This window comes from Ambystoma mexicanum, chromosome 4q (assembly GCF_040938575.1).
Source record: "Ambystoma mexicanum isolate Mex_15411 chromosome 4q, UKY_AmexF1_1, whole genome shotgun sequence".
Lineage (NCBI taxonomy): Eukaryota > Metazoa > Chordata > Amphibia > Caudata > Ambystomatidae > Ambystoma > Ambystoma mexicanum.
In genome coordinates, this window is record NC_090928.1 from 921,817,368 (window position 1) to 921,961,546 (window position 144,179).

Here is a 144,179-nt window from a genome sequence, read left to right on the forward strand (position 1 = left end):
TGGATCCAGTTCCTAGGGGTGGACCAGTGCGGGAGGATCACCTGGGTGAGGGGTCTTCGGGGAGTGGAAGTGGGACACCGGAGGGCGAGGCGTGGCATCACCTTGCCTGCCATCCCACCAGGTAGGATACTTGGAAACTCAATACCCCACTCCCTTTTTCCAACACAAACACTTTCACAGAGACAGCTCACTATGAGGGAAAACGGAATAACACCTGGGCTTGATACTTGACATGCCCCAATCCAATGGTCAGGCAGGGTCAGTAAATTAATGATCATTACACACACCTGACTTCCATCACACTTCCCCACACTGATAAAAGGCAGATCACGGAAGCGCACTCTGAGCAAGGGAAAGCACACAAGGAAGCAGCAGTTCCAAGATGGCAGTTTAATACAAGGTGAAAGACAGCAAGACCAAAGAGGATTGCAATAGGGACGTGCACTAGACCTTTTCACAGAATGTCAGTAACTTCCATGAGTCTTCGAGAATGGGAAACGTAGTACCTGGAATCACAGCTGAAGAATCCTGCATTGTGTTGGAGGTACCCGAGGTTCTCCTGCATCAATAGTCAGGGTGGGGAGAGTCATTTGCCGTGGTGGTGCTGTCCCTGCCTCCTACAACAGAGCAGCGCCAGTGACGTCAGCACAGCCGGTGAGTTGGGGAGACTGATGCCAGACCAGTCTGTGTTGAAGTCAAGGTAGCAAGCGACAACATTGTATGGTGACAACTGAAGAGAACAGTGTATGACGCATATGTGGCAAGCGATGCGTATATAATTAAACAGCAGATGAGTGATTGAACTTTGAAGACAAAATACAATACCGTAGACTGAGCGGTCCAGTACCACGTGGGTTCACATTTGAAAGTCTCCGTTAGATATCCAACTGCAAGGTGGCAAATGTGTTAAGAAAAGGAATTGTGAAATCAAAGTGGTCCTGCAATGGGTCAAGCAAAACCCGGGGCACAATCAAAAGTCTTTGATAGTAAGAATATAAAGAAAGTAAATGAAGTTGGTCCGAGCCCGGCAGAGCGAGATCAGCTAAGAGCTTTTGTTAAAGCAAGTTTGTGTAGAAAGTTACACTTGAAATTGAAAGTGGGTCGAGCCCACAGGAGGACGATTGTGTTAAAAGGGATCTGAGCCCGGAGGAGGAGTATCCAGGGTGAACCGTGAGTCACCAGAGAAATAATATTGTAAGAACATCGTGTTAAAAGGATCTGAGCCCAGCTGAGGCGGATCTGGGTGAATAGTGATTCGAAGAAAATTGAGTACTTGTGAAAGTCTGAAAGAAGAGAAAAACATATTGCAATCTCCAAGAGGCCGAGCCTTGGACAAGCAGACTGGTCCTGGCTGTTTCGCTAATTAGTGGTGCCTAACAATCTTTAGCCACTCAGTAGTAAATCTTGAAGCGCAATGTAAGAACTTGATGCCAGTTCGGTCCAGTGCAACTCCTACTATTTTAAAGCTGGCTTCTTGGAACACCTGGTGGTTCTCCCACTGGACCAAACCTAGTGAGTTAAAGCTTGGCAATTACGATCTGATTTGCCTGCAAGAGACTTGGCTGAGGAAAACCCCAGTGTTGGACAGTTTTGAAATTTCTATAAGTCCAGCCGTTAAAGGGAGAGTTGTGCGCTCGTCAGCAGGTCTGCTGACCGCGGTCAAAACAGGCAGTTCCTTAAGTCTTCTTAAGTCAATATCAACAAACCTCCTTTCTCAAGAACTTGTTATTGACTGGGAGATTGGGGCTCCATCAAATTGTGCAGAACATTCAAACAATCTTACAATAATCAACGTTTATTGGAACCCAGCGTTGATTGCAAATGAAGTATGTACAGACCGGGTCGCCAACTAACTGGACGATGCCTTTATTAATCAACAGTCCAAATATGTAAGGATCTGCCGCGACATAAACATCTCGGACCTAGCCGAATGTAAACATGGCTGTTCTTGAAACCTTGAAGATCTGTGGCATTCCAGACGGATTCTTTGGAATGAACTAATGGATTCCAGGGACATGCACATGCTTAATGGCAACTTCAAGGACAAAATGCCACCTCATCCAACGTGTGAAAGCTCCGGTCATCCCTCGGTTTTGGATTACATTTATGTCTCCAATAAGTTTCTACGTTAGGTAGACAGTTTTAAAGTGATCAAAACAGTACAGAGTGATCACCATCATCTTTTGTTGAAATGGAGAGCATTTGGGCCCATCTTTCGGGAACATATGCCATTAGTGGTTGACACTCGCAATGGGGGACTTTGTCTGAAATGTTCATCTTCAAAGATCAGAAGCTTAACAACAGACTTTAGAACCATCGGTCAGCCGGTTGAATTTTCTCTACTGTTAGAACAATTTAGCACCCAACGCTCCAAGAAACCAACTATACTTACGATAGCAAATTGGTGGCAAGGAGAAAAAAGGTGAGAAGGCTTGAAAGGGCAGCAAAGAAATCTGGTCTACCCAAGGACATCCAAACAGCCTTGTCTGAAAAATCAAGTTACAAAAACTCGCTGTGCTCAACCAAACGACAGAGATACCAGAACGACTCGGAGGCCATTCTTAGAGCTTTGGCCGGTAAAGATCCGAGGAAATTCTGGTCACTGATTAGACCTGATGAAATAACATCACATGTAACCAATCAAACCTGATAAGTGAAGAGTCCTGGTCTAACCATTTCAGATGCCTCTATACCACAGTCCTAGACCCCAGTACAAGAGACAACGACCCGAGATGACACACCCCTTGGTTATCTGCACGCAACGTTGACGATATTGTAACAAGAATTAAAAAGCTAAAGGTATCAAGAAACCCAGCACCTGACTAGCTGCCAAATTGAATGCTTAAGGAACATCCGGACGAATGGGCCATTTTCATCTTCATACTGCTCAACCAAATAGCCAGTTCTCATCATATCCCAAGTTCACTGAAGGGGGCGATAGTGGTACTAATTCATAAAAAAGGGGATCAGGGTAACCCTAAGAATGATCGCCCTATCGCCCTCTTGTACGTCATTGGCAAGCTTAATAGCACCATCACCCTGGACCATTTCCACAGCTGGTGTCGACAAATCAATTGTATCGATCAGTTTCTAACAAGATTTGTTAAGGGCCTGGGAACTTCAGTAAACATCTTGATACTTCAATTATTGAAGAGGAAGCCTGGACGACCTAGACCGGGGATCTGTATGGCTTTTGTGGATCTGGTCCAGGCCTTTGACCAAATCAACAAATGTAAACTTTGGATGAAGCTCGAGAGAAAAAACTGCCGAAACCTATCATTGACCCGATAGTGGCCATCCACTCCAATACATCATTAAGAGTGAGATTGAACAAAGCAAGCCTTCTTCGTAAAGAAATTATGACCTGGAGGGGGTTAAACAGGGATGTCCAATGGCACCAGCCCTTTTTAACTTCTTCTTGGAGCATATGAACAAAGCTTTTTCGTTAACAAGATCTTTCCCGCCCAAGGTCGGAGGAGTTCAGTAACCTCGATTATTGTACGCAGATGACGCCGTACTAATCGACCAGACCCCAGTGGGCCTTCAAAGACAACGTGACTCCTTACAACATTACATTACAGCAAACAGCCTGGAAATCAACAAGGAAAAAACGAAAATATTGAGCTTTGGTAACTGCAATAAAGGGAAGAACTGCTTTTCTTGGTTTCTGGATGGTAAGAAAATTTAACAGGTTCATTCCTTCAAGTACCTGGGAGTTTGGCTGAGTGACTCAAGATCTGAAGCCCCTATGTCAACACATTTGCAAGTAAGGATGAAGGCTCTCACCAGCCAAGCATGTGCTCTGAATCGGAGGTTTGGCCGTTTTTCCATCATGCCAGTCCTTAGGTACTACAGATCTAATGTTGTACCAGTGGTAATTTATGGGGCTGAAGCTATGTCTTGGGTGTCCCTCCGTCAACCCCCATTGCCATCATCCGGAGAGAACTAGGCCTTAATTAGTTGAAAGGTACAGTTGTCTCGAATAGGCTTGCTCTGTTCAGAAAGTGCTACGCTCCTTCTCGTCCAGTGATTCTGGAAACAGGGAAATGACCTCCAACAGAAATTCCATCTTGAGCAGGTGGCGATTAAAAATCATGAATTATCTATCAGAAATGTGCAGCTCCTTGGAAAAACTGATGTCTAATACCAAACCAGTAAAAAAATAAAGTTAAAGAACACGACTGGATTCTAACCTTGGAAACGGCAGACAATTATCGATTTGTTGCCCATCTGCCTGCAGAAGGTAGGAAACTAAACACGGTTTGTGACTACCTGAAGCAGTACACTGACAAAAAAATTAGGGACCAATTTCTGCAAGCCTGCATGAATCTTTACCACACTAATGAGATCAGATCAATCTGGGGTTTATCGTAGGGAAAACAATGCTGTCACTGACACGAAGATTCCAAGGTGGAAACTCTGCTTCATCTAATTATAGTATGTCCAGTATTAAAAGACATCCGTACCAAGTAGTTCAGACCACTTTTGTCTGATTTTCTAAGTTCAGACTCTAAAGCCTGGTGGAGACCTCTTATGGATGGACGAAAAACTAAACACGTAATTGCTGTGGTTAAATTCTTGGTCGAAGTACTGCCAGAGGGTGGTGTTATTTGATTTGATGGATCAAGGCCCTCAATGGCCATGGATATAATTATACTTATGTTTTGCTTCTTTTGCTTCTGCTTTATTTTATTTCATTCTAAGTTAGTTTGTTTGTCAAGAAGCAAGCTGGAAAATAGAATTGTACTGTAGTTTTAAGTTTTGTTAAAAAATGGTTGTTTCAATTTTAATGCAAATAAAAGAAATTTAAAAAAGGAAGAACTTATTGTTTATTTGTTGCATCAGGCTCTCTGAATGAATGAAGAGACTTTGAAAGGTAAAGAAACTTGGGAACAGAAGGTCCTGATCCTAAGGACTGAACTAAGGATTGAACTGCACCCTTGTGCTAGAGAAGCCAGGGACTGTGCTAAGCCCGAGTGTGTCACCTTGTCCCGTGCTGAAAAAGTAGGGAAGGAAGGCCAACGGCCTGAATATCCTGACTTATCATTTCTTGGACACTTCTTTCTTTTACATAACACTGTTTCCCACAGTATTTGTATTTAGAGGTACGGGTTGGCAATAGGTTTATTATGGGCCCTTTTATTTTGACAAGGCACCAGTAGGACTGCGTTATTATTATTTGATGGTCGTAGCTTGATCCCATCTTTGGATTTAGGATTAGACAGCCATTTTTCAAACCCTTTTTTAAAAGTTCAATAAAAACCCTTGAACTGTGGTCACTTGTGTCTGTCTTACTGTTAATACCATGCCTTCCTTACACCTCGTTCCTCTTTTTCTAAAATGTATATATTGTTCTGTTTTTTGTTACATAGCGATTTCTTCAGCAACATCAATGCATTGATCAGTATTTTGATTATTGCTATATGTCTATTGTATCCACCAATCGTTGAAATTCAATAAAAATGTGATAAAAAATAAATACAATTAAAACAAATATATATATGTCTGATTACTTACCTGCTTTTTACGAGGTTGAACGTCTCAAAGGGTGTGCTCTTGCATGCCAGTTTTTCAGATTCCAATATTGGTTATCAAGCCCCTGGTGAGTGTGGACTTCCAAGCTTATAGGTAGTGGATCATAACAAAACACCAAGTGTTCCAGATGCACAGCCTCTGAAAAGGCCATTGTATATAGGCGGAAACCTATGAACATGAAAAAGGTGTGCCTTTGCAATCTTTCTGAGACAGTTTGAGAATATGTAGCAACTCAAACTCTGGTGGCATGATGTTCTGCGAACAAGGTGTCTAAGATCACTAAACAGTGCAATGGAATGTACCCACCCTTCTATGGCTGAGTGTAAATTCCTTGGGGCCAGAAAGCCGGATTGATTCTGAAGCTCTTAGAGGCACTTTTAGTTTCTCTGGGAGATTAGGTGGATCAGAACACTGAAGATATTTAAAGGCTATAATCTCTAACCTTTGTTTACCTCTTAAAACCACCGAGAGCCAGAGCAGGTTGTGTAGAATGGGGTAATGTGAGAGAAGCAAGAGACTTGTTAAAGCATGTGAAAAAGCCCATGCACATAGTGATACTTTGGCAAAGTTGGCTTCCCCGGCTTTAAGCCAAACAAAAATAGGCAATTTATACAGCATTGGCAGAAACAGGCCAAGCTCCCATCACAGACATAACTGGCACAGCATGGACATGGACAGTTGCAGTGTGTGTTCCATTTGCAAGGAACAAGTACAGCATGGCTGCTGACTCCCTTCAGCCCGCTAGCTCCATGACTACAGAGAGCTCTGCAGAGACATGATCATCTCCATTAATCAGCAGAACATACCAGTGACCATGTGCTCAATGGGAAGGGGAATTGGCGCAGGTGGCAATCTGCTCAAACATGTCTGTTTCCTGAGCTCTTTCCCAGCAATATCCTGCTGCTGGTCTTACTTCTTGGGCAAGTGTGGAAGGGCCTTGGAGTAAGATTGGGTGGTAAATGCATCTATTGTTGGTTTGAACACAAGGCCACACATACATGCACAGTCTTGCTCATATGTTCACTCCCTAAAAGGTGTCTGTGGTCATTGCCCAAGAGACTGTCATAGGAAGGAGTCAGATGGGGGTATTCCTAAAATCACAGGGCAGCTTAGTTTAGCTGGAGCACAGGTGGCCCTATGGAGTGCAAGTGCACTGCAGGCAAATGCTCTTGGTGTCCCCTATATTCAATGTAAACCAAACTGTGACCTATTTGTTGATCTGACCCTACTTTTAAGTGACTTCAATTTCATCATCAAAGCACTACAATTCTGAAATGATACACCAAAAGCTTCAAATATTTTAATGCCTTTCACAGTAATTTGATGTTGGCCATGCAATTTAACATCAGATTATCCAAATAAACCTTTCACGGGTTTAGCTCTATGTATTTACCCTCAAAATGCTCATATTCTCATCCAACTTGTTTATCATGTTTTTATAACCTGCACTGGATAAACATACAGTGTCATACAGGGTAAAGCCCTGATCAGTGTGGTTTCTTCAGCATTGCTTGGCACAGAAAATGGCAAATCAATTGGCCATGTTTTTTCATTAACTATCCATGAAATGCTTCATAATGCTTGCAGCTTTGAACAGTGGCGGCTGGTGCATTTTCTATATATATTTCCAACAAATATGCCATAGCAATAGAGGGTAGCGAGGGACCCTGAAAGAAACATGGCGTGTTTGGGGGTGGGACTCACCCCTGAGAATTATTCTTTAATATTAGGTTAAAATAGTGCATTATGAAGCACTGTTTCTGTTTAAAAAATGTGAAAAACCATACAGTTTGCAATTGGTTTTGTAAGGTAACTCCAATCCAAAAATGTAATAGATGCAAGTCACCAGGAGCATTTCCCAATGCATTTTAATGAAGCCTTCGCCTACGAATATATGCCAGTATAGAAATTCTGTTGAGCAGATAATTAATGTATTAAGGTTCCTCAAGGATATAGAATTCAACTAGGGCAATAGCGCTCATTTAGGGGAATTGTTGATTTTGATAATTCTAAGGTATCTGTTATGTTATTGATGTGAATGTGCAATATTTAAAGCCATGGTGGCCAAATAGATGTATGGCTTGCCCAATGGCAGTTTCCCCGGGCGATGACTTAACTTTGGGTTAGGGTTGCCATGCAGGAGTTTATGGGAGGGCCATCCAACCTGATAGGCGTTGATAGGTATGGGGGTTGGCTAAGGGTAATGGGAGGCTCTGGGTATCATGCTCGGGAGACATGATTTGGAGGGGTAGGGGCTTCAAAGTTCCCCCCCCCCGCATGAAGCTAGGGCTTAGGCGGATGAAAGTTGGCAAGTGTATGTGTCTCATGGATATTTGTTCTCTGGGGCATTGCAGGGCTAGGCCCTTTGTGGGTGCGCCAGTGGTGGGTCAGAAATGTGGTCTTGGGGTATACCTCTCGCTAAAGTATGGATTGTCTATGTAGGTTTCATAGGGGCCAGGTTTGATGGATGCTTGCCCCCTGGCGGCAGTCCCGGAGCCTGGAGCCAGCCCGGTGTGATTAATCAGTGGAGCTCAGCAAGGGACTTCAGGCCGGTTGGGAGTGCAGGGGCTGGCAGATCCAGATATGGGGCCCCGCTCTCATGGGGTGTGGCGGGCCACCCCCTTATGCTTTGATTTGCACAGGAGTTTGTGGTATGTTGGGTTGTCTTTGTCCAGAGCGGAGGTGACTTGTGCATGCTGGTTTTCTGGGTGGGTCTTGGTAGGGACCGCAGTGCTAGGCCATTCTTGGGCACACCAAGGCCATAGAGGGTCTCGAAGAATGGGCATTTTTTACGGCTTTCATTATAGAAACCCTGTGAAAAGAACTTTCACAGCATAATAAACTAGCATGCCATAATAAACTAACCTTATACCATATACTCATAGGAACATGTTGAACTAAAAGTATGGCTTTCATACATGCCACCATTCCCAACCAATTGGGAGCTTGATTTTGCTCCAGAAAGCTGGAGAAAGGAATTTCCCCATAGGATTGCATTGAGGTTTTAATTATTTAGGTGGGAGTACGAAGAAAATTGCAATCGTTTGGATATAGACAATTGGGAGTCTCCCGCCTAAATCAGGAGGGTTAGTATGTATTACTAACTAGCTAACTAAATAATTTTTTGTATAGCGCAATCACTCACCCAAAAGGTCTCAGGGCGTTCACAGAACAGATCCAAACAAAACACAAATAGGCTCAGACGTAGGGAGTGAAAGAAGCGCCACTTGTCACGGCGACTGGCAAAGTCCTGGGGAATAACCAGGTTTTCCTATGCTGGCATGTAGAATTAGACATCAAAGAGAAATGTCTTAAGACGTTTTCAAAACTGCTGCAGTGTGGTGCATTGTTTGAGATAGAGTGGAATCATATTCCAGCTTTTCTGGACCCTGGCAGCGAAACTTGCTTCACCTAGTTTCCTCAAAATGGTACGTGGTTGTACCAATAACATAAGGCTGTTAGAGCATAGAGTGTGCTTAGGTGTAGTCATGTGGAGCCTATTTTCAAATATTCTGAGGCCTTACCTGAAAGGCATTTAAAGACTATTACTAGCCCTTTGAAATTCAGCTGCTGTAGTTTTTTCCGATGTTCTGTAGTGTGAGTTTGGCGGCTTAAATCACACACAGCCCGAACTGCTCCATTCTGTATGGTTTGGAGACTCCTGAGATTCCCCTTAGAGGTACCTATCAAAAGACTATTGCATTAGTCTAATTTGGTGTTGACTGTGGCTGCTGCAATGGATGCTCTATTGGCTTCTGACAGATACAGACGTAGTTGCCATAAGAGATGAGTGAAGAAACTACATGACGACTTTAGATAAGACACATGTTTCTGAAATGTCAGGTGGGCATCAAAGAATACTCCCAAGGTCTTCACATATTGAGATACAAGGATATTATTACCACCTATTTCGAAGGCTTTATAGTCTGAATCCATGTTTTCTAGCCTATGAGGTAAGCTAATAACTAGCAACTCCATTTTTTTGTCATTGAGGGCAAGAGAGTTAAGAGCCATCCACTTCTGGATTGCATCATAGATTTCATTTATAGTAGCCAGGTCATCTTTATAGACCCCAGATAGTTTAATCACTATCTGGGTGTCATCGCATAGTTGGCAAATTGTATGCCAATAGACTTTAGCAGGTCACATAGACATTTAATATAAATGTTAAAAAGTAGTGGGGATAGGCACGATCCCTGAGGGACACCACATGTGGCAGGAATTTTCAAAGACGTTGAGAGTCCCTTAGCAAGACAGGCATTCCTAGGGCCAGGAACCCTCTTCCTCTGTCATTCTGGTAAATGAGAAAGGTTTTATCCCTTGATCCAGTAGCTCTAAGGGTGAAGGTAGTAATGTTTCGTTTAGGCATTGAGACTCAATTTTTTCCCTAATGCAATCTTTGTGGAGCGTGGTCTTCTGGCAGAAGCTATCAAGTATGTTCTGACACCAGTCGTCGTTTATAGTAAACCTATGTTCAATGTTGGGGCTTTTAAGCTCATTGAGAACTGAAAAAAGTTCTTTTAGATTTTATGGAGGCCTTTTCAATTCTGTCATTGAGAGACAGTTGTTTAGCCTCCAGCGTAAGATGTTTATGTTCTTTTACCGCAATTTTATAGGTTAATAGAGTAGAAGGAGAGGGATGGTTTCGCCATTGACGTTCACATTTCCTTTTATTTTTTCCAGTGGAAATTATATCGGGGGAAAAACGAAGTCTAAAACCTTTCTGTTTCTTGCTTTTTTCCTGACGGAGAGGAGCATGAATGTCAAAAGCTTTGCTGGTAGCATTTCTGAAAGCAATGGTGAGTTCTTCCAAAGGTAATTTACCTCCCGGGGGGGGGTAAGAGAGGTTGTATAGTGGATTTAAATATGTCAGCTGTAATATACTTTACATTACGTGATTCAGTTACAATGTTTGTTTTCTTGGGGGTAGGATTTCATTTTAATGGTAGTGCAAAATGCACCAAGAAGTGGTCGGACCATGGGCATGGCTCTATGTTTGTTAAAAGAGGTACAATATTCTTAGTAAGAATCCAGTCAAGTATATTACCAACTTTATGTGTTGGTATATCCACTGATTGTACAAAGCCAAGGGAGGATAATGTTTGAAGAAAGGATTGGATTTCCATGTCCTGAAGGTTGTTCGCCCAAAGATTAACATCTCCTAGAATGGCAACGGCCGTATTAGTTTTACATATGCCTCCTATGAGTACTAACAATTGCTCTTCGAAAAGGGGAGTTTCTCGTGTATGGGCGTTAGCTTTATTTTACCCATCCTGCATGGAACGGTTAAGTAATGTGAGCAAAAACAATGAAGATTACACAGCCTAGAATAGCGCAGGGACTCTTGATTCTATTAAAGACACGGAGGCAAGCATTATACTTCAACTTCCTTTACTTGCTCTCGCAGCAGCAAACAAATGTAAAACTTTGAGAACTACAAGAAATAACAGTGAAACAACATTAAATGAGTTTTGTTGGCCAAATTCAAAAATGTCCTTGTGAGGCCACCTTAGCCCATCTCTTCCAAGCCTCATAACCCTCCCTCCCCCCTTACAGAGTCCTTCCTCTTTCTTTGCGATCGACCCCAACCTCTGCTCTTGACCATAGCGGCTAACCAAGCCCAACTGTGCACCTTCTAAGGACCATTCAGCTCCGACCCGTCAAGTAGTTGGCCTCTGCTCTGCGCCTGCAACGAACTGGCATTTCATTAACCAGGTGGGGGCACAATTTACAAAGACAGCATTTTCCACTTTGATCAAATTGCTGATATGGGAGGGATAATGCTCGCCTCTTTATATTTAATATAATTAAGACTCCCTGCGCTATTCTAGGATGGGTGATCTTCATTCTATGGCAAGGCCGGAGGTACAAATAATGCTAGTTTAAAGCTTATTTACTACTGTAGTCACTATTCCCTGGATTGGTTTAAAATAGAACTTCTTAAAAGTCGCACACTAGACCAATCAGCTGTTCTGTTAATTTCTTCCAGGCTTACCCCCACTCTAAAAGCTTTAGATGCTTTGACACCCGACTTTGGGCCTGATTCATGGAATGTTTTCCTATGGGATTGCACCATTATAAAACGCATCCATGAATCAGGCCCTAAATGCGCTCCAAACCTAGTAATATTAATGCCAGCCTGTTCCATAATCCACTTGAAGAGAGGGTCCCTGGAATGCCCCTCTTGACCCCTATAATCATGTCAGCCCGAAGAGTCAGAAATGCAAGATGCCATTAGCTGTTTGGACAGCCCCCAGGAAGACCAGTGACAAATACATGTGGGAACAGATATTCTCTCAGACAGCCATTCAAACCGTATCCTGCTAATGTCATCATGTATACAGGTACCCCAACACTGATTATGGATCCAGACGCCTCAATCGACATGATCGACTAATGACCAATATCCTACGGTGCTGACGTCATTAGAGAAACCACGACATATTAAGGTGGCAAATGATTATCTCTGCCTTGACTATCTACGCGGAAGAGCCCCGGGTACCTCCGACACACAATGCAGGATTCTTCAGCCTTACGTTTCCTATTCTTAAAGGTTCATTAAAGTAACAGTCTTTCGTTGGAAAGGTCAACAGCACTTTTCTCCTTGCAATCCTCTTTTCGGTTTTGCCATCTTTCGCCTTGTATTAAGCTGCCATCTTGGAACTGTTGCTTCCTCGTGTGCTTTGCTTTGCTCAGAGTGTGCTTTCGTGCTCCGACTTTTATCCGTGTGGGTGTGAGGAACCTATGGTGACAACAAGTAAGACAGACACAAGTGATCACAGTTTAAAGGTGTTTATTGAACAATGTATTCTGTATGTAGGTTGGAAAAACACCTTTCTAAACCTAACTCTAAGATGGGAACAAGTGTCGACCATCAAAATGAAAAATAAGGTAGTCCTGGTGGCGTTGTGTCAAAACAAAAGGGCCTATACTAAACCTATTGCCAAAACCTCACAACTAATACAAAAAAAAGGTGTGGGATGATTCTCAAGAAAAGAAAGAATTGTTCTCAAATAATATGTCAGGATGCAATAGCCTGGGTCTTCCTTCCCTACGTTTTGGACGCAGGGTAAGATGGGAGCTTGGAGCACAGTACAGTCTCGGGCTTCTCCAGCACGAGGCTACAGTTCCAATGGTAGCTTGCAGGAATGCTGATGGCTAAGTCTCGTTTTCCTTGCAAGTCTCTTGCCTTCTAGGGCCTGCCGTTTTCCGCTAACAAAAATAAAAGTTCCATTAAAAAATTAAGGTTTGTTTCCAATGTTATTAGGGTGATTGCTTCACCCCTGAGAGAAGGTGCTGACTAGGCAAATCATTTCCTTGGCAAAGGAGTCTCCAAATAAAAGTCCCTGGGAGTCCTCGCCCACCTCAAAGAAAGCCAGGTCTCCCAATTTTTGGTTGATCTTAATTAGATTAATTTTCTGCTGCTATTGTGCAGTTTGCATTGACTAGAACGCACATGGCTCATTGCGCCCAGTTCACCAGGACTGTGGGATCCACTGGCACCCCTGTGTCCATAATTTTGGCCAGTGGCCCTGCTACATCCAGCAACCTGTCCTGGCACAATCTCCAGGCCCGATCAATCCCTTTCTTGGGGTCTTTGTGGCTCTTGGCCACAAAAGCCAGTAGTTTTGGGTCTAGGTCTGGAGTTTCTGCCACTTTTCTTGACAACAGTGGTCTAGGGCACTCTGCTTGCCGCTGTTGCCTCACCTCCTTGACCAGTGGCTTTCTCATGTGAGCGCTCATATAGGTCGCCACTCTCGGAAATGGTGTCCATGCCGTTGACCTCAGATGAGTAATCATGTGCGGGTCGAACATATCGTCAGCCTCGGACATCTGCGTATGTGTCTTTCTCTCCTACGGTGCTTGGGACCTTTCTGTTCCTCTTCCGAGGAACTGGGGCACACTGACACTGAGGGGTCCAGATCCACTACTCTCTTAGGGGGAGGTGGCTGACCCTCTGAACCCATATTGTTCTCCCTTGGGTCGGGGGTCATGAGGCCAGGCACCTTGCGCTTCGCTAAAGCATCTTTTAGCTGTGTAAGTGCATCTTCAACCTCTGGAAGGCAAACCTTCCTGTGGTACTGATAATCCACGGGGGTCTGAGAGGCACGTCTCTCACGGATGTAAGGGCCCCTTCGCAAGCGGAGTGGCCCTTACTTGATGGTTCTGCTTTCAGGTCTTTTCGGTATCCCTCAGAGCTTTTCCTGCTCTTTAGGCCCCATACCACCGACTCCAGATAGTCTAGACTCATCTGGATAGGAACCTTCTTTCATTGTTTTCTTCGGGGTACCAGTCACTGCACTCTGTAACTCAAAGGAGTAGGGTAGGTCCTAGTACTCGCAGGCCTGGTCCTCCTCCTTCCACTCCTCCTCCTGCTCGGATCACTCAGAGCTCATCCTTGCTGTGTTATGGCTTATTATCACTTTTATCTCCGTATGTGGTGGTGCCCTTAGTAAACTCTCCACAGAGTGCCTGGGGTACAGTGAGGCTATGTGGCTTATCATTTGAGCCTTTGCTCTCTGTGTAAACTTACCATTTGCAGTACTTGCTGGTAGCATTCTTAACGCCTTCCTGCCACCGCGCTGGAACTGCTCTGATTATTTTGAAAATGGATGTCCCGTTGCACATGGCATGACATCACCTTTTTCCTTTTTTTTGCGTGTTTTATTTTTAATGGAAACAATCAGGCTTGCCCATCCGCAGATTCCTGAGTGGAGGCTCTGCCGAACGTGGGTACAGCACGCCTGACGTTTGCCTGCCCTCCACTGTCTCTCACTTCGCGGGTTGATGTGCCCCGGTCTCCCCTGCACTCGCCCACCCTCGCCGAACACTGGCTATGGCATGACTGCCAGAGGGGAGCTTGGTGCGCTTTGATATAAACAGTCGATTGCTCGACGTGCTCACCATGTCGGCGTGCGTGAAGTAGATATTATAAATACATCAGGCAAATATTATAAATACATGATCTGGCAAGTGACTGATAAGTGAACAGTCTGTGGGTCGAGGCAAGGTCGCCCAGGCGGCCACGACAAACTCTCATGGAGTGTGTTGCCTGTTCAGGGTGCAAGATTATGCTACTATCGAACACTTGTGAAAAAGTGCGACTGGTTAGGTGGGGTGTGCAGGCTGAGGTGAGGCGAAGACTCTGCCGCTGAAAGCGCTGGCAACAAGTACTAGCACTTTTAGCACACAATAATCAATGAGCAGTTTCCAACAGAGCGTTACCCTGTGGTGCCAATATTGCCTTATCCCCGCCTCATTAAACTTCAATCTTTTCTTTCCACGCCTTAATTAACTCTGACTCCCTCTTTTCAACCCAGGTACAAGAGGGACCTTGGAACGGGTCTTGCCAACAACCAAGCAAAGACAACATACATATATAGAATTGGTTTGGGGTGACTGCGGGCCGCTGGGCCTTTGAACCCCCTACCAAAAGTCTGGTACGGAAAGCAGCATACAAGGTGTCTTGGTCCGGCATTACTACTCCATTAATTTGGGATTGCTCCGAAATAAAAAAAAAAGAGGCAGAAACTACAAGCGCTTACAGTATGGTGGCAACCCATAGAAGCATGGGGTTGACAGCAGAGCCATCAGTGTGGGGAGATATACCCACAGTAATGCCCAAACAGGAGGGGGGGCAAGAAGGTACTGCCCTAACTTGTAAAACCATACTGACGATGGGCATCAAAGGTATGGGGAATGTAGCCCTAAGTGATAGCATTGGTCTGGTAGTATCTGGAGAAGGTCAGCAGTTTGGGGCATTATACCCTCTGGACAACTCCTTGAAGGTGGTAACAGGAAGTGTCAAAAGAGTATTAACAAGAATTGAAACAGATATAAATAATATGGCGGAAGAGGATTTTGGTGCAACAAAGGATCCGGTGTCTGATGTGTCAATTTTAGCACCAGCAATTTCACATGAACTGGGTAAACATGTGAGACTGTTCCTGGACCTCAAGACAAATCATTGGTCGATTCCGGAGTCACCAGCTAGGGGTCAGGTGTTGACTGAAATAATGTTGTACCAGTCGGAAGAACCGATTCCAGGCAGAGTGGACGCTTCTTGTTCACCCCTACCGCTATACTGCATGTGTGGGAGATTGGGGTCCATATGATAGCCAGGGGCTGAGGGGTTCGGACTCCCTGGCTAGAGTGGGGCCCGCAGCCGAGAACCAGCTACCCCGGGGGGGGTCAAATTGGGGCAGGGGGAGGGTGTTTCTTGTGTGGCTGATGAACTGTCCTTCCCAATACTGTCACGAATTCTGAATTCTATGGACAGGGGGTACGATACATTGAATTTTGAACTATGTGAGGTGCGGAAAACCCTAAAGGAGTTTGCGAGTAAGGTTAGCATCCTAGAAGGGTTTATAGTTGCCTCATCAAGGGGGTATGGGCCTGAATTCGGGACTAGGGGACAAGAGCAGGGGGCAGCCCCACCTTTGTTGCCCACCGCTGCTGGGAATGCATTAGAAGTGATTACAGTGGAAACAGAGGATTCAAAAAATTACCCCTGGGGAGAGGCTCTGTATATTGCAGTAGAAGAGCAGATGCCACCAGTATCAATTCTAGGCAGCGGTCACGATGAGAAAGACTTAATCCTGTGTAGTAGCTTCAAGGAGGTTTTGCCGCCTGTAAAAGAGCAGAAAAGAAAAGAAAAAAGAGTGGCTGAAAAAAAGAAATCAAAAAATTGCAAGCGGCCCTGAAAGCAAAACAACAGGGGAACACATACATTTGGGGGGAGGTTGAGCAGAGAAGGTATTCAGACTTGGAACGTAAGAGGGACTTCTTCAAAAGTAAGAAAGTAAAGGGAACTGTGGCATCTGTTATCAGGCCATTAGAAGGTGTGAGTTTGGGGACTGGTGAGAACGCCCCTAAGAGTGTAAACCAAGTTGAAGATAGTCCCTCTTTTTATCTAAGTACCAGCTCAACCTATTCTGTTGAGGAGAGCATCGTGGATAGGGTGCTTGGGGGTGGAGAACCTAAGGACTCAATTAAGGCTGAATGATTTGTGGGAGGAGAGGTAGTAAAGTTTGTGTATTGAGGGACTTATCCTATAGACCCCTACTAGGTCCTAAGCAATCCAAGCCAGTGGTGGAGACCAATAAAGTGGTAGAGGAAATGGCTCAATTGAAGGTGCAGAAATTATACTCTTTTTTTCTAGACCAATGATTGTGTATGTCAAATAAGCAGACAAGGGTACACGGTGTAAAATGCTGGTGCCACCGTCCCGATGGATTGAAGAAAGGGGATCTGTTGCACCCAAGATTAACATTTTAGCAGTAGGGTCTGCTTCTGCCCCCAATTTGCAGCTGATGGGTGGGCTAACTAAAGGTATCACTCAATTGTCGACGAGTGATAAAATGTTGGTGGGGGAAGATGCGACATGCATGTAGCTAAGCCACCTTTTTGAAAGGTCTAACAGAATTCCACTTAATAGACATTACATCTTATGCTGATGTTTGAAATTCTTAGCTTAAGGCTGGTAACAAATTGTGACATCAGTTTAGTGGAATTTGTCCATGAGGAGTGCCTTCATATCGTCAAACTACATCTTCGCTCACAGATAATTAAAAATGTGATACTGGTTGAAAATGAGTGTTTTCTGACCTTAGCATTTGAATATTCAGGCTCACTCCTCTGCAACTGGGGATGGTACAAAGGGGGAAAGGGCATGAATCTGCAACGCAGGTTAATGTAAGTGAACCATTGTGGCGTCAGTTACACTTTTGAACAAATAAGGCTAACTACGGGCAGTACCATGCGACCTCTGGGGATAATTACAAAGAACAGGAAGCCTGAAATTTGAGGGTATCCATGGTATCTTGGAACTCTAGGCATTTTGTAAACATTGTAAATAATCAACATCTGTTTGTGTCATATAACATTATATGTTTGCAAGTTGATGGACACTCCGATTATAGAAGGTTTCAACATTTTGTTTATTAAGGCAGAACGAGGTCTTAACGGCTGTCCATTTGGTAGAATATTAATGTCCATAAGGCGAAATAAGAGGTTAGTTGTACGAAAAATAAATCCAGAAACAAAAGCTATGCTAGCGGCCGTGCTTGAATGGCCGGATCAGATAAAGGGGGGGGTCCAACAAGAGTTTGTTGATGAATGTGTACCTGAGTTCTGATACTAGTGAGACGGAGGAAGCTTTGAATTCTCTTTCCTTTCTACTGCTGGGAGAAACCCCAGAAGAAGGTGCATCTGTTTTTTTTTTATTGTGGGGGACTTTAATGTGGAATGCTTGGATGATGTTTGGTATCAGTCTGTGATTAGGAAACAAAATCAGGTGAAGCTCGTAGGAGGGCACAAATGATGACAGGAGTTAGATGGATGGGGCTTGTCACTGTTAAACGGAAATTCCTCATGCAATTCAATCGTCTGCAAAAGTCCACCCTAGACTACATTTTCATGTGTGCTGATCTGTGTCGGAAAGGAGGAACCCTGAAGGTTAACTGTACAGACCTGAGCGATCATTCGATGGTCTATTGTGAATTGATGATCTCTGGGCTGAAACAAAGGGTGGCTAAACCACTGAATGTGGAAAAGAACCCTAGAAACCTTGCAGTTAGTCCCCGAAAATATCGGAGGCTTTTGACGGAAGGATCATGAATCTTTTCTGCTCAGGGGCGGAGGTCCTGTGCTCTCCTGAGGGCTTTGCCCACTGAGTCTCAATGGTTCTGGGGAGTCTAGTGCCACTGAGGCACTTGGAAAAGGGATCTAGGAGGGTGGGGTTGAAGCATGCTTTCAATCCGCTGGTGAGGGCACGTAAAAGGCATATGCGCCAAGAATTAAGGGATGCAGGGAGGAAGAGGCATCCAGGAGAGCGCACTGAAGCCCGCACCATAAAACAGAAATATAAAAACTGGCTAAAGGACTATACATTTCTGAAGGGGATTAATGTAATGACGCAGAGAAAATGTTGAGTTGTGTTCTTGGTAAATATACTACAAGATTTTGGCAGTTAATAAAGCCTAGAGGAACTGACCAATATCTGCAAACCCAAGCAATATAAGAGGGGGAATGGACCAAATACTTCAGGCAGGTGTACGTTGTGCCAGGTAACACTGGAAGCAGCCGATTCTTAGATCATAGTTGGCAAGGGGCATTCAGCTGGGACCTGGATGACATCGCCCTGTTGATAAAAATCAAGTAAAAAGTCTAATGCCTGGGGCCTGATGGCCTGTCAAATTTAACCCTTAAATCAAATGTCCTATTGTGGCACAATAACTGTAATTATTGTTTAAGAATATACTATTAAGGAGAATGCTCCCTGACTCATGGTGTGCAGCCTTGAGAGTCTTAATATTTAAGGGAGGTGACAGATCGTCCCCAATGCAGTATAGGCCAATTTCTTTACTAGATGTGTCCAATAAATTCTTTGCCAAAATAATTCTGAGAAAACTGCATTCATCTGCAGGAAGAGAAAACTGCTTTGACTCGTGCCAGGTGGGGTTCAAGAAAGGAGTAGGGACAACTTTGAATAGCTTTGTTCTGGCTCCTCTGTTGAGCCAAGCAAAGAAACTGGGGCGACATGTATACCTGGTGTTCTTGGACGTCAGCAAAGCCTTTGACCATGTAAACAGGGCAACTTTGTGGAAAAGCATGCACAACAGTGGTTGCCCTGAACCATTAATTGGAATCCTGGAGTCATTGCACTCCAGCACAAAAATAAAAGTGAGATTAGATGTGTAGCATCTCAGCTACATGCGAGGAAGCTTGTCTGACTGAAGAGAGACTTGCCTGGCCACATCATGGTTCCACGTGTCATACTTCCCTGCTGGCGGAGTAAACACGAGCTCTCTGCTTGTGTTCTGGAATGTGGAACTCGGCTTGAATTATAACATCTTCCAGTTTCTGCAGCGCTGAGCAGCCTCCCTCCTCTTTCCCTTTATCAGTATTACTTATATACTTATTACTATAATAAATATCAATATCCCTTTTTAAACCTACCCCTCGTAGTGTCCGTTATTTTGCCCCAACACTACAATTGGCGACGAGGATTCTTCAGCCGGCCATCTCACTCAGCGGACATCATTAAGGTAACGCGCCGTGCTGGTAATTCTCTTGCCTCACTGAATGACTATTTTTTTCGTGAAATTATCACGCTCTGTGCTCTCAGAACTGTACCACTGCGTCTACCCCATCGCCTGCCTTCTCCCGTCACGCGTGCATGCGCAATGGGTGGCAGTGCTTTCGTTTTGGATCAAGTCGTTGGTATTTCTTAAAGCTGTACACACGCAGGCACATGCGGAGAGTGAAAGTGTCTGTGAACCGTCGTTCACACATTTTGAGTTGATTGTTATCAAACAAATTCACAAGGAATTGCACTGACAGTCTATTACAGGCTGCATTGCTCGCAGTAGTCACATATAGGAAATTCATACATCGTTATTGAGGACAATTACACAGGAGTTCTGTGTAGCTCATACCTTTCACTGCGGAAGCAAAGGGGGAGTGCAACCATGGATAATAATAACAAATAATAATTGACAATTGTCATAACATATTACTAAGCAAATAGTACATTTTGTTTCTGGAAAGCTGTACTGATTTCATCCTTCAACAGCTCAACACATTTTATCATGGCCTTCAGCAGTGTTCCCCCGCCTGCATTTATTATGCCTGACACCAGTGAGCCGAGCATTCCATGGAAAAGATGGATTAAGTCGTTTGGGCACTATGCTGGAGGTCTGTGGCGCTAATTGCAGTGCAGAGAAGCGAAAATCACTTTTGTTACATTGTTTGGGCCCGGCTGGTCAGGAGAAGTATGAAACACTACCAGATCTGTCAATGGAGGAAAGTGCTGACATCAATGAATACGAGTGTGCCGTCAAGAAAATTGACAAGCATTTTGAAAAGAAAATAAGTATAATTTTGGAAAGGTACAAATTTGGGAAGAGAACACAAGAGGAGGGAGAAAGTGTTGAGAAATTCATTACTGCTTTGAGAAAGCTCCCCAAGTCATGCAATTTCAATGAACAGCTCGATAACAGTCTAAGGGACCAGTTTATACTGGAATGCCGGAGTGCTAAAGTGAGAGAAAAACTCTGGTCAGAAAATGACCCAACCCTGGATACAGTACTTTGTGTGGCAAAGGAAGTGGAACATACCGAAGAATGTGTGAAAGAATTAGAAAATAAAGTGAAACATATGCAAATTGAGACTAGTAACATTAAACCTACCAAAGTGTCCTGCAATAATGCTGAAGAAACCGAGTCCATATCTATGATTAATAATACCTCTGTCAGACGGAAGATGCCAAGTAGGCAGTATAGGTCATCACAACCTGACAAAGGGAGATTCAAATCTAATCAAAAAGGATTGGCTAATGACCGAACCAGGAAAGATAGCCCTGACAAGCAATCCACGAACTCTAGAAGGAAACGCCAAGGAAGGTGTTACAGGTGCGATAGCGTCAACCACTGGCTTTAAAAATTATCTGCAGCAAGTGCAAGGGTAAAGGTCATTATTCAAGGTGCTGCAGATTTCGAAATACTTCCTCTAATTGGATAGAAGGTAACTCGGACAGTGGTCATAGTTGTGGAGAGGAAGGTGAAGAATGTGTATTTGTCATAACTGGAGATGATGACGAAGAAGTCCTGGAGAGTCCGAAAGCCATGGTTTCGGTCAATGTTGTAGAATTGAACATGATGATTGATACCGGTGCGAAGTACACGTTGCTGCCACGACATTTATGGAACAAGGAAAAACACAAATACTTACACGAGATCGATATTAACCCCAGAGCTTATGGTGGAGTGAAAATTGACACCATAGGTTGGTTTTGGGGGAAATTGAAGTTTAAAGATAGGAGAGCCAAAGGCAAAGTTTACATCACTAATGTGGGCAGGACGCCACTTTTGAGTTGGACTCATCAGAGTAAATTACAAGTCAAGTTAGACTCTACTGTTGAAGAATCTGTTTTTGACATCAGCAATGATGGGAGTAAACCGGGGAATGGTCGTGTTACAGCTAAAGTGAACACCATGGAGATCATGCAAGCTGTTTTTCGTGATGGTGTGGGGTGTCTTCAGGGTTATGTACATGAAATACAGTTGAGGCCAAATCATAATCCAGTAGCCCAGAAATTGAGGAACGTTCCTTTATCCGTGCGTGATGTAGTCAGAAAGGAGATAAGAAGAATGGAGGAACTAGAAATCATTGAAAGCATTGATGCCAGCGAATGGGTTTCGCCACTTGTGGTCATAAGAAAAAAATCTGGAAAACTCAGAATTTGTGTAGATATGCATGAATTGAACAAGTGTGTTGTTCCTGATTGACACCCTCTCCCCAACATGCAAGAAATAATCTCCACAAGTGTGCCGTCAAAGTTCTTTTCCACTTTGGATTTGACCTCTGCATATCACCAGATTAAATTACATAAACGATCCAGGCATCTCACCACATTCATTACACCGGATGGCCTTTATCAATTCAAGAGGATGCCATTTGGTTTGGTGTCCGCTGCATCTGTGTTCCAGAAGGTAATGCACAACCTGTTCGAAGGTGCAGCCGGTGTGATTTGCTTCCAAGATGACATCCTAGTCCATGCTGACAATCAAAAATTGCACGATGAGAGACTGCAATATGTATGTGAGACGTTATACAAAGCAGGCATGACTTTAAGTAAGGATAAATGTAAAATCAACTGTTCTGAAATAGAGTATTTGGGACACAAGATCTCTGCCGAGGGAATCTCTCCCAAACCACAATTAGGCAATACCATCAATAAGAAGCCAAGACCTTACAACAAGGAAGAAATTCGCACATTTATTGGAATGGCGGAATACTACTCCAAGTTTGTTAAGGATTTTGCAATTCACACTGTTCCTTTACGGGAATTTCTCAAAAGGAAGAGCTTTGAGTGGAACAACGACTGTGAAGAAGAGTTCAGTTTCATTAAAGCTGCAATAGGGTCAGCTCCAGCCTTGAAGAATTTCTGCAGTGGCAGGAAAACAATCATCACGACTGATGCTAGTAATGTTGGCCTGGGAGCTGTTGTCACTCAAGAAGACAAAGGGCGTGAAGTTTTAATTGCATTCGCTTCAAGGTTACTGAAAGGAGCTGAGTTATCATATGCTGCAATTGAGAAAGAAGCATTGGCAATAAAATGGGCATCTGAAAGGTTCAGGAGTTTCATATGGGGTAACGAAGTGTAATTTCGTACAGACCATAAACCATTAACCCATGTATTTATGTCGAAAGGTCTGGACAAGGTTTCCAATAGAATCAGGAGGTGGGTGATGCTTCTTCAAGAGTTCAATTACATAGTGCTCTATGTGCCTAGAGCTAAGAATGTCATGGCTGACTGTCCCGTTTAACAAATGTTTCGGAAATCAGTGATGGGGAAGATGACATGGAAGTCGTTTTGAGCATTGAGGCAGCATCTATTTCAAAGACTGAATGGGAAAATGCTGAACGAGAAGATGAAACTTTCAAATGTTTGAAGGAATTACTTAATTGTCAAAGTCCTTGGAGCAAGTCAAAATTCGAAAATGCAAATTTGATGGCATTCTGGTCTGTTGCAGACGAGTTGTATGTGCATGATAAATTCATCATGAGAGGAGATAAGATAATTCCTCCTTCAAGTTTACGTCAGAGAGTCATCGAACTTGGACATGAAGGCCGCCAGTGTATTATAAAGACCAAACAAAGGATAAGAAAGGACTTCTGGTGGCCCGGATGTGATTTGCAGATAGAACGCTACATCAGGTACTGTATTCTTTGCTGTAACAGTGAGAAAAACTGTGTGGGTGTGAAACAATCTATGGTGATTACTGAGATTCCGAGCAAAGTATGGAAGGATGTGGGCATGGATATCCTAGGTCCAGTGAGCAGTAACGGAGTGCAGAAATACTGCTTGGTGGTTATTGATCTCCTCACTAGGTGGGTGGAAGTGTTGATTGCATCTAGCATTACTGGGAAAACTGTGACTGATTTTTTGTCTGCTATCTGCGAGAGGGAAGGATCCCCAGGGAGCATTCTTTCTGATAATGGTACACAGTTTAAATCCAAGGAGGTGGCAGATTTCTGTAATAAATATTCCATTGAGCATAAAACAAGTTCTATATATCACCCCCAGACGAAAGGGATGGTTGAACGTTTCAACAAGATATTGAAAGAGACCATCAGAATGGCTTGGTCCAATGGTATGAACTGGGAAGAAACGGTCAAGGAAAGGGCGATTGCTCATCGCTTCACACCACATTCCAGCACAGGTCTTTCACCTTTTGAACTCAGGTAACAGGGTGGAGAAGGATTTTGGTACAGTATGTGATAAGATCAGAGGAGTTCAAAGGAAGAACAAAACTACCTATGATAAGAGAGGACGTAATCACAAGTACGATATGGCTTCTGTGGTAGGGAAGTTGGTTAGAATTCATCTTCCCCCCGCTCTTAGGGTGGGCACGTGTAAGTGGTCTAGGCCAATCACAGTCATAGAGGCATTTCGACATGCTGTCAGAACGGAAGATGGAAGGGTTTGGAATATCGAGAGGATTTGGGTATGTGAGGACAGCAAATATAACAGTAGTGGTAGTGAGAATGTCAGTTTGCGCCTGAAAGATGGAGACAATGGTGGTGGTGATGATGTTGGAGAGAAGTACACCTAGGGCTAAAACTATACCGAAAGATGTTTCCTTGTCAATTCCTTCCAGAGATACTGGTTGCAAGTCCAGATGGGGAAGAACACATCGCTTACCAAAACGGATGGAGGACTATGTGTGACTTTAGTTTATTTTTTTTTATATTTGTTTTTTTGTTCTGCTGTTGTTTCCTGTACGTTGTAAAGGAAGGGAGATGTGTAGCATCTCAGCTACATGAGAGGAAGCTTGCCTGACTGAAGAGAGACTTGCCTGGCCACATCATGGTTCCACGTGTCATACTTCCCTGCTGGCGGAGTAAACACGAGTTCTCTGCTTGTGTTCTGGAATGTGGAATTCGGCTTGAATTATAACATCTTCCAGTTTCTGCAGCGCTGAGCAGCCTCCCTCCTCTTTCCCTTTATCAGTATTACTTATATACTTATTACTATAATAAATATCAATATCCCTTTTTAAACCTACCCCTAACCTGCCCAAATTAGGGGATCAAAAAGGTGCAACACATGGCTTACCCTGATGACATTGTCATCTGCGATATGACTCCCGTAGAGCAGCAAAGAGCACTGCAGGCGGTGGAAGAGCTCCTTAGCCAGCGGGATCTCAAAATTAACAATATAATATCAAAAATCTTGGTATTGAACAGGAGAAAGTGCAAGTGGAAATCATTTGGGTGGAACATCAAAAGGCAAGCATTGGAGGTGGTTGATAACTTTAAGTATCTAGGTTCTGTTATTTATGATGGAACAAAGAGGGATGCGCCGGAGGCTGATATGCATTCAAGATTTCTGGCAGCAACTTCCCAGTTAATTCAATTTGTTTTTTAAATTTTGAAAATTCTCCTTACTGCCAGTGATGAAATTATTCAGACAGCAAATTGTGGCAAAGCTAACTTTTGGGTGACAGACGAGTGAAGATTGCACACCCTGGGATAAGATGGCGGCAGAAATCTGGTGCAAAGTCTTGCGCCTTCTGTCCTCTGTACCAATGGCGGGAATTCTGTTTGAATTAGGTCAGCTCCCAATATAGACAGGAATTGACTGCGGAAAACTGCAAATTTTTGCCAGGATTGTCAGTCCTCCAAATGCTTCTTTTCTTATACATCTACATGAAATGTGGGTCATGGGTAATTGTGGGGCTTTAGTGAAATGGGTGGAGTGGGGCACGTTACTCTCAGAAATTGAATCTTCAACAGAGGAACTCTCGCTGAATCCAAACAAGTTAAAACAGAAACTATGTAGACATGTTTGGATTCAGCTCAGGGCCGTATTAATGGAATATGAAACTTTTGATGTTCATTTTAATTGGTCAGTAATAATCAACATTTTAGCCTTGTACCTGAGGAAATATCCTTCGAGAGATTTTAGGTTTAAAATGTTGAGAGTCAGGCTAAATCTATGCCCAACTTGGGAAGTGTTAGGGAGAAGGACCAAGGTGCCTGAAGGTAAAAGGTTATGTCGTTACAGTGCTCTAGAGGATGAGACCTTAATGACCAGATTTACGTAAGGTATGGGAGAAAATAAATGAGCTGCGTCCCAGACTGACTGAAGAGGATCTGCGGATTTGAATCTTAAATTATAACGAGCCCTCGCTGTCAATAAGGCTATTGAGTTTTTGGAAGTTCTCCCCAAAGACTGTTAAAAGGGAATGAATTTGGTTCTGTGATTTAAAAAAATATTATATGATGGATTTTAAGGATTTTTGTATTTGAACTTTAAGGATTTCTGTATTTATTATGTTTTTATCTTGTTTTAAAGGATGCATAAATTGCTAATGTGATTTTTGTCTGTCGATGTGTGAAAAGTTCAGTTTTGTTCTAAAACACACAATAAATACATCTATTATTCACATTATAATATACAAAATTCCATTTAAAAACTATTAATATGTACTGAAAACCTATTCTTCACATAATAGGATTGAACATCCGTATTCTGACAGAAATAACAGAATTTTGTACATATCTTCTGCGAGAGCAGCAAAGAAAGAGGAAGGACTCAGTAAGGAGTTGACTTAATAGGATTGGAGAAGCTGGGCTGCGGTGGATTCAGAATGGCATTTTTCAATTTGGACTACAGAACTCAGTCATTGTTATTTCACTGTTATTTCTTGTAGTTCTCAAAGTTTTTTATGTGTTTGCTGCTGTGAGAGGAAGTAAAGCAGGGCTCCTGCACCATTTGGTAAAATGGTCCCCGGCGGGGTCCACCCTTAGTGCCGACGACCCGCACTTGGCACGGGCCAGGAAACGGTGATTGGGGGAGGGGCCTCATAAGTCAATGCCCAGGGTGAGAGGGGTTTTGGGGGAAGTAGGGTGCCATCAGGGGGTCGAGACACTGCCTGCGAGCACCCCTATATAAAGAGCGCCGGCATGAAGGTGCGGCGTCTTTGTCTCCTGTTCCTTGTTCGTGATTTTCAGTGGAGGAGGAAGGGTTCCGGAGTTGAGGTGTTCCAGAGAAGGAGGTGTCTAGATCCAGTGAAGAGGGAGCGTCATGTTTCGCAGCGTTATCAAGAAAGTCAGTGAATATCTGTGGCAGGGGGGTTTTGGTTAGTAGTATTCAGGGTATTTTCACCCTGGGAGTGCAAGGTGGGGGCTTAGTATTGGATTGCATGGTAAAGGGGATGTTGGGAACAAGGAATTTTGTGATCTTCATACTGGGCACCATGGTTGACTGGGGATGGACGTCATGCTTCATTGTTTGGTCTTAGCGTGTAATAGGCTAAAATCCGCAGCATGAGAAAATCCATCACTGCATGCCCTTCGTTGCTCGCATGTTGTCTCATTGTGAGGAAGCATGCGGGAAGCGGTCTGTGAGCCGTGTCTTCAGGCGCTGTTTGCAAGGTTAACTGCTCACATGCAGGGTTACTTCGCTGTTGCATCCTGGGGAGGGTAGTTCCGTTGGAGGAAGTGGGTTCATTTCAATTGCAATAATTAAACACATTTTAGGGTGGTGCCGCAGCAAGGGCCAAGTGCTTAGTTAAGCGCTGGCTAAAATGGTGGGTTGCAGTAGACACGCGTTTCAAAAGGTCGGTAATCATGGTAGTGGTAATGACGGGGGTAAGGCCACTGTGTTTTCTTGAGGGAATGGAACATAAGAGCTGGGTTCAACCCGCCCACCCCAGCACCCCAGCCTTTGATGATATGGTTTTCGCGTGGAGCGCCTTTGGGCTTGTTGGGAATTATTGGCGCAGCCAGGAATTGTAAGGAGCCAAAGGGTACGAATTAATTATGCATTCGAGTGAACCACAGGACGGTCGCTATGCCGGCTGTGGGTTAAGCATATAACGGATTAGTCTGATTGGGGGAAGGTTAACGGAAAGGAATAATGTTGCTGCAAATAAAGAGAGGCCTCACGTACATGCTTTAGGGAGCTCACGTGCGGTAATATATTATGTTACCGCGAAGGATCCAAGTTAACACAATGTGGTTGAGTGATTGGAAATCCTAGACGGAACATATTTTTCTAATGGAATGCAGTTGCCCTATAGTATATTCATTATGCTTATGTAGCGGTCGTCAGAGCGCATAACTGGTAGTATGTGGTCCATGTGCGGCGTGGTTTCAAGCAGGTTTTATTTTCCTTTTTTGCAGGGATCACAAATTGTGCTGCTGCGGAGGAGATGAATATGTGCGTACACCTTGGTTGTGGGGATTCTTGGCCAGGCACATGCTGTTGCATCCTAGGAAGGGTAGTCCCGTTGGAGGAAGTGGGCACATTTCAATTGCAATACTTAAACGCATTTTTGGGGAGGTGTCGCGGCGAGGGTCAATGCTGGGACAAGTGCCAGATAGGCGCCACAGGGGTGGTAAGGTTGCGCATTAAGGGATGCAGGCACCTTAGACCATCGAGCTGGTCCTATGCCCCTCCCAGCTCAGTGGTAAGAGCTGCAGCATGTGGCATGATGATTATGTTGCAAGTCGTGTGCTTGACAATTTAAATCCATTGCCATGTTGAGCAAGGAGCCACAAGTGCGCCCAATTCAATGAGGACATGTGCTACCAACAGTTTCGCAACCACCCCCGTGTCTGGAGATCAGCCATCCAGTTCACGTTATATGCTTTGAAGGCAATGATGGGGGGTGTTTGTGCGACATGGTGGTTGGAGGAGTTGCGGTTTTCTTATTAGTGGGGGTATGCGACATAGTGGTGATCAAAGCTTGTTTAAGATTGCCCTGTTCAAGTGACATGGGCTATGCGTTTATCGTGCTGCTTTGGGGCGGGCAGCCTGACAATGACCAATGTGATATTTTATTGATTTGTAGGTTGAAATATCATTGGGTGGCAGCAGGGGGGGTGGGGGTATAATGTTTCGTTCGTGCAATTGCCAGTTTCTGTGTGTGGGTTTTGTATGGATTTGTAGTTGGAAGGTTCATTGGGGGTGCCGCTGCGCTGCTGGGGGTGCCGGAGGGGTTTGGGGCATAATTTCTTGGTGCATTTTCCTGTTTCTGTCCGTTTGGTTTTACCCTAATTGGCCATCAGTTGCAAAATTTAAATTCAGCCACTGCAACCAGGGACTACTACTCTCAGAATGCTAATTTGGCATAGTACAATCACGGGATGTTAATTACGGCACTTCTGCCAATTGGGATTGCGTTATAGTTTTTCTTTTATTACAGTGACGGTCACAAACTTGTCCCTCACTCTGCTCCTCTGGGTTCTCGTAGCTTCACACAGTTCTCCTGTCCCCTTTTAACGGGTACAGAGTTGGGAACAGCAAAGCGTGTTGGGTTTGGAGCATAAAGGGGCGCATCAATGCATTTGCATGAGATGGGATTATTAAGCGGTTTGGTACGATGTGCCTCTCCGGGAAGTAAAATGTGCGGAATTAGAACATTTTGTGCAGCCCAGTTCAACCTTTGCCCAGCCGCTGTAGTTCAATATAGAAGAAGTAGGGGCATGGAATCTATTAGTATGAGCGATCCTCAAACCGGGGATTGGGGATTAGGCGGCCTTAAGAGCTGCGCTAGGTCACTATGGGGCAATTCTTCAAAGGGGAGAGCCGATCTTGCTTTTACAAAGGTGCTGCACACATGTCCTGCACTCGCCTCCCTCATCCTCGCCACCACAATTTTTCGAGCCACCCCCTGCTCTAGTACTACGGTCAGTCCAAATGCAAACTCCCCACAATCCCTATATTGTGAATGCAGGGCGTTGGCGAGGGAAGACTAAACAGAGGGCGGTACAAAGTTGGTGGAGATTAACCTAAGAAAAGACATGCAGGGGCTTTTACATGGAGTGGGTAATGGTGGAACTGTTAAAACATTGCGCAGATTAGGATTCTTTTTCCCGCCTCTGGTCTCGGGAGGTTAGCGCAGGGGCAACGCACTCACCTTGGAAGCAAGATGACACAGAGCAACACATGTGCGATCCCCGGGTCTGCGCTTAGAATCAGATGGATAGTAAGTGCGACATAATTACCCAGACATATCAAGTATAATTGTATCAACACAAATCGTACGGGACGCAGCACATGGGAAGCATCCCAATTAAGCTTGAAGGTAGGGGGGCAAGGGTGAGTTGAGGTGATCCCTGCGGGGCTTGCGGGTGCGAGCCCCATGGGTAACTTGTGACCAGGTTCAGCTATTTACGGATACATCCGGGCAACACGGGTTTGGGGTCATTTTGGCAAAGGAATAGTGCATGGCTAATTGGCCCAACGCATGGGTCAAAAAGGGATGGAGCAAGAACATTAATGTACTGGAACTATTCCCCATTGTGGTGGCCCTACATCCCTGGGCCAGGGAGTTGGCCAACAAACGCCTCACAGTATGGGCTGACAACATGGCGGTGGTGCAAGGAATAAACACGCAGTCGGCCCGTTGCCCTGCAACCCCGAACTTGCTCCGGCACTTAGTAAAGATAGGACTGCAGATAAACATTGAAGTGGGGGCACAGCACATCCCAGGGATTCTCAACATTGCAGCGGATGCGCTTTCTCGTTCACAGATGGGGAGAATTCGGAAGGCTTAACCAGGGGTAAACAAGACGAAGACACCATTCAACGGGGTGTGGTGGAACATAGTGTGCTCGAAAAAGGATCGCAAATCGGTATGGGTCATCGGCCCCTCATTCATGGCAAGAGCAGCTGAGGGAGCGACAAAGGAGCATCAGGACGGTCACATGGGCTTCTCACGGACACATGGGCTTCTCACAGACACAGATTTCATGGCTCGCAAAATGATTGCTAAGGAAAGAATTATGGGGGGTGTTGAACAATTACAGGCAAAACAACGCCCTGCCTGGGGGGGGGAGACTTGGTTGCAACAGGGAGAAGGGAGTTACTGGCCAGAATGAGGGGGACGCTGACCCAGGTGGGAAACGGGTTCAGGGGCAAGGAGCTACTTTGGTTTGAAATCACACCCAGACAATCATAGTGGGGGCTTACTCTCATAAAGGGATGGAGGAGTCCATGAGAAAACTGAATGCAAGAATGGAGAAATGTTTGGGGGTACAGGGGAATGGGCTGGATTCAACACACGCTGATTAATTTAAAAATGCTGAGTTGCTCGGGACAGACAAAGTGCACTTGTCTGAGGTTGGTGTGATGTTAGCGGATATAAAGGATGCCTTAAAAGGCGTGAGTTGCAAATAAACAAGGCTCAAGGGGAGAAATTGGGCGAGGATGGCGACAAAGTGGGAAGGCAGTCACAAAATTGAATATCGCTATGCCATCGCCTACAAGCGAGGGCCCTCCTAGAAGGGAGCACAATGGCCGATAAGCGGCCTCCTACAAAAGGAACCTCGCGGTCCAGGGAAGACCTCAGTCCAGCACGCCGCTGTCTATAACAGTACGTCCTCCTGTATGGGAGCACAGACACGATTGAGCAGCAATTGCCAAAAAACCCTAACCCGCAAGGGTTCGGTTCGCGAATCCCCAGCACAACTCGACACGCTGCCGGCCATGTCTGGAGGGCCAGTTTGTTGCGTGAGAGGAATGAATGGGGATGCGTTTAGCATTAAATGGGGCCTAGTGGCGGCCGCTAATAGGAGGAACTCACTGGTGATGGTTACCCGCAGCGAGTCATGGCGGAGTCACAGGTCGTTCCCTTCAGAAAGTACTGGCGGATACCAGAAGGAGACTGCACAGCCATCCGCTTAGAATGAACGGCACCCAGGAGTATTAGACTCAGGGGAGAGCTCATGTTAAAGGGAATCGCAAGAGGGCTTGGAAGACCTTACAACCGCAAACGTGAGCGGGGGGAATTAGGGAGTGTAACGAAGGAGAAGGAGAGAAAACAACGAATCCTAATGAAAGGATGAAAGAAGGGAGTTAGGGGAAAGCAGGGCTTCTGGAAGTAATGAGGAAACAAAGATTGGGGGCAGGGAGCGAATGGGGAAGGGAACCTGAGAAGAGGGATGGTTTGGGCGGGATAGGAAGGAATTGGGGAGTGTCATCTTAGGGAGTTAATTGGGTATGTATAGGATGGGAACCATGGAATGCTGTGGGAAGTGGGCATAAGAGGAGGAGGGTTGGTAAGATTAGGGGAGGACCTTTAGGAACTGGGTATGGGTATGAAAATGTTGAAGGGAATGGCTAACGGGGACGCAGCAAGGTAGCTAACGGGGGCGGGCCTCGGTAGAGAACAGTATGGTGAAAAGGGAAGGAGCTGGGCAATGCGAGGCTTGAGTGGGGGCAGCTTAAAGGCCGATGAAGTTTGTACAGCACAGGGTTGGAAATAGGGGGGTGGGGGGGGAGTCATGATAGGATTAAGGGAGGAACGCAATGGGGATCAGGCAAATTTTAGGGAAAAATCGAGACTACCAAATGGGAAATAGATAAGGGGGTAAAGAAGAGGGTAAGTAGGGGAAAGTAAGGAATAATTTAAAGGGGCAAAGTGATAAGTTGAATGGAACAAAGTAAAGGAGAATGAAGCAAAAAATGACAAGTAAAAAAACAAATAGGAATGTGAAAATGAATGATTAAAGAGAAAAAGAAAATGTAAAATAAAAGTTGGCCTGGGGTAGAGAGGGAGGGATGGGGCACTCGATGGGTCCGCAAGGACCCTAAGGGGGTGGGGGAGGTTAGGATGCTACTCTAAGGCAGAATCCTGAGGATAGCGGTGAAAAGAAACACCTGTAAGATAACTCCTGACTTTATGTATTTTAATAAAGTTTGCTGTGGCAATTTCTCTCCACTCAGCCAACTGGTCCTGCCTCTCATTTGGGTATGGGAGGGGGTGTGTGAATGGAATGTGGACATAAGGGGGCATAAGAGTGTGCAGCATCTCCGGACGTGCCCCCGATGCGGGTGTTGGTGCTTAGGAAGTTGAACCATAATGCTGGCCTCCATTCCGGTCATAGAATCTTACTTGGGTTTTTAAAACTGTTTTTTTCCACACCACATGCTGCATTATGCACCCTTACCGTGTCTCAGCACTCCATACTTGCCAACCCTACCGATTTAGGCGGTAGGATACCGCTTTTTAAGCAGTCCTACCGCCTACCGATTTAGTGGTAACAAATACTGATTTAAAATATATATATATATATTTTTGGGCCTGGATTTAGCAGCCTGTTCAGCCACGGTTGCAGGGTGCGCAAGTACACAGAATCCGAGGAACGTTCTTCAGTAGGGATGCGTCCAAGCTGCTGCTTTTATAATGGTATGTTCTTACTGGCAGCAGTTAGCAGACTAGTGTGCCAGTGCAACCTCCCCAGACTGTCAGAGGCGCCTGTGAGATCCACTCCAGCACTTCTGGATATCAACAGCCACATGGTTCACCGTACCTCAGCTCCCTGGTGCCAGTCATCTACATGTTGGGGCGAGCTGCTGAAGCAATGGCAAGCCACTTCTCCTAATGAGTTCTGACAGGTGTGAGCTTGCGCCAGAAGCTGGGGGGGAAACCACACGTTTCAGCCCCGCCCTGCGCGAGTCTCGTCACTTCCATCAGGCTACACGTGCAATATGCTATTTCTTCAGCGTAGCTGCACAACGCAGCGACCCTCTCTCCGGCACCTGCTACATACTTGACAACCCTACCGATTTAGGTGGTAGTATACCACTTTTTATCAGTCCTACCGCCTACCGATTTAGTAGCAACAAATACCGATTTTTTCAATATTTTTTAAACTTTAAGATTCCTACAGATTTTTGGTCAGAGAATGTTGGCATGTATGGCACTCCCATTCCTTAAGGGACAAAAGTAGCTGCTAACAAGCCCCCTCCCATCAATGTCGAAGACGTACTCCCATTGCCACAGAGCAACGTGTTCAGGTGGTGAACAGACACCTAGGAGCGAGAGCCGTTCCGGCTAGCACATTGACGTGTAAACTCTGTGGAGATGAGGCTTTGATAGGCCAGCGAAGCAAAGTAGGACTTTGACGTCCTGCAGAGGTTGTGCAGCGCAGGACAAAATCAATCAATACAGGCAAGTTCCGCCAAATACAGGACGTTTGGCGTTGGTCGCTTTACGCTGGGCCTCAAGTTCCTACTATCTCTGAAATAAACATAAACTTGAGCGCCCGCACTCCCTGTGCTAAACCCAGCATCTCAATAGAAGAGAAACACAAACACCATCAACCAACGTAACAGCGAAACACTTTAGTGCCAGCTCGATAATAAGCAACCAGGCACAGCGCCCTCTGCTACGTCATCTCTGAGCGCCCTTGAACGGCGCTGCTTCCGCCTTCCTCCCTTCCTGCAGCCAGCGCCGCACGCAAGTCGAGCGGCTACATTGCACCCGCTGTACGGGAACAATGTATTACAAGTTCAGCGGCTTCACGCAGAGCCTCGTCGGGGCGTCAGCCCCCGGAGCATACAGCCCACAGGTGAGGGAGGTGGCAGCCTTGATCTTTCATTCCTTTTGCGCAGATCGGACCCAGCTCTTGTTTCGTTAGTATAAGAGCAAAAGGGAACCCTGACCTCTGTGTGCTCTCCCTCAACCTTCACATTGAGGGTTACGATCATGAGGTGGGTGTCCCGCGTAACTCCGTAAACCTTGCGTCTAGTGGTGAGGTGGGCGTAACACCATGACCTTCACAAGTAGGAGTGGGATTATGATAATAACCCCGTTGTTGTTGCATCCTCTTGACCTTCATGCTGTAGTTTCGGGTGATTACATCCTCTTCATCTTCCTTAATGTAGAGAGGTTTACCCCTTTGACATTTACGATGATGTGTGAGGGGATTGCACCACCACGTGCCTTCACGCCGAGTGTTGTGATTTGCAAATACCACTTAGCTAAACGTTGCAATTATGCCCACCTTTCCTCTACATAATGTGGGGGTGTCATACTTTGAGCGTTACAATACAGGATCACGCGATTGCATGCGTTTTGACCTCCATGCCGAGCTATGAGCTGATTGGATAGCCTCAACTGCTATGCATAGTGGTGATGTGAGCGGATAACCTCACATTCATACCGAGGGGTGAGATAACCGTATGCCCTTCTTTTTTTTCTCTCCAAAGGACGAGTACAGCGCATAGCTGCATACGTTTGACCTTCACACGGAAAAATCTTCATTGTTTGCCCCAAAAAAAGCACCACTTTTTTATTGCGGTTAATTCTTTACAGATATGAGTGGCTGCTCTTTTTACCTATCGTGGCATTTGTCCGTGTTCACGGTAGCCTATTCACCATGTGAATGAATGTTAGCTTGTGTTACTCGGTCTTTTGTATACTTATACCCATAGTATGACCTTTTATAGATCATTAAGGCTGGCATACCCTCACTGTAGCTTAACGGGTTCCAGTAGTTCATTTTATAGTTGTGATTTAAGGGGTGGCATAATGAGCCTTGTCCTAAAATGGGGATGTCATGGTAGCGTGTGTAACGGTCTGCAATTTGCCATGGACTGCCTTGCTCTGTGCTGTTTCACTGTGACAAATGCCTCCATGCGTAGTAGACGTGAATGTTCATCTCAGTCTTGGAATTCATGCAAACGCCTCCTGTAGTCTCGATTAGTATTTGTACTATGCATGTCACAGTGCTACAGCGGGATTGGGCTATTATACATTAGTTTTATCTATCCCAAGAGCAACTGTCTATACTTGAGACTTCTCCTATATTTTACATGCAAAACACAAAATCCGTGAATAACAAGCTGTTACATGCACATATGTTCGATCTGTCAAAGATAAATGCAGCAAAATAAGAGGCCATGGCTGGAAGGCTTAGAATTAATCTTAACCTCTGGCCTCGCTCTGGACAACCCTCAAGACAATCGTTCTTGGCTTGCCAAGCAAATACATAAAGGAGAAAGACCATATGCAAATCAGGTTTGGTCCCTGTTATGGAGAATTTTTATTTCTGTGCCAATTCCTAGACCCCCAGCTCTTTTGCTGGACTCCGGGCTTTTTAATTTTTACTCCTTAGTGAGTGGGACTCACCCCCTCCGCCCCCCCCGCCCACTCCCTCATGTGTTTTTCTGACTAGGACTTATGATTAAACTCCATAGGCATCTGCGTTTTTGCACAGTGACACACGGCACCATTGTGCACTGCAACTCTCTCTTAATGTGTTAATACATTCTCTTGGGTTTTCGGTGTACTACTGTTCCGAAGAGTAGTAAGATGATGTTGGTCTTACCTTTTCTTTTGTGGGTGCAGCACCCACCACCCTATGTGGAGTGTTGGTGCGGGCGTGGGGGGTTACATAGCAACTCTGTATCCCCCTTCTCATGTAACTATTTGTTACATTAACTAACTTGAATGGCTGGTGGCAGTGGTTTCTTTACTACGTTTGTGCCATGTATCTGCAGGCTGATTTCTCAGCTGCAGTACAGCACCCACGGGGGAACATTTTTCCAAAATGGCCCCAGTCGTCTTCTTTTTTTTTCCCCCACAACTTGTCAGTTAGTTCCTTCTGGGCTTTTACTCTGTTGTTTAAACCAGGTTTGAATCCTGTGTGCATTTTACCTTAGGCAGGCTTCAGCCCTGAAGCCCGACCAGGCCCCTTTGTCTCTAGGCGTGCCTGAGTGAAACCAGTTCTGGCTGGCTGGCTGGCTGGCTGGCTGGCTGTCACCCTCCTGGGAGATTGACAGCTCCAGGGCTGTGAATGAATGGGAACTTGCTTAAAAGGCTTTTTGGGACTTGGGGTAGAGTCGACCACTGGAGGACAATATCCGATGAAGACGTGAAGAGATGCCAGCAGCACCCTGCTGGACCGCAAAGTGCCCGGTGAAGCCCTGCAGCTGTGCTGACCCCGTTTTTGTTTCGACTGGGAATGACCCACAAGGGATGACTTCCTCCCTTGGGCTGGTGGGACCAACTAGCCTCGAGACAAGCTTCATTTTGGTGCAACCCCCGACCTGCTGTGACTTTCGAAAGCTGCAGAATCCCAATGCCCGGCGACGCCAGACCATATTCGAGTGCATTGTCTTCGGAAGTGTGAATCCGGCCAAAACTTTGTAAGCACCCAGAGGACCCTCGATTGCTGCCACAGTATCCCGTCAGACGTCCTCCCTTTTGTCACCAGGAACAAGGTTCTGCTACACTGCATCAGGAAGGCATCCAGTGAAACCAATTCTTCAATTCTTGGGTACTGTTGGGTTTAGGGTACATGTACCTTTTGCCATTTGTAGTGCTTCCTAGCTTTGCGAGTACCATTTTAAACCTTTTTGAGTTGACAACTCGCCTGTACTGGCCTCCCAGTTTGTGCTTCTTCAAGGTGGCTCCTCTTTGAGCTTCTGTGATTTTTCTAGAACGGCTGACTGTTTTAAAAACATCCTCTAAGAAGGGTGCATCAGAGCTTTGAACTACCCATTGACTTTGGCTATCCTAGTTTCCTAAAGGCTCCTCCTCTGAACCTCTTGGCTTTGGCAGCACTTGTTCCCTCACAGGTTTTAATTGTTGAACACTATTATTGCTCGGATAAAAGACTGCCTACATCCCACTGGGAGAATCTAACTGTTTTACTACTTATCGAGTATGTTCTTATCTGACTAACTTTTCCCTCCTTGAAACTGAATATTGTAATGGTGATCACAAATAAGTGTTAACACTGACCTCAAATGACATCACTCAGTGTGCTGGACCATGTTTAGCAAGAAAAGTTTACTCGCCTATTTTATTTCTCTTGTTGAACTGAATCCTAACATTTGATTTAATGTTACTATTAGATGCTGCCTTTTAAAGATTGTCCAATTATCCTTGTGTGTGTGTGTGTATATATAAATAACTTTAACCGTGTAAGAGTTTACTTGGATACCTGTATTTACTAATTTCAATGTACAGCTCACATTGCCTACCCCTCTTAAGATAAGGCTGGCTGCTCAGTCGCTCTACCAACTTAGTACAGGCCTATATTAAAAGGTGGGTTACCTAATACCAAGTCTTGTAAAGTCCCACACCAGTTGGACTCTACACATTATCGCCTATCACTCCCACCTCATAAGAGGCAAAGAACAATGGTAGGGAGGGTAGCATGTTACAGAAACTATTCCAAGTATGTACACAGAGAGAACCCAGTGTTTCTTGCCCGTGTAGAATATTTGAATGAGAGGCATCTGTGCTGTTATGCCCTTTTTTCACTATAGATCTAAGAATATTTGTAACGTTTTCCCATAGACAAAAGGCCATACCCACTTGTTCAAAGCAATTTAACTATGGAAAGCCATTTAGAAACTGGAACCTGGTGACCATGATTTTAATATCGTTTCCCAAACATTGCCAACTTGTGCGATACTGGTCAAAATCACCAGTGCCACCGTTCCCTTATCAGTTGACATTGATTAATCAAGCCAAAGGTGAGCAGTTTGAGTTGGTGATTTGAGTCGTTCAGATGTTATGAGCAGATAAAAATGCTTGTTTATTTGCTGGTTGGTGACTGAGGTTGTTGGCCAATAAGCATAGGTAGGTGTAATTCTAGGGGGTGGGGGGCAAGGGTGTTTGTGCACCACAAAGTTGGGGGGGGGGAATTTTGTCCCGGTCATTTGGCAGGGACCCCTTTCATGAGATATCATGGTGCCCCCCAACATTTTCAACAATGTGACTCCACTTCCAATAAGTAGATTGTTGCAGAATCTGACTGAGTATTATGATCGTCAAATCACTACTCAGTCTGATGGAATAAATCAAAGGGTTTTGAACATTATCATATTTTCTTTCTCCCCCCACCCCCTTCATTTTGTGAGGCGTTTTGTGAAGAAGGCTGATCAGCTTTAAATGTGGCTTTGGCGTCTACCAAAAGGGGCTCAGGGTTGCATAATTTACTGCTATATATTGGTTTGTTTCACTAAGAACGCCCACGTTACTGAATGCGCCCTTACATACAACCAACCCAACTCCACAATTCTGGGAACAAGAAACAGGCTAATTTGAGAGGCAATCATTTCTTTAGTAAAATCAGTAGTTATTCTAGTCCTAATTCTGCCGCTTGTCGGTCGTTGTGGCAAAACTTTCTTTTCACTTCAAAATATTTCTAACACATAAACTACATAACAAATTATTGTAAGAACTTTGCATTCAAGAAGTTCCTGGTAGTCTGTGGGAAGTTGTTGTCTGTATGCTTCAATTTTCTATTTCTGTGTGTTCATGACTACAACTGCACCACCTTTGACATCTGGTATTATGATTTCCTTTTTCTCTATAGTTTTCCTATTGCCCCTCTCTCCTGTGGAGTGGGGGGAGTTCTGTTTAGTCACCTGTTGAGTATGTCAGATCTTAAAGTTTTGTGAGACAGTCGATGTAAGTTTCAAGTTTTATGCTGCAGCCACATTGTGCTGTCTAGTTTGAGCACTTTTTCTTGCCATCATAAATCTGGGGAAGCCCTTTGTTCATTATTTTGCCCATGAAGGTATTCTATGAGGCACAAGTGTCGTAGGTAGTCTTCAATTTCCCTGCTGTGTTGACTTTTTGTCTAGTTCCTGGCTGGAGCAGAAGTTCAGTGTCTTGGAGATTAGACTGTCCAGCATGTGTACGTGCATGTCGCATGAGGTTGATGATTGATAGTTGACTGGTGGTGAGGTCTTCCTTTGGATCCACAGCGGCCAAGGTAAGAAAGCTGCGACGGAAGCACTGGCACCATTATTATTGGTGCCGGTGCTTCCGTGTTCCCCATTCCCACTGAGTCTTATGGGAATGAGGAATTACAATTTACTGTCGCCAACGGCAGGGTTGTAATCCCCTGGTGTTACCGGTATGCCAGGCGCTTTGAAATCTTACAAGTCCTCCGGCAACCCGCCGTTAACACCGGCAGGGTTTCTGCCGGTTGTACCGGCAGGGACTTGTAATGAGGGCCAGTGTCTTTTGGTAGTTCTTTTGGAGCTCACGTTTGAGTTGTGGTGCTGACATTGATTTGCTCTCTCAGCTGTGTGAGGTTATTTTATCTCCTTTCTCCGTCTCGTTTTCTTGGAGTTGAGATTGTGTATGAGGTGATTCCTTATTTTCTATGATCCTTTTGCGCAGAACTGATCAGTGTAAACCATGCTATGAGCAGTCCTCTGGGTTTCCCGATCGTGGGTTCTACTGGTATCATATTTTGTTTTTTGCAGGCAGCCAGAGGGTTGAGGATACCGCTGTCGAGCTAGGTATCCTATCTCCTCATTTGGCAGATCTACCACTGTCTAAGAAAAAAGTTCACTGCCATATTAGTCCAGTTTTAAAATCGCCCAAGATGCAGATTTTAATACCTTTTTCATTGAATTAACCGAAATGCTATGCAGAGATGGAACAAAGCATTAGCTTTCCAAGTCCCATAGACTTCTTTGTCAGATGCAGCAGTGTGAAATGATTCACAAAGATAGCCAGAACACAGGTTTTTTTTTCTCCAAATGAATAAAGACATTTCAAACTTTATTGGCTAAAGGAACAGTATGCTTGGAATGGGAATCTGGAAACAAGACCATACCTTGAACAAAAGTTGTTAGAACAGCAATCCCAGAAACCATTAACATACCTGAATTATGTTGATATATCTTGTTGATTTGGACAGGAAATGAAGACGCTCTTAATCAATCCCATTACTCACTAAATGGGCCCCCCCCCCCAATGCATCAAGTTCACGGTGGAATGCTCCCAAGAAGAGCTTACATTTCTTGGATACAACCCTCTTGGTTGGAAGTCTTGGGAAAGGGGGGCGATCGTCCCAGGACCCTAAATGGTTTTGAATGAGGCTAAGGCCTGGAAGTGCACAGTAGGGGCCCAGAAGGGTATGGGGAGTGGCAGAAGGGGCTGTCATGTAGGATAAGTAGGGCATGTTGTTGGTTTAGGAGACACTGGGAATTGGACGCAATCTTAGGTAATAGCAGCTATATTGAAATCGAGGCCTGACACTGCACCGCAGCCGGGTGAGTGTAAAATAGGCTGTATTGTGGGAAACAGTGAAAAAAGCCAGAGCTAGAGATATTCATAGACCCTTCATTGTCTCATGTTGCCTGCATTTCGTATCCAAGGAAGAATGCGCCCTGCAAGACCACAAGGGGCTTGAGAGCTCCTTGCACAATGTGATCCCATGAGAAGGAGGGCTCGAGCCCTCGTCCCAGCTCCAAGTAATGGCGCCCAGCAGCCCCCATCCCAAGACCCCAGCATTCCAAGTTACCAGTCGGTTCCAGTCCACTGACCATAGAACTGTTAACCCCTCCAGCCCCCAATCGATCAAAAAAGATCAGTAAGAATGGATAGTCTGCCTTCAGCATGGATCATGGGATTTTGTGCTGCAATGTGCCGGGAGGGGCGGAACAACAAACCTAAAATGAGGGTGAAATGTTTCGAAAGGGCGCTGATGCGTATGGAATCGAGTTAAGGTGGCTTCTAGGTATCCTCTTAACCCATGTCTTCATTACCAGGTGCACACTAGCTTACAGATAAAGTTTGTATTGTTTTTCTTTGCCTAATGAGCAAGTAACTTTAGCTGCCTGCCTGATGGCATAAAAGAAGGTTGTGTGGAAGAAGATGGACAGACGTGGCTGGGACCAATGGCCTGGTATCCCTTATGGAACAGGTAGCCTATGTATAGGGTCGCGCCAACCAGCCACTCGGATTTGTACCATATGTAACTATGTTATTGATGATGTTGTATGCCTTTTTTAAAGCATAGCTCATGCTGATTTTGGCAGAATGTTCTGAGGCAGCAGAGTGCTTTGCTGGTGCATCTCTATTCTTGTGGAAATAAAACTTGTTCTCCTTGCAGGAGGTCTGCTGGGCCTTTTTTCCCTAGTGGGCTACATTTTTTTTTCTGGTGTGAGCGTTGAGGGGTTTTCTACAGACGGAATGGCCATCTAGAAACAATATCCAAGAAACCCAACGAAAGGAGCAAATGCCTTCAAGCCACACAACTGCCTGTTCTTTAAAGCCAGGCCAACTAATACTAATTTGTTTGCTCCAACAGGAAGACCAGGGACAACCAACTTGCTGCACTCTGCACTTCCTTCTTGCAGAAGGGTCACTCAGCCACACATATCGGAATTAGACTGTGCAGAAAATGCCCCTAGACAACCTGCTACAATGCAGGGGCATAGAACAAATTCCTTTATCAACTACCATCCACCACCAACGCAACTGAATACGATTTAAGGAACAACTAATATTAAGCATGGATGATGAGCTGAGCAACCATTTCAAAGGAGGTCCCCTAATTGCATAAAAACAACAAAGAAAGATAGCACAGTCTCTCGCTAGGAGTACATGTATAGTTCATTAAGCACAAAGTAGATCTGCAATGTACCCAGCAACATCATGATGTAAAACATGCCAAGACATCTGCACAACTGCCCTAAAAACCCCTGCAGTCCTGAACAATACAGATAGAAGAAACTTATAACTACAGACTATCGAATGTCGTGTACCTCATCCAATATAAAAAAAATGTAGGCGAGACCTGCAAGGAGCTATGTGAAGTATAAACCTACATAAATGCTCCATCTCTAACCACAAAACAGAAAAACAGTGTGCCGACACTTCCCACAGGATGGGCATTCTTTGCAGGATCTATCAGTGATTGTCTTAAAGGTGGCCTCTCGAATAACACAGACGGACGGACGGACGTGGGAGCTCAAGTACCTGAAAATGCTAAACTTAAAAGACAGTATTTTGAACATAGATACTCTATGACACACTATGGCTAGCTTTGTTGATAGCATTGAAAGACCTGGGCTCAAAGTTTGAAGAACACCCTCCAGTACCATTTCTCACCACCTGGGCAGTAGTTGGACACTACTGCATGCCCAGGACCCCAAGTGAGGGGCACAGTACACAGGCAATGGAAATCTTGTGCGTTTAAGTTCAAATTGGTGGCACCTGTTAACGGGCATGGGACATGCCGAGATGACAACAGACGCAGCACTGTTCTTTATTCATTGTGCATTTGTTAGGCGTTTATTCAGTAAGTCAATTCTGATAAAAGGCATAAAAAAATCTGTAACATATTTCGGATTGTTGCCACACTGTGTGCAAGTGAGGAAACTATTGTGCGGCTTGAGGCACACTAAGTTACCATCAGAGACTGCACCGGTTAAACCTCTAGCAGTTTTGTAGTGTCACATTGTATGCCAGCCTGGGAACGTTCTTTTTATTAGTACGCTTCCTTAGAGTGCGCTTCCGGTATTCCCTTTCAAAATTTTTTAAATCAAACAGAGAAGCATCTTTGATCGATTAAACACATCTTTGTTTTTTTATTTCCTTTCAAACAGAATTATCTTCTTCAAATAATTATATCCATTCAGTCTCTCAACACGTGTTTCTCCACGTTTAACACACGTGGTTCATCAGGAGAGTTTTCAATTATTACAATTTTTTCTTTCCCTTTAGTTTAATAAACAATTGTCCTTTCTTAACTTCCAAACCAATTTTTTGGGATTCCTTATTTATCCCGGTACGATTGCCTTCAGTCCTTCTCAATCCATGTTACCTGGGAACGTTGGTGGATGTATTGAATCACTGCGATGTCCTGGCACTACAAAAGAGGCTTCTGTGAGGGAGATTTTCAGTTTTATGCTTAATCCCCTCTCCTAGTGAGACCCCTGCCCCGCCCCCCAGCACTTTTTTCTTTCTATCCTGAATGAGGGAAGCCCTTTTGCCCTCATTCATTCTTATTTACTTTTTTGGGCACTTTCTATGTGTTACACTTTTGCAGCACACAGCAACCTCTGCTGTGTTTTTGGGAACCCTTTGGGTTCTATATGTCTTTCATTAGAACTACTGTTCTTGTGGAAAGAGGAATACTTTGTATCCCTCCTAAAACGTTTACTTATGAGACATTGGCATGCACCACCTTATGTGGACTGCCAACATGTCTAGTATGCTTCTTCTCTTCTCACAAACTCGGTTATGCACCTGCACCAAAGGGTCACCTATGTCCTTACGTGGCATTGGTTGGCCCTTCTACCGTTCTGGGAGAGGAAGGTATCGATGTGTGTTTTGTCTTTGGCAGGAACACTGTGTGCCCCTGCCCAGGCTCCAGTGTGTCTGTGAAGGCATGCAGTGGGGGAGGAGATTTACACTCCCCTTTGTTTGCCAGAGTGCCCGAATGAAACCAGATCCCACTGGGGGATGGAGGGCTGGCTGTCCTGATTGGTTAGTCTACGATAGAAGTTAGGAAGGAGTTGCTAAATTAATGATTCCCTTCCGCTGTGATGTTTAACACGGCACATTGCAATTAATCAAAATTACAACTAGGAGTGGTCGAGTAATAAAACTGATGTTCCTATACTTTCCCACAGATATTCACTCGGTGGTCTTGCCCGGAGCAAGGATTAAAGGGAGGGTATCAGATGGTCTACCCCCAACGAATTCAACAAGACAAGAGTAGCATGTACATTGTAAATCAATGTGGTACATACCCCTGAACTTTCTAGCTAACAGCGTGAAATCATAAGGAAAGAAACATGTCGGGTGTGTTGTGAATGTTGTATAATTGATAGAATGAGTGACAGTGGCATAGATGGTTATAAGTGGTATGGACTTGCGTGTGCTTCCTGAATAGGAGATGGTAGCTAACAGATCTTGAATAAGAATTTACTCTATGTATTAAATTAAGTATTGATGAATTTAGGTACCATAAAACATTGTTGATGTGCAGCACGATTGTGCTTAAACTGAAAGTTTTTTAGAATTTTGAGGAAAATCTGTAATACTTATGTTTATATTTTTTTATTGAAATGTGTTGTATGAGAAGTAAATAAATTGATATTTTTCATACTAATTGGAATTGTATGTTATTTAATAAACACTAACATACGACTGGGCAGACATAAATGGTTTCGGGGAAGCAAGTGACCCTGTGAACAAATTATATTGTATCGTCCTGATTGGACAGCCACAGGCCCCTTTCTGTACACTTCTGGGAGAGTTTTCAGACGAGTGAATGGGAAATCTGAATAAAAGGTAAGGTTCCTGAGGCAGAAGGCAAGTCGCCCACTGGAACAGAAGATACGAAGCTGAAGCCTACCAGAGACGTATGTAGTCCCTTCCAGTAACCGTGAAGCAACCGCTACTACCCTATTTTCTTATCGACAGGGGAGCTCCGAAGAGGATTACTCATTCCCTTTGGCTGGTGGGACCAACTAGCCCCAAGGCGAACTGCACATGGAGCCATCCCCGAGATGCTGTGACCTTACAGGGCTACAAACCGCGAATACCAGGGGAACTCTGACCCATTTACAGTGCAACGTCTTTGCAAGGCCGAATTTGCCCAGAACTTTGAGCTCCAGAGGCACAATTCCATTCATCCAAGTCCCACTCACCAGAGTGCAGGACTGAAGAACCGAAGAAGATTGACCAGGCAATAACCGTCCTTTGTTGGAGCTGATAAAAAGGTGCCAAAACTGCAGATCGATGTGGGAGACTGCAATAATCACGCTGAGAGACCTTTCTCGCGACTGCTACTGTGACATACCATTCAGAGTCCTTCCTTTCATCACAAGAAAGAGGAGACAGGAGACCGGGTCCTTTGCTGCTTCACAGGAGAGAATCCAGCAATGTTTGCTTCTTCTAACATAAGGTACTGTGGGGCTGAAGGTAGAACTTGCCTCAAGCAGAAGAGTCGCTCCAATGGGACTGGCGTGCATTACAAGGTGTTTGGGTGACCACCAATAACTCTGGCCCAGGCTGAACAGCCTGTGTCCTAGTAGGGAGTCCTTTGCAGGGTCACTTAACTTATCTTGCTAGCCATTTTTACTTAAGTAACTATAAAGTATCAACTTTGCCTTTCCAGCTGCTACATAAGACTCCTTCACTGACTTTTAGATAGTTAGGAATTAGACTACCAAAACGCTAGATAGCCTTGAAAAGTGTTACTACAAAGTCATGTGTGAATAACCCTCCCTTTCCTTCCTACACACTTTGTCTGATGTAACTTTATTGCCCGGATGCAATTATTGTTTATCTGTAATTTATGCAAGTGCGCAGCACTACTAGTAATACAGTAGAACTGTCATTAGTGTAATTCTCTAACAGTTGTTACTGTGAGCAACTACAGTTGAAGCAGTCACCGTTGAAAGGTATTGCAAATAAGTCCTATGTGTGTTGGTTAGTCTAATAGAATATTTACTTACCTGCCTTGTGTATATAAAACCAAATATGTTTCGATATAACCTTCAGTGTGTAGAGTTTAGTGGATAATTGTATTGACTGGGTTCAGTGTACTTACAGCTCACGTACAGATAAGTCTGGCTGCTCTACAATTCTAATAGATCCTTTGGGTAGTACAGACTTCTACTAAGAGTTGGAGACCAATACGAAGGGATACTTGGCCTTGCATCAAGTGGACTTTAGGAAAACTCCTAACTGCTTCAGAACACATTTTTGTACTGTGTTGTGTGAGGAAAATGCAGTACTGACAGTGTTTCTTAATTATCTGTTTTTAAACCTCTAATTTCAACGCAGCTTTCCAAAAAACGACTGTTATTTTAAAACAACCAGGGCCCGTTTGAACACTGCCTATGGGTCTAACTTCTTGTGAAAAGGATTCTCACCCCCACCCACCACCCCTTTTTGTTAAATGCAACTTTCAGATAAAAATGTGTACGGTTTCCATATTGTTGTGTTCCCTGCTTCTATGGGTTTTACGGACTTTTAGATAAGACTGCAGTTTCCACACCCACATTCCAGGTAAATACTGTTCCTTCAGTCAATGAAATTAAAAATGCCTTTTATTTTATTTTTTAAAGAAACTGAGCTGTGGCCTTCTCTTTATGAATCATTTCACACCGCACCATCTGACAAAGAAGTTTGTGGGACTTTGAAAGCCAATGTGTCGTTCCGTTTCTGCATATGATTTTTAGTTAGAGCAGCGATCAAAACCTGCATCTTGCGTGATTTGTGAAACTGGACTAACACAGCATTTATTTTTTTCATTTACTTGCTTCTTCAGTAAAGTATTATTCAATCAAGAGGGAACAATACAGAAAGTGGATGGCTGGAATCTGCAGTCTCTGAGAACAAAGAAGATCCTACTTTCCTTCCTTACCATTGTTGATACTCGCCTAGTCAGTCGTCTTTAAGTCTGTCCAGTCAATTTACTGGCCATAGACTCAAAACCTTGCCACGGGCTATATCCTGTGTATTTCTGTAGTATTCGCCCTCTTTTAGCAAGCCACACATGGATGCCAGAACTCTGCCAATTGTATGTAGTGGTGGGTTCTTTCCACATAGAGGAAAATTAATAACTCATTGTCAGACATTTTTGATTCCCCTTAGCAGAAGCCATGAGTTGGTTTCAGCTACACAACTGTCTTCATAGGGATTCTCTAAGCCCCAACTGCAAAATCCTGTCATTTTGAGCCAACTAATTTGTTCCTAATCCTGTCACTCGCTCAGGCCTCACGTTTTAATCTATTCTCCCCCCTAGTAAAGCGCTACCCTCCATGGTTATGTCTATACACAACGTATTCCCCCCCCCCCCTCTAGTACTACGCTACCCTCTCTGGTCATGGCTATACACAGCAGTCAGACTTATAGGCGAAACCTCACTTATTTTTAATTACCACACTATATATGTTTTATAATAAAAATGGGTACTTACAACATATACAGGAAACTGACTGTAACCATATTCTGAAAAGTTATTTTACTAACACAAAGTTGTCTCACAGGACCATAGAATTTTCAGGTTTGTGAGGCACATAGGTTTCAGAAACATGCCCCTCCTAATGTCAAATCTCTGGGCCCAGTTGGATGAATGGGCCAGTCTTATAAGATGGAGTTAAATAGTTGGCCTGCATTCAATTATCTGTTAGCAGCTTGGACCAGTGGTGGTCCTGTTCAACCTCTTCGCTCTCTCCAGGCTGGATACTGCAGAGACAAGTAGTGACTCGGACCTTACAAGTTCTTTAAAATCCTGCCAGCCCTGCAAGTCGAGTAACTAAATTTACAAGAGAAATGCACTCCACCCCAGGCAACTGATGACACAATTGTTACCAGCCCTCTCTGTAAAGCGGTGCTTTTCACTCAGTCAGGGAACCGAGGCTCACTCCACAGGAAGAAAACATGTTTAGTTAGCGAGCATGTTCCGATAAGGTGGTGTAAGCATGATGTAAGCCACCATCCAAGGCATAGTTATGCCCACACAAATGTCTAGCATTATGCCATCAAGGTAGGTTTAGCTGCTTGAACTGGAACACCAGTCATGTGAATGCTAGCTCTGTAGTTGGAAAGCATAGTCTAAAGGAGGTGGTTTGTGTCGCCTGGGTAGGCCATGCAGAATTATAGCAGGCTTGGATGGTATCTGTAAAGCCGTGCCCCAAGGATGTACCAGTAGGAAGCACAAGTTGTTATCGAAATAGACTAAATAATAACTAGTTTTTATATAGCGCTTTTTAGGCAGAATTGCATGAAGTACCGTCCAGGACCACCACATACAATTAGGACTACAGGTGTAAGCAAAACCAACCCTTGGTATAAGTCTGTACTACAGTTTTGTGGTAGCGAGCTGAGAAGCCAGGCTTATCGCAAGAGGGAATGTGAGCAGTACAAGAGGTTACACAGAGGTCTTAGAATCACAGTGGTTGAAGTAGACACTTATACTCAAGATGTCCTGGTAAAGCACGTATTCATTTATTATACCATCATTTAGAAAACATTCACTAGAAGGAGGCAACTTAATATTATCCACAAATAAACTTCAACACCAAACCAATACGTTTCTGAGTAAATTAGGCTACCCTCAAATAGGAGCAAACTAGCATTTCAGTTACTTTTTAAATAGGAGGGCAAAGGCACAAGTAAATAGAACAGATCACAAATACTTTCTTGGGCAGTGCAAATAGTTTCAGTTTACTAGAGGACTCGATTCAGTTCAATAGGCCTAGGCTAAAGTCAATGGACTAGTGTCTTGGATAGGAAAGAGCAGTTCTTGTAGTAAACGGTAAAGTAATTACCAAAGTTCTCAGAAGTAGTTTGTACGAAAAAGAATCATATGTTGGGTCACAAGCGGAGTAGGCCTGCAAGTTGGGAAAGTTCCACGAACTTTCACCGCGAGAGATGCGTTCTCTCAATCGGTTTGGCACAGTACCTTAATATGAAGCAAAGGATGCAGCTGAAGACGTTGGTTACTGGCAGTTCCTGCAGATCTCGCTGTTCCTGAGCCTCAGTCTTGGAGACAAGAGGGAGGACATCAGGGGACTCCTGCACTGCACGGGATCTTTGAAAAATGCTGACAAAATGGAGTCACTTCAGTTCCAGTAGCTGTAATTCAAGCACACAAGTTGGTGTCCTTCTACCTGGTTAATCCTAACCAGCTCCGAGAATGGTATCCAGGTGGCTTGCAAGTTGATTGGTTCCACCAACTCAAAGGAAGAAGTCGTCCTTGAAGGGGCTTCTCTGTCGAGATGAACTTTGCAATTCGGACCTGCAGTACGGCTTCACCGGGCAAACCAACGGTCCAGGAGTTGCAGCAGCTGTCCTCTTCCAGCTCGTCTTCGGTTCTTTCGTTCCAGTGGTCGATTCTGCTTTCCAGTCCAAGAGACTCTCCCTTTAAACAGTTTTCTCCCTTTCATTCCAGCCTATCTGCCACTCACCCAGCAGGGTGGCTGTCCTTGCTGGACAGTCAGCCAGCCAATCACGCCAGAGCGCGTTTGGGTCTCCTGGGAGACTAATCAGAGAGTTTTGGGGACCTCCCTCACTTCCTGCCCACCCCAGACAGACGCCAGAGGCGGTCTTCAGTACTGAAGACCGCCAAAGGCATAGAAACAAAGAGACCAAACCAATGGGCCTCATTCTGACCCTGCCCGTTCGGAAACAAGGGTGCCGATAACCTTACCGGCACTGTTTCCAGACCTACATATTACAGGTCTGCCTGCTGGGGCTGCCGGCACCAACGGGTCTGAGCCTGCCGGGCACATCGGCCACGGTAGTCATACCCGTCACAGAAGCAGCCGCATCCTTAACGGTGCCGGTGCTTTTTCGTCCCCATTCCCATAGAGTCCTAGGGGACTATATGGTAATGAGTAACATTTACCCGGTGCCTGACTTTCCGGGCCACCTGGTTTGTGATCTCCCAGTGGCACCAGGAAGGCGGGCGCCGGTAAATACTTCCGGGTCTGGCGGCAACCCGTCTGTAGCACTGGCACGGTTACCACCTGACCCGTAATGAGCCCCAATGTCTGTATTTGCTGCCTGTCTCTTCATTGGATTATTTGGTGATGTGTTGTGAGTTTTGATACTTCGAGAAAGCTAGGAATAGAATGAGGAAAATGGAAACGATCTTGCAGGTATCCCAAAAATTAAACATTCACATGCTGGATCGCCCTGAGACTTGAGCACCACTGGACAACTGAGACTTTAAAAATGCAAATTGCAAGTAACTGACCAATGTTGGAGATGCAGAGCAGACACGGGTTCATATGCACATACTGTAAACTGCCCCAAATTTACACAACCTTTCTTCAGAAATTCTGAGAAGGATCAACTAGGTTTTGTCTGTATATATGAAACTTGTATCGGGCCTCGAAATCTTGCCACTCGTCATTGGATGGTGATAATTGATTCCTGGTGGGTAATTTTTAAGGTATATTTCTTTCTTTGTGTGATGCTTCCACTCTGAGAGTCCCCTAGCACTGTTTTGCTGGACAACTGGCTTTTTTTAAAATATTTCTTCTGGGTGAGTCAAACTTTTCCCCCCAGTCACCCTTCCTTTCTCTCAGGGGCTTGGAACCTTTTTGACCACTTTTGGTATTGCTATTTGGAGTCCTGCTTTCCTCCAATTTTCTGGCATCTACGTTTTACTAAAGCATCACACCACACCTTTTATGTTGTGTTGCTGGGAGCTCCTAGAGCCCCCCGCCCCCTTTGTTCCTTTATTTTCCTGACAAGCTCCTAAAGATAGCAGGGCAAGGAGATACCTTTTACTCCTTAGGTGTTTATTTTTCGAGATCAGCACACTTCACCTTAAGTGGAGTGCTGAAGGGGATAAGGTATCCCTTTTCTCACCTCTTCAGTAACTTTGTGTTACTGTAACAGGTCCATCTGTTCAGGCTGGTGGCAATCTACCTTTTGTACAAATCTTTGTGAACTTGTATTGCAGACTGTCTTCGCAGCTGTGGTAGAAGACACAAGTGACACTATTTACCCAAAATGGTGGTCATCATTTTCTAAACTCTGAACACGATTACTTTCCTTTCTGGGTCCTTTTTCTACCTATCTGGATGGGGAGGATTCTCTTGTCCATTTTGTCTATGCCAGGCTTCCCAAGGAAACCCGGCAAAGGGTGTGTGTGACTGGCGGGACCTGAAGTGGGGGAGTTGACCAATACGTCCCTGTCCTGCAGTGTACCTGACTGAAACCAGTTCAAACTAGGAGGCTGGCTGTCTCCATTGGACAGCCTTCCCAAGTTTGATTGGTGCATGGGACATGATTGGTGGACTCGGCAGGTGTTCCTGAATAAATTCAGAGGTCCTGAAGCTGAAACTCAGTCGATCATTGGAACAGAAGATTCTGAACAAGATTGACGACGCAAGACTTCACCTGCAAATTCCAACAACCGTCGGAGCCTGTTGTGTAACCGCTGCCCTGACCACCTCCTTCTGAGTGACAGGGAAGATGCAACAAAGCCTACTTCCTCGCATGGACTGGTGGGTCTAACCAGTCCCAGATGAACTATAATTTGGGCAATCCCAGGAAAAGCTGTCACCTCCACGGCCTGCAATACCCAGGGTCCTGTGCTGCTCCTTTGTGTACCATGTCCGAAAGCGCGGTTTTGCCTGTATCTTTGAGGGCATCCTCCTAGACCTGCATGAACTTGAATTGGCTGCTGAAAGTCCCCTCACCGTAGGCAAGGACTGAGAAGAGGTGACCCCTGCGACAACCGTCGCGCCACCAAGCCTGAAAAAGTTGCCAACAAGCAGGAACCGTGAAGATCCTTTGTTGGGCGTCCGTCTGCTCGAGAGTTGTTGCTAGATCCACCGAAATATCCTTCTCCTGATGCCAAGACTGAGAAACCTGTATCCGGGTCTGCTGTCCTCTCTGCTGAAACCGTCTTCCTTTAATTGCTTCTTCATTCTAAGGTTCTGTTTCCTTCCTGGTTCATTTTACCGTCGGCTTGCTTGATCCTGTGACTCTTGAGGGCTGCAAATAGCTTGTATTTGGCACCCACCAAGGTCCCCATAATTACATTTGGCTGGACAACTAATTGTCCTCTTGTGGTAAAACCACATGCCCTAGGACACTGGTCCTTGGGGCATTCCTTTAGGGGTTCGCCAAAACCTTCATGAGCTTCTTTTTAACCAACGTTGTTACATATCTGTAACAGTAGTGAGTCCTGCTGGATACCATCTCTTTGAACACTGTACTGTGTCTTCCTGCCTGTTCCCTGCCTAACCACTGAGCACTGGTGGCTCAGTGTCCCATCTCAATTTTGAGTGATTCATACCACATAGGGTTGGACTCTAAGTCGGGTTTAGGTCAAAGTTCTCAAACGTTCTAAAGAGTTTGAAAAGTTTGCACATTTTCAAGTTGGTTGATTTTGTTATCCTAAAAGCTATTTTAAACAGTACACCAGTGTGCCTTTTTAGTTTATACAATAAATATCTATTGTTTTATAAAACTCTACCGTTTTGTTTTCTTGAACCAAGGCTTGCTCTGTGTACTGAATACAGCCCTCTGCCCCTCACCCTCCCCCATCCCTCCACCCCCTTTAGACGAAGCCTGGCTGCTCGTTCATTACTACATTACCATTGGGTGGTTTAGGCCAAACATAAGAAGAGTAACCCTGGGTGTCCTTTTCTATTTCTGATTGAATAATCTTCATTGACATTCCAAGCACCCCAATCAGATCTATGAACACAACATTTGGACGAAAAAGGCACCCTCATTTGGAAAATAATTATCCAGAGGAATTTAAAATTAGTCTCCAAATAGAGGACAAGCTGGAGGAAACTGGTAAACCAGCTACTATGGAACATGTCCACTTATAATTGAGGTACAGGAAAGAACATTGCACTGGAATGTGTGTGATTTCCTTCATCTCCATGCAGCCTGAGAAACTGCTGTCTTGTCCAATTTGAATTGTCGCCACTGTATACTGTGCTGATGTGTTAATCACCCAAAGCTTTGATACTTATGAATGTTAGACCATAGGTAAAGGCAAGTCAAAGTCAAAACCTCTGACGAGTGGCTATTGCCTGCTAAGATTAATAAACCCATGTATAGATTTGCTAGTTGGGTGGGAGGAGGGGGTAAACATTTCAAGATGGAAGCCCGGCCTAAAGTCACTCCCCCATCCCCCCCCTTCCAATTCTTCACGTGCACACGCAACACACCAAGAATAATGTATCACTATTCAATGGCTAGTGGCGAGTACACATTTTGAGGCCTGCAAAGTGAATGTTCTGTATGAAGGGATTTAATTGTATTGCCTGGTAAGGTATGTTGTTCGTTTTAGTAAATAAATTTTATTTTGTAACTTTGTAACAAGATCTACCTTTTTCCTCCTTCTTGGAATATATAAACCAATGTCTATGTACCATCTTGCCTGCATTATGGTAACGGCTTACCAATGCATTGCCGCCATTAAACTGCAGCACCGACCGGTTTAAAAGAAAACCTCTTTCACTGGCTCTGCTTATTTGCAGTAATTGAATTTAAGACTCTGGACTTTATTGCGCAGGCTTTTTATATAACCTCTTTGTCCATTCTGTATAGAAATCATAACCACATATTTAGACGGCTAAGGACTTCTCTGTCCTCCCATCTAATTGGAGTTTATCCGGTACTGGATGTCCTCTGTCCTCTTTTTCCAGAACCCATGGAAGTCTGGGTTTGGTGTGCAAGGTTACCGCCAAAGTGGCATCGTGAGAATCTCTTACAATAACCCATTGCAATTTTTTTGTTATTACTTTTTGCTAAAAACTATCAAATGTAGCCAGTCTTGCATACAAAATAACATATGCACATTATACTTCTAATTTGTTTTTTTTATAACGCGCTTAATAACAGCAAGTGGTTTCCAAGCATAGGATAGAGATTCAAACCTGTGTTGCGCTGCATTGCCTTACTTCCAAGACAAACACGTTGCCCCTGAGCTATCCTTCCTTTTTAAAATTAAAGGTTTCTACAAACCTTTTGTGCATTATTTATATATGATTTTCGGATGTGGAAACCGTAATTGGGCCAATTATCATGTTGTATCACATGATGATCGGAGTCATGCATATTGACAGTTAGGTTCTTTGATTTAAAATGATTAAGAAAAATCCAGCCCATTGCCCCATTGTGTCCGTCGTACATTTTCTTGAACCTAATCCTATAAATTCCACATAAGTACTTATTTGCAAGGCCACTCGCTATCAGCAATACCAACACCCACATTGCAGGAGCGTTTGGTACTAATGCAACTGCTAATTATGGTCTGTGCTGATGCACACATGAGTTGACCTTTCTTAATTGAACCCCCTCCCACCATAAACTCCAGATGAATCAAATTACCGTTTTTTGTGAGCCTACCATCTCTGGCTATGGAGATTGTAAAAGCAGAGCTGTTTCTATTTGACAAATATACCTTTGCTGCTTGGATACTAAAATGCCAGGCTTTCTGAAGGTCAGTGCTCTGCTCATAAGTGGTTGTTTGATGGATTGCTGTAGGAGGAGGCACGCAGGCTAGCACGCCTCTTCCTACAGCAAGCAGTCGTGAGTTTTTAATAATGCAGCACGAAAATGAGACTACCAATTTGTTTCTGGAAATTCTGTGTCTCACATTTTGTACAGTTTGGCATCATAATGCTTTTTGAATCTAAATGCCAGGTATCAGCAATAGGTATGGGGGGGGATTCACTTTTGGTCTTATTGGGAGAGTGTGAAGTGTTAGGTAACATAAATGATCATTAACACCATGATGAATTCAACAAAGAAAATGTTGTTAGTGGTGCCAAGAGGACATTTTAAAACATATTTTCTGAATGATGGTCCCTTATGTTGTGAACAATTTTAAATACCTGAGAACTTCATTTTCAGGTACCTTCAGCTTGTTGCCTCGTTTTTTTTTAACCTTCTATGAAACAAACATTTGGAGCCATCGTTCAGCTTATGAATCTCCTAAGGAAACAATTCGGTAGTGACCATTCTTCATATCCATCAGGAAAAGCCTAGGTCTGTGGCACTTCATGGCTCTGCTGTGTGGGGATTTGAGTCACAGAACAGCTTACAATGAGTTGAAGACTTTTTTTGTTAAAGTATTCTTTTTAACTTTGTGAATCGTTATTAGGGGAGTTTTCCTAAAGCCCACTTGGAGGTAAGACTCTATAAAACTATCCCTTGGTGTACAGATCCCCAAATCTTAGTACACGTCTGTACTACCCAAAGGATCTGGTAGAATGGCAGAGCAGCCAGGCCTATCTCGGGACAAGGATGTGAGCTGTGGGCAAGTACACTGAGCCCAGTAAATGCAATAGTCCAAAGAAACTCGTACACACGGAAAGTTATAATAAAATGTATTTATTTATTTTATATACACAAGGTAAGTAAGAAAATACTTTAGATTAACCAAAATGCATAGGAAATAACAACAATGGTAACTGCTTCAATAGTAGTTGCTCACGCTTAAAATTGTTACCGAAACTGACAGTTCTACTGTATAACTTGTAGTGCCGCGCACCCACTTTGGAAGTCCAATCCCTAACTATCCATGAGTCAGTGTATGTGTGGAACAATAGTCTTATGCAGCAGCAAAAAAGGGAAAGATTCTCCGGGTACTAGTCACTTTGAATAAATTACTTTAGCAAGATATCGCTATGTCTAGGGACCCTGCAAAGGACACCCTGAAAGGACACGAGTTTGGAAGCCTGGACCAGAGGTTTGGGTGGACACCCAAACACCTTGTAACTCACTCCATTCACACTGTAGTGACTATTTGGCTTGAGGTAAGTTTTACCTTGACCCCCACTGTAATTTAGGTCAGAAGTGGTAAATGCAGCTGGATTCTTTCCTGTGCAGCATTGACAAACCTGTCTCCCAATTCCTCGATCTGGTGACGAAAGGAAGGACTCCTGAATGGAATGTCACAGCAGCAGTCGTGAGAAAGGACTCTCTGCACGGATTTTGGGTTTCTTCAATCTCCCACGTCAGTCTGTTTTGCCACCTTTTTATTAGCTCCAACAGAGGACGGTTATAGCCCAGTCGATCTTCCTAGGTTCTTCAGTCCTGCACTCTGTTGACGGGACTTGGATGAGTGGGATTGTGCGTCTGGAGGTCCAACTAGAGCTCACCAAAGTTCTGGACAGATTTGACGTTGCACGTTGCACTGTAAATGGGTCGGAAGTCCCCTGGTATTAGTGGTTTGCAGCTCTGGAAGCTCGAGCACCTCAGGGGGTGGGGAGGGTGGCTCGATCTGCAGTTTATCTCAGGGCTGGTTGGTCCCACTAGCCAAAGTGGGCAGGGTGCAGTCCTTCAGAGCTCCTCTGATATGAAAACTGGGTCAAGACAGCAGTGTTTGCTTCACGGTTACTGGAAGGGTCTTCAGGTGTCTCATCTTCAGCTTCAGACTTGCCTTCTCCCTCAGGAACCTCACCTTCAGATTTCCTGTTCATTCCTCTGCAACTCTCCCAGCAGATTAGAGAAACGGGCGAGTGGCTGTCCAGTGAGGACAGCCAGTCCCCCAGTGGGAACTAGTTCCATTCAGGCACTCTGGCAGACAAAGGACAGGGGAGTGTAAAACTCTTGCTCACTTCCTGCCTTCGCAGGTGCACTGTAGCAACGGGGACACCTGAGCGTTCTCGCCAAAGGCAAAACACATTCAGACCTCCCCTTCCTAGAATTGTATAAGGGCTAACCAAGGACAACCACGCAAGAAATGACGAAAAAAGAAAGGAGCCACCATGTTGGGACATAGGTTAGTGACCCTTTGGTGCATAACCGAGTCTGTGAATACAGTCTGTGGAAGAAAATAGCACCACCGTTGGTAGAACAAGTCCACTGCCATTCGCCATAACTTTGGGGTTGTCACTGAGACTAGAACGTCACAGGAGCAGAAAGAAGGGGGATACTAGGTATCCCCTTAGCACTCCACATATGGTGGTGTGTGCTAATCTCTCATAAGCAAAGGATACAAAGGGGAGTATAAAAAGGAGAACTCAAAAGGGTTCCCAGCAACACTGCTCAGAGCATGCTGTGTGCTGCAAAAGTTTAAAACGGATGCCTTTTAAGAGATCTGGAGGAAAGCAGACTCCATAGAATAAAGTGAAACAAAAAGATCTGAGTTTCCAAAAGTCAGAGCAGATACGAATGAATGAGGGGGGGAAAAGGCTCCCCTCATTCAGGATGGAAAGAAAAAGGTCCAGAAGTCCAGCAAAAAGTGCTAGGGGTCTCACTTGGAGAGGAGATTAAGCATAAAACTGATCTCCCTAACACTCATTCTGAAGTAAACCAAAGGTATTTAGCAAATGAGTTTCAGTGTAGACCAGTTTTATTTTGGTCATCTTTGTGTGGCAATCGCAGATTTAGCAGGGAAATCTTGGCTAATCTGTGCTTAAGTGATTTGTTCTGCAAACATTCCATTGCTCAAGTATGTGAAAGACCCTCTCTGGGTAAGCTGTTAAGATTGGTGCTGAAACTCGCTCCTACAATCAAGTTGCCGAGGGGGCACCTTGAATAGTTATTTTTGAACAAGTAAGGCAGATGGGGAATACCTGGCCGTGTAGAACAGTATCTTGATTGGGGTTAAGAGCCCCAGCAAGATATCGCACACTGTTTTAGATGTATTGATTTACCGATTGAACATGCTTTGGCCCTATGGTATTGAATGTTTGAAGACATTTGTATGTGTCCTTTCTGTCCCCCTGATGAAGAAACTGTATTTCACATTTTATTGTAATTTGCGTCGCATGATAATACCTGTACTTTAAGGTGTGGTAAACCAGGAATCTGACTAAGATGTTGCATTCTCAAGGGATTTTATTAATTGTCTACATCTCTACTCAATTGTCAGTTTTATTTTGATAAACTGCCCTCCACAAACTATGCTGGAGTTCAATGAGGAAATCGTAAAACTTTTGAGTAAATTTAGTGGACCGAACACCTCCACACTATTTTTAGGCAACCATAACTTCTGGCAGAGCAATACTTCAGACAAATTCCATTGATCTTGATGAATCTCCCTCAAGTATCGAATGCCAAATATTGAATAAACAATCCAACTAACGATAACAATAACCAACTGGATTGGGTGATTGTGAAAAATCTAGTAGTGCATACCATCCAGACAACTCCCTGTTTTTTGGTCAGACCATTACTGAAATGATTTTACTATTGACTTTTAAGATCCATGTTGAAAAACCCTCCCAACCCCTGTAAGAGGATTAGGAGTTGGAATTTCAAAAGGATTTCTTCCCCGGACATTGAGTCATGCTTGAACACCTTCATGTTGACCTCCACAGATGACGATCACGTAGATGCCCTTGTAGATAATTGCACTTAATCCCTTCAAACCATGATCAATCACATTGCTCCTCTTCGACCAGACTTGTCGGGGCCAACCCGAGACACCAGGAATGGTTCACACCAGAACTGTCTACTCTGAAGAAAACAAGTGATCACTTCAGGCTAAAAGGCTGACCTCCCTGTCCAAGGAAAGTAAGCAGTCATGAAAAGCCTTGGACACGATCTATAAATCTAAGCTAGTTGAAACAAAAAAGAACTTTCTCAATGCCCAAATAGAAGAGACCTCAAACAAATTGGATAAACATTTTCCAATCTTCAAATTGCTAGAAAATCCTGTTTCCCCTGCCACTTCTCGTGTCCCCTCAGTGGACGACTGTAAGATGGTTTAGGCAGCTTATGAAGCAAAAATTACAAAAGCAAAGGATCAAATTGTGTCTGCTCAAATTCTGTCTGCTCAAAACACTTCAAATCCCCCCAACAATACTATGAAAGATCCAAGGGACTTTTCGTGCCCCCAAAATTAACTGAACTCCATCAAGGTACCAGAGATGGAGCAATTACTCTTCGGCATGAAATAGACCTCCTGTGTAGAAAACCCTCTACCATCTAAAATCATCCTACAGTAAGGCGCCATCTTCGCCCCTTTCTTGGCGCATTTCGTCAAATCATCTTTGCGGGGCAATTGCATCCCTATTTCCATCAAAGAGGCTACTGTTACTCCCCCCAAAAAGATGGTTCATGACCCTGGAAATCTCAGGCGAATAACAAACTTATTTTCTCTTGAAGATCTTGGACAACGTTATAACATCACAGCTACAAACCCACGTTGAGACCAATAATATTTTGTATGGAGGACAATACGGTTTCAGGCCGGCCCACAGCACCGAAACGGCCGTGATATGATAGTTTATTTATATAGCACCTATACACAATGTGTTTCAAAGCGCTTCAAGGCAAGGGAGGGAACAAGGGAAAATGCAATGACATTCTTGCAGGCCATGAACAGTAAGGATGTGAAATTAACTATCATCCTCGGCCTGACAACATTTCAGATAGTGCAAGAGCGAAGACATAGATAAGGAAGGGTGGGGGAGAGTGGGAAGGAAATGGAAACAGGCAGGAGACTACGGTACTAGGCCTGACGACATTTCTGGTAGAGCTGGAGAAAAACTAAAGGTGAGGGAGAGGGGTGCAGAGAGGGAGGGGAGGACCAAAACAAGCGACTATCCTACTAGGTCTGACGACATTTCAGATAGTGCTGGAGGGGTTGTGGGGAGGAAAAAAAACAGTAATGGGAGGGTGGAGGAAACAGACGAGGTTGCTATCATATTAGATGCAGGGACAATTCTGATAGAGTGGGTGCATAAAAGAAAGTAAGGGGAGGAGATAGGAAAAACTGAGAAGGGAAAGGTGGAGAGAACAGAGGGTAAGCAGTCAAAAAGAGTGGAGAAGTAAGAGTGGAGAGCGAATACAATTGCAGATGTCAGTAGTAACACATAATGTTGCAAGCCAGGATACAAGATGAAGATGGGAACATCATGAGTACAAGATAAGGAAGTCCAGCATGAGAGTTGAGAAAGAGTGATGCACCATGAATGAATGAAGTCCATAACAGTAAAATCCAGCATTGGCCACAAGACGGTGATGGAGAGAACCAGAATGTATCAGGACAGACTCCTGCAGAAGTAGGCTGGAGGAGGTTGAGGGGGAGCAGGGTAGAAGAATCAAGCAAAACGGGCAACACCTGTGTGCGAGAAGAAGGGAGGCACAAGGAACATCACAGGGGGAACAGAGGGGGTGGGTATGGCCTCTGGGGACAGAGGTGGTAATGCATGTTGGTGCATGCTTAACTGCTGTCTGAGGAGGGGGTCGGGGCCTGGGTCCTCCTGGTCTGAACAGGGATTGCCCTTCTTCGTCTGCCCGGACGCCGGGGTGAGGGATGCCCTTGATCTAATAGTTAAGAGCAGGAAGGAAGAGGCAGGGCTAAGAAGGTGGGTGGTGCTTAGGCCAGGTGACTTAGATCCACTTGCACTTGCTCCCCATCTGCAAAGGAAAAGAGTCTGGAGGGCTCCTTAAGTAGGGAAACGGAGTGGCAAGCAGGAAGGCACCAGGTGGGCGGGGCTTGCTAAGTGGTGAAAAAGAGCGGCAGGCAGGAAGGCACCAGGTGGGCAGGGGTTAGGTCAGGTGACATAGATCCACTTGCACCTGCTCCCCTCCTGCAATCCTATATGCTGGAGATCATGGAGGAGGGCAAGTTGGGTCTGCTGGTCCTTCTGGACCTCTCGGCCGCCTTTGACCTGCTTGACCATCAACACTTTCTACACACTCTAGTGGAGCTATTGAATGGTTTCAGTCCTTCTTGACCCACTGTGTCTCCAGAATACACTCGGGAGACGTCCTTTCTCCCCCCTACAACAATTCCCTATGGGGTTCGACAGGGGGTCATCCTATCGCCAGTGCTGTTCAACATATACATCCAGCCTCTCTGTGCCCCCTTGGAGAGCCTGGGTGTCAAATTTAACAAACACGTGGGCGATACGCAACTGGTCATGGAACTCAGCAGGGACTACTCCGAGGACTCATCCAAACTTCTCTTGATCTTCAATCAGGTTGAACTATGGATGTCTGAGAATTGGATGTGTATTAATGGGGGGTGGGAGGGAACCAAGTTCCTCCTCATTGGCGCTCCTCAAGCCAGGAGTAAGCTTAGCACCAGCTATGATGCTTTTTCCATGAACAAAAACGGGATACCAGTTCAGATAAAGGTAAAAACTCTGGGAGTTGCCCTGAAAGCCTCGCTAAACTCAACGAGCATACAAAAATTATTCGTAGAAGCTGTAATTACTACCTTTTTTGACTTTCAGAACATTCAACCTTTCCTTACAGAAGAGAATGCTGCTACCATCGCCCGTGCTGCTATTCTACCAAGGCCAGACTATTGCAGCGTGCTACTCCTTGGGGCTAGCAATTCCAGCCTAAAAAGATGGCAGCAGATTCAAAATTATACAGTACGAATCGTTGAAAGTGTCCATTGGAAGGAGCAAATTTCGAAGCACTGGAAATACCTGCACTGGCTATCCATACTGGACCACATTCATTTCAAAACATGCACTATTGTCCTTCGCTCGCTTTATGGTAATGCTCCTTCCTACCTTTAAACTAGTGGTAACTCGCTACTCCCCAGGTAGATGTTTGCGCTCAGCGGACTTGGCCTTGGCCTCATGCCCCGCTTTCAAACGAACAAAGGGGCATAGGTAGATCCTTTCCAGTCCACGCTGCTAGGTTGTGGAATTCTCCTCCTGGGAACCTGAGACAGGAAGAAAACCTCCTAAGTTTCAGGAAAAATAATCGACTCACTAACTGGAGACCTTTTAAATCTGTGTCTATGTGCACCCAGATGCCTGCGAGCTATTGGTGTGTTAAAAATATACAAATCAAATAAATATAAAAAGGAAAACACCTAGTTAGCCCCAGTGCTATTAGGGTTCTCGACAAAGTCTTAAAGAAATAGTCATTTGTCCAAATCCTATTTCCTATGTAGTCCCTACCACTCAAGAAAAATATAACAGAAAAAGGAGGCCGGATCAATAGTTTCTGTCTATGGCTTCGGCCTGGTCCAATCCCTTGAATCTCTTTCTGCAGTTCACTCTTTAAAAAATATTTGCAATACAGTACTCACCCTCTCTAGGTTTTGTATGTCAAGTTTTAAGTCTAAACTCCATACAGTTTCCATTTTCTGATTAATTACAAGGTTTCCTTAAAACTATTCCACCATTTGCCACTTGGGGCTTGACTGTGTCATTATCGCATTTTAACACACTGGAACCCTCCAGGTTCTCGCGCCATACAAATGGGCTTGTTCTCTTTCGTGTTTCCTTGGTTCGCCAAAGTCCTCTGGCCCTCAGACAGGCTTACTTCAGCGGGGCAACAGTGCCACTTCTGTCCATTTGGGTTGTCTTGGCTCCCGTAACCCTTGTGTCTTTGCCAGACTTGAATATTACTGTGTCTCGTTTTCCCAGGGTTCTCCAAAAGCCTATGGCCCTCTGATATGTTTGCTTAATCGGGGGCCTCGGGAGAACATCTGCAAATTTCATGGTTTCCAGGTTCCCGTAACCATAGCAGCTTTTCCAGCTTCTATTATCAATGTTCGCCCCCTTCTACAGCGTTACCTATTCTGGAGCAGTCGCTTCCCTTTCTCTGCCCAGCTCAGCAGTTGTTGCACTTATGCAGAGATTGGGGATCCAACTTGTACAGTCGGGTCTCAGCGTCTGTTAACGGGCCCGAGGCCCACCATGGCTTCAGTGGGGTCACGCCACCAGGTGAGACAGTCGCTTCGCCGTCTGTCTCTCTCCGACCATGGCTTCTCAGTTGGTCAGAATACCAGTCTTCTGGCATCTTGTGAGCGGTTTGTTTGCTCTCCACACTACCGCTGATTGCACAGTCTGGCGTGGCTCTGCCCCTCCAGGGCGTCTTCCCATCAGAGACTCCTCTGCATATGATTCTCTTCTTCCTTGTCATTTTATGTACGTAGTCACAAATAAAAGGGGTGTGTTTCTCTTCGTTCAAGTGGGATACAGCATTCCCTGAAGCCAAAGATGAAAGATGTTTCTTTTTTGTGAATACAAAACGGGGTCGACAAGTCTTTTTTTGATTCTCATGTAAGCAGATATTGAGTTCTGGACAGGGGGAGTTTCTTGTATGAATGGGAGTCACTGTGCTCAAAAGTGGAGTCGCTCCCAGTTGGGTCCTACTTGCCCAGATCCCAAGGGAGTGTCTTGCTGAGCTGGCTCACTTCCCTAGCCTGAAAGGGGGTGGCTCCTCTTTGGGCAGAATAGACAAATCGCCCAGATTCCTCACAAATCCCATGGGTTTACTCCATGTCCTTCTGTATTTTTACTCTTACAATTGTTGTCTGACCACGTGGTAAACTGGGCTGTGGATTCTTTTTATTAGAAGCTCTAGGAATATAAAGGAAAGTTCATTAGTACTTCCCTATCCAGGAGTTTTTGTATGCTGTTAAGGATTCCAATCGGGCGTCACACACTGGACCAGGACACTTGGTCTTAGCCTGGGAGGTGGTGCATGGCTTTTCTTTAATTTCAATGAATTCAAATTGAGCCGGCACCCGGCCAGTCTCACACCCCCTTTTTACAAATACCCTGCGTCAAAATGAACCAGATCGGTGTTGAAAATATAATATTTATTTAAAAAATTCACAAAAATCGCACACATTTTAATATTGGGCAGCAATCGCCAATGGGGTGATAATTACAATAGAAATGGAAGCAATGCACTTGGTTAACCTTCTAGTAGAACATATCCAATGCACAAGTGAATAGAAGCAGTTTTTGAATTAGGATAGATGACACCCAAGATAAGGTTTCCCCCTGCAATGTTCCCTCAACCCACAAATAATCGAATTCTGGGTGGATAGAAGGAAGCAACAGGTAGTCAGGGATAAGAGGTAGCAAACAGAATCAAAACCCGACCTTCCCTCATAAAATAAGAGGCAAAAACTCAGTGGTTAATGCTGTATACCCAGGAGCTGCTTTTAGGCCCCAATTATCCAATCTTAATTTTGATCCCTGAAATTGGTATAGACTCACTGGGAGAAGCCCCACATATGTGGGATATTTTTCAATTGGAATATAGGTGGTGGGTTCTGGGGTCTTGCATGCAAATCGGACAGTCGTTTTTCCCCCCTCACTAATGTATCAATATCAGTGTTCACTATGCTTCCTGAAATGTGGGACATACTGTGTAAATAACATCCTAGGAGAGCATGGTGGAGCTCACGGTTTGTGGTTGTTTTCCAGCAGTGGAAATGTTCGCAGGAGAAACAAATGAAGATTTGTTTGAAATAATCTTCAGTCTTTTCTCCGCTTAACATTCCCGATGTGCCCAGACCCCTACCCACACCCCTGCTTGCCCCTGACCCCCTTACTTGTCTTCAATTCCGTCTCGCCTTGTCCCTGCAATGCATGTTGCCTTTCACTTCCGTGATCGGGAACCGGCGCTTCAGGGTCCTTTTTTGATTTTTGTTGGGTCAGCTACGGGGGTGTCCCCTGCATACTATACTGTATAGTATAGTGAGCGGGATGTTGCAGGGGACACCGCAGCATAGTATGCGGGGTTGGGGAGGACACCTCCGCAGCCCTAAACTAAATCCAAATGACTACCCAACCAAAAGTTGACCTTTTTAGAAGGTCGACCATTTGGTGGTACCTTCTTTCAGACTTGGTTAGTTAGGTCATTTCGATTCAGTCATTTTAGCTGAAACCGAGCTCACTGGTGCAGTTTGTAGAGGCTGGAGCTGACGTGGCTTCGATTGCTTTGTGTCTTGCCATTCATCACGAGTGTTTGTTTTTTGGTTGAATAGTCTTTCTTCTTTTTGAGACTAGTTCTTGGGCTTTTGACTGTCGTCGAGTTGGATTCCAAGAACTACAGTTGAAAGAAGAATTGACTGGTAGCTGGGGATTCTCACAGGCGAAGGTGAAGTGCTATCTTGAGGAGCTGGATGGTTGATGCACACACGCGACCACCACCTCTTCCGAGTCCTACATGGATGTAGATGGGTGTAGGTCTGTCTGCCATGCCACCTTTTCATCAATCCCAAAGAAACCGGGAAATGGAAAGGGTCCCTTTTGCTCCCAATATCAATGTAACCACACTTAAACGTGGAAAGTGCTCCTTTTCACATTTTTAATGTGGGCCAGGTGAGTAGGATGTGTGTTCAGCCCGTGCACCTTCTCTGCTATCCTTATCTCGCAACCCATCATAGTAAGCCTGTACTATGTGAATAGTGAGGACCAGAGAACAGAAACCCAAGTAATCTGCATGTGCAAAGGTTTGCTATCTCTCAGGACAGGACCTCTCCCAAGCACACTTGGACAACTTTCTAATCTTTACCAAACTAATTCACTCACAAAGCTAGAGGGGGATACTCTGCCCAAGACGTTTATTTCTGTGCAGTACAGACCTGCTACATCACTTACACCTCGCAAAAAAATGGAGAATCGGGTTTTTACAACCTTAGTAGTTGTGGCAGAATGGATAATTGAATCTGGTCCTACTCTAGGATAAAAATGATCCATGCCAGCTTTTGGATCAAACTGGCAAAAATAGTATACCGGACAGCCATTTAAATGTGACCCCCAAATTGATTCAAGACCTTGATCGGCGAGAAGCTGTAGAGCAGCTAGTAAGATCTTATTGTGTGAGTAAGATAAAGTGCATTATATAAACCAGCAGCTTACTGAAAGGTGACAGTTTAGGTTTCTGACCAGGAAATGACAGTAGCAAAGAAGGAGCTCAGAGGGATTAGGACACTTGCAAGCCTGCTGAAGGATACCGCTCAGTCACTGGCAAAGACCAGAACCAAAGGAAGGATTGCTTTAAGTCCACTGAAGACTTCGCTGAGGCCCTGGCAGGAGCAAGAGACCAAGAAAGTGTACCTAGAGCTTGATGAGGGTGAAAAACCTCACCCCGGAGGGTGACATTAATTAGCTGGTTAGTTATAATGTTGCAGCCTTAAAAATGGCAAGCGTAGGGAATAAAATACTTGCTACTGGGAGGCTGTCAAGTTAATGACCTAATGAACAGGCTGATTACTCGGCACTAGTCCCTCTGCTTGGAGAAGCGTCTGACTCTTGGAGAGTTGGATGTAGTACGGGCCCCGGCCCCAGAAAGCCTTGTAGAAGATGCAGAGAGTGCAGGCAGGCAGGCAGTCTGCGAGAGGGAGAGAGAGGGACTGCGAGAGGGAGGGAGAGGGAGGGACTGCGAGACAGAGGGAGGGACTGCGAGAGAGAGACTGTGGAAGGATGGGCCAGTTCCTTGCAGATTTCTGCTGTGTTGGAGGCTGCAGAGACGCAGGCTTGGATGTGAACTCTTCTTGGACAGGACAGAAAGTCTGTATTGCCTTTGAAGCAGTCGGCAGGCCAGTTTGTCAGCAGATGCCTTCCACTTCCTCTCAGCCACCCTGCACTTTCATTTCAGGGTGGTAAGGTCGGAGTCATACCAAGAGTTGAACTTGGGAGGTAGGCTTTAGAGATTCTCATGACGGTGGCAAGGACGTCCAGAGTGTTGGAAATGGAAAGATGAAGGTTAGAGAGGGATGTGTCTGTTTGTAAGTCAGCCGCAAGCGTAGGATGAGCAGAGAAATATTGGCAAAGGTATGCACTGACAACGCTTCATGGGCCAAATGGCCCTGAAGGTAGGTGGCAGTACTGGGATGGGTTTAGCCTGGGGGACAGAGTTTGAGGTGAGAGGAGAGCAGAAAGTGGTCGGTACAAGAGAGAGGATTGGTGAGGGGGTCAGCCCACTCGGAGAGGGTGACCTGACTAGGCTTGCCACGGTCACAGAGGCCAGGAGAGAGAGAGAGCGAGCCTGCAGATCAGGCATTCAAAGGTGGAGTAGGCCTGTGTAGGACAGAGCTGGCTGTGAACCATGTCACTGTGAGAGCGAGGACATTTCATGTCAAGTTCTTCGAGGAGGTGGCAGATGTCGGAGGAGTGTTTGACAGCAAAGCGGAAGTTGAGAGTAGCGACATGGAGCAGGTTGACACATCTGAAAGACTTCTGTGGTGCGGTACAGGCATGAGGTACGCCCAGCGGAACTGGTAAAGGGGCCCGAGAGTGGGCAGAGGTGGTAGAAGGTGGTGGCATATTAGCCAGAGAGCAGGTGGAGGGTGCCAGAGAGGCAGCTGTAAAAGGAGGTGACGGAGGAGCCAGAGAGGTGCAAGTGGGAATAGCAGCAGATGGAAGGAAGTTGATAAGCTGCGGCAGACGCCTATCAAAAAGGATGAGATTGGGCTGATCTCTTTGGACCAAGACTTCAGATAGATGTTAATGGTGATCTTGGAGGAGTGGAAGGAGGCCAAGAGGGCCTCCCACCGAGTGCCACCATTAATCGGAGTGCCACCATTAATCGGAGAGGAGGAGAAACTGAGACCATATGAGGGATCCAAAGGTCTGGTGAGGGAATGACAGAGTATGTCGGTGAGAGTCTGGAGGAAGCACTGATGTTGGTATTGGCGATAGGGAGGCCTGGGTTGGAGACCATGATGTCGCTCTTGAACGTATTCCTTCCTGACTTAGTGAGAGGATAGGATAGGAGACAAGAGTAGCAGTAACAGAAGATGGGAGGGATAGAGAGCACCATAGAGAGTGCGAAGAGGAAAGAATGGAGAGTGAGGGCAGAGGAGACACAGCCAACAGCTGAGCACCACAGGACGCACCAGGTGTGATATGTATTGACGGTCCCAGCCTCAGGAACTACGCAGAGCTGATATCCATTGGTACGCCCTGTCGCCCGGGTAGCACTTGCCTCCCTATCCAACTCCATTCATCCACGCAATTCTCCCAGTTCAGACCCCCCCCTTCCCTGCAAGCGTGAAGGAGAAAGAAAGGTAACTCCTAAATTACATGCTGAAGAGGAGGAGTAATTGTAGATGCATGAAAGAAAAGGACTTCAATTTTAGAGGGGTTCACATGTAGGTAGTGTGAAGACATCCACGATTGGATGGAAGGAAGTAAGCAAGCTGAGAGGGAGGAATTAATGGAGTCAGAAGGATAGAAAGATTTGTGAGTTGTCCACCTAAAGATGGGAGGAAAATCCAAAAGAAGAAATGTAACCGGTGGGGGTCAGGAGGTGGGTGTAAAGAGAAAACGAGAAGGCTAAGGACCGAACCCCATGAGAAAGTGGGAGAGCCTGGGAGGATTAAACAGCCCAGGAAACTGAGAAGGTGCGATCAGAAAGATGAGAGAATCCAATTAAGTATAGGACCCGTCTGGTTAAGAGTGGAATAGTGTGGTTCATTGTATCCAAAGCAGTGGAATGCTCGAAGAACAAGAGAGGACAGTTGAGAATAGCATGTAGAGAGACTCTTTAAAACCACTTGAAGACCACCAGAAGTGCGGTCTCTGTAGAGTGACTGGGACAGAACCCAGACTGGAAGGAGGGGACGTGGGCTGGGGAGAACCAAATGCTGATTGTCAAACAAGGACTTTATATGCAAGTATGAGTTTTCCCCCGTCCTGGTATGAGGCGATGATGGTCCCACATATTAAAGTGGGATGATGCATTAAATCCAGCAAATTATCACCTTTGATGCCAAGTCTTTGCTTGAAACATTAATCATTTTAAAATAACTCAATGCTTGGACGGGTGGCACTGTAGATTATTGATCCAACAGTCTGAGTTTAAGAAAAGTGGATTGCAATTTAATGTCTACCTTGCCGGTCAAAAAGATTGTCCAAACATCTATGCTGCCAGCATCAATCTCACGGCAGCATTCAATTTAGTCAGTAGAGCCAGACTGTGGTCTAAACCTGCTGCATGGAGCATAAACCCAGGGCTACTAAATGTTATAATCTACCTTGTTGGGGGAGAATTCTCAGAAATGTGCCAATTCCCTCTACCTTAGAGACCCCCGGCAACTTTGCTGGATTTTGAGGACTTGATTTTTTTTTTACCTGGAGAGAGGGAAACCCTTTTTCCCACTCTCGTGTATTTTATATGTGATTTTTGAACTGTTTCTTTTGGTTGTGGAGGCTGACAAACTCCATAGGCATCAACTTTTATATTGCCACACAGCATCTTTAGTGCAGTGACACAGGGAAGTCTCTTAGATTTCCCCAAGGTTTAACTACCTTCTCTGGGATGAACTATAGTTTCCCAGAGCAGTAAAGTGAAATTGACTTGACTTGACTTATATTTGTAACTTTCTAGACCCAGCACACTATCTTACAATAGGGTGCTGGAGGGGTTACCTAGTATCCCCTTTGTCTAGCTTCTCGGGTAACATTTTAGTTACCCTTTCCTCACTGAATGCTTAATGGCAGTGGTTTTGTTTTTACTACCGTGGTGTGCATTCACCGCAGGCTGCGTTCGCAGCTGCAGTAAAGCACACAAAGGTGCCATTTTTGTCAAACTGACCCGGTCTTCTTTTTTCGCCATTTCTTTGTGAAAAGGTCCTTCTTGAGATTTACTCTGTGCGCCATACCAGGTTTGGTCCCTTTGTATGTTTTGCCTTCAGCGGGATTCACAAGTGAAGCCTGCCTCTGGCTCCAGGGTGTCTTGGGTAGGCAGGAAGTGAGGGAGGTGCCCGAAATTCCCTGTTATTAGTCTACTAGGAGACCCAAATGCACTCTGTGATGATTGGCTGGCTGACTGTCCGGCAAGGAGAGACACCCTGCTGGGCGAGTGACAGCTAGGCTGGAATGAAAGGGAGAGAACTGGTTTAAAAGGAGAGTCTTTTGGCTTGGAAGGCAGAGTCGACCACTGGATGAAGTAACCAAAGAAGAACTTGAAGAGGACTCCTGCTGCAACTTCTGGACCATTGGTTTGCCCGGTGAAGCCCTGCTGCATTGCCGAAATGCCAAGTTCGCATCGACAGAGCAGCCCCTGCAAGGACGCCTTCTTCCCTGGAGTTGGTGGGACCAATCCACTCCAAAGTAAGCCACCTGGACATCCATCTCCAAGCTTGTTGAATTTCCACAGAGTTGCTGCTGGAAACTGTAGAGCCAGAGTGAGGAACACCAGTTTGTGGGTATTGCTTTTTAGTTGGCCAAGAGCTACAGGAAGATCCTCCGGACTCTCAGGAAGCAGGACTGACCGAGCCTGAGCCCTCTCAACAGAGTGCGGCACCCCAGAAGCAAGGAAAGTCTATCTCGACAGCCAGGAACCGCTGTGTTGCTATTTGCAGTAGACGCGAGGAGCTGAACAGCCACTGAAAGTGAAGTTTGCTGGTTGCGAGTTTTGACCATCCCAGTGCAGTGCAGGAGTCCCCTGACGTCCTCCCTCTTGTCCACACGACTGAGGCCCAGGAACAGTGAGATCTGCAGAGCTGCACAGGAACAGGAGTCATCTGCTGCATCTTTTCTTAATTTTAAAGGTACTGTACCAAGTCTAAGAGAAGTTAACTCTTGCTGTAGAGTTGCTTGCATCTTCTACCACTCAAGTCTGACAGCTTGTGGCCCTATATTGATTCATATTTTTCTTCAAAGACTTATGAAACATTGTGCAAAGACTTTTCTACCCATCTTCAAAGAAGTGTTTCAGCCCATATAGACTCTTGCCTATTGATTTTGGCCTAGCCTGTTCTAACTGAATGACTCTTATTGGGGGATCTGAAAGTATTTGCCTGCTTAAGAAATATTTGTGATAAGCTTGTTTGCTCTAATAATCTTTTTCCCTTTTTGCTTGCTCTTAACTAAATCTGAATGGCAACAGCACCCTAGTAATAGAAGTCACCTGGGGTGTAGGTCTCTGCTGTATGCCATCCCAAATGGGTATTTACTGATTCTGAATTTAAGAGAGTGTATCGTTTTCATGTATATTTGTGTGGAGTTTTACACTGCTCCCTTCTGAAGAAGGCTTATATTAACTGACTGGTAATAAATTAATAATTGTTTTATCAAGAAACCCTGTATGTAAGTGTCTACTTGAATACTTTGTGTACCTCTGTGTAACTCCCCTACAGCTCACATTGACTCCTCTTGAGATAAACCTGGCTACTCTCAGTGGCTTAACACAAGATCTGGGGGCCCCACTGTGAGCCATGCTGAGGTGCCCCCCCCTCAACTTGACAACAGATCGCGAATTGCGCTACACTCTGGGGTGGCCTAGATTACCACGCTTGCACAATAAGCACAAACGTGTTGCTGAAGGGGTATGCCACACCATGCACTAGGAGAAAGATATAAATATGTGTTTTGATGCAATATACAGCACACTTTCTGAGAATAATTGTCTAAAAAGTCAGTGTTTGCTATTGTTGTGTAGAGTGACACCAATCCAATACATGCAAATCGCCAACAGTGCACATGAACATGAATGCTTTGCTATTAAAAATGCCATGCCACAATGAAAACATGTCCAACTGGCTGCACAATGTAGACCACTGTAGACCCATAATAACATTACAGTAAAGCATGCCAGGCCACATTTAGACATACCTAGAGTAGTTGCACCAAAATGCCAGTCAAAGCAGTGAGACTCGTAAACTCTTTAAAATCTGCAAGGAACTGGCCAATCCTGTTGCGGTTTCTACCTCTCCTGTTCCCTCAACAGGCCCTGTGTATGGCTTTGGCCTCTCGCTTCTCTGCTAAAACAAAGGACATCCTCTCCACTATCTCCTCTCCCTCTCCCTCTTCCTCTCTCGGCCCTCTTTCACCATCTCTACCTCTCCTCCTCCTTTCTCCGCGTTCTCTCAAACACCTGATGAGGTTTCTAGACCAGTCCCATCTATGGAAGTGTCATCGAAACAGGTGCTCACCTGCTCCACCAGAACCATCAAGGACCACATTGACACCCTTGATCCAGCCTTGGCCGATTTCTGTAATCATTCTTTTGCTACTGGAACTTTCCCCTCTCACAAATTCCTGGAAATGCTGGCCAGCTTACTCTCCATACTGAATCGTTGGTTGTCTCCATGACCATCAGTCTGGCTTAAGAGCTGCCAGAGGCATGGAAACTGCTCTCCTGAACACCTGTGAAGATCTGAGCTCTAACCTTGATTCCAGCATTCCTTCTGTCCTTATCCTCCTGCAACATTCCTCTGCTTTCAACACGGTCAACCACACCATTCTAGTCAATTGACTCTGTGAGATCCTGGGCATCATGGATCAGGCCCTGGAGTGGCTGACCTCCTTCCTCTTGGACTGCCCCTTCCAGGTCCAATTTGGTCCCTTTCACTCCGCCACACCTCTCTCTATATGTGGCGTTCCCCAGGGCTCTACCCTCTCACCCTGGTTTTTTTAACCTCTACTTGGACCCTTTGGCCCACCTGATCTCTACCTTCTCCTCTAACTTAGTGTTATGCGGATGACACCCAGCTTTCCTAAAGGCTCCCCTCAGCCTACTCTCCTCTCTCGCTCATTCCTTGTGTCATCTTCAACTCCACTCTTTCTCTGCTCTCATCTCGGACGTCGCCAAGAAGTCCCACTACCAGCTGCACCTCCTCAACAGGACTCTTCCCTTTCTCACTTTCCCCCAGAAGCTCACTGTCTCCAGTGCTCTGGTTCTCTCTAGGCTGGACTACTGCAACAGCCACTTTCTAAATCTGCCTTCCTCTACTCTCTGCCCTCTGCAACAAATCCAGAACAGGACTGCAAGACTTATCCTTGGCCTCAAGCCCAGGGATCTCTCCAGCCATGAAATCTCTCCACTGGCTCTCCGTGGCTGCAAGGATCAAGGTCAAGACCCTTTGCATTGTCCACAAGGCTTTGTGGGGCTCGGATCTGCATTACATCCAGTGCTCTCTTCCAAAATACCTTCCTTCTCGGGCCCTAAGGGTTAGATGCTTCTCCAGGCAGAGAGTTCTGGGGAATAGATCCTTCTCCCCTGCAGGTGCCTCCCTCTGGAATGGCCTCCCCGCCCCTCCCAAACTTGAGCCGGACCACCTGAAATTCCGGAAGCAGTTCAAAACGTTCTCTTCTCCTCTGCTTTCTGTCTCTCCCTCCCGACCTACCTGTCCGCTGTACCAACTGGTTTCTTGGCTACCCTCAGTCTCACTGAGTCCAGGCTCTTTCTTGATCAGTCATCCTTGCACTGCCTCCGGGCTTACCGCTCACTTAGGGGCCATAACTGTAACCCTCCAGTCCCTTGGTCTCCTTGCACTACCCAGAGCTGCGCTGCCCCGGCTGCACTTACTCAGAGCATTGCTGCCCTCTTTTCCCCTCCCCTCTCCCTTCTGCTCCCCTCCCCCCTCCTTTTCCCCTTGCACTTCTCATTCTCGCACGATCTGACTGACACATGGCTTAATAAGATCATTTGTATTTTCCTACCTCTGTTTTCCTTCCCTTGTCTTGTCGTGCCTACAAACAGTTGTCTACAGGTGGGTTTATATATGACTTATATCATATACCATTTTATCACAGATGCCCAGAAAAATATACAGTGCCGCAGTAAGAAATGGCTAGACTGGCAGAACCCAAATGCCAGTCTAGCCAGGTAATTGCACTTCGCAGGACTGCTTTATCAGAAATGCCCAGTTCAAAAAAGTCATACCAACTGAGGAATGACTAGACTGGCTGCACCAAAATGCCTCTCTAGCCACTAATACCACATATCGTGCTTGCTTAGGGTGGTCAGTGATAATGTCGAATGCAATAATGTCGACTGTCAAAATGTCGAGAAAAAAAATGTCAAACCAATAATGTCGCATTTTTTTCTACATTTTTCGAATTTTTAGAAAAAAATTAATATATATAATTAAAATGTGTTGAGTGGGGGGGTATCAGGGGGGTGTTTGGTGAGGGGGGGGGTTGGGAGGGACTCTTCTTGTTTTGATAGTGCTAAATGACATGTTTTGTCATTTTTTTTCTAAAAATTGACTCTTTTCATTATATGTATAGGTTTTCAACATTTTTTTCCCGACATTATCACTATAAACCCTTGCTTAGCATGGACATGGACGACCATTATGACTTATTGCACAACCCCACCCCCCACATAATGGGTTTCGCTGTTAAGAAGGGCCAGGCCCAGCAATAACTAATGTACAGCATTTCACTGTTAGTACCTGCATTCAAATGCCACATTTTTTAAGCAACTGACATTGTGAGGTGGGCTTAGTACTTGCATGCCAGGGGAGTGATTGGAAGGGTAGAGAGGGAACAGGAACAGGAGACCAGTCATTCTCACAGCAGCCCATAAGTGGGTGCTTTCAGACTTAAAGGAGAGAGTGAACTGCTTGTAACATTGACGCTGCACTAGAATAGTCTCATTAAAATGCGCAAAGAAGTTAGATGCCCCCACACAAATAAGTTTGCTCCTCCCCAGCACACGTGAACTTGGCGCCTCTCCCAACATTTGAGGGTTAGCCCCCCTGAAATGTAGGTTTTGTTGTGCCCCTGAACACAAGCACACACCATTCACCATATATATACACGCACACCCAGCCACCCATACATTTGTGTGCACCCTTTCACCATACACTCGCACACGCAGACATCATGGGGTTGAGGGGAGCCATAATACTTTAAAAATAAATCTTTTGAAGTTACTCTGACTTCATAAATAAATTATTTCCGCTAAGTACTGAACCATAACGGAAATAATGTCTTTATGAAGGCAGAGTGAAAAATAAACTATTGATTTTTTAAGTCATAGGGCTTCCCCAACCCCATGACATGGAGGCCTCCAGCCTGTGGTCTTCATGTCATGGGGTAGGGGGAGCCCCCAGACTTCAAAAAGAAAGTTTAAGTTTATTTTTATATTCACTCTGCCTTCATATAAATGCAGTGTGAATTCAAAAATATTTTTTTTTTTTTGCTTTACTCCAAGTGTGCCCACCTCCTAGAACATGTGGTCACAGGCCCCCCCTCCCCCCTGTTATGCCAGTGGCTACTCGTCTACACTACCGGGTTACTACTGCCAGGAGGCCACTTGTTGAAGTGCACCCTAAGGGTACTGCATACAATCTTGCCTAACACACCTTCATAATACAACCCAGGTTTGAATCAAATTTTAAATCCAGGAGCACCAACTGACTTGATACCCACGCGTACAGGCTTGAAACAGGGGTGCGTCCAAGCCCCATGCCTCTTCAATCATGTGGCTTGGATTCGGCATTCCAGGATACGTGAACCACCCCTGTGAATGGGGCTGTCATACATTAACTGTCTTGTGAATGCTGATGACGTTTTTTTATTCAATCTTAGACCTATTGGATTACAGAGGGAACGTTCTGTCATCTCCACTTATTTAGCCATAACCGTAAAAAAAAACAAGATCATTTGTTTTTCTAAAACTGCAAAAAGGACACACCGGTTTTAATTGGAATATAGATGTGTAAAGATGGAAGAAAACCTCCTGGTTGGGTTATCTGGGATTTCGAATTTTCAGTAAACCTAAGAACAGCGTTCTTGCCCATTTTTTGAGCGAGAAAATGCAGTGTTGTGCTGCTATGATGAAGACCAAATGCTGCCGATTCTCTCATTCCATTTCTACGCTTTTACAAAGCTTCAGTTGCGCCAGTTGCAGCATATTCATAGTATTTATTTATTGGACATTTGTAACACCAAGGCTCCACAATGCAAAAGGGGGTGGACAAGGGAGAAAGATACAATAACGGTCTTAATAGATCTTGTGACATTTGGGTCGTGTAACTGCAGACCAAGAGGTACGAGGGGGCGAGGAGAGCGGTTCTGCGTAAAAACAGTGGGAAGGGAAGGTAAAGAGGCAAGGGGAAGGTGAAGAGCCGAGGTGCAAGTGCTAAGGTGAGGCCAGAGGGCAAGTGCCTGGGAATGCAGGGAAGAGGGTCCTGGAGCCCTGTAGTACTCTGAGGGAACCATGCAGCCAGTCAATGAGGCTGAAGAAGGCATTGGCAGGGGAGGGGGAGAGTGAATGAGGAGGAGAAAAGGAGGGTCTTGAGGAGCTTCCGGAACTTAAGGAGATACAGCTGAAGAATGAGAGGGGCAGGGAGACCATTCCAGAAGGAGGCTTCTGTGGAGGAGAGGCCTCTTCCCCCCCCCCCCCCCCCCCACTCTTTATTTCGAGGAAGCGTCTGATTGGCACAGAGTTTGACCTAACAGACTGAAGGGCTATAGCGGTGAGGTATTTCGGGAGAGAGTTGGATGTAGCAGGGTCCCAGGCCCCAGAAAGCCTTGTGGATGGTGCAGAGGGTCTTCAATTTGACTAGCAGCAGCCAGGAGCCAGTGGAGCAAAATTAAAGCTGGAGAGGCGTGGTACCTGGGCTGAGGCCAAGAATAAGTCTTGCAATCCTTTTCTGGAGTAGTTGAAGGGGATGAAGGGAGGAAGATGGGAGATTGAGGAAGAGGCCGTTAGTAGTCGAGCCCAAAAGGACCAGAGCTCTGGAGACATGAGTTTCTGGGGGAAAGTGAGGAAAGGGACCTTTTGAAGAGGTGCAGCTGATAGTGGGCCTTAGCCAGGTCTGCGATGTGAGGACAGAAGGAGAGATGGAGGTATCGAGGATGACACCAGCTGGATTGCTGGCATTTGGATGACTTGGCCATGTTGAATTGGCTGGAGATAATCTTGTGGAAGAAGGTACCTTTGCTTCCTAAATGTATCCCAATGGCCCTCATCAAATTAAAACTTGGTTTGACAGCAATGAGGGCCTGGATTAAATGGATTATGCAGTCGTTACCACAAGATGTTGATATGTCCTTTGTATGAATTCTTGCCTAGACTCTAAGATGTGTACTCCTCTACATAAATTAACTTAAGTGCAGAAAAATGCTCAACATCAGAATATCTAACTCATTCAGAGAGAATCACTTTGCTGCCAAGGTCAAACTGGGAGCCTGACTGGATAGGCATAGTTGACTCACTATCGTGATATAAATGATGCAAGCAAACCATGTGGAACATCGGGAAGGTGAGAACTCTTCCACCCTTTCTTGAACGCTTCCCCTGTCCAATCATGAGTGAAGATTCCTCAGATTTTGCTGAAACACCCTCGCGATTAGGGAAATCTTCGACATCCGGGTGGGAAGGTCTCGCGATTTAGAAATGGTAGATTTTGGAGAAAATCGGCAGAATCTGTATCATGGCACCACTTGTGTACAGAATTCCCTGGAACAGCTCAATAACGTTTGTTCTGCTTTGAATAATGTGTTCATGATGGCGACTTTCATTTTTTGTGAGGAGTTTTGGCATTGGTTACTTGGTGGCTCCTCATCAGCACTAACAATGCCTATTAGATTCATCAATTAAATGCTTACTATAACCTCATAAATTAGTTTGTGAAAAAGATCTTCTTATGTATGAGTAACATCTTGTGGTCAACATAAGAAATGGAATGGTAAATTTGGTTGTTTTCAGTTTTTGGTGTGCAACAGGGGGTATCCTACCACATAGCATTCATGACATTACATTATTCAAGATACGTTACTTGGAGGGTATAGTAGCTTTGAATAATTTGCTTTTCAGCACTCGAGCTTCAAATGTTTTGGTTTTGCAGGATCAGTCTACAAAAATACAGGAAAACCAAGTAAAAAATGAAATGGTAATGACGAAAGTCGACTAACAGCAATATAATAAAGCTGTTTAGACAGTATTAAAATGTTTCTCTTTATTTTTGTAGACTGATCCTGCAAAACCAAAACATTTCTAAGCTTGAGTACCGAAAAGCAAATTATTCAAAGCTACTATACCCTCCAAGTAACGTTTCACATCTCTTGAAAAATGTAATGTCATGAATGCTACGTTGTAGGATACCCCTTGTTGCACATACCTTGAGCCCCTAATCCTTCCACGAAGAGGGCAGTCACTCTCGTTACCTTTTACTGTTTTTGATGGCAGAATTTCTTTAAGATGGAGTAACTTCGTAATTAGGTCTTCTGTTTTATGTTTCCCTTTTTCACCCCGGCCCCTCCCCACTTTCTTTGTGAAAGGCTTTCTTAAACCAAATCCTTACACGGACAAGAATCCAAATTCATCCCAAATCCCCTGATTCCAACCGAGAAGAGACTTCAGATCTAGCACCTACCTCCGAACAGAAGACCCTAAGAAAAAAGAAAAGTTGGCGGAACCTCCTTCTCCTTTCTGATATATGGTACTCCATCCTGAACGACAGAAGAGCACTTCACTTTCAGGAAACTACTAAAAGCCTGGTTACTCAACCACCCTCACAAGCAGGCCACCCACCCATACAAGGCCTGCTGTTACCAATCCTAAGCCAGACACCAGGGATCAAAGCAGAATGAAAAAGAAAATAGCATGGCTCCAAATACCCAGAGATCACCCAATACCCACTAAACACTTCTCTTTCACACAACCCACTTCTCCCACCTACAAAACGCGGCCAAAGGGCTAGTGAATCAACCCACCAAAGCACACAAACGCACAACACTTTAACCAAGCTATAAACCCAATAACCTCTGACAACAAATCACTCAAACACTGGACAGTGCCCTTTCGAACGCAATACCCAGTGTACAAAACGCACCTAGAAGCCTCATCGGCAAAGATGCCAGTTCCTCCTATTTCTACACGCATCAGCAGATAATCATAACATCAATCCTATTTCTCTCTTCCTCACTGACCAACTCAACCCACTTTTCCTTACAGAGCCACATGAGCGCATGGAGACCATGAAAATGGCTGCGGAGCGCAGTATAATTCAACTTAACATAACATTAATAAAAATGTCACGATGTGCCTCAGTTTCGTAGTAGTCCTTGCTATCATATATTCTTTGTTTCTTCATTTCTTACGTTTATCCACTTTTAGCGCCGTCTCATCCCAGTCTAGAAAGTGCATCCTACCAAACCATGGGGAACGCACTGAAGTGGCAGCTTGTCTTCTCCTTAGAATTTCAAACAGAATCAAGCCAGTGGTTCAATGTAGAGCCAACCTTCTGCACGAGACCACAAGCATCCCCAAACATGTTTTGTCCTTGTTGGGGCTCATCAGTGAGGAGTAGCTTGGGTCTCTAGGCCCAGCAGGCACGGGACCCACGTCTGGGCATACCTGTCCCACTCGGGGTGACAAAGCAAAAACAAGAGGTGATGGCTGGAAGGTTTAGAATGAATCCTAACCACTGGCAATGCTCTGGGCACTCTTGTTCAGTGGAGAATTGCCTAGCAATTCAGTGCTGGACTGCCCCAGGGCAGGACAAAGACTGATATGTTTGGGATATTTCTTCTCTGTGAAAGATAGTGAGCTAAAGACTCTGGGTAAGTCCCTCGTAACCAGGACTAATGTCTGGCAGAGGGACTCCCAGGACCCCCCTTGTCAATTTGTGATTCCTACAGGTACACAGAGGGAGGTGTTATACATTTAGCGATCTGATAATTACTGTTATACGTGTCATTTGTGGAAAATGCACTTTTTCAATCATATTACCGTTAACTGAAAGAAACATTTTTTTTTGGGTGCAGTTAACTGAAAGCATAAACATGTTATGGCTAAAGCAACTTTCAAAGATGTATTTGTTTTGTCGTGTTGCAACTTGCCAACCAGGTGGTCAGTGTCCGAACATCTTACTGGGTTAGCTGGGTAACCTGGAACCTGGGAAGGGTTCCAAGGCAGTGTATATAAGGCTGAGTGATCAGTATGAGATTCATCCTGGGCAGGAGGGCCTCCTTTATATTAATAAACATTTATATTTAACCCTTACCTGGACTTCTGGATCTCCTTTACTTCAGGATCTCCTTTACTTCAGGGCTGTATCATTTATATCTAGACAACGGGGGTATCGTTCAATAAATTCAAGCTTTTATATTTCAAGCCTATGCTTTTGAACATGACATGTTTATGAGCAGCCAGTGTAAGGTATGTAACGCTGTGAAAACATGGTAAAATTTAGTTTTACCAAGTTTCTGGCTACTGCGTTTTGAATTCTTTGTAATCTGGTTGTCCCATTATTGGGTAATCCCAGATAAATACTATTATAGTCCAACCTGGATGAGATGAAATAATTAATCACCATTACTTGATATGTAAAGTTTAGATATGGTAATTCTTCTAATGAGAAAGAAACCTTGTTTTTGTGATTCCTGAAAGTAATGCCTAGATTTGTTTACGTATTGTTTCGGTTCAGGACATTGTTAATGTTAAAGGACATTTGTACCGCGCACTATCACCACCGGAGTGGTCCCCTGGCGCTCTGGCGGTTCTGAAAAAGGAGGGAAGGATGAGTTAGTGGGACGAAGCGGGAAAAGTGCAAGAGAGCAGTGATGTGCTGTTGGCAGCCTCAGCCCGGTGGGTCCGTTGGCTTGGACAAAGCTATGCAGCCAGAAAGATGGGTGGGTTACCATCAGTCCATGTTTTGATTGCAGTAAGGCAGTCTCTCACTGTATTTGACCATGCATTGTTCGATGTGTTCAGATCCAGGGCGATCTGTGTCCGCTGTGTAATTATAAAAACCTGGCCATAACTCTGAATAATATGTATTAGCGGATGTAAATAATATTTTAAAAAGGATAGGGGGCTGTGCTAAGCCTTGTGGTGCTCCACAACTCGGAACATATGGTTGTGAGCAGATCAGGCTTAAACATACATGATGGGATATCTTTTTTTTAAAGGACTGTAGCCATTTGAATATGGCGCCTAGAAAACCATAATCCTTGTCTAGCAAGCTACATTTTATGGTCTGTTGTATTAAAGGCTGCTGAGAAATGCATATTAGTGATCCACCGGCCTTCTGATCTGCCCTTATCTGAGATCTAGGATTGCGGTGGTAATCAACTCAGTACTATGAGAGGTCGAAAACCATGTTCAGCTCCGTTGACTCTTTCCACATGCTCTCAGACATGTGGAATTACCACTCTTTCCAGCTATTGGAAAGAAGTGGAAATTGTGAGATGGGCCTGAAATTTCCTGGGTCCTTGTAGTCGAGGGTAGGCTTTTTTAAAAGCGGTTTAATTATTGAACATTTCCACTTAGTGCCACTGCTTAATGAAGAAGAGGTAAAAAGTCAAAAATTCAAGAAGAAATAGCGTGAAAAATACTGTAGCTAATTTAGGTCGTATGATGTCATTAGTTGAGCCTGTGCATGTAGCGATGTTTAATTGTTTCAGTGCATACTGATCCTGTATCTTTAAAATCGCTTACAATAACCAATTTTCACGTTTCTTTGCTGTTAATAATTTTGGTTGAAACCTTATTTGCTTCGTCCAATTCAGTCGTGATATACTCGTTTTTTTTTCTTTACACAGATGTTTCACTAATCAAAATAATTCCCTTGTGTTAGTTTGTATCACTTCTTTGACACTCCTACTTTTATTTTGCTTTTACAATTTCTTTTTTTATAGTTATGCTGAGGTTGCTTTAATGTCCTATGAATCTCTGCATCATGTTTGTTGCTGTTGTCTTGCCAGGTTCCAAATTCCACCTCTTGGCAGCTAAAGTTACCTCTTTGAGTCTTAGACTACTTGGGATGCACGTGCAGCTCCCATACACAGCCTAACGATTCTGGCTAAGTAAAATCTATTAGTGTATGAGAAAGTGAAGGTGCACGGCTGCAGAGGTGGTGGGGAGCGCAGTGAAGGGCAACAAATGTTTTTTCAGTAGTTATAGAGGCTAAGGTAGGCCCAGGTATAGGGCACAGGTGATATTGTGTAGTAGTAGTGAAATAAAATGTGTAACGATGATGATGTACACACAGGGACGGGGTATGGGAAATACTGCAGCATCGCCACATTGGAAGTGAGGCCTGAAATTTGTATTCCCTATTGGAGGTGCTTGGCATAATGAAGAGTTCAAGTAACTTTCCCTTTCTCAAACCGCAGGATTTAAGCTGAGAATACTGGCATTGATGCCGAAAAGATAATGGTTTAATTGTAACAAACTGTAGCCCTGTGAAACCAGAATGGAATTTGAAGGACAGAGCAAGGGTAGGGCTGCACCCTTCCCGAAGGACAAGTCCATGGGAGCCAGGTTACAGGGCTCGAGCTGCCAACATGATCTGTTTAGATTTGAGGCACTGGTTTAATGTGGTCCTCGAGAGAGCAAGGAGGTGTACTGCGGGTGGGCAACTGATCAGGGGGGAGCGAGGAGTAGACCATTATGTGATTTGTGATATGAAGATATGAAGATCAACAACCTACTGGGCACTCGCCAATCAGGCTTCAGGCTAAGACATGGGACAGCGACTGCCCTTGTTGACCTGAAGAATCAACTAGACGACCGGAAAGAAAAAGGTGAAGCCTCCATCCTTCTCCTGCTAGACTTGTCCACCGCGTTCAACCTTGTCGACCATTATGTCCTATGCAATCACCTTAAACAGCCGCCCATTCTTTTTTAAGGAAGCCACCACCTGGATAAGTTCACTCTTGGACAACCGATCCATGAGTCTACTCACCCTCCTCCGCAGCAGACCTAGTACCTATTACATGCAGAATACCACAAGGCTCCTGCGTCTCCCCAACCTTGTATAATATATTTACAAAGCCCCCGTTCGACATACTTGACAATCTGGGTGTCTCATACACCAACTATGCTGATGACACCCGGATTCTCATCCCCATCCTAGGTGATTATGAAAAAGACGTAACCATGATCAATAACATGTATCTAATTATACAAACATGGATGGCCACCCAAGGCTTATGTCTCAACAATGTCTTTTCCTTGCAAAGCGGTGCACCAGGACTTTTACCCTAGAGGAGTGTTTTTATTTATTTATTTTTTATTGTCTGGGAGTCTTGCCTTACACTATAAATAAACGTGGACTTAGTATGCTGAGTGGATAATGGAATCTGTCACTACTGTCTGTTAGGCATGATGCAATATGCAACTGTTGTGCTTACTGTCATAATTGATCCTGGCATTGCTGTGCCAAATGGAATCTTCCGATTTGCTAACTGAACTTAATGGAGCCTGGCACTCCTGTAACTAAACCATTAGTAAGATAATGTGCAAATTCCAGGGCTTTACATGGCAATGCCTGAAAATGTGTACCAGGAATTTTGAAAAAGGAACCTTAACATTGATATGTAATAGCAATAAATAGCATATGATGCGAGTACCAAAGCAAAACGTTTCCCTATCAGCCAAGATGTGTTTCCTCTGCGTACAATGGCAATACATGACAAATGGTACTCCTAGCTTGTAGCAATCCCAGTGCAATGCTTACATATCAGACAGTATTTTTTATGGTTAGTATAGCAAACCTCTGGCTTATGCTACCCCTTACCCAGACCCTTGGTAGTTACTAGTGTTTATTGCATGTTTGAGGTACAAGGTGGGTGGGGGGGCTGGGGAGGTGGCCTTGAATATGTGTATCTGACTGCATTTAGGAGGAAGTGTCCAAATTCTAGGATCCAGTAACAAGGCATACTTGGTTTAATATGGCTCATGCATCACTGTCTTTGGTTTCATGAAAGTGATCTGTTACTCTACATTTGCCTGATTATTACCTTTTTGTTACCAATACCATTTGTTATCAAATTAAGTATTGAATTGTTTTCTGGCCACTGTATATCTATGTATGGGATATATACAGTGCAAATGTAGCTGGGAAGCAATGGAGCACTGTTGATCGGGGTTTCACCCAATAGTTACAAGTAGGGTGTAGTGGTAGCAGAGGGGTTTGGGTGGGCCTGGGGAGGAGTGGACTGGGCAATCCTGGAGGGGAACAAGTACTGTTTAGTGGAGCAGTCAGTGGAATGTTGTTTGCAGTTCAGTGTCTTTGGGACCTTTCTGAAATCTGATGAAGCATGTAAGTCTCATCTGTGTTCATAACTTGTTCCAGTGGTGGGGTACTCGGCAGAAAATGGGCTGTTACTGTTTTTCCCCCGTCTTGCAGTTCTTTGTTTCCAGTCTAGCTATGTTGTAGTTTCTGGTTGCATGCGGACTGCTGAAAATAGAGAGGAATTCAAACAGCTAGAGTAGTGTTTTGGTTGGGACTGCTTTCCATGTGGTGCATGCTTGAAGAGCAGCCAGTGCTGGAGAGAAGTGGTTGAATTTTCATAGTCCTGGAATGAAGCATCACCCACACTGCTGGATGGTATTCAAAAGGGCTGAATTGGTATTGGACTCCTAGAAGGGCATAGCCACTGTCCAGGTGGGAGATGACCAGCGCTTTGTTCTATGCATTCATAGAATTGAGGGGGCGAGTGACTTTTTATGCCTAGTTGGTACCTTGTAACTAGAAATATGTACACCTGCTTTAAACTCTTTCTGAATGTTGATGGTGGTGAAGTAATGCTTTTGTGGTTTCTTTCGAAATTCACTTCTGATTCTGGAACATTCTCCAAGTTATGAGCTCTAGTTTTCTCTACTTTGCTATTAAAGTTCAATACAAGATACATGTTTTAGTAGTTGCATGCAACTACGTGTTAATGTTTTTTCCAGTTTTTAATTGTTGGCTAAATTATGTCTACAGGGTTTAAGACCTGCTGTTGTCTCTGATGCACCACCCATGATTTTTGGCACCCCAGTCAAACATGCCTCTGAAATCGGCACATCTCCTGAATTCCTTGGTAAAAACAGAGTCCCGGACCTGCAGAAGGTGTTTCAGGTAAGAAAATGAGAGCCAGTTTGATGCACATGAGTAATATCTGAAAATTGCAGATGCAGTTAAAAATTACTTTACTCTAGACATGCCATGATCTCAACAGCCATTTTTGTGTTCTCTGGTGTTGTGTAGATGTTCTTAAGGCCCTGTCATCAAGGTTCTTGAGTAGATCTTCCTCACTCTGGTACTACTAGTAATTTGCTCAAGCATACCAGGCACTCCAAGTGGTAGTCATGACTGAGAAGCCCAGGCCTAACTGCAGGTAGATATTTTTTTTTTTGGAGGGTAGTCGGGGGTTCACACCTTTCATTAATTACCAATGAGAGATGGCAAAGAGAAAAATATACACAGGCAAGTAAATTTGTAAAACTGAAGATGCTGCAATGTATCGGGTAAGTAATACAATTTTGAGAATAGTTCTTTAGAGATAATGTAGAGTCCAGACAAGAAAGAAAAATGCAGTAGGGAGGCTTTTATATCTAGGCAGAGGCTTTTCTATCTAGGCTTGCAAGTTCCAGTAGAGACCAGTGGTGCGAGCAGGAGAAGTCTTTGTCGGAAAAAGCGCCCCAGTGAGTAGGTCTGGAGTTTAGTTGAAGGGAAGCCCTGAAGAGTCTGAAGTTGAAGGGGGGTGAGGGGGTCCAGAGATGAAAAAAGATCTGAAGAAATAACCCACCAACAGCGCCCGAGGAATAGGAGATTAATATGCTGGGACTGAAGAGTCAGTTCTGCAGTATGCGGTTAGTGGTTTACAGTGGTGGTTACTCCACCTTTTGCTCAGCAACCACCAGAGCACCAGCGTCAGCCCACTGGTGCAGGTGAGATGCACAGCCCTTGGGGCATGTTTATTCTTGATCCAGTGATTCCAAGGTCTGGGCAAGAGGAGCTGAAGTGTGAACAGAATGCGCTCAGCAGATGTAGTTTATAAAGGGATCTTACTCTGGCCCAGGATTTGGCTTCTGCGGTTGGGGTACTGAAGAGGAGACCCCAGTGAAAGATGATTTTTTGATTTTGCTTGGAGAGTTGCACCAGAGAGGAGCCTGCCACTGAAGGACTGGGTGGCACTTCAGAAGTGCAGTCGAGGCAGTACAGGCTCTGTAGCGTTCCAGGTAATGGAGATGAAAGCATAGCACTTAACCCATGTCATAGGATGAAGATTCTCTGGTTGGTCGGCACAGAGTCTGCAGAGAACTGGCAGCATATGGGACAACCGCCTCTGGGTCCAATGATGTGGCAGTCAAAATTATCTCTAGTCGAGAATAGCCTCTAATTTAATGTTTTTTAAATTAAGCAGCTCTTTTTGTGTTGCATATGTAAGCATAGACTTGTTTGCTCAATTGAGTCTGCATAGTATGTTACACATTATGCTTATCATTATGTTGCATTTGTGGCTGAATTAATAGATCCTTTTTTTATAATTTGTTTCTGAATGTTGGGCTTTTAATAATTTTGGTTTTTGTAAATGTATGGTGTTTTTGAACTTCTCTATATGTTATTTTCAGAGGGTATCGTTTGATCCGATTAGGCCTCCTGGTTTGACTAACGGTTCTCACCCGACTTGTTTTTTATTTATTTTTTTTATTTTTGTATTGCTGTGTGCTGGTGAATAAAGGCTTAAATTGCCTTGAGTTTATGATGGCACAATTGTCTTTGTGGACTGTTGCAAGCAAATGGCCATTTACTTTTATCTCTGGATTTGCAAATAAAAGTTCCATAATTTTATTAAGTTTACTAAATGCAGTTATTGTGTCAGTATGTCTGGCAAGTCTTCTCTTCTCTTCAGCATGTATGTACATTTGCTGCTTATATTCCGACACTTCAGACAAAGGCGGACTTTGTATAATGTCTTTCCCTATCCTCTGTGTGAATGGCACCTTCATTACAGACATATGCCGTTCAGTGTTCCTTCTATGAAATTGTCTTCCCTCTACTAGCGTAATTATTACCGACTGGTTTGTTTACTGCTTGTTCCTATTTTAGGGGGCAGATTTCCATTGCACGTATGTGCCTCAGTGCGGTATTCAGCTGTTAAATGCTCGGTTTTTATTTTGTTGAAGCAGATCTGGTCAGAAATGTGTATTCTACAACATTACTTTATTTTGTATGGCAGGTTTTGTTATTGAATACCCGGTGGTATACGTATATTCCCTTAAATATTTTGAATGTTGTGTAAATGTAGAGCCCCTACTCTAAATGAATGAATATCTTAATTAAATGCAGTTGAATTCTAGATTTAAAATGTATGCTGATGTTTGCCTAACCCGTCCCTTCCTTCAGTACTTGGAAAGGTGCATTTTTATAATTGTTTTTATTTTTAATGAATTCACATCCGGCAAATATGTTGTACAGCAGTGTTTAATATGTGTGTACTAGTTAAATGTGTTTCTCGTTTTATAGTATACAAAAATGTTGGAGCTGCTTGACTGAGAACAAACATGGCCAAATTACCTGTTTTGTGGGATGCTGCCCAGTCAGAGGAGCTGGGGCGGTATGGGGGGGGGTGATTCATGTAATAAATGTGTGTCGAAAATGGGCGCTTGCGTGCGTTTTCGTGCGCAAGCGCCCGTTTACATATTTATGGAACACATTGCTTACCTGAGACCTGCGTCAAATCCGCGTGGGTCCAACACGTCACTGCAACACCACGCAGTGACATGTTGGACCCACGAACGCCTTGCGCGATACGACCAGCAAAGGTGCACACCGTCCAGCGCACACACCTAAAAAGGGGGCGGAACACGTGGAATGAGGAACAACACGCAGAAATGTGGGCATTACAGGGGAAGCACTACAGTAAAATCCTCACAACGGCCACATCCGTGTGCTAACAACACGTATTCATGGAATCGAATGGGGGCAAAAGACACGCAAACCCAGAAACAAGTACACCACGCGAAAGCAGGCGCAAGTGCCCCTGCGCAAACAACAAACGCACATATACAGATACGATGAATGTACCATTCCTTGCAGCAGTGATCGTGGGACACCGGAGGAGGAGGAGGATAGCCAGGCCCCACATTTTTTTTACCCAGGACCAGCCTTTTTGGGATGCCTGATGACCAGATCTATGGCAGGTATAGGTTTCCACCTCATATCATCCTAGACCTGGTCACTGAGTGGGAGGCTGACCTCACATTCCCCCCACCCTGTGCTCCCAAGCACTGAGCCCCTTGGAAAAGGTGCTCAATGTTCTGCATTTTTTGGCCACTGGGTCATTTCAGCAGACAACTGACATAGTTGGGGGCGTCTCACAGCCCAGTGTCACGCCGTCTACACCAGGTGTTGGCAATCATGACTGCACGCCCCTCAGTCCGCAGGCACATATACATGCACGGAACACCCACAGTAAGGCAGGCCGTGGTCCAGGTCTTCTACAGGGTGGCACACTTCCCAAATTGCTTGGTGACATTGATTGCACCATGTGTCCCTGCGTCCACCTAGGGCCACTGAGCACATCTATCGCAATCGCAAGCACTGGCCTTGCATCAACGTCTAGGTTGTATGCGATGCCAAAGGAATCATTACCTCTGTATATGCAAACTATCCTTGGTCCAGCCTTGATAGTTTCATGTTCAGAATGTCGCCCCTAAACCGGGACCTGGAAGCTGGGAGGAATGGCAATACATGGCTTATTGGTGAGTACAAGTGCCTGTGCACATGCATGCATGTCACACACAGACAAATAGCCAAAGCGAACTAATGACAACCATTCTCACCTCGACGGGACAGTGCCTACCCTCACAGCACCTACATGATGACACCAATACTTAATCCACACCACACCACCCACCACACCACCCAAGGTAAGATACAACGCAGCCCATATCGCAACCAGGGCCATAGTGGAGCGCACATTCGGGGCGCTTCTGCTCCCTTGACCACTCCGGTGGCCAGCTACTATATGCACCACCATAGTGTGCAGGATCATTTTGGCAGCATGTGTCCTGCACAACGTTGCAACATGGCGGGCGTACCGCTGGTCATGGTGGTGCCCCCACATCCCCAACCACATGCACGCCCGCTGCACATGGGAGGGGAAAGAGCATGTGGCGAGGCAGCCCGTTCAGAGTGTGGCACCATTTTTTCACTTAAAATCCCACCCCTGCGGAGTGCACACAGGCCTGGCACATTCCAGGTGACAATCGATCAAGGGACAATCATCTGTCCCAACCTTACTACCCTGAGAATGTGTCCTGGAAGTGCTACATTGTGGGCATCCCTAGCTACTTAAACCAACCCAATCCCGTGTGACCAAAAGGTACCCATTCAAGATGCAGAATGCCACTACCCCCATGCAAAACAGCACATCCAAATACTGGTATGTCACCTGAACCCTCCCAAACACGATGCCGCCCGTCCGACACACCATGCCATGGAATGTAAAAAGTCACAAATGCACAATCCATGGCACAACTGTCATAAAGTGCACTCTGACAAATGTAAATGGGTCACAAACAGTTCTCCCTGACACACAAAAAATAAAGCCAAACACAGGAACATCCATTTACCAGCATAACATATAAACCCAGGAACCAACAGTGAAAATGCCAGACAGTGACCATCAAAATAGCACACGTGCCTCCATGTGACAAAGCCACCACATGGACCCCTTCCATCTTGAGTGGGTCTCTGCTAGCTAAAGGGGGCAGTGTAACGCATGAAGGCTATCAATGATGGAGACAGGCAAGGTAACATATGAAGATGTAACATGAAAAAATACACATTTACCAATATCCAAAGCAAAATGCATGCTAAACATGCACTGGTCAAACAATCCTGAATCCCTACAAGCGGTGTATACACACACACACACACACACACTTCAGACTAGCCACAGAAATCATGGAAGCCCAATGCCTCTGTTATTGTTGTTATTTTACATTTATATAGCGCCTTATATACCATTGGTATGGTCTGAAGGTGCTGGTAGGTTGAACGCCCTTGGGAACCGTAGTTCAGGTCAGTAGAGAGTCAAAAGGTGCGTGTGAGCACCAGGTTTGTGTGCAGCTCATGCAGTATCCGTGTAATGGCTGCTTTCTAGCGGTAGGTGTGATGGTTGAGAGGTCAGGAGTATGTGTTCGTTCTGGCAGGATTTATCCAGACCGGATGTGGCTGCGTTAGGCCTGAGGAGAACGCCTGGCTGGGGGTGGGTGTAACCAGCAGTGATGAGTGAGCGGCGAATGTTGGTATGGGAACACCGAATGGTGTACTAGTATCTCTGTGTTCTAGTTGAGTGGTGATGTAAAGAGAGAGTAAGCCTGGAGGTGAGATATGATGGGTTATATGCCCTTTTAGACATTCACTGTATTCCAAACCATACTATATACTTCGTACAAATTCTATGTGCTCCAGTCCGTTCCATGCACTCCTATCAACTCCATGCACCCCATTCTGCTCCATACATTCCGGTCTGCTCCACGCATTCATGCATTCCGGCTTGCTCAGCGTAGGGCCCACTGTGCGTTCGAGTCCGTTGCGCGCGCGCTCCAGTTCGCTGTGCGTACTCCAGTCATGGTGGGTTATATGCTCTTTCAAGCATTCGCTCCATTCCAGACCATACTATATACGTCGCATAATTCTATGCGCTCAATCCGTTCCATGCCCTCCATCCACTCTTGACTGCCCCTGCGTGCATTCTTGTCTGCCCCAAGTATGCATTCTTGTCTGCCTTACGTATGCACTCCTGTCTGCTCCACGCATGTGAACCTGGCTGGCCCATGCTCTACACATTTGGCAGCCCTATGTATTCATCCATTCTACGCGCTCATCAGTATTGGCTGCAATCTGCACTTGTTCGTTCTACATACTCGACCGCTCTACTCAACACGTCCGTTCACTCTGGGAGCTCGTTCGCTCCAGGCACTCGTTCGCTCTGGCATTCATCCGCTTTATGCCCTGACATGTACTAAGCATTCGCTTGTTTTACTCACTTGTCCCCTCTACGCACACACCCCCTCTACGCACTCGGCAGCAATATCCTGTTCAATATATTCATCTCTACACTCATCTGTTCTATACCTTCATCCGTTCTGTACAATCATTCTCTCTGTACACTTATCCACTCATCCGCTGTATTCATTCATCCGCTCTATACACTCATCTGGTCCACACACTTGTCTGTTCTACACACTTATCCCGTTTACGCTCATCCGTTCTGGACATTCAACTGTTTTACGCACTCCTGCGTTCTACGCATCAGGTGGTTTGATGGATTGATGTCCTTGAGTTGCTGTTGGTCTGTTTGGGTTAGTTTGGTACAGGTTGGTTTTAGGGGAAGAGCCAGGTTTTCAGCAGTTTGCGGAAAGATATTAAATCCTCAGTTAGGCATGTGTAAGTTATTGTCACATTGTCACAGCTGCCCTCCTTGCAAGCCCATGGAAAGGGGAAGCAGGAGTGGCATATGTATCTGGACCCCAAGCAACAAACACAAGACAAGCCTGTATGGGCCCAGCCGGGACACAGTTGATGCCTCCGGATGCCACACAAAGCAAGACACTGTTACATGAATGCACAATAGACGAAAAAAAAATGGCCATGGCGGAATGGGTGGACCACCCAGGAGGGAGGACGTGCAAGATGCACCTCAACACCCACATGCGTGGATGTTGAGAATTTAAAAAAAAAAACCTCCATGGGTTCATGGCCCCTGCACGGCTAGCCTATAGTGGGAGAGCTCTCGCTGCTGTTGGCAGCACCCTCTGGTGTAACATTAGGTGAGCATGGCAAGGAAGGCTGACCACGCATAGCCCTGGTATGCCCCTCAATGGCCAGACGCATGCAGGCCTGAAAGGTCTGATTCTGTGTGATTATGGTAAGGAGGTCCCCATGCAGCACCTCATGTGCTGCATGGAGTTCCGCCTGCCAGGCCTCTCGTGACGCACAGATCTCCTCCCGGGTTGCATGGAGTTCAGCAGAGATGGTGTGTGTCAGCTGCTCCTTCTGCTGTCCCGCCCATCTCAAGTGCAGCCAGAGTAGTTCTGAGGGAGGAGTTCTCTTTCCTCGGGGCATTCCTGTGGGCCTCTGCAGCTATTTCAGCTATGGCTGTGCGCAGAGCCCCCAGTTCAGCCCGTCTGTCCCTGTTGGTGGCCAACATGTCCAGCCTGTGCGAGCGGCATGTGGACCACACAGTCTGCTGCTAGAGCTCCATCTGCCTTTCAGGGGGGAGAATGGAATTGGCCACCCTTTCCACGCCCTGGCATACATGGAATTCTCCAACACAGTATTCCCTGGTGGCACATGGCCACCGCGTTGCTGGACAGCACACCTGTCGGAGTGACGATAGTTGAGTGAGAGGAAGATCATCACAGGCAATCGGCGACCATAGGTTGGATCAAGAATAGAGCCAAGAGAGGCTGCGCAGAGATTGTCATGGAAGGAGGGAGCAGGTGTGGGGATGAGGATTGCCTCTGTGTGCAGGACATGGTTTGTATGCAGTCTGCATGACAACAAGCACATATCGGTCCAACATCACATGAGTCACACATGGCAGTCATGTCAATGTAGCCTGAACTGGCAGACAATCATAACACATCACCCAAGCAACATACACGTGGCCTGGACAAACACGCATCACCACTCACCGGACATTGTCTCATAATTTGGCATCCCTCCCACACCTTGGACCTGCCCCACTGCAATCACTAGCAATCTCCTCATATGTAGTGAGTTCTTCATTCTCTGGTGGTGTCCTACTGCCAGCCGCAAGAGGAGAGGTGAAAATTGCAGCCAGCTTGTCTTTCGCTCGGCGTCGAAGGTCATTCCAACACTTAACGACATAATCTGCTGTGCACCTCTCATGTCCCGAGGCACTGCCAGTGGGCCCTACGCTGAGCAGGCGTACGTGTGCTCTTTGCCTGCACCAGCATGTCGCTGCCGTGATCCCTCATGTACTCCACGTGTATCCAGTTCCTCAACACAGAAACTCCTCTTCCTTGACGTGTGGGACTCCTGAGCTGTGTCTGTGGGTCCCAGCATGTACTGCAGGAGCACGCTTCCTCCTCTTGTGAGGTGGTGCGGATCCTGATTGACGGATCTATTGACACTCTGGTCAATAGAGGCTGGAGCGCAGGTGGACTGGCCAATGGAATCAGGCAATGACATGACGATCGAAGGTCGCACTGCAGGTATTGGCAGCTGGGTGCTGTTGCCAGGACCCTGCGCCGCTCCTGCCTTGGTGATGGGCCGGGATGAATACAGTCCTGGCTGGGTGACCCAGAGCAGCATTGGTGGTAGCTGCAGCTGCCCCTGCAGCTTCCACACCCTGGCTGCTCGGAACAGCAGATGGCACTGCTTATCGGGTGCTGGGGATGTCCGCAGCAGCTGCATCTCCCTGACCCGCTTGGGTGGGTGGCATGGTTTTCCTTGCATGGGCCTCGACACCTTGCCCTCGTGGACCACCATGGCCATGTCGCCCAGGTTTATAGTGATGGCATGGAATGCAAATGCATCGAAAAAACATTGAAACAAATACATTTTTGTTCAATTATTTTTTAATGTCATGGGGGGGGACCCCCAAACTCCCCCCCCTTTTTTTTTTTACACCCCTTAAAACTCATTAATAAAAATAAAACTTTTACCATTTTAAATAATATGCATTTTTTTTCAATGCTTTTGCATTCAATGCTTTGTATTCGATGGAATCACTGGATACCGTCGCCCACCTTGGCCACGTTGCCCATCTTAACCACCACGCCCACCTCTGTGAGGTCGCCCAGCTTTGCCTCCATTACCACTTGTTGCCCTCCCAGTCATGGCACTGATGTACTAGCTCAATGGGAGGTACAGACGACAATTGTCCTGGGCAATTGGAGTGAGGGGGACAGGGTATGTGAGAGAAAATGTACCACTGTGCTCTAGCAAGACTGTATGTGACCCCTGGGGAAAAAAAAACTGGTCACGCAACGCTCAGGCTCCCCAAAAACATGTGCGAGTCACTTTGCATCCGGCTGGCCATGCAAAAGCACATGGAAGACCCACGCTCCTGCCCCAAAGGCCATTTACCTGCCTGAGCTGCCTCCTACGAGCCATCTGCTGCTGCCAGCCCACTCTGTGTGACTGCTGCCCATGTGCCCTGTATTTTGGTGCCTGCACTGAATCCATTGCCAGGGAACCTGTTGTGACCCCCTCTGCTGATCCTGAAGACTCCCGACTGCCATACCACCACGGCTCCACAGCCCAGCCCCAGGAATGCCTTGCCCACCCACACCTGCCTCGGGGGTTGCCATGTACGACCCTACACCATCTGAGGCTAGTGGCAACCCCCCAGCAGAGGGCTGTCGGCTTCTCTCCTAGAGAAGTTGGCATCCTGGTGAAGCAAGCCCTGGGACATTATGATGCCCTCTTCCCTGGACGATCGCGTCAAGGAAGGACGAAGTAAGATCTTGGCAGACATCGTGGGTGCCATCAATGTGGAGGGGGGGTGGCACCCGCGTGACTACCAACATGTCCGTAAGCGCTGGGAAGATTTCAGGTCCAGGACCCTCAACAAGGCCCAGCGCCTCCTCAAGGCTGGCGATGATGAAGCGAGGCGCCGGGCGGGTTGACCAACAATGAGATGCGGGTCCTGGAATGCATCGACACTGTATGCCCAGGTCTTGGATTTGGTGCTCTGCCTGGAGTCGCTGGTTAGTGTTTGTTTTGTTCTCCATAGTGCATGTGTATGTTGATGTGTGGCTGGAGTGTGCACCTTGGCCTCATGTATGGCATGCCTCCTGTACAGATGTCTCCTGTACAGATGTCTGTTTGCATGTCTCTGACTGTGCTGCATGTGAGTCCATTCAAGCATGTCCCACATCAATGGTATCTGTGTTGCAATGCGTGATGCGCACCGGCATGTAACGAGGTGCACATGTTTGCATACCTGTGTGTGCACTGGGGCATGCAAGAGATGTGACACATGGGTGTGCTTACGTCACCATGATGGACATGCATGGTGTGCATGTGCGTGTGTCCGAGTAGTGAGTCTGTGACTGGCCAACCCCATGGATGCATGACACCTAGCATCTCAATGCGTGATTGACTCATGTGGCCGAGTTGTCCCCAAGTGCACTGTGACGGGAGGTCTACATGGCCTGATGCATGACTGTCATGTTGTGTGTGTATGTCATGTGCATGTACCATGATGCATGTGAGGTCCAGCCCCTCCTCTGATGTGCCCGCAGTGCCTTGTACATGGATATGAAGGTTTGTTGAAAATGGCATGCATGCTTGTGCATGTGTGTTGCTTGCACTGACCTGTGTGTTGGGGAGGGTGATGATGGTTGTGACATTTAACAGTGCCACTCATGTGCATTTGCTTTGTGTCAAGCAGACATTTGTTCGGTACACTGATGCATGTGTTCAATGTCTCCCTATCCACAGCGATGACTGAAGAAGAGAGCGTAGATGGTGCTGTGGAGCGCCACAGCAGGGATGCATCCACCATGGTAGATGCAGGGCCCAGTCATCCTACCCGGTACCATGAACTTCTACTTGCCACTCTTTGAACTGTTCTTAAGTGTGGTAACCCCAAAATTGTCCAGTGAATTGTGTCCAAACCTACTACGGGTGCAGGAGCCTTTTTTTTTCTTATTTAAGATATGTCAGGTTTGCTCCCTTGAAACATACAGATATACCTGCTTTCCCTCTAGTTGTTACTACCTATCCTCCCAGGTACCAACCTCTTCCGGTAGCGTGGAGACTGGTGCCACGTCGGCATCAACGGCCGCAGCAGCTGAGGGAAGGCCCAAGAGGGTGAAGTCGGTCGTGGGCTCCTCAGCAGCTGGAGGCCCAGGTGAGACCACACCGGGGCAATCGGATGCAGAAGACGGTGGGAAGTCATCCAGGTTGGTGGTGAACGAGAGGAGGAGGAGGAGGAGTGTGAGAAGGCCACATCAGCCCAGCACATGGGGCCCAGTGAGTTTGAGGTAGGTGTGACTGGTGCAGTCCAGGTCACCGTGGAGGGGCCTGTGACTGACCTTGTCCCCGACTCTCCGACTGCATCAGTATGCACCTGCGGTTATGCCTCGGGCCGTACCAGTCTGCAGGTAGCGGATGCATCCATGGAAACTGATCTTCCACTACCTGTGGATGAAGCAATTCGTGACAGGGTTGAGCCGATGCTAGACGGTATTGCAAGGCGTACAGGCGCCATTCGTGTTGATGTGCATGCTTCCATTCGGGAGCTTGCACATTATCACAATGTGGTCTGTCGCTTCATGGACTGGCTAGCTCAGCTCATAGTTGCGCATTTCTTACATGTGCTTTACACTGCTGTGACCTCTTCCTCCACTGTGCACCATTCGTCCTCCCTGCCGTCTTCTGGCCCACATACCACCAGGGCCCCTTGTGTACCTGTCCCGACCACAGCGGCCAGTCTGGTGGATACCACATCCCTGCCACAGTCGGGAGTCAAAGGAGGATCAGCAGAGGTGATCACCGCAGCAACAGGACCAATGGCAATGGAGGTAGTGTAGGCACCAAGCAGCAGGGCACGTGCGCAATGGCCCCAGGGGTTGCCATCATTCCAGAGGTGCAGGCACCAGGCTTATCGGTGGCGGCAGCAGGCTCCACTTGGGAGGCGACAGGACTCAGGCCCTCAACATGGTGGGGGGGGGGGCAGGTATCGGGCAGGAGGGAGACGTGGACCTTGACACAAGGATGTCTTCCGTGTTGCAGCAAATAGGCCAGCAAATTGGAGCAGAGCGACAGCCTGCACAGGGGGCACGACTCACTATCGCCAGGGTGGAGAACATTCTGCGCCGGGTGGAGAGGCGGGCCGCGTTCCTCGAGGAGTCTCGGCTTGAGAGTAGCACAATGGAGTCCCTGCGGGCCCTCGAGGGGAGAGCAGAGGCCCGCCTCGGGGAAATAGACGCAGAGTCCGATGATGCCCTGGCCGAAACTCTTGGGGGGTGGGGGGGGGAAATAGTCATAGGACTAGCCCGCTGCCTTTGTAAATGGTTCATTAGGGTTAGGTTTCCTTTATTTTTAATTTGGAGTTCGCATCTTGTATATAGTTATTTCTTCTTAGGGTAAGCTCAGATTTGGATTTTTATTTTGGGATCATGGACTCTGTAGCTTTGTACATAGTTGGACTAATTCTTCATTTTTTACCTTTTTGTTCGCCATGGAGTTATGTTTTTTTTTTATGATTTCATTTTGAAATTTGAGATGCATCAATGGACGTGGACCATTTTTTGTTTTAATCTAATTTTTGGATTACATTCATGTTGATTTTACTGGTTCTTTCACATTAATACATTTGTATTCCTTAAAATCAAAGTGGTGTCTGCTCGCAATGGTTTGGTGCATGTCTCACTCTTCTTTGGCTCTGTCGTGTGCCCCTACTGTTGAGCTATGTTGTTCAGGTGTATGCAGACATGCATGTGTGATTTTCTGATTGTCATGCCATGGGGTATCTACTGGGGAGTACAACCAATGGATGGGTGTTGAGGTGCACTGTGCGGGGGGCAGCGTGTGGTGGCATCTTAGTGGACATATGCTACATGATTGAATGTTAGGCCAATGTGTTGGGTGGGGGGGGGCATGTGTTTGGGCCTGCCTGCAGGGTATGGTCACAGGTGATTGGGGTTGGGGTTTCCCTTGTGGTGTGGGCTGCCTGTGGGGTATGTCACGAGGCATTGGGGGGGGGGTCCCATGTGGTGTGGGCTGCCTGTGGGGTATGGTCACAGGGGTGTGGGGGGCCCATATGGTGTGGGCTGCCTGCAGGGTATGGTCACGGGTGATGCGTGGGGGTTCCTTGTGGTGTGGGCTGCCTGTGGGGTATGGTCACAGGTGATGCGGGGGGGGCAATGTGGTGTGGGCTGCCTGCGGGATATGGTGATTGGGGGGTCTCATGTGGTGTGGGCTGCCTGCGGTCACTGGTGATAGGGGGGGGCATATGGTGTGGGCTGCCTGTGGGGTATGGTCACGGGTGATGGGGGGGGGGGGGGGAATGTGTTGTGGGCTGCCTGCGGGGTATGGTGACGGGGGGGGGGGGTCTCATGGGGTGTGGGCTGCCTGTGGGGGTATGGTCCCATGTGGGCTGCTGGAGAGGTATGGTCACGGGGGCGGTCCCTTGTGGTGTGGGCTGCCTGCAGGGTATGGTCACGGGTCACAGGTGATGGGGATCCCCATTGGGTGTGGTGATTGGGGGGCTGCCTCCAGGGTATGGTGATTGGGGGGGGGGCTCCCATGTGGTGTGGGCTGCCTGCAGGGTATGGTCACGGGTGATGGAGCAGCTCCCATGTGATGTGGGCTGCCTGCGGGGTATGGTCACGGGTGATGCGGGGGTTCCCATGTGGTGTGGGCTACCTGCAGGGTATGATCGGGGGTGGCGGGGTGGGTTACTCCCATGTGGTGTGGGCAGCCTGCCGGGTATGGTCACATGTGATTGGGGGTCCCATGTGGTGTGGGCTGCCTAGAGGGTGTGTTTACAGACAGCTGATGCAACACGTGCTGCCATTTTCATGTTATTTGGCTGGCGCAAGCGGGGTACGCGATTTCGCGGGTGTACGCTAGGCCCTTTTCACGCGATGTGGATGGTGCGAACAGTGTATGCTCCGATTTTTCAAGCAATTCCGATGGAGCAGGGCTGTGTGCTGTATTGAACATTTCACTGGCTTTTTCCTGGGCTGCCTGGGGGTCTGCCTGTGGAGTTGTGGTCCTCTATGGGCTGCCTGTGGGGTATGGTCATGGGTGATTTGGGGGGGAGGGGGTCCCATGTGGTGTGGGCTGTCTGCAGGGTATGGTCATGGGTGTTGGGGTACCTTGTGTGGGCTGCATGCAGGGTGTATTTGTGGCTGATGCCAGCACGCGCATTCCTTTTCACACGATTTGGCTTATGTGAGCGGGGGTCTGCAGCGCCCTATTCGTGTGATTTGGCTGGCGCGAGCGGGGTATGCGATTTTGCGGCTGTATGCTAGGCCCTAGATGTTTTTTTGGGAGTTTATCTGATACATATCGGTTTTACTACACATGTACTCAATATACACTTCATGCAACCTCATGTCGGAGACAAAACAATCTGAGGGACCTTGATGCGTGAAGGACCATGGGTACAGTGGACGTCACACTAGGAATAGTATTACTGGCACGCCCTGTCGACGTCCCTTTTTCGAGTTTCAAAAACTGTAATACTCTGCAGCTTCCACTAGATGTCGGCCTATAACATGGCATGTGAATCCAGCTTCCACTAGATGTCGGCCTATAACATGGCATGTGAATCTAAGCTGATGCAAGCATCAGAAATAAGATTACGGTGCGTAATGTATAATAAATATATTTCTGATGTTTGTTAATCTGCTTAGAATCACATGCTGTGCATAGGTCCGACATCCAGTGGTCACTGCGGAGTATTGCATTTTGTTTTTCGTAGTCGAAAAGGGGACGTCGACCAGGCGTGTCTGAAACACTATCCCTATAGTGACGTGCGTTGTACCCACAATCCCTCACGCGTCGAGGTCCCTCAGATTGTTTTTTTCCGCCCAGCTTCTGGTCGCCTTCACGCAGAGCTCCTCGAGAGACATTGCAACCCTCGACCTTTGGTCGTTTCTTCTACGAAGATTAATACAGCACTCCCTCAACGCAGTGTAGCTGTTCTCCGCCGAGCAAAATCGTCGACGGAGGGTCGAGCGGAGGAAATCTTCGGCGCCTGCCGAACACGTGGCCTGGCCTCGCTGGCCACATACAGTAGGGAGAGTGGGGTCGTGGGACATCTCTGGGTCTTTCTGAGAATGCCTTTCCCTTTCCCCTTCCTTTCCCTGGGGGTGTTTATCGCGATTTATTGCCTCTGCTATGGAGAGGACACCATTTAGGTTTTGCCCACTTTGTAAAGGCAAATTCACTTGGAAGGACAAGCACTCACGGTGTAACCGCTGCTTGCCCCTCGATCACAAAGAGGAAGGGTGCGCGGCTTGTCGGCTTCTGAAGCCTAAAACTCTAAAAGACCGTAGGGTTAAAAGGTGGGCGGCCTACGCGATGTCGAAGGCCGAAGGTTCACCCGCCGCTGCTACCACCGACAGTGACGAGGAACGCGATGACACGACCTCCGCCACGGAAGTCGAAACCCCCTCTAAGGAGCGCTTACGCGCTTCGTCGTCTGTCCCCGGCCCCGACGGGCTCGGCTCACGCCCTGCTTATGGGGATGAACACCCCGGCGACACTGACGCACACAAAGATTCACATAAAGATAAGCACACAACCCATGGCTCTTCTTCGTCTAAGTCGAAGAGAGCTTCGGCGCCCAAGGAGACGCAGGTTCCACCGGCGGCCTCCTCGGACCGTTCGGGTTCGAAGCCCCTCTCGCAACCGCAGCCGCGACCTGCGACTGGGCTTTCGGCAAACAAGGGCGCCACCACCAAACCATCGGCCGGTGCGCATCAACAGAAGGCGCAGACCGCCGTACAGCGCTCGATACCCATAGCGTCGAAAACTCAAGCTTCCGCCGACAAGAAGGTCGCCGATAGCTTAGCCAGGATCGTTGTAGCCGACGCCCAAAAGCGTACGCCGAAGATTTCGTCGAGCGTTACGCATAGATCAAAGGATACGCCGAAAACACCCGAAGGAAAGCAGGGACTACCCCCTTCAGTCAGGGAGTCTCCCGACACACCTGAGGGTTTTGAGGAGGGCGACGGGACACTTTCCTCGACGCTTTGGGAGAGGTCGAGCCATTTCGAGGTAGACAACTCGAGTTTTCCCCCGCTAGACCGCTCTGGGGTACCCCATGAAACTATGGAGAGACTCCACCTCTGTATGGAGAGGATGGAAAAGTTTGAGTACCCAAGCCCCTCTAACTCTCAGAAGAACTAGAGAAGGGCCTCAAGACGACCCCAGAGCCAAAAAACCGAGGCTGGTCGATCCCCTGCTGGACACAGCCTCAGACTTCCAAGATGTATATGACCTCACTGGGGAGGAACAATACTTCGAGGAAGAAGATGATTTCATGGACAACGAAGGACAGAACCAGGAGGAATGTCTAGAAGACAGAACAGACATTATAGAAGAAGGCTTCGGGATTAGCCCAGGAGAAGGACCTTCGCACCCCTGGCAATCACCATCAGTGTGTTCCGACACTGATGCCCTAAATCTAACTCCTCCGGATAATTCTCCAGTTAGGAACATGTCTCCAATTGACGATCAGCCTACTTTCAATGCACTGTTGCGCAGAGCAGCAGCGCATTTCGAACTGGACACGGGAGAACTCTCTCCAGAATTAGACTTTGTAGAAAGAGTCATTAAAGAAAAACCCCCGGTCAGCCAGACCATTCCACTCCTCGCCTCAGTTAAAAGGAGGATCACCCCGTCGCTGTCCACTCCCGCATTGATCAGAGGGGTCAATCCACGGATTGAGAAACTTTTCGCTCCTTCACCCTCAGACCCGCTCTACATTAGGGGACATTCCATACCGGACTCCCTAGTTGTATCTAATACTAGAAAGAGGGCAGGGGTACCACTTTCCACCAGTGAGGCACCCCCTGACAAGGAGGGCAAGAGGCTATATGCCCTTGCAAAAAGAGTTACTTCCTCGGCTGCCTTCTCAGCAAGAATTGCCAACAACAATTCCTTGCTTGCGAGCTACGCAGACGCGCAGTGGGCCAAACTGCGCAAAGACGCAGAGGAAGCACCGGAGCCTTTACGTACACGCCTACTGTCGACTATTGGCGAAGGAACACAAGTGAACCAGAGCATTGTAAAAAACTCTCTGGACGCGGCAGAAACAGCAGGACGTTCCCTGGTACAAGGAATACTCCTAAAGCGCCATGTATGGCTGCGCAACTCAGGCTTTAAACCGGAGACACAGGCGTCTTTAATAAATAAACCTGTCGAGGACGCCAACCTCTTCGGAAAAGCGGTAGATGAAGCCCTAGAGATGGCCAAAAAAAGAGTTCGACACTATCAAGACTCTTGACCAGATCTCTAAGCCCACTACCAGACGCGGCTATGGCAACAAGCGCTTTTTTCGTGGCCAACGGCAACAACAACAAGGTCCGCATCAGCAATACCCTGCCACCAATTACCAAGCCAATAGTGGGCAGTACAGCCAAAGAGGCCAACGCCGGGGCAAAGGGAGAGGTCGGGGATCCACCCCCAGAGGCTCCCAAGCCCCCAACAACTCCAAGTGACGCGAAGATTCGCGTCCCCTCCCATGCAACACCGGTCGGGGGCCGGATAACATCCTTTCTTCCTGCATGGGAGGAGATAACGTCAGACCGTTGGGTACTTTCCACCGTAGCCCACGGATACTGTATCGAATTCAACAGTTCCCCATCCTACAGACCCCCGAGGGGACGGCGGTTGACGCCGGAACATCTTGCCATCCTTCTTCAAGAAGTACAACAACTGCTGGAAAAAGGAGCCATAGAGGTCGTGCCTCTATCTCAGGTAACGGAAGGTATTTATTCAGTGTACTTCCTTGTACCCAAAAAGGATCTAACCATGCGCCCTGTATTAGATCTGCGCCCAGCGAACAAGTTTGTCAAACCCCAAAAGTTTCGTATGGTGACCTTACAGGAGGTGATCCCGCTGCTTTCACAGGGAGATTACATGACAACATTGGACATGAAAGATGCATACTTTCATATTTCAATGTTGCCAGCGCACAGAAAATACCTAAGGTTCATGATAGAGGGCAAACACTACCAGTTCAAGGTGCTACCCTTCGGTATAGCTTCAGCACCAAGGGTATTCACAAAGGTACTGGCAGTGGCTGCGGCCCACCTGCGCAGGTTGTCCATCCCAGTTTACCCTTACCTCGACGACTGGCTCATAACAGGGGACTCCTACGAAACATGTTTCTCCAATACCCAAAAGACGGTAGACCTTTTGTTCCAACTGGGCTTCTCCATCAACGAAAAGAAGTCCAGTCTAGACCCCAGTCAAATCAAACAATTCCTAGGGGCTCTAATTCAAACAAGGGACGGCCTCGTCTTCCCCTCCAAAGAGAGGGTCCAAAACATGCTGTTTCAGATCCCCCAATATGTGACCGGCCGAGAGGTGACGGTACGCAAAGCAATGCGCTTGCTAGGAATGATGGCGTCGTGCATTTATTTGGTACCTCACGCGCGCCTGCGCATGCGCCCAATGCAAGAGTGGCTCAACAGCCAGTGGTGTCAGGCCAGCGGACAATGGGACGATCTAGTGGTGGTCTCGCAGGCCTTGGTTCTCTCGCTACAGTGGTGGACAAAGGGGAACATGGAAAAAGGAAAACCCTTTGCCACACCCGCGGCGGAAGCCACTCTAACCACAGACGCATCCCTCACAGGATGGGGTGCTCACCTATCCCATCAGACTGCTCACGGAGTGTGGACTCCGAACGTAGCATCCAAACACATCAATCTACTGGAGCTACTAGCGGTATTCAAGGCGCTAAAAGCCTTCCAAGAACACCTACAAGGCAAGACAGTAATGGTCCTTACGGACAGCACTACAGCCATGTACTACATCAACAAGCAGGGGGGCACCCACTCTCCAGGCTTGTCCAAACTGGCCCAGAATATATGGAAGTGGGCTCTCAAACAGGACATGTTCCTACTATCACTACATGTACCCGGGGAACTCAATCTGCTGGCAGACAGACTCAGCAGAGATTTCCCCCTGCCCGAAGAGTACGAATGGCGTCTGCACGAAGACATAGTCTTCGACGTCTTCACACAATGGGGATTCCCAGAAATAGACCTGTTCGCAACCCTGGAGAACTCTCAATGCCTAAGTTACGCCTCCAGGTACCCCCAGAACCAATCCAAGGGGAACGGTCTATCGATGCAATGGTCAGGGAAATTTGTTTACGCTTTTCCCCCGACTCCCCTTCTCAACAAGGTGGTGCACAAGATGCACCAGGAACAAGTGACCATGATACTGGTGGCCCCAATGTGGGCCCGACAGCCATGGTTCGCTCACTTGATGGAGATGTCTCTATCTCCCCCAGTAAAACTCCCCTGCCCGTACAACATGCTATCTCAGAACAAGGGCAGGACTCTGCACCCATGCCCCCAGAACATGAATTTAGCAGCTTGGCTCCTGAGGTCATAGAGTTCGGACATCTACAACTCCCGCAAAGATGCATGGACATCCTCAGGGAAGCCAGAAAACCGAACACTCGCCACTGCTATTCTAGCAAGTGGAAGAGATTTGTCATCTGGTGCAGGAGTAAAAGCATCAACCCTATTGACTGCTCTCCCACACATGTGGTACTATACCTGACCCATCTCTTGGATTCAGGCCTAGTGTTTAACTCCATTAAAGTCCACCTAGCGGCTCTTTCTGCATACACCACCTCCCAACTCAAAGTGTCGTGGTGGAGGATCCCAGTTATAAAGGCATTCATGGAGGGAGTAAAAAGAATACACCCCCCGATAGCTGACCCTGCTCCCGGATGGGACCTTAATGTGGTACTTACCAGACTCATGGGCTCTCCATTCGAACCCATGCACAAAGCATCCCTTAAACATCTTACTCTTAAGACTGCTTTTTTAATAGCTATCACCTCCATCAGGAGAGTAAGTGAACTTCAGGCTCTTTCTATTCTAGACCCCTTTGTTACAGTTCACAAAGATAAAGTGGTTCTACGCACTCACCCTAGGTTTGCTCCGAAATTTATTTCTAAATTCCACGTAAACCAGTCTATAGAACTACCAACGTTCTTTCAAAATCCTTCCAATTTGGGAGAAAGGACTCTGCACACACTTGATGTACGCAGGGCGGTCATGTTCTACATGGAAAGAACCAGACCATTGAGGAAGACTAATCAGTTCTTCGTCTCGGTGGCAGCAGGAAGAGAAGGAGATGCGGTTTCAAAATCCACTATTTCTAGATGGATTGTTCAATGCATCACTCTCTGCTATACTCTTGCTAAGAGAGAACTACCCTTTAAGCCAAGAGCACACTCTACTCGAGGCACGGGGGCATCCATAGCATTCATTGCAAATGTTCCCCTTGAGTCCATCTGCAAAGCGGCTACCTGGAGTTCTGTGCACACCTTTACAAAACACTACTGTCTAGATACACACTCTAGATCTGACTCCCAGGTGGGACAGGCAGTATTACGACACCTTTTCTCTACTGTTCCTTCTCATAACCCACCGCCAACTCCGGGTACTGCTCGCTAGTCTATGCACAGCATGTGATTCTAAGCAGATTAACAAACATCAGAAGAGAATGCATTACTTACCGTAAAAGCATTTCTGATGGTTGTATCTGCTTAGATTCACATGCGCCCACCCTTCCTCCCCGCTCGGATGGAAGGAACATAAACTTCCTTTATATATCTCTCTCTCTCTTTCTGTACTCGCTCACGTCTAGAAGGCTCCCTCAGGGCAGAAAAAATACAAACAGAGGGACCTCGACGCGTGAGGGATTGTGGGTACAACGCACGTCACTATAGGGATAGTGTTTCAGACACGCCTGGTCGACGTCCCCTTTTCGACTACGAAAAACAAAATGCAATACTCCGCAGTGACCACTGGATGTCGGACCTATGCACAGCATGTGAATCTAAGCAGATACAACCATCAGAAATGCTTTTACGGTAAGTAATGCATTCTCATATTGCAAGATTCTTAATTTTTTTACATATAAGCATACCTGACTGTGTATTGTTAAATGTAGATCTTGTTGAATCTGGAAATAGAAATCTTGGACAGTTGCACGGTAGTTTTTTGATGCAGATGCCTTTCATTAGGAGATACGTACTCTGAAGTGTTCAAGTGAGATGAACGGGTTGGGTGTAGAGCTTTTGGATGTGATTGGTAAATGGATGTGTGACTCTATGAAAGCAGCCATTGGGGGAGTGTTGAGAACATGGAAGCGGAAAGGGGAGAAGGGCTGTTACAGGGTCCGCAGACACTGTGCTGGTCCGTGGACAGCACATGCCACATCTGTCTTTTGTGGATGCCTGGCATGGAAAGGGTACTGTGGGGATTAGCCAATCGGGTTTGCTGGCTGTGGTGTACAGGAAGAGATTGTTTGCAGGAGTTGAGAGCACTGAAAATGGCTGTGTTTGAGAAAGCAGACTGTGGATTTTGGAGGACTCTTCAATTCAGTCATTGAAAGTGTATGCTGAAAATGATGGCATCTTTAGAAGTATTGGATTGGCAGAAGTGGACGTTTTGTGGCATGCAGTTTGTGGTTAAACTGGGCAAGCTTGTTTGCATTCTGTGAGAGTATGGCTCACTTTAAATATCCAGGCATTGTAAATGTGCGTTGTGGAGAGGGTTTGTGACTCCAGTGTATTTGCAGTGTTCCTGAAGGATTTCTTTAAAAGCCTAATGGAACGATTTCTTGCTGCCAAGATGAATTTTTTTCTGAAATAAATCGGATGCAAACGTGGAGATGTCCAACAAACGTTTTCAGTCCACAAATGTAAGCATCAAGGCAACTGGTCAATAAAGCTTTATGTGCTTTTTTTATATGCTGCAGGAATGTCATTTTGAGAATGACAATATAAGTTCTGAATTTTTCTGGTCAAGATGGAGTTCATTCCACATATGCTGGAAATGCAATTTTTTCTTTACAGTGGTAGGAATGCATTGAAAAAATTCCTGTAAGAAAATTGTAAGTGAAGATGCACAGTGTACAGTACTAAAATAACTAAGGAAAAAAAGATATGTTAACAAACCTCCCCACCCCCAAAAATAATTATTTTCAGAGCCACCAGTAAAGATTAAATAACTTAAATGGTGTTTAATTCCCCACCCCGCCACCCTTTTGAGTGGCTGTGGCATTTGAGGACATTTCGTTAGTCCACAGATGGCACGTGCCACATCCTGGTCTTTATAAGGTTGCCTGGCATGGAAAGTGGACTGCAGAGACCGCGGACGCTCATGGTGTCCACAGACATCGGGGAATCAGCCAATCCTGTTTCCTGGGTGTGGTGTACAGGAAGAGAGGGTAGCAAGTGTTTTGTTAGGAGTTTTGAGAGGTTTGAAAATGGCCATGGTAATGTCTTTCAGCAGGCAGAGTGTTTGGATTTTGGGGGACTCTTCAATTCAGTGGTTGAAGGTGTATGCTGAGCATTGTGGAATATCCCTGAATTGGAAGTGTTCTGGTATGGAGTTCGAGGCATGAAGTGGGTGGACCTGCTCCCATTTTGTGCAAACATGGTTGAATTGAAACATCTGGACATTATTGTTAATTGTAGAGGGAACCGTTTGGAATGTGACTGGAATTTCATTGCAGTTTGCAATGAAGGACACATTGGGAAAGTTGAAGGAAATGTTCCCAAATTAGAAAATTATTTTGTCACGCATTGCGCAGAGACAGATGTGGAGGCGTTGGAGTTAATTCGGTCTGCAAATGGAAAAAGCGAGGCGCAACGTCAAAGCTGTGTGGTTTTGTGCGAGATGTTGGCATTACATTGTTTCATAATGAGAAGATTACATTTAGTAATGCCAACATTTTTCTGAGAGTTGTAGTTCATCTAACTAATGTGGGTAATCAGATTTTTGTAGAAAACATTAAGAAATAAATTCAGTAAAATGTTTTTTTTTCAGTTTGTAAAACCAAAACCTTTTTTTAAAACGTATAAAAACGGAAATAAAATGTATTTTAAGAGCCACCATTTTTTTTTTTAACACGCAACAAATAAAATGATTTCAATTCTACCACCCCACGCCTGGAATTTTTGGGATGTCCGCGGACTACTGCGCTGTTGGCGAACTATGCAGGCTGCACAAGGGCCTGTGACTTTTTTTTTCTCACTTCTATTTTTTAACTGTGAAAGCTAAAGGAACCGTGTTCTCTGTGTTTTGTGATAGTTTTATTTATTTTATTTTGGAGGGTGGGGCTTTTTTAAGGAATGGTAAGGGAGGGAAGGGGCACCAATCGCAGGGACGAATGGGAAGGTGGAGAGAGGAAGATGTTGGGTGGGCCTTAATCATGTAGGTGGCAGTGTTTTTCCATGCTCCCTGACCGCACCCTCGAAAGCACTCTGAAATTGCACCCCCTTTAAGATCGCTTTTTCACAGTTCAAACATAGCACTCTGACCCTTTGAAAGGTAAGGGTCAACAGTGTTCTGTATGGCCTGTGAAGCCGCCGTTGGGATCCTCTGCCCCAAAGTAGTATCCTTTGTGGTAACGGGAGCAGATGAAGATGAAGATGATGGGGTGGAGGGAGTCAACCTACTCTTACCTGAGAAAGTTATTGTCTTTCTCAGAGCAGTTGGGTGGTTGGATTTGGTGTGGCGCCTCATGGAAGTTGTGCCGTAGGAGTACAAGCTAGGTTTCCTGCGACTGAGTACAAAACTCAATGCATCCAACCTTGCTTGCACAAGCTTTTGGGACATTTCCAATGGTTGTGAAAGATTGCTGCACCTAGGACTCCCTCAACTGGTGACCGGGACTTGCTCCACCTCATCCTCTTCTTCCTCTTGATCCTCATCATCTTTATCACCGTGCCTGTTCGGTGGTGGTGGTGATGAAGTACTACTACTACTATCAAGAACTACTTAATGTATTCAAGAATGTACTCATCTGAACAAAACATAATAATGCAGTATTGTTGTTAATACAAGAATCTAATTATGCATACACTTAGGCAATGGCTACAGCATGTACTATAGAAGTACAATATTTTTTATTTGGTAATTTTGGATAGTAAAATAATGTATGGACCATCTCAGAGTTTCCAATACTGATAAACCTGGAATAAATAGCGAATAGCTAGTAGTTTAAGTTTTACTACATACTTGTGTTAGTACAAACAATACACCTCACATACACATTTAATGCATACAAATCTGAGGCCAAATCCTAGGAAACTTCAGTAAGCAGGAAAGAAACAATACCACCAAATAATGACAGTAACGTTAGATTTTATCATCAACTATTGTGTGTTTGAGGCCTTGCTTATTTCCCCATGTACATGTATCATGAACTGAGGCCAAATCCTAAGAAAAGTACCTTAACAACATACAACAAGGTTAATGTGTACATATGTAACAATTTTTTAATTTGTAAAATTGTCTCCATCGGTGAACACAATCACGTGGCCTACATCTGTACGCGAACAAAGAGTTGTCCAGATATGTGATATTATCAATGCTATTTGTGATGTCATCTTTGATGTCCTGGGTTGTAGTCTTAGCAATGCACAGAGGTGCTAAAAATCAACGGTGGCAGGGATGAGCCAAGTACTCGCCTTGTTTGTTTAGGATACCTGATCAATGAACCGATCTGCACCACTTGGTGTTGGTCCTTGAGAATATCTCTGATCCAGACAAGCGCTGTGATGAAAAAACCCAACCCATCATAATTTGATGCAGCACAGTGTTTGTTTTGTAAGAACAGTTGACGGGTCCTCATTGAGGGCAGTTTTGAGATGTTTGAGAGGTCATCCTTTGTGGTTATTGCTAGCCAGAACCCTGACTGTCAATCTTGTATATTCGGGCCTTCTTTTCCACACCCTCATGTAGTTACCAGGTGTCGCCACCCTTAACTGCCCTACTTTGGCAGGGGAGGTTTTATAGAAAGTGCTTTGGGATCTGCCGTTGGTTTCTTCAAGGGGCTGGATTCTATTGTCATATTTCAGGAAGCCAGGAAGTAGTGATGGCAGAAAATACTATATTCATGTTATGGAGTAAGGTTCTTTTGTAAGTCTCGAAACCATGATACTGGCTGTTGCCCTCAAAAGCTGGTTTGGACGCATTGTTGAACACGATTAGAAAGAAACTGGCAATGTGGTGTGTTTTATGAAAGGGAAAGAGGACTTCCGACTGATAGTCATTTAGTTGAGGATGTTCTTGAGTTGTGGCTATAAAGAGGAACAAGCTTTTGGTAGCTGTAAACTAAAGAAGATGCAGTTTTCAGGTTTTGATCAATAGCATTTCTTTGAAAAGCACCAACTCTGGCTTGTAGGCTTCGCAGAATATTTTCTTGTTTAACAGTTAGGTTGTATCTGTGAGTCTTACATTGGTTCTTCTCTCAGAAAATAGCATTCGTCATTTGCAATCGAAATTGCATCAATTCAGTTTTGGGCTGCTCTATCATGGCTCAGCCATTTGTTAATTTTGGCGTCTGATTTTGGTTTCTTCAGTTTGATGGAAGCGTCCGTGTGAAAGGCTGCTGTTAAATGTCTACAAAGTGTAAATAATACATTGTCAACACTATCTTCTCTATTATCTTATCTTGTGTTGCAATGTGTCAGTGAATGCTGATGGAGAAACACTCTTAGAATTCTGATTGGGCTTGTCTCCATGTGTTCAAAAGTGATGCTGCTTGGTTGAGACTGCAGGTGAAATACTTAACATTTCAGTTCCTCTTTGCAGTCCGGGTTAGTTCATGAAACGATTACACCGCAGTAGGGACTTTAATTACTTGATTGTCATCATCTACCACTGCATTGGAACCTTGCGGAAATCTGTGATGGTAGTTTGCCTGTGTTGGGCCAGAAGGGTTAAAGTCTTAGATTCCAGTAGTTTTTTACAGTTCTCCTTGGGTCATTATTAATTCTCCAGGCACGTAGACTGGAATGTACGAAACACAAGAGCAAATGTTTAAATCCACACTCAAAACCTATATCTTGTCTTTGCATAGTGTTCTTGGAACATTAATGTTTGAACGTGGACGTTACAAAACAGCAGATTAAGGATTTCCTTGCCGATGACGAAAGCTTTTATAAATATCAGATCATTCTTGTCTGTGATCAACTTGGGAACAATTTGTTTAGAGTCACGGGTTCAGAGACTGTTGGTGAACATTTTTCCAGCGACTTTCTGCTGAATTGGCACCAAAACACGAAGCAGGTAATGCCTGGTTCAAGAGAATTAGTATTCATTTTTAATAAAAAAAAATGTATGAGTGAAAATAGCAATGTGTTATTTGTAGATGTGGCATATCTATTCTTACTGACCAGCCAATGTTTGTGATGCTTTATGCAAACATGCTACTGCAAACATTTTAAAGGAAATGTTCAAGATTTGCCTTTGTGTTCATGCCACACATCTGTAAACTATTAGGTTTGCTGTTAATGTGTGTTGTAAAAAAGCAAACATGTCCTTGACCATGCTCTTCTCTTTTCAGAGGTCTGATGGATTGCCAGTACATCTAAAGCGTGGGGTTCCAGATCGGTTGCTCTATCGCACCACTATGGCTTTAACAGTTGGTGGAGCCCTCTACTGCTTGGTAGCTCTCTACATGGCTGCACAACCAAGAAACAAGCAATGAGTCGACGAAAACAGACTATACATCCTAATTTCTCCAAAATCATTGCACAGAGCTATTTGTATTTATTTGAAATTGCCAACATTTGCTTTAATCATGTGGTTTGATTTGTTTTTACAGACAAGTTACTTTGTAATGGTCTTTTAAAGCATAAAATAACTATTTGACTAAATATGTTGTGGCATTTCTTTCCTTTTCCTTGTCGGCAAGTTATTTTTTTCTTTCAGCAGGTTCTACTCTGCCATATATCTATCAAACCTCCCGCAAGTTAGGATTGACGTTTTGGATAGTTTATGATCCTGATCCCTTTGCTTACAAAAGTGGACTATTAGTTTTTTGTGTCCCTTGACAGAGCCACGTTGTTAATTACGTCTTCAATGTGCGTTTTCCCTAATAGATTTATTTTGTTGCCCTTAGAAGTAAAAAATAAATAATTTTCTTTAAAAAAAAAGTGCCATATATTGGATGGCTAAAAAAGAAAAAAAATGCAATATGATATATATTTAGGAGGTAGCATTATGTGGCAGTTTCCTTGTTCATTGACGCAAAAATGTAATGTTTAAATAGATGGGGGGGGGGTGGGAGGAGTTTTTTGTAAATGTGTGTGTGTGTGTGTGTATAGAGAAAACATGTATTTTTACATTTGTTGAATTTGCAGCTCCAATTTCCAATTTTTGTGTGGCTCTCCTGGAACTTGGATTGTCTGAGTAGCACTTTTTGGATAAAGGCTGTTGAATAATGCTACTCGATAAAGCGGATGTCCTCATTTTTGTCATATTGATATACAGCCATAAGGAAAAAGATACTCCTTACTAGTGCATTTAGGTTTCCTATTTGTGAGTGTTTAAACACTCAGCTGCATGTGTTGATACAACCTGGTCTTCAAGTGATCAGCCTTGCTTTGATCTGGACATCCAATTCCTATTCAGCTGACTGTTGGGTTAGCACACTTCTGTATGCATCGCTTAAACCTTTCCAATCACTGAGGAATTAAATTATGGTGCTAGTTTGCCTGCCGTGTTTAGATTTGACGTTTGGTCTTATTCCATCAACATGTACATCTACAAAAATGTACATTTGACACAAAAGTAATACAATGGGCACATTGCTAAAGTACAGTATCGTCTGAAATAGTAAAATTACATAAATTATGATATTGAAGATTCCCTGTTTTCTGCTTGTGTAAATGAATGGTTTCATAGCTTAAGTTTACCCTGCACATAGAATACCACGAGACACATCTCTACTAGTCTGCATAGCGGTGAAAACGGATCTATGTGATGACTGCAACCCCCAAAATTGCGACGGCTGAACACGCCACCTTTAAAAAAAGAGAAACCCCCTTTACAACACATACATATGCGGGGGAGACACCCCCTCCCTGCTTACCCCCCTCCCATATTACTATTATATCATATACCCCCCATATATATATATATATATATATATATATATATATATATATATATATGGTGTAAGGGGGTCTAAAAAAAGTCAGAATTTCGGCCGTTGCAATTATGAGGGTGACATTTTGGGCCATTACCCTAAAAACTATGGTCACATGAGGATTTCCAGCATTTTGCATCATTTAGAATGTGGTAGATTGACCTTGGTTTAGAAGCACTGTCTTCATTTGCGGCTGATTTTCAGGCATGACGTTCTCTAAGCATATCTTTTTTTTGGATTACTACAAAATGTTTGTTTTTGAGTGTACATATCCATCAAATTATTTTTGACTCAAAATATTTAGTAGGTTTTTGTTGACTATCTAGAGCAATTAAACAGTAATATTTAACTTCTTGCATTACTGACTTTCAGTTCTGCTCCATATACTTAAATAAAGAGAAGATATTGAGAAAAATGTGAATGAGCTGTAAGGTCTCTTCAAGAACTTGTTAGGGTGTAAATATGTTCTCTTTAGTTAATTATAAAATCAGATAATTATATGCTGACCAAACCTAATTTGTCAAAGTCGTTTTTTTCTTTTGTGATAATAAATTGAGACATGCAGACAATTTTGAATCAATTTGTGTTAATTCAAAATTGGTTATTGGTGATTTTCCTTTTTCGTAATTTCCATTTATAATCATCATTAGCACTAAATGAACGTGCTTTGTGTGGAAGTAACATTTTATGCTCTGCGAAATTGTTTTGTTCCGAGTTTGTGAAAAGGCTTCCCTGGCACGACAAAGGAACTAGTGTAGCTCGATAGCAATTTTTGAACAACATATCTTTTTGTAACCCTCTTGGGGTGAGAGTGCAGAATATTTCTAGGTGCGTATTTGGGAAATATAGAAAAACACTGTAAATATGTATGGTGAGCTAATCTTGCATCCTATAGTTGGTCTGTTTAGCTCCTTTACTTGCTGCACCATTTTTCTCCCTTCTGGAGAACCAGCAGCCACCACTCGCTCCACAATGCCAGGATGTCTGGAGACCATGCAGATGCCAGCGGAGCGCAGTATAAATCCTAAATTGTATCCGTTCAGGCTCCGGCAGCGCAAGCTTCCCTCACATCAACTAGAGTATGAGCCACAGGAAGGCAGGCTTCACTCCCAGTGAACAGGCACAGCATGGGGCACAACAGTGCAAGCTTCACTCGCATGGAATTTGGTACTGCAAGGGGCATTGTAGGTATAACTCTCCTCTTACTGAACAGGCAGAGCAGTGCAAAGTTCACTCACGCAAAAGTAGTACAACATGGGCCACATCAGTTCACGCTTCACTCTCACATTGTTACAGCATGGGACACATCCCAGCACGTTTTCCTCACATAATGGGTATAGCTTCCCTCACACAGAATGGGTAAAACATGATTTACAGAAGTGCAACATATACTGCACCTTACATGGTCCGGCTTTAGAAAGCAGAGTTTGCCCCTACTTCGCATATACTGCAGACTGCATGTCACAAGAGGAAGAAGATGCACAGACAAAAGGGAGAAATGGTACTGAGGAGGCCTGTACAAAGATGGAGTTCATGAAGGGCATATGTCACTAGAAAGTGCAGCATGTACAGACAAAAGGGTAGAAAAGGTACTGTAGAGGTAAGTCTCAAGCTGGAGACCATGTTGGCCCAGTGTGTAAATGGAAGTCGGGAAATATGCAGACTAGATGTGCCAGCAATAGTCTGGCAAGAGCAAGCCGAGACCCATGGAGGACTAGGGTGACATGAGGCATAAAACGACTAGGTCTTTGTGCAGTTTTTGGGACTGGCTTCAAAAGTACAGAAGCTCAGTCTTTTGACACTCATCAAGAAATCGTATTAACTTGTGTAAATATTGGGCTACAAATCTGTGATAGCCACCTTGCCCCAGAAAAGCGTCCCTTCCCCTTTATTACCTTTTTGGAATGAAAATAGCTAGTGTTGTGGGCCATTGTTACCTGGCTCCAGGAGACACTGTATGGGAACAGCTCACACCTTGTGCATATGATAATCTCTGATGGCCCCTCCCTCTGACTGATACATACTGCTTACTACTTTTGCGCTGTTATATTTATTTAGTTCTGGCAAATATATTCCTAGGAGCTCGTGCATACAACAGTAACTATTAAAGGACAGTGGGTTTGGCAAATTCAATATTGCATTATTACTGGACTGCCCGCTCCACACCCGCACACCACTCTCACTGTCGGCATGCTACTCTTCAGCTTCCTGAACCCAGCACTCCTCTCTAGGCTTAAGCAATGGGGCCTTTAGGTTTGTGGGGCACTTACTCCAGGTTCCACCTTATCGTTCCTGCTCCTCGTTTCACCATGAAAAACCCTTGGCAGGGATTCGGCATCATTCTGAAACTAGTAATGGAATGTTATTAAACGCAGGTGGTAGCAGAGAGGGGGATTTTGTTTTGGTCTGTGGCTCTGTGCACCAAGGCTTTTGAGGCTTGTTGGAGACACTGGGGTAGACTTATGTGAGAAAAAGACCAGGGATTCTGGCCCCTTCCCCGATCACCTGATAAACCACCCAACAGTCCGATGCACCAATGGGTAAAAGCCTCAACTGAGAAAAGCACCTGCTCAAGTCAGAATTAGGTTTGAGATGGCGCTCAGCCTGCCAACCTTCATACTAAGGAAGTTGAAAGGGGGTGTCTGGGGTCTTCATTTCTCCAGCAGCTGTTTCTCTGAACCAAATGTTCTTATCTCATTATTAGCACCTAGCTTGAGTGGAATCTCCATAACTATTTAGTTTGATTTTGTATGGCAGCCAGACCCAGAAGCAACACAGCGCTTGTACAGTTAGTAGGTGAGCAAGGACAATCGTCTGTCAGGAAGAAAGTAAAAGTATCAGAGGGGTACAGATTAGTCATATTTATCAAAGAGCCAGGTTTTCAGGAGTTTTTCGAAGGCAAGATGCAAGGACTCATTTCTTATGTGGGTGGCGAGTGAGTTCCATAGTGTTGCTGCAGTGACGCAAAAGCTGGAGCTTCCAGCTTGTCTACGTTTTAACCTGGGGGTTTGGAGAATGAGCCTAGAGGAGGAGTGAAGGGGGCACACAGAGATCCTAGCTATCTGAGATGCAGGGATTAAGCTCCATTATGAATACAGCGGTGCCTGATCGCAAGAGTTTTGAAGTTGATCATCATTTAATGGGAAGCCAGTGTGCTTTGCGTCTTGTAGTAGAGATGTGATCAGTGTTTGAGGGCCAATGCTGCCATTACAACCTTGTTTTGTAAAAGTTGTAGTTTGGATAAGTTCTTGGCAGAAGTGCCTGTAAATAGAATGTTGCAATAGTCCAGTTTGTTGCAAGTGATGGCTCGGGTGAGAGTTGGGCATTTGGTAGGGAGAGGAATTTTCTGCACAAGGCAATAAGTTTGGCCGATAGCCTGTGGAGTAAGCTAAAGCATTCACGTGTTTGGACATGTTTAGTTCTGCGTCAATGTGACCACTGAACATCTTGATGTGCTTAGAGGTCTGGATGATGGTGCTTTCAATGGAGGAGTAGAGGGCTCAAGGGATCTGAAATGCAGTGGGGAAGCTACGATGAGTTCAGTTCATTGAGGCATACGTTATGGGGGGTGGCATCCAGTTCTGGATGATGCTGTAGGTCTGGTTGATAGATTCGACATCCTGGGCGTAGTTTCCTGAGATATGGAGCATTTAGGTGTCATCAGCAAAATTGGTGTATGGGATTCTAATGGCATCAGGATGGGCAAAGAGGGGCTTGGTATGGGTGTTATAAAGGGCGGGAGAGATGCAAGAGCCTGGAGACCCCAAATGAGACGGGGATGGGATCTGCAATGGCATCTCCGATGAAGACCCTGGAGGTATGTTCACTTCGAAAGTATTTGATCCAAGTCCAAGATGCAGCTTCTTGGGGGCGGGGGAGGGAGTGATAGTTGGAAGAAAGGTGTTGGCAAAGGATGTCGTGATCAACGAGGTCGAAAGCCACAGAGGTCGAGATTGAGTTGGATGGCGATGCTACCTGAGTCACATAAACTGAAAGGGTACTGTGGTAATGTGTCGGGAGTTGGTAGGGAACAAAGTGTCTATGGAGGGTTTCTTAATGAGTGGAGACCCAGGCTGCTTTAAGGCAAGCATCTGCTTTACTATTTTAAGGTTTCAGGTGGAATGGTTTTAAGGACTCCTTCCAGGGTGATTGGACAAATTGAACTGGGGAAGTGTTTTTTATTTTATTTTTTTAATTTTTAGGTGAACCTTTGTCACAAAGGTTGTCCATTTTATTTGAGAGGTCGCTCTGAATGGTTGTGCACCAGGATTTGTTGAGGTGAACTTGGGAAGTGGTGGGAGGGAGTTCTCTAGCTCCTTAAGGATGGCAAAGAGCTCTTCAGTGTTAGAACGGGACTAATAGATCCTATTGTTAAAGGAGTTGGCTTTGGTAGAAATAAGTGAATTTATATAGGCTTAAGTGGCAATATTAAAGGCGTCGAGGTTCACTGGAGTGAGACGTTTTCTCCTGGTTTGTCCTTGAGCACCTTTGAGTTGTCCAAATGTGATGAAGTCTTCAGAGAATCACATGTTTAAATGTTAGTGTATCTGCTCGGTATGGGGGTTTTGGTTATGAGGGGGCGTGTTGGTCAATAGTGAGGGTGAGTGCCTGGTGGAGCAGGGAAGCCTGAGCCTGTGGGTCTTGAGGAGAGGGTAGATTGTGGGAGAGGTAATTGAGAATAGTAGTGGGGGGGGAAACCCTGCGAGTGTTGCGGGTAAGGGAGGGTGGGGTGGTGGGCTTGGCCGAGGGGCTGGTGCAAGACCATAGGAACTCAATAAGAGTGGTCAGTCCATGGCATGGGGTAGATGTCGGTAACGGTGGCTGTGATTTTGAGCATAACCAGCCAGTCGAAAATGTGTCCTTTGGTGTGCGTTTGGGAGGAAATGTGTTGGGAGAAGTTCATCTCTGTAACCGTATTGGTGAGATTGGTTACTCTAGATTCAGAGGCGTCATTGAAACCTAAGTTGAAGACACCTAGTAGTATGACCTTGGTGGCTGGTTTGATGAAAGGGGGGGGGGAATAGAGGGTCGTCTATCCCAGGGCTGTTCTGAGGGTTAGGTTGGCAGTAGATGAGGAAGACATTAATTGTGGTTTCTGGTTTGAGTGATAATTTTGACAAAAGTAGCTTGTAGCCGGGCTGATGGGAGGGGGAGCATCTCCATAATGGCTAGCACGGATTTAGCGGTAGAGGTTGGGTTGCTGGAGGAGCCTGAAGGACAGTGAGGGAGGCAGAGGGGGGTGTAGTGTAGGATGAAAGTCGGAGTTTGGAGCCACGCGTCACTGGGATGGGCTTGTGCGTGGGATGAGGCTCAGGGATTGTTGTGTGGGATCGTGTTTCTTTGTGTGCCTAAATGTGGGCAAGCTGGTCGGTGGATGCTGACTGTATGGAGTGAGGTGCGATGGTATGCGGGGTAAGAGGAGTAGAGGTGATGTAGAGTGGTGATTGGGTAGGATGTGAGTGCAGTACTGATGGAGGGTAAAAGGAGTAGAGCTAAGGAGAGGGGGCAGGAATGGGGTGTGTTTAGGATGCGACATGTGTTGTGCTAGGCATGGATGAAATATAAGCGGGAGTGCTACAGGGGTTGTGGAGTGGGCAGAGTGGAGCTGAAGGAAGAGTGAAGAGAAGTGGTGAGAGGGGAATTATGGGTATGTGTGTAGATGGCAGGTGAAGGGGTGCAGTCGCCAAAGGCTATGCTGCTCGATGCCGGCAGAGGGCTTACCTTGAGGGCTAGTGCTCAGTCTGGAAGGGGCAGTGGGACGTTTAGGCCATTCCGATGCAGCTTGTGGCTGACTGGATAGCGGTGGCAGCCAGGGAGTGAAACCGGGGTGAGGTGGTGATGGCTGGAGATTGGAGCAGTCGCCATACAAGCTGCCCATGCCTGGACTGGCCCAGACTGGGTGCAGGCCTTCTGAGGGGGACAGCTTTACCTGCAGGCCTCACTAGTATAATGTGGCTGCCAATCCATGGATTGTGAAGGCGGGACAAAGGTAGGCCATGTTAGGTGCTAGGAGGCAGGAGTGGTGGCGGCCATGATGAAAGGGAGCCGAGGCTCCAAGCAAAGTATGGGGAGCCCAGCACGGCTTACCTTGTTGGCAAAATCCCGTGCTGAAAAAACAGCCAGGTGATGTGCACACTGCGTGTACTGCTGCCGTTGGCTCAGGAGGAATGTGGCCAGACTCCCACATCTGCCAATTCCCAGTTCCTTGTGGCACATCAGGTAACTTGTCTGTGGGTGAAAGGCCGGACAGTGGCAATTTGAAAAAGTGAATTGGGACCTGCCTGCAAGAAGCTAGTGGTAGGAGCTTGGCAAGGACACAAGGCTGTATGGTCTTTTCCTTGTCTTTCTGTGCCTTCTAATGCTTTTTGATGCCTTGCTATGCCATGTCATAATCTACTATATTGTCTACCTATCAATGCCTCTGACTGCTTCCTGCACTAACCCACTCTATTCCTATGTTTGAACACACAATAAGCATACAAACTAATTGAAGACACCTCCCAACAGATATCAAACATTGGTACAATACAACCAACTTGCCTAACAAGGTCTGGGCCAATGGATCCTAGCATTACTGGCACACAAGGCTACCCTTCATAAACCAATGCCCTATACATTGCCCCAACACTAACTGGTAACCACCCCACAGATTCCCCAAACATCAATCCAGTCTACAGTATCATTCAGGCCTGGATGGCCTGCAGCATCTCTGCCTGAATGATGACAAAACCAAACTCCTCATAGTAGGCTCTGTGTATCGGCTGCTAGACCCAGTCTTTGCATCCTTCTGCATTGACCGACACTCCACCAGCGTCTCAAGCCAGGTGAAAACACTGGGTGTTCACTTAGATGCAGAATTATCTATGCACAATCACGTCAAGGACCTCGCCTCCTCAGCGGCCACCCCACTAGACTCCTCGACCTCAGCAAAAAATTCCTATCCACTGACAAGTGCCTCACCCTCGCCAGAGCCATTATAGGCTGTAAATTGGACTACTGCAACGCCATCCTTGCAGGCACCTCAAAACATCTGGTTAAACTTCAGCTGATCCAAAACAATGCTTTCCGGGTTGTCTGGGGCCTCAAGCGATTGGACCACATCTCTCATGCCAGACGTGACGCTCACCGGTTGCTAATCAAAGCACTAATTGATTTCAAGATTCTCTTCCCCAACACACATATGCATCCACAATACGGCACCATCCTTCCTCACCCAGCGCATCTCCAAAAGAACCAAATTCCCCAGCCTACGTTCTTCATCCACTTTGTCACTAGCCATCCCCATATTCTTGAGAAAAAGGGCTGGGGGCACTTGCTTCACGGTCATTGCCCCAAACCTGTGGAGCCCTACCTCTCCACATCCAAGAGCAGGCATCCTACCTCATCTTCAGAAAACTGCTAAAAACCTGGCTGTTTGACAAAGACGACTAACTTGAAATTGGGGTATCCCCCCTACCTGACTCTGCAGCATTTGCTAGTGGCTTATGTACCTTCTCTCCTTTTCTTTGTTTCCGAAGTTTATGAGTGCCTGATACGTACTGGTTTGGGTTCTGCCAATAAATGCAACAAATATGCTTTTGACAAAGCACCTACAAACTGACCTGCTGGCACAGCTTGGGGTACTTCGGGCCAGCACACATCAACACAACAGCAAAGGTAGCTTGCACGTTTCCTTCTTTCAGATCTGCTAGACTGCCTGAAGACCATCCAAATGGCAGCAGAGCAAGGTATATATCCTATTAATACGTATCTGTGAGAAAGTAAGGCATTGGTTTCTGCAAGAAGAGGAGCAGCCCCTAGGCCAAACCCTCTTCTCTTGTGCTTATATTCTTTTCATCAATTCCAGAATGCACTACATGCTTGAATGTGTGCAATTCAGTGACGCCCAAGTTTTTAATTATTGGTAAGTTTATTAGGATTGTGCCATTAGCATATACTTGTCCAGTTAGGATGACATATTTTTGGTATTACCCAAATTGTTCAAATACAATTGACTGCATTACAGTGGTCCTAATTGACCTTCTGTACAATTGACCGTTTTGTTATTTTTGTATATATAGTGGGTTGGTTTGGGTTTATAATAATATAAGGGGATTGGGTGTTGGGTTACGGTGCAGGGTTTGGATTGGGTGATAGGTTGCAGGGGGTTCCCCCGCACGTGTGTGTGTGTGTGTGTGTGTGTGTGTGTGTGTGTGTGTGTATGTATGTATGTATGTATGTGTGTGTATATATATATATATATATATATATATATATTTATATATTTTTCAGTGAAAAAACTTTGTTAAAGGGACGTTATGGTTAAGTTAACATTTGTGATGTCATCTTTGATGTCCTGGTTGTTAGTCTTAGCAGTGCACGGTGGTGGCGCGAGTTATGGTTGCTTAGTTTACCATAACTGGAGAATTTCAAGGGTTTTTCGGTTTTACTTGGAACCATAATGTCCCTTTGACAAGTTTTTTCACTGAATTTCATAGGTTTTTAGTTGTGCAACTTAACCATAACGTCCCTGTAACACATTTCTTTTTATACTGAATTTTATAGGTTTTTATTAATGCAACATCACCACAACATCCTTTTCAATAGATGAAGACCACTAGCATCCGGGACGCCTGCCGCGTCCCGGTGTAGGAAGGAAAATCTTTTACCAAGATGGCCACCATGGAAAGGGAATGCGGGGTGTTTAAAGAGAACACAACAGGGCATGAGCAGTGGGTGGGGAGAACAGGGGAGACACATGGGCATGAGCGGGGGGTGAGAGGGAACAGGGCACAAACTGGGCATGAGCAGGGGGTGGGGGGAACAGGGGAGACACGTGGCATGAGCGGGGGGTGGGGAGGAACACGAGGGAGACACTGGGCATGAGCGGGGGGGAACAGGGCACACACTGGGCATGAGCGGGGGGTGGGGGAAACAGGGCACACACAATGGGCATGAGTGGGGGGAGGCACACGGGGCATGAGCGGGGGGTGGGGGGAACCTGGCTCACACGGGGCATGAGTGGGGGTGGGGGGGTACATGATGGAGACACAGGGCATGAGGGGGGGAACATGAGGGAGACACGGGGCATGAGCGGAGGGTGGGGGCAACAGGAGACACATGGGGCATGAGCGGGGGGTGAGGGGGTACACGATGGAGACACAGGGCATGAGTGGGGGGTGAGGGGGTACACAAGGGAGACACGGGGCATGAGTGGGGGGGAACAGGAGACACATGGGGCATGAACGGGGGGTGGGGGCAACAGGAGACACATGGGGCATGAGCGGGGGTGAGGGGGTACACGATGGAGACACAGGGCATGAGTGGGGGGAATATGAGGGAGACACAGGGCATGAGCAGGGAGTGGGGGCAACAGGAGACACACGGGGGGTGAGGGGGTACACGAGGGAGACACGGGGCATGAGCGGTGGTTGGGGGAACACGAGGGAGACACGGCATGAGCAGGGGTGGGGGGAACAGGACACGTGTCATGAGCGGGGGTGGGGGAACAGGGCACACACGGGGCATGAGCGGGGTGGGGGAGAGGAGAGAGACATGGGGCATGAGCTGGTGGTGGGGGCAACACGAGGGGGACACGGCATGAGCGGGAGGTGGTGGGGGAACACGAGGGAGACATGGGGCATGAGGGGGAGGGGGGGATCACGAGGGAGACACGGGCATGAGCGGGGGGTGGGGGCAACAGGAGACATGGGTCATGAGTAGGGTGTGGGGAACACGAGGGAGACGGGGTATGAGCGGGGGGGTAACATGGGGCATTTATTTATTAACATTTGTTAAGCGCACAGCAGCCCGTGGGCATTGTGGCGCTGGTTACAGTGGATATTCATATCTTAGTTACAGTGGTCACGCAAATACATACATACAGCATGAGATGGCATTGTGGCTTGTAACGCATAGGAGCAGATATAGTAGTGCGCAAGTATGTACAGGGAGCTAGCAGCTAGTTGAAGAGTGTAGTTTTTAGATTTTTTCGGAAGGCCTGAAGAGAGGTTTCTGCTCTGAGGGCTGTGGGTAACGTGTTCCAGAGTTTAGGTGCCAGATGGGGGAATCCTAGGCCTCCTGCCTTGGCCCTGGTGATTCGTGGCACTGTGAGTTGGTTGGTGTACTCGAGTCTAGTGGGTCTCGTGGATTGTGTTCTGACTAGAGAGTCAGATAAGTAGGAGGGTGCTGTTAGGTTGATGCATTTGTGTGCGGTGGATAGAATCTTGAAGGAGATTCGGTCTTTAACTGGTAGCCAGTGAGCGTTTTTTCTTGTTTGGGAGATGTGCTCTCTTTTGGGAATACTTAGGGCTGCTCTAAGAGTTGTTTTGTGTGGTTTGGAGTCTGGCTAAGTTTTTTTTTTTTGATGTCCCCGCTAGGAGGGAATTGCAGTAATCCAATTTAGCTCCTATTGTAGCTCTTGCAATAGAGAGGCAGTTGTCTTTTGTTAGAAACAGCTTTATGGCATTGATTAGTTTCAGCCTCAGAGCGGAGGCTGATACAATGGCGCTAACTTGCTTATCCATAGTGTAGCATCAATGTGGACTCCGAGCGTTTTAACTGACGAAAGGACTGGGATGATACAGTTGTCAATGCAGAAGTTTTGATAGGTTGGACTCAGTTTGGCTAACGTGGATTTTTTACCGAGAATGAGTATTTCAGTTTTATCCCCGTTGAGGCATAATCCATTGGTGGCCATCCAAGCTTGGATTGTGAGAGAAAGGAGCACCTGGGTGTCATCAGCATAGTTTGTGTATGTGATCCCAAGTGCATCCAGTTGATCAAAGAGTGGCTTTGTAAATAGATTGTAAAGCGTAGGGGCAGTACAGGATCTCTGGGGAACACCACAGTGTATGATAGTGGGTTCATCGTTTGCTAAATTGGAGAACTCTTTCATGGCTCTGCCTTGTAGGAAGGACCTGATTCAAGTTGCTGCGTAATTGGAGAAGTGTGCAGCATGTGTGAGGTGGTTGGTGAGGGTGTTATGGTCAACAAGATCAAACGCTGCTGAGAGGTCTAGGAGCAGGAGTAATGCAGGCTTACCCATGTCAAGGATGGAAGTGATTTGGTTTTTCAGATCTAGTAAAGCGGTTTCCGTTCCGTGTCCTTTGCGGAACCCTGATTGTCTCTTACCAAGGATAGAGTTGGTTTCGAGGTACAGTTGGATTTGCCTGTGGGCAGCCTTATCTAATATTTTAAGAAGAAATGGGACGGTTGTAATTGGTCTATAATTATTTGGTTGGTAGGGGTCTAATGTAGGTTTTTTTAGGAGTGGAAGTACCCACGCCTCTTTGAGGCAGTTGGGGACTATACCCGTTTTGAATGAGGCGTTTATGAAAGCAGTGATTAGTGGAGCGAGCTGCTCCGCGCATTCTTTGATAATTTTTGGGGGGCATACATGTATAGTGATGGTTTGAGATGTTTTAGGATGTCTAAAACGTCTGTCTCAGATATTTCAGAGAAGGAGAAATTGGGATGGATGATGCCTGAGCGTTTGTGGTAGGTTTGCTTCTTGTGCTTCTGTTTAGGTAATGCTTTGTAATGGTCAGAGATTTTGTTCTGGTCTATTTTTTTTAGCATGGCAGCTTGTATGCTGGAGCGCCAGGCTGCATCTTTCGTCCGTGCAAGTGGGAGGTACTGTTAATTCTTAAAGATGGTAAATAGCTCTTTAGATTGTGAGTTGGCCGAATGTTGTTGTAGGATTCTGATTTGGCTTTGAATATAGATTATTTGTATTTTTTTAGCGATGGTTTGGAAGATATCTTTAGTGGTGTCACAGGGGTTAGCCTGCCAGGTTTTTAGTACCTGCCGTTTGGAGTTGCGCAGATTCAGGAGCTCTTCTGTGAACCACGAGTTGGAGTGGAAGGATTTTTTTTTCTTTTTTGTTTTCTAGTGGGGCGACTGTGTTGATGGCGTTAGTCAATGTGTCACTGAATAATTCCGCTAGTATGACAGGGTCGGGAGTGAATGGTGGTGCTAGGCATGAGAGGTTGAGATATGCACTGATGTTTTCTGCAGTGAGTTTTTCTGCGCTTCTGGCTACTGTGGCCGGTGCTGGAGTGGTGGGCTTGGCGCATGGCGTTGTGGGGATGGTAAATAGCAGGCAGTTATGGTCTGTCCATGGGAGGGCAGTATTGGAAACCATGTTTGTGTCGCAGTTGTGGTCTATAATCCAATCTAAGATGTGACCCTTTTTACATGTGTGTCAGAAGTGACTTTCTGAGAGAAGCCAAGGTCACTAAGGTCCTTTGTGAAGGATGTGGCGGTTTTGTTATTGGTTTCGTTAAAACCTAGATTGATGTCGCCTAGGAGAAGCGATTTGGTGGATTTTTTAAAATTGTTTCCTATGAGGTGGGTAACTTGTCCTAAGAAGTCTGACAGAGTTCCTGGAGGGCGGTAAACCACATGTATATTTACCCCGCATGAAAGGGGGGGGGTGCAGGGAACACGGGGCATGAGCGGAGGGGTGGGGGTACAGGAGGGAGACACGGGACATGACCGGAGGGTGGGGGGGGGGGGCAACAGGAGACACGGGGCATGAGCGGGGGTGGGGGGTACACGAGGGAAACACGGGGCATGAGCGGGGGTGGGGGGACAGGGGGAGACATGGGGCATGAGAGGGGGGAACGAGAGATACGGGGCATGAGCAAGGAGTGGGGGGGTAACACAAGGGAGACATGGGGCATGAGCAGACGGCTGGGGGGAGGGTTGAGACACACGGGGCATGAGCGGGGGTGGGGGGAGACACGAGCAAGAGCAGCGGGTGGGGGGGACAGTAGGGAGACATGGGAGAAACACGGGGCATGAGCGGGGGGGTGGGGGGAGAAGGGGAGTGGGAGGGGAGAGACACACGGGACATGACCGGAGGGTGGGGGGAAACACAAGGGAGACACGGGGCATGAGTGGGGGGTCGGGGGGGAAAGGAGGGAGAAACGGGGCATGAGCAGGGGGTGGGGGGGTAACACAAGGGAGACATGGGGCATGAGCGGGGGGGTGGGGGGAGGGTTGAGACACGGCATGAGCGGGGGTGGGGGGTACACGAGGGAAACACGGGGCATGAGCGGGGAGGGGGGGCAGGGGAGACACGGGGCATGAGCGGGGGTGTGGGGATTAGGAGAGAGACACGGGGCATGAGCGGCGGTGGGGGGGAACAGGGTGACAGGGGGCATGAGCAGGGGGGTGGGGGGAAACACAAGGGAGACACGGGGCATGAGTGGGGGGTCAGGGGAAAGGAGGGAGAAACGGGGCATGAGCAGGGGGTGGGGGGTAACACAAGGGAGACATGGGGCATGAGCGGGGGGGTGGGGGGAGGGTTGAGACACGGCATGAGCGGGGGGGTGGGGGGAAAGGAGGGAGACACGGGGCATGAGCGGGGGTGGGGGAGACAATGAGCAGGGGGTGGGGGGACAGTAGGGAGACATGGGACATGAGCGGGGGTGGGGGAAAGGGAGAGACACGGGGCATGAGCGGGGGGTGGGGGGAGGGTTGAGACACACGGGGCATGAGCGGGGGGACAGGAGGGAGACACGGGGCATGAACGGGGGTGGGGGGAGACGCGGGGGGTGGGGGAACAGTAGGGAGACAGGGGGCATGAGCGGGGGGTGGGGGGAACAGTAGGGAGACGTGGGGGGGAAGGGAAGAGACACACAGGGCATGAACGGGGGGTGGGGGGGTAAGGGGAGAGACACAGGGCATGAGTGGGGGAAGGGGAGAGACACACGGGGCATGAGCAGGGGGTGGGGGGGAAGGGGAGAGACACACGGGGCATGAGCCGGGGTTGGGGGAAGGGAAGAGACACACGGGGGGGTGGGGGGGGAAGGGGAGAGACACATGGGGGGTGGGGGGGAAAGGAGAGAGATGCGGGGGTGGGGTGAAGGGGAGAGACACATGGGGCATGAGCGGAGGTTGGGGGAAGGGAAGAGACACACGGGGGTGGGGGGAAGGGGAGAGACCTGGGGGCATGAGTGGGGGGAAGGGGAGAGTCACACGGGACATGAGCAGGGGGTGGGGGGAACAGTAGGGAGACACACGGGCATGAGCAGGGAGTGGGGAAGGGGAGAGACATGGGGCATGAGCGGGGGGTGGGGGGAAGACACACGGGATGAGCAGAGGGTGGGGGGAAGGGGAGAGACACGGGGCATGAGCGGGGGTGGGGGAACAGAAGGGAGACACGGGGAATGAGCATGGGGGAAGGGGAGAGAGACACGGGCATGAGCAGGGGGTGAGGGGAAGGGGAGAGAGACACGGGGAAGAGAGACACGGGGCATGGCATGAGCAGGGGGTGGGGGGAAGGGGAGAGAGACACGGGGCATGAGCGGGGGGTGGGGGGGAAGGGGAGAGAGACACGGGGCATGAGCGGGGGGTGGGGGTAACAGTAGGGAGACACGGGGCATGCGCGGGGGGTGGGGGGAAGGGGAGAGAGACACAGGGCATGAGCATTGGGTGGGGGGAAGGGGAGAGAGACCCTGGGAAAGGAGACACGGGGCATGGCATGAGCAGGGGGTGGGGGAAGGGGAGAGAGACACAGGGCATGAGTGGGGGGTGGGGGGGAAGGGGAGAGAGACACGGGGCATGAGCGGGGGGTGGGGGTAACAGTAGGGAGACACGGGGCATGCGCGGGGGGTGGGAGGAAGGGGTGAGAGACACAGGGCATGAGCATTGGGTGGGGGGAAGGGGAGAGACACACGGGCATGAGTGGGGGAGGGGAGAGACACGGGCGGAAGGAGGGCGACACGGGGCATGAGCGGGTGGTGGGGGGGAAGGGGAGAGACACGGGGCATGAGCGGGTGGTGGGGGTAACAGGGGAGACAGGGCATGGGTGGGGGGTAATACAAGGGAGACACGGGGCATGGGTGGGGGGTAAAACGAGGGAGACACGGGGCATGAGCGGGGGGTGGGAGGGTAACACAAGGGAGACACGGGGCATGAGCGGGGGGTGGGAGGGTAACACAAGGGAGACACGGGGCATGAGCGGGGGTGGGGGTTAAGTGGAGAGAGACGGGGCATGAGCGGGGGTAACGGTCGAGACGGGGCATGAGCGGGGGTGGGGGAAGTGGAGAGAGACACGGGTCATAAGTGGGTGGTGGGGGAACACAAGGGAGACACGGGGCATGAGCGGGGGTGGGGGGGAAGGAGGGAGACACGGGGCATGAGCGTGGGGGGTAACGGGAGACACAGGGCATGAGCGTGGGTGGGGGGTAACACAAGGGAGACACGGGGCATGAGCAGGGGGTGGGGGGGTAACACAAGGGAGACACACAGGGCATGAGCGGGGGTGGGGGGGGAAGGGGGTAGACACACAAGATTTGAGCCGAGGGTGGGGGGGAAGGGGAGAGACACGGGGAATGCATGAGGGGGGGGAAGGGAGGGGAGACAGGGGCATGAGCAGGGGTTGGGGGGAAGGGGAGAGAGACACGGGGAAGAGAGACACGGGGCATGAGCGGGGGGTGGGGGGAATAGGGAGAGACACGGGGCATGTGCGGGGGGTGGGGGTAAGGTGAGAGAGACACGGGGCATGAGTGGGGGGTGGGGGTAAGGGAAGAGACACGGGGCATGAGTAGGGGGTGGGGGGAAGGGGAGAGAGACACGGGCATGAGCGGGAGGTGGGGGGGAAGGGGAGAGAGACACGGGGAAGAGAGACACGGGGCATGAGCGGGGGTGGGGGGAAGGGGAGAGAGACAGGGGCCTGAGGAGAAGGGGAGAGAGACACGGGGCATGAGCGGGGGGTGAGGGGAAGGGGAGAGAGACACGGGCATGAGCGGGAGGTGGGGGGGAAGGAGAGAGACACACAGGGCATGAGCATTGGGTGGGGGGAAGGGGAGAGACACACGGGCATGAGTGGGGGAGGGGAGAGACACACTGGCGGAAGGAGGGAGACACAGGGCATGAGCGGGCGGTGGGGGGGAAGGGGAGAGACACGGGGCATGAGCGGGTGGTGGGGGGTAACAGGGGAGACAGGGCATGGGTGGGGGTTAATACAAGGGAGACCCGGAGCATGAGCGGGGGGTGGGGGAAACGGGGGAGACACGGGGCATGAGCGTGGGGTGGGGGGGTAAAACGAGGGAGACACAGGGCATGGGTGGGGGGGTAAAACGAGGGAGACACGGGGCATGAGCGGAGGGTGGGAGGGTAACACAAGGGAGACACGGGGCATAAGCAGGGGTGGGGGGGTAACAGGGGAGACGGGGCATGAGCGGGGGTGGTGAAGTGGAGAGAGACACGGGTCATGAGTGGGTGGTGGGGGGAACACAAGGTAGACACGGGGCATGAGCGGGGGTGGGGGGAAGGAGGGAGACACGGGGCTTGAGCATGGGGGGGTAACACAGGGAGACACGGGGCATGAGCGTGGGTGGGGGGTAACACGAGGGAGACACAGGGCATGAACGTGGGGTGGGGGGAACAGGGGAGACACGGGGCATGAACGGGGTGGGGGGGGGGGTAAACACAAGGGAGACATGGGGCATGAGCGGGGGGTAACACGGGGCATGAGCGGGGGGTGGGGAGGTAACACGAGGGAGACACGGGGCATGAGCGGGGGGTAGGGGGGTAACACAAGGGAGACACAATGCATGAGCAGGGGGTGGGGGGGAAGTGGAGAGACATGGGGCATGAGCAGGGGGTGGGGGGTAACATGGGAGACGGGGCATGAGCGGGGGGTGGGGGAAGTGGAGAGAGACATGGGGCATGAGCGGGGGGTGGGGGGGGAAGGGGAGAGACACACAGGGCATGAGTGGGGGTGGGGGGAACAGGGCGCACACGGGGCATGAGCGGGGGTGGGGGAACAGGGCACACACTGGGCATGAGCAGTGGTGGGGGAACAGGGCACACACGGGGCATGAGCGGGGGTGGGGGAAGGAGAGAGACAAGGGGCATGAGCAGGTGGTGGGGGAACACGAGGGGGACACTGGGCATGAGCAGGAGGGGGAGGGGGGAAACACGAGGCATTAGCGGGGGTGGGGGAACACAAGGAGACACTGGGCATGAGCGGAGGGTGGGGGCAACAGGAGACACGGGTCATGAGCAGGTGGTGGGGGGAACACGAGGGGGTCACTGGGCATGAGCAGGAGGGGGTGGGGGTAACACGAGGGAAACACGAGGCATTAGCGGAGGTGGGGGGAACACGAGGGGGACACGGGGCATGAATGAGCGGGGGTGGGGGGGTAACGGGGCATGAGCGGGGAACATGAGGGAAACACGTGGCATGAGCGGGGGGTTGGGGGTACAGGAGGGAAACACGGGGCATGAGCGGGGGGTGAAGGAGGGAGACACGGGCATGAGCGGGGGTGGGGGGTACACGAGGGAAACACGGGGCATGAGCGGGGGGTGGGGGCGAACAGGGGAGACACGGGGCATGAGTGGGGGTGGAGGGACAGGGGAGACTCGGGGCATGAGCGGGGGTGGGGGTGAACAGGAGAGAGACACTGGGCATGAGCACAGGGGTGGGGGGTAACACAACTGAGGCACGGCATGAGTGGGGGGTGGGGGGGAAAGGAGGGAGACACGAGGCATGAGTAGGGGGTGGGGGAACAGGGGAGACACGGGGCATGAGAGGGGGCGGGGGGAACAGGGGAGACACGGGGCATGAGCGGGGCTGGGGGGACAGGGGGGACTCGGGGCATGAGTGGGGGTGAATAGGAGAGAGACACAGGGCATGAGCCGAGGGGTGGGGGTAACACAAGTGAGACACAGGGCATGAGTGGGGGTGGGGGGGAAAGGAGGGAGACACGAGGCATGACTAGGGGGTGGGGGGAACAGGGGAGACACGGGGCATGAGCGGGGGACGGGGGGAACAGGGGAGATACGGGGCTTGAGCGGGGATTGGGGGTAACATGGCGCATGAGCGTGGGGTGGGGGTAACACGAGGGAGACACGTGACATGAGCGGGGGTGGGGGGTAACACAAGGGAGACACGGGGCATGAGCGGGGGGGTGGGGGGAAAGGAGGAAGACACGGGGCATTAGTGGGGGGTGGGGGGGAGACACAAGCATGAGTGGGGGGTGGGGGGGACAGTAGGGAGACACGGGACATGAGCAGGGGGAAGGGGAGAGACACGACGCATGAGCGGGGGGAGGGTGGGGGGGATCAGTAGGGAGACACGGGGCATGAGCGGGGGGTGGGGGGAAGGGCGGAGACACACAGGGCATTAGCGGGGGGTGGGGGGAGGGTTGAGACACATGGAGCATGAGTGGGGGGAACGGAGGGAGACACGGGGGCATGAGCGGGGGTGGGGGGAACAGTAGGGAGACTTGGGGCATGAGCAGGGGGTGGGGGGAAGTGTAGGTAGACACGGGATGTGAGCGGGGGGTGGGGGGAAGAGACGCACGGGGCATGAGTGGGGGGAACAGTAGGGAGACGCGGGGGGTGGGGGGGAAGGGGAGACACACACGGGGCATGAGCGGGGGGGTGAGGAGGAAGGGGAGGGACACACGGGGCATGAGCGGGGGATGGGGGAAGGGGAGAGACCGGGCATGAGCGGGGGGTGGAGGGGGAAGGGGAGAGACACACGGGCCATGAGCGGGGATGTGGGAAAGGGGAGAGATACACGGGGCATGAGCAGGGGGTGGGGGGAACAGTAGGGAGACACACGGGGCATGAGCAGGGGAAGAGGATAGACACAGGGGGCATGAGTGGGGGGTGGGGGGAAAGTAGGGAGACACGGGGCATAAGTGGGGGGTGGGGGGAAGGGGAGAGACACACGGGGCATGAGCGGGGGGTGGGGGGAACAGTAGGGAGACACGGGGCATGAGTGGGGGGGTGGAGGGAAGGGGAGAGACACACGGGGCATGAGCGGGGGTGGGGGGGGAAGGGGAGAAACACTGGGCATGAGCAGTTGGTTGGGGGAAAGGATAGAGAGACACGGGGCATGAGCAGGGGGTGGGGGGAAGGAGAGAGAGACACGGGGCATGAGTGGAGGGTGGGGGAAAAGTAGTGAGACACGGGGCAGGAGCAGGGGTGGGGGGAAGGGGAGAGACACACGGGGTATGAGCGGGGTTTGGGGGAAGGGGAGAGAGACACGGGGCATGAGCTGGGGGTGGGGGGAACAGTAGGGAGACAGGGGCAGGAGCAGGGGTGGGGGGAAGGGGAGAGACACACGGGGTATGAGCGGGGTTTGGGGGAAGGGGAGAGAGACACGGGGCATCAGCGGGGGGTGGGGGGAAGGGGCGAGAGACACGGGGCATGAGTGGGCGGTTGGGGGGGAAGGGGAGAGACACGGGGCAGGAGCTGGGGGGGAGGGGAGAGGGACACGGGCATGAGCAGGGGCTGGGGGGAAGGGGAGAGAGACACAGGGGAGAGACACATGGGGCATGAGCGGGGGGTGGGGGGAAGGGGAGAGAGACGTGGGGGGGAAGGGGAGAGAAACACGGGGCATGAGCGGGGGTAGGGGGAAGTGGAGAGACACACGGGGCATGAGCGCGGGTGGGGGGAAGGGGAGAGAGACACGGGCATGAGCGGGGGTGGGGGAAGGGGAGAGAGACGTGGGGGGTGGGGGGAAGGGGAGAGAAACACGGGGCATGAGCGGGGGGTGGGAGGGAAGGGGAGAGAAACACGGGGCATGAGCAGGGGGTGGGGGGAAGGAGAGACACACGCGGGGGTGGGGGGGAAGGGGAGAGAGACACTGGGCATGTGCGGGGGGTGGGGGAACAGTAGGGAGACACGGGGCATGAGCGGGGGGTGGTAGGAAGGGGTGAGACACACCGGGCATGTGCGTGGCGTGGGGGGGAAGGGGAGAGAAACACGGGGCATGAGCGGGGGGATGGGGGCAACAGTAGGGAGACACGGGGCATGAGCAGGGGGTGGGGGGAGGGGAGACACGCGGGGCATGAGCGGGGGGAGGGGGGAAGGGGAGAGACACACGGGGCATGAGCGGGGGTGGGTGGGAAGGGGAGAGAAACACGGGTTTTAGCGGGGGTGGGGGGAAGGAGAGAGACACACGGGGCATGAGCAGGGGTGGGGGCAAGGGGAGAGACACACGGGGCATGAGCGGGGGTGGGGGGAAGGGGAGAGACACACGGGGCAGAAGCAGGGGGTGGGGGGAAGAGGAGGGAGACACACGGGGCATGAGCCGGGGGTGGGGGGAAGGGGATAGAGACAAGGGGCATGAGCGGGGGGTGAGGGGGAAGGGGAGAGACACACAGGGCATGAGCAGGGGGTGGGGGGAGGGGACAGACACACGGGGCATGAGCGGGGGGTGGGGGGAACAGTAGGGAGACACGGCATGAGCAGGGGGTGGGGGGGAAGGGGAGAGACACGGGCATGAGTGGGGGGAAGGGGAGAGAGACACGGGGGAGAGACAAATGGGGCATGAGCGGGGGGTGGGGGTGAAGGGGAGAGAGACACGGGGCATGATGGGGGGTGGGGGAAGGGAAGAGTCACATGGGGCGGGGGCTGGGGGAAGGGAGAGAGACACGGGGCATGAGCTGGGGGTGGGGGAACAGTAGGGAGATACAGGGCATGAGCGGGAGTGGGGGGAAGGGGAGAGAGAACGGGCATGAGCGAGGGGTGGTGGGAAGGGGAGAGACACACAGGGCATGAGCGGGGGGTGGGGTGAAGGGGAGAGACACACAGGGCATGAGCGGGGGGTGGGGGGGAAGGGTAGAGACACATGGGGCATTAGCGGGGGAGGGGAGATACACACGGGGCATGAGCGGGGGGTCGGGGGGGAAAGGAGGGAGACACGGGGCATGAGCGGGGGGTGGGGGGAAGGGGAGAGACACGGGGCATGAGTGGGGGGTGGGGGGAACAGTAGGGAGACACGGGGCATGGGTGGGGGGGAAAGGGAGAGAGACACGGGGGAGGGACACATGGGGCATGAGCGGGGGGTGGGGGGAAGGGGAGAGACACACGGGCATGAGCAGGGGGTGGGGGGCGGGGAGAGACACATGGGGCATTAGCGAGGGGAGGGGAGAGACACACAGGGCATGAGCGTGGCATTGGGGGAAAGGAGGGAGACACGGGGGGTGGGGGGGAAGGGGAGAGAGACACGGGGTATGAGCAGGGGGTGGTGGGGAGGGGAGAGACACACGGGGCATGAGCAGGGGGTGGGAGGAACAGTAGGGAGACAGGGCATGAGCGGGGGTGGGGGGAAGGGGAGAGACACGGGGCATGAGTGGGGGGAAAGGGAGAGAGACACGGGGGAGAGACACATGGGGCATGAGCGGGGGGTGGGGGGAAGGGGAGAGACACACGGGCATGAGCAGGGAGTGGGGGGCGGGGAGAGACATGGGGCATTAGCGAGGGGAGGGGAGAGACACACGGGGCATGAGTGTGGCATCGGGGGAAAGGAGGGAGACACGGGGGGTGGGGGGAAGGGGAGAGAGACACGGGGTATGAGCAGGGGGTGGTGGGGAGGGGAGAGACACACGGGGTATGAGCAGGGGGTGGTGGGGAGGGGAGAGACACACGGGGCATGAGCAGGGGGTGGGAGGAACAGTAGGGAGACAGGGCATGAGCGGGGGTGGGGGGAAGGGGAGGGAGACACGGGCATGAGTGGGGGGGAAGGGGAGAGAGACATGGGGGAGAGACAGATGGGGCATGACGGGGGTGGGGGGAAGGGGAGAGACACGGGGCATGATGTGGGATGGGGGGAAGGGGAGAGTCACACGGAGCATGAGCGGGGGTTGGGGGAAAGGGGGGAGAGACACGGAGCATGAGCTGGGGGTGGGGGAAACAGTAGGGAGATACGGGGCATGAGCGGGGGTGGGGGGGAGGGGAGAGACACACGGGGCATTAGCGGGGGGAGGGGAGAGAGAGACAGGCATGAGCGAGGGGTGGGCGGAAGGAGAGAGACATACAGGGCATGAGCGGGGGGTGGGGGGAAGGGGAGAGACACACAGGGCATGAGCGGGGGTGGGGGGAAGGGGAGAGAGACATGGCATGAGCAGGGGGTGGGGGGAAGGGGAGAGACACGGGGCATGAGCAGGGAGTGGGGGGAAGGAGAGAGAGACATGGGGCATGAGTGGGGGGTAGGGGGAACAATAGGGAGACATGGGGCATGAGCGGGGGGTGGATGGGGAGGGGAGAGACACATGGGGCATGAGTGGGAGTGGATGGGGAGAGAGACACGGGGCATGAGTGGGGAGCGGGTGGGAAGGGGAGAGAGACACGGGGCATGAGCGGGGGTGGGGGTAAGGGGAGAGACACACAGGGCATGAGGCGGTGGGGCGGAAGGGGAGAGAGACACGGGGCTTGTGCGGGGGGTGTGGGGATCAGTAGGGAGACACGGGGTATGAGCGGGGGTGGAGGGGAACAGTAGGGAGACATGGGGCATGAGCGGGGCGTGGGGGGGAAGGGGAGAGAGACACGGGGCATGAGTGGGGGGAAGGGGAGAGACACACGGGGCATGAGCGGGGGGGTGGGAGGGAAGGAGAGAGACACCGGGCATGAGCATGGGGTTGTGGGAACAGTAGGGAGACACGGGGCATGAGCGGGGGTGGATGGGCAGGGGAGAGACACAAGGAGCATGAGCGGGGGTGGGGTGGAAGGGGAGAGACACACGGGGCATGAGCAGGGGGGTGGGGAAGGGGAGAGAGACACAGGCATGAGTGGGGGAGAAGGGGAGAGAGGCACGGGGGAGAGACAAATGGGGGGTGGGGGGAAGGGGAGAGACACATGGGGCATGAGCGGGGGTTGGGGGGGAAGGGGAGAAAGACACGGGGCATGAGCTGGCGATGTGGGCGAACAGTAGGGAGACGCGGGGCATGAGCGGGGGTGGATGGGCAGGGGAGAGACACAAGGAGCATGAGCGGGGGTGGGGTGGAAGGGGAGAGACACACGGGGCATGAGCAGGGGGGGTGGGGAAGGGGAGAGAGACACGGGCATGAGTGGGGGGAAGGGGAGAGAGGCACTGGGGAGAGACAAATGGGGCATGAGCGGGCATTGGGGGAAGGGGAGAAAGACACGGGGCATGAGCTGGCGATGTGGGGGAATAGTAGGGATATACGGGGCATGAGCAGGCATGGGGGGAAGGGGAGAGACACACGGGCATGAACGAGGGGTGGGGGGGAAGGGGAGAGAGACACGGGGCATGAGCGGGGGGTAGGGGTAAGGGGAGAGACACACGGGGCATGAGCGGGGGGGGTGGGGAAGGGGAGAGAGACACGGGCATGAGTGGGGGGGAAGGGGAGAGAGGCACGGGGAGAGACACATGGGGCATGAGCGGGCGTTGGGGGGAAGGGGAGAAAGACACAGGGCATGAGCTGGCGATGTGGGGGAACAGTAGGGAGATACGGGGCATGAGCGGGCGTGGGGGGAAGGGGAGAGACACACGGGCATGAGCGAGGGGTGGGGGGGAAGGGGAGATAGACACGGGGCATGAGCGGGGGGTAAGGGGAGAGACACACGGGGCATGTGCGGGGGGTGGGGGGAACAGTAGGGAGACTCGGGGCATGAGTGGAGGGTGGGCGGAAGAGTAGGGAGACACGGGACGTGAGCGGGGGGTGGGGGGAAGAGACACACGGGGCATGAACGGGGGTGGGGGGATCACGAGGGAGACACGGGGCATGAATGAGCGGGGGTTGGGGGGGTAACACGGGGCATGAGCGGGAGGTGCGGGGAACATGAGGGAAACACGGGGCATGAGCGGGGGGGTGGGGGTACAGGAGGGAAACACGGGGCATGAGCGGGGGGTGGGGCTAAAGGAGGGAGACATGGGACATGACCGGAGGGTGGGGGTGGCAACAGGAGACACGGGTCATGAGCGGGGGGTGGGGGGAAGGGCGGAGACACACAGGGCATTCGCGGGGGGTGGGGGGAGGGTTGAGACACATGGAGCATGAGTGGGGGGAACGGAGGGAGACACGGGGGCATGAGCGGGGGTGGGGGGAACAGTAGGGAGACTTGGGGCATGAGCAGGGGGTGGGGGGAAGTGTAGGTAGACACGGGATGTGAGCGGGGGGTGGGGGGAAGAGACGCACGGGGCATGAGCGGGGGGTGGGGGGAACAGTAGGGAGACGCGGGGGGTGGGGGGGAAGGGGAGACACACACGGGGCATGAGCGGGGGGGTGAGGAGGAAGGGGAGGGACACACGGGGCATGAGCGGGGGATGGGGGAAGGGGAGAGACCGGGCATGAGCGGGGGGTGGAGGGGGAAGGGGAGAGACACACGGGCCATGAGCGGGGATGTGGGAAAGGGGAGAGATACACGGGGCATGAGCAGGGGGTGGGGGGAACAGTAGGGAGACACACGGGGCATGAGCAGGGGAAGGGGATAGACACAGGGGGCATGAGTGGGGGGTGGGGGAAAGTAGGGAGACACGGGGCATAAGTGGGGGGTGGGGGGAAGGGGAGAGACACACGGGGCATGAGCGGGGGTGGGGGGAACAGTAGGGAGACACGGGGCATGAGTGGGGGGGTGGAGGGAAGGGGAGAGACACACGGGGCATGAGCGGGGGTGGGGGGGGAAGGGGAGAAACACTGGGCATGAGCAGTTGGTTGGGGGAAAGGATAGAGAGACATGGGGCATGAGCAGGGGGTGGGGGGAAGGAGAGAGAGACACGGGGCATGAGTGGAGGGTGGGGGAAAAGTAGTGAGACACGGGGCAGGAGCAGGGGTGGGGGGAAGGGGAGAGACACACGGGGTATGAGCGGGGTTTGGGGGAAGGGGAGAGAGACACGGGGCATGAGCTGGGGGTGGGGGGAACAGTAGGGAGACAGGGGCATGAGCGCGGGTGGGGGGAAGGGGAGAGAGACACGGGCATGAGCGGGTGGTTGGGGGGAAGGGGAGAGTCACACGGGGCATGAACGGGGGTGGGAGGGAAGGGGAGAGAAACACGGGGCATGAGCAGGGGGTGGGGGGAAGGAGAGGCACACACGGGGCATGAGCGGGGGTGGGGGGAAGGGGAGAGAGACACTGGGCATGTGAGGGGGTGGGGGAACAGTTGGGAGACACGGGGCATGAGTGGGGGGTGGTAGGAAGGGGTGAGACACACTGGGCATGAGCGGGGCGTGGGGGGGAAGGGGAGAGAAACATGGGGCATGAGCGGGGGGGATGTGGGGAACAGGGAGACATGGGGCATGAGCGGGGGGTGGGGGAAAAGTAGTGAGACATGGGGCATGAGCGGGGGTGGGGGCAACAGGGGAGACACAGGGCATGAGCAGGTGGGTGGGGGGGAATGGGAGACACGGGGCATGAACGGGGGGTAACACGAGGGAGACACGGGGCATGAGCGGGGGGTGGGGGGAAGTGGAGAGAGACACGGGGCATGAGCGGGGGGTGGGGGGTAACATGGGAGATGGGGCATTAGTGGGGGATGGGGGAAGTTGAGAGAGACACAGTGCTTGAGTAGGGGGTTGGGGGAAGGGGAGAGACACACAGGGCATGAGCGGTGGGTGGGGGGGAAGGGGAGACACACACGGGCATGAGCAGGGGTGGGGGAAGTGGAGAGAGACACGGGGCATGAGTGGGGGGTGGGGGAAGGGGAGAGAGACACGGGGCATGAGCGGGGGGTGGGGGGAAGGGGAGAGACACGGGGCATGAGCGGGGGGTGGGGGGAAGGGGCGAGAGACACAGGGCATGAGTGGGCGGTTGGGGGGGAAGGGGAGAGACACGGGGCAGGAGCTGGGGGGGAGGGGAGAGGGACACGGGCATGAGCAGGGGCTGGGGGGAAGGGGAGAGAGACACAGGGGAGAGACACATGGGGCATGAGCGGGGGGTGGGGGGAAGGGGAGAGAGACGTGGGGGGGAAGGGGAGAGAAACACAGGGCATGAGCGGGGGTAGGGGGAAGTGGAGAGACACACGGGGCATGAGCGTCGGTGGGGGGAAGGGGAGAGAGACACGGGCATGAGCGGGGGTGGGGGAAGGGGAGAGAGACGTGGGGGGTGGGGGGAAGGGGAGAGAAACACGGGGCATGAGCGGGGGGTGGGAGGGAAGGGGAGAGAAACACGGGCATGAGCAGGGGGTGGGGGGAAGGAGAGACACACGCGGGGGTGGGGGGGAAGGGGAGAGAGACACTGGGCATGTGCGGGGGGTGGGGGAACAGTAGGGAGACACGGGGCATGAGCGGGGGGTGGTAGGAAGGGGTGAGACACACCGGGCATGTGCGTGGCGTGGGGGGGAAGGGGAGAGAAACACGGGGCATGAGCGGGGGGATGGGGGCAACAGTAGGGAGACACGGGGCATGAGCAGGGGGTGGGCGGAGGGGAGACACGCGGGGCATGAGCGGGGGGTGGGGGGGAGGGGGGAAGGGGAGAGACACACGGGGCATGAGCGGGGGTGGGAGGGAAGGGGAGAGAAACACGGGTTTTAGCGGGGGTGGGGGGAAGGAGAGAGACACACGGGGCATGAGCAGGGGTGGGGGCAAGGGGAGAGACACACGGGGCATGAGCGGGGGTGGGGGGAAGGGGAGAGACACACGGGGCAGAAGCAGGGGGTGGGGGGAAGAGGAGGGAGACACACGGGGCATGAGCCGGGGGTGGGGGGAAGGGGATAGAGACAAGGGGCATGAGCGGGGGGTGAGGGGGAGGGGGAGAGACACACAGGGCATGAGCAGGGGGTGGGGGGAGGGGACAGACACACGGGGCATGAGCGGGGGGTGGGGGGAACAGTAGGGAGACACGGCATGAGCAGGGGGTGGGGGGGAAGGGGAGAGACACGGGCATGAGTGGGGGGAAGGGGAGAGAGACACGGGGGAGAGACAAATGGGGCATGAGCGGGGGGTGGGGGTGAAGGGGAGAGAGACACGGGGCATGATGGGGGGTGGGGGAAGGGAAGAGTCACATGGGGCGGGGGTTGGGGGAAGGGAGAGAGACACGTGGCATGAGCTGGGGGTGGGGGAACAGTAGGGAGATACAGGGCATGAGCGGGAGTGGGGGGAAGGGGAGAGAGAACGGGCATGAGCGAGGGGTGGTGGGAAGGGGAGAGACACACAGGGCATGAGCGGGGGGTGGGGTGAAGGGGAGAGACACACAGGGCATGAGCGGGGGGTGGGGGGGAAGGGTAGAGACACATGGGGCATTAGCGGGGGAGGGGAGATACACACGGGGCATGAGCGGGGGGTCGGGGGGGAAAGGAGGGAGACACGGGGCATGAGCGGGGGGTGGGGGGAAGGGGAGAGACACGGGGCATGAGTGGGGGGTGGGGGGAACAGTAGGGAGACACGGGGCATGGGTGGGGGGGAAAGGGAGAGAGACACGGGGGAGGGACACATGGGGCATGAGCGGGGGGTGGGGGGAAGGGGAGAGACACACGGGCATGAGCAGGGGGTGGGGGGCGGGGAGAGACACATGGGGCATTAGCGAGGGGAGGGGAGAGACACACAGGGCATGAGCGTGGCATCGGGGGAAAGGAGGGAGACACGGGGGGTGGGGGGGAAGGGGAGAGAGACACGGGGTATGAGCAGGGGGTGGTGGGGAGGGGAGAGACACACGGGGCATGAGCAGGGGGTGGGAGGAACAGTAGGGAGACAGGGCATGAGCGGGGGTGGGGGGAAGGGGAGAGACACGGGGAGAGACACATGGGGCATGAGCGGGGGGTGGGGGGAAGGGGAGAGACACACGGGCATGAGCAGGGGGTGGGGGCGGGGAGAGACATGGGGCATTAGCGAGGGGAGGGGAGAGACACACGGGGCATGAGTGTGGCATCGGGGGAAAGGAGGGAGACACGGGGGGTGGGGGGAAGGGGAGAGAGACACAGGGTATGAGCAGGGGGTGGTGGGGAGGGGAGAGACACACGGGGTATGAGCAGGGGGTGGTGGGGAGGGGAGAGACACACGGGGCATGAGCAGGGGGTGGGAGGAACAGTAGGGAGACAGGGCATGAGCGGGGGTGGGGGGAAGGGGAGGGAGACACGGGCATGAGTGGGGGGGAAGGGGAGAGAGACATGGGGGAGAGACAGATGGGGCATGACGGGGGGTGGGGGGAAGGGGAGAGACACGGGGCATGATGGGGGGTGGGGGGAAGGGGAGAGTCACACGGGGCATGAGCGGGGGTTGGGGGAAAGGGGGGAGAGACACGGAGCATGAGCTGAGGGTGGGGGGAACAGTAGGGAGATACGGGGCATGAGCGGGGGTGGGGGGAGGGGAGAGACACACGGGGCATTAGCGGGGGGAGGGGAGAGAGACACAGGCATGAGCGAGGGGTGGGCGGAAGGAGAGAGACATACAGGGCATGAGCGGGGGGTGGGGGGAAGGGGAGAGACACACAGGGCATGAGCGGGGGTGGGGGGAAGGGGAGAGAGACATGGCATGAGCAGGGGGTGGGGGGAAGGGGAGAGACACGGGGCATGAGCAGGGAGTGGGGGGAAGGAGAGAGAGACATGGGGCATGAGTGGGGGGTAGGGGGAACAATAGGGAGACATGGGGCATGAGCGGGGGGTGGATGGGGAGGGGAGAGACACATAGGGCATGAGTGGGAGTGGATGGGGAGAGAGACACGGGGCATGAGCGGGGAGCGGGTGGGAAGGGGAGAGAGACACGGGGCATGAGCGGGGGTGGGGGTAAGGGGAGAGACACAGGGCATGAGGCGGTGGGGCGGAAGGGGAGAGAGACACGGGGCTTGTGCGGGGGGTGTGGGGATCAGTAGGGAGACACGGGGTATGAGCGGGGGTGGAGGGGAACAGTAGGGAGACATGGGGCATGAGCGGGGCGTGGGGGGGAAGGGGAGAGAGACACGGGGCATGAGTGGGGGGAAGGGGAGAGACACACGGGGCATGAGCGGGGGGGTGGGAGGGAAGGAGAGAGACACCGGGCATGAGCATGGGGTGGTGGGAACAGTAGGGAGACACGGGGCATGAGCGGGGGTGGATGGGCAGGGGAGAGACACAAGGAGCATGAGCGGGGGTGGGGTGGAAGGGGAGAGACACACGGGGCATGAGCAGGGGGGTGGGGAAGGGGAGAGAGACACGGGCATGAGTGGGGGAGAAGGGGAGAGAGGCACGGGGGAGAGACAAATGGGGGGTGGGGGGAAAGGGGAGAGACACATGGGGCATGAGCGGGGGTTGGGGGGGAAGGGGAGAAAGACACGGGGCATGAGCTGGCGATGTGGGCGAACAGTAGGGAGACACGGGGCATGAGCGGGGGTGGATGGGCAGGGGAGAGACACAAGGAGCATGAGCGGGGGTGGGGTGGAAGGGGAGAGACACACGGGGCATGAGCAGGGGGGGTGGGGAAGGGGAGAGAGACACGGGCATGAGTGGGGGGAAGGGGAGAGAGGCACTGGGGAGAGACAAATGGGGCATGAGTGGGCGTTGGGGGAAGGGGAGAAAGACACGGGGCATGAGCTGGCGATGTGGGGGAATAGTAGGGATATACGGGGCATGAGCAGGCATGGGGGGAAGGGGAGAGACACACGGGCATGAACGAGGGGTGGGGGGGAAGGGGAGAGAGACACGGGGCATGAGCGGGGGGTAGGGGTAAGGGGAGAGACACACGGGGCATGAGCGGGGGGGGTGGGGAAGGGGAGAGAGACACGGGCATGAGTGGGGGGGAAGGGGAGAGAGGCACGGGGAGAGACACATGGGGCATGAGCGGGCGTTGGGGGGAAGGGGAGAAAGACACAGGGCATGAGCTGGCGATGTGGGGGAACAGTAGGGAGATACGGGGCATGAGCGGGCGTGGGGGGAAGGGGAGAGACACACGGGCATGAGCGAGGGGTGGGGGGGAAGGGGAGATAGACACGGGGCATGAGCGGGGGGTAAGGGGAGAGACACACGGGGCATGTGCGGGGGGTGGGGGGAACAGTAGGGAGACTCGGGGCATGAGTGGGGGGAAGAGTAGGGAGACACGGGACGTGAGCGGGGGGTGGGGGGAGAGACACACGGGGCATGAACGGGGGTGGGGGGATCACGAGGGAGATACGGGGCATGAATGAGCGGGGGTTGGGGGGGTAACACGGGGCATGAGCGGGAGGTGCGGGGAACATGAGGGAAACACGGGGCATGAGCGGGGGGGTGGGGGTACAGGAGGGAAACACGGGGCATGAGCGGGGGGTGGGGCTAAAGGAGGGAGACATGGGACATGACCGGAGGGTGGGGGGGCAACAGGAGACACGGGTCATGAGCGGGGGGTGGGGGGAAGGGCGGAGACACACAGGGCATTCGCGGGGGGTGGGGGGAGGGTTGAGACACATGGAGCATGAGTGGGGGGAACGGAGGGAGACACGGGGGCATGAGCGGGGGTGGGGGGGAACAGTAGGGAGACTTGGGGCATGAGCAGGGGGTGGGGGGAAGTGTAGGTAGACACGGGATGTGAGCGGGGGGTGGGGGGAAGAGACGCACGGGGCATGAGCGGGGGGTGGGGGGAACAGTAGGGAGACGCGGGGGGTGGGGGGGAAGGGGAGACACACACGGGGCATGAGCGGGGGGGTGAGGAGGAAGGGGAGGGACACACGGGGCATGAGCGGGGGATGGGGGAAGGGGAGAGACCGGGCATGAGCGGGGGGTGGAGGGGGAAGGGGAGAGACACACGGGCCATGAGCGGGGATGTGGGAAAGGGGAGAGATACACGGGGCATGAGCAGGGGGTGGGGGGAACAGTAGGGAGACACACGGGGCATGAGCAGGGGAAGGGGATAGACACAGGGGGCATGAGTGGGGGGTGGGGGGAAAGTAGGGAGACACGGGGCATAAGTGGGGGGTGGGGGGAAGGGGAGAGACACACGGGGCATGAGCGGGGGGTGGGGGGAACAGTAGGGAGACACGGGGCATGAGTGGGGGGGTGGAGGGAAGGGGAGAGACACACGGGGCATGAGCGGGGGTGGGGGGGAAGGGGAGAAACACTGGGCATGAGCAGTTGGTTGGGGAAAGGATAGAGAGACACGGGGCATGAGCAGGGGGTGGGGGGAAGGAGAGAGAGACACGGGGCATGAGTGGAGGGTGGGGGAAAAGTAGTGAGACACGGGGCAGGAGCAGGGGTGGGGGGAAGGGGGAGAGACACACGGGGTATGAGCGGGGTTTGGGGAAAGGGGAGAGAGACACGGGGCATGAGCTGGGGGTGGGGGGAACAGTAGGGAGACAGGGGCATGAGCGCGGGTGGGGGGAAGGGGAGAGAGACACGGGCATGAGCGGGTGGTTGGGGGAAGGGGAGAGTCACACGGGGCATGAACGGGGGTGGGAGGGAAGGGGAGAGAAACACGGGGCATGAGCAGGGGGTGGGGGGAAGGAGAGGCACACACGGGGCATGAGCGGGGGTGGGGGAAGGGGAGAGAGACACTGGGCATGTGAGGGGGTGGGGGAACAGTTGGGAGACACGGGGCATGAGTGGGGGGTGGTAGGAAGGGGTGAGACACACTGGGCATGAGCGGGGCGTGGGGGGGAAGGGGAGAGAAACATGGGGCATGAGCGGGGGGGATGTGGGGAACAGGGAGACATGGGGCATGAGCGGGGGGTGGGGGAAAAGTAGTGAGACACGGGGCATGAGCGGGGGTGGGGGCAACAGGGGAGACACAGGGCATGAGCAGGTGGGTGGGGGGGAATGGGAGACACGGGGCATGAACGGGGGGGTAACACGAGGGAGACACGGGGCATGAGCGGGGGGTGGGGGGAAGTGGAGAGAGACACGGGGCATGAGCGGGGGGTGGGGGGTAACATGGGAGATGGGGCATTAGTGGGGGATGGGGGGAAGTTGAGAGAGACACAGTGCTTGAGTAGGGGGTTGGGGGAAGGGGAGAGACACACAGGGCATGAGCGGTGGGTGGGGGGGAAGGGGGAGACACACACGGGCATGAGCAGGGGTGGGGGAAGTGGAGAGAGACACGGGGCATGAGTGGGGGGTGGGGGAAGGGGAGAGAGACACGGGGCATGAGCGGGGGGTGGGGGGAAGGGGAGAGACACGGGGCATGAGCGGGGGGTGGGGGGAAGGGGCGAGAGACACGGGGCATGAGTGGGCGGTTGGGGGGGAAGGGGAGAGACACGGGGCAGGAGCTGGGGGGGAGGGGAGAGGGACACGGGCATGAGCAGGGGCTGGGGGGAAGGGGAGAGAGACACAGGGGGAGAGACACATGGGGCATGAGCGGGGGGTGGGGGGAAGGGGAGAGAGACGTGGGGGGGAAGGGGAGAGAAACACAGGGCATGAGCGGGGGTAGGGGGAAGTGGAGAGACACACGGGGCATGAGCGTGGATGGGGGGAAGGGGAGAGAGACACGGGCATGAGCGGGGGTGGGGGAAGGGGAGAGAGACGTGGGGGGTGGGGGGAAGGGGAGAGAAACACGGGGCATGAGCGGGGGGTGGGAGGGAAGGGGAGAGAAACACGGGGCATGAGCAGGGGGTGGGGGGAAGGAGAGACACACGCGGGGGTGGGGGGGAAGGGGAGAGAGACACTGGGCATGTGCGGGGGGTGGGGGAACAGTAGGGAGACACGGGGCATGAGCGGGGGGTGGTAGGAAGGGGTGAGACACACCGGGCATGTGCGTGGCGTGGGGGGGGAAGGGGAGAGAAACACGGGGCATGAGCGGGGGGATGGGGGCAACAGTAGGGAGACACGGGGCATGAGCAGGGGGTGGGGGGAGGGGAGACACGCGGGGCATGAGCGGGGGGTGGGGGGGAGGGGGGAAGGGGAGAGACACACGGGGCATGAGCGGGGGTGGGAGGGAAGGGGAGAGAAACACAGGTTTTAGCGGGGGTGGGGGGAAGGAGAGAGACACACGGGGCATGAGCAGGGGTGGGGGCAAGGGGAGAGACACACGGGGCATGAGCGGGGGTGGGGGGAAGGGGAGAGACACACGGGGCAGAAGCAGGGGGTGGGGGGAAGAGGAGGGAGACACACGGGGCATGAGCCGGGGGTGGGGGGAAGGGGATAGAGACAAGGGGCATGAGCGGGGGGTGAGGGGGAGGGGGAGAGACACACAGGGCATGAGCAGGGGGTGGGGGGAGGGGACAGACACACGGGGC

At 48.8% G+C, this 144,179-nt stretch overlaps 1 protein-coding gene across 1 annotated transcript; it reads left to right on the forward strand.

The window, feature by feature from the left end:
* Positions 1-33,730: 33,730 nt before the first annotated feature.
* On the forward strand, positions 33,731-110,110 carry COX7A2L (cytochrome c oxidase subunit 7A2 like). Its single transcript, XM_069608479.1, has 3 exons — positions 33,731-33,909; positions 83,680-83,814; positions 109,798-110,110. Exons 1-3 carry the CDS (start codon positions 33,838-33,840, stop codon positions 109,939-109,941), a joined length of 351 nt encoding a protein of 116 aa, XP_069464580.1. The 5' UTR covers positions 33,731-33,837; the 3' UTR covers positions 109,942-110,110.
* The last annotated feature ends 34,069 nt before the right edge of the window (positions 110,111-144,179 follow it).

Coding starts and splice junctions, on each gene's coding strand:
- COX7A2L (XM_069608479.1), top strand. CDS start 33,838: ATGTATTACAAGTTCAGCGGCTTCACGCAGAGCCTCGTCGGGGCGTCA. Junction 33,910..83,679: donor CCGGAGCATACAGCCCACAG/GTGAGGGAGGTG, acceptor TTATGTCTACAG/GGTTTAAGACCTGCTGTTGT. Junction 83,815..109,797: donor ACCTGCAGAAGGTGTTTCAG/GTAAGAAAATGA, acceptor TTCTCTTTTCAG/AGGTCTGATGGATTGCCAGT.